Consider the following 139,550-nt stretch of genomic DNA (forward strand, 5'->3'; position numbering starts at 1 on the left):
CAACTCCGGGCAGCTTTTGGGCTTCTTGGTTTCACACAGGGGGATACAGGCCAACCCGACCAAGATAGAAGCTATCGAGAAGATGGAGGCCCCCAGCAAGGTGAAGGATGTCCAGCGGCTCATCGGCTGGGTTGCCGCGTTGGGATGTTTCATCTCTAGGTTGGGCGAGCGTGCCCTACCTTTCTTCAGGGTGATGAAGAAGAAGGGTCCAGTCGACTGGACTCCCGAGGCCGAGGCGGCGTTCCGGGAACTCAAGCAGTACTTGAGATCACCGCCCGTCCTCATCGCCCCCAAGCCGGGCGAGCCGCTGCTACTCTACCTTGCGTCGACTGACCAGGTGGTCAGCTCGGTGCTGGTTGCCGAGAGGGAGGAAGATGTCCCGGGGACCGGGGCTGCTGGGCAGGGGGCGGAGCGGCCCCTGGCAACCGCCTTGGACCCGGGGACCACCCCCGAGTCGGCAACCTCAGCACCGCGGAAGCGGTTGGTGCAGCACCCGGTGTACTTCGTTAGTACGGTGCTGCACGACGCGCGGACGAGGTACCCGCATGTACAGAAGCTCCTTCTGGGGATTCTCCTTGCGTCCCGCAAGCTGCGCCATTACTTTCAGGCGCACCGCGTCACGGTGGTGTCCGGGTTCTGCCTTGAGCGGGCCCTCACCAACCATGAAGCCACCGGTAGAGTGGCCGAATGGAGGATGGAATTGTGGGAGTTCCACCTCCACTTCGCCAACTCTAAAAGCATTAAGAGCACGGCCTTGGCAGACTTCGTCGCGGAATGGACGTCCACAGGCGTAAAAGAAAGTGAACCGGAGACCAGCCTGCCCGGCAAGCTGGACGAGGACCACTGGGTCGTCTACTTCGACGGTGCGTTCAGTCTTCAAGGAGCAGGCGCTGGAGTCGTCATCGAGTCACCGACAGGGGACCAGTTGAGGTTCGCTGTCCAACTCGACTTCGCGAACTTCACCAACAACACGGCGGAGTACGAGGGCCTGCGTGCCGGGTTGCGGGCGGCGGTCGCCCTCGACATTAAGCGCCTAGTTGTTCGCGGCGATTCCCAGCTCGTGATCAACCAGGTGAACAAGGACTACGACTGCCCCCAAATGGCGCCGTACGTGGAGGAGGTCCGTAAGCTAGAACGAAAGTTCAAAGGTTTGCGCTTCGAGCACGTCAAGCGGAAGGATAACTTCGCTACTGACGAGCTGGCCAAGATGGCAGCAGAGCGCCGGAAGCCTCCGGCGGGGATGTTCTGTCAGAAGCAAGCGGCTCCTTCAGTCGGCCCTCAGCCGGCTGCCGGGGACGCCCCTCCGGCAACCGAAGGAACCCCTACAGCAGTGGGGGTCCATGCCGCTGACATAGCGGCATGCGTCAGCAGGGAGATTCCCTCCTGGGCAGGAGAGATCACCCGCTACTTGAAGGGGGAGGCTCTCCCGGAAGATGACGTTGCCGCGAAGCGAGTAGCGCGGCAAGCCAAGATGTACACTGTGGTGGATGGGAACCTCTACCGCAGGCGTGCGAACGGTGTCAAGCTCATATGCGTGCCGCAGGATGAAGGGCGCGCACTGTTGGAGGAAATACACCGAGGCACATGTTCACACCATGTGGCCTCCCGGGCTTTAGCCGGCAAGGCGTTTCGGCATGGCTTCTATTGGCCCACGGCCCTGGCTGACGCGGAGCGGCTGGTGAGGACGTGCGAAGCGTGTTAGTTCCATTCAAAAAAGAGTAACCAGCCGGCGCAGGCCCTACATGTCATTCCGTCCTCATGGCCGTTCGTGGTCTGAGGGCTCGACATCGTCGGCAAGCTATCGAGGGCGGTTGGCGGTTACGAATATTTGTTTGTGGCCATCGACAAGTTCTCCAAATGGGTGGAGGTGGAACCAGTGCGGAAGGTGACCGACCAGGCGGCCATCAAGTTCTTCAGAGGCCTTGTGTGCCAGTTTGGTGTGCCTATCAGCATCATCACCGACAACGGCACGCAGTTCACGAGCGCGGCGTTTCAAGCCTATTGCGAAGACATGGGCACTAAGCTGCGCTTCGTGTCCGTTGCTCACCTGAGGAGTAACGGACAGGCGGAGCGAGCCAACGCAGAGGTGCTGCGAGGGCTCAAGACGAGAACCTTTGACAAGCTCAAAGGCCACGGGAAACACTGGGTCAAAGAACTCCAGCCCGTGCTGTGGTCCATCCGGACGACACCTAGCCGGGCAACGGGCGAAACTCCTTTCGCCCTTGTCTACGGGGCAGAACCGGTGCTGCCCCTCGAGCTCAAGCACGGATCTCCCCTGGTACGCGCGTACGGCAACACCAGCCAACACGAGCGAAGGGTCGATGATCTAAACTTCATCGAAGAGCTTCGATGCCGGGCTGCAGTGCGAGCCGCACGCTACCAGCAGGGACTCCGTCGTTATCACGACAGGCGAGTCCGTCCCCGGGGGCTCGAGAACGGAGACCTTGTCCTGCGCCGGATACAAGGAACGAAGCCCGGGAACAAGTTGACTCCGAAATGGGAGGGCCCCTTCCGGGTAGTGCAGGTGACCAGGCCGGGGGCCGTCCGGCTAGAAATCGAACACGGCTTGCCGGTGCCCAATAGTTGGAATATTGAGCACTTGCGCAAGTTCTACCCGTGAAGCGGCGGAGCCCGACCCTCAGGTGATGCCGCCAATGCATACCTCTCGAACTAGTGTAGCCGGGCAGCCCCCGTGTGTAAACCACTTGTTATTGTGAATAAAGATAAGTGTTTCGCCCCTGAGCTTTGAATTTGCCTTGTTTATTCGCATGTTCCTCCCTCTTCTGTCTCCTGCTTTAAGTGCACAAAGGTGTCTTTCTATACTTGGTTGTGAGCAGGGGGCTGTTGGAGCCTTGAAAACATAAACCCGTTGCCGGATCGTTCCGGCACGGGGCATGCAGTTTCCGGGCCTCCCGCAACGGGCATCACTGGACATGCAGTTGCCGGGCTCCCCGCAACGCACATCACGGGACGTGAAGTTGCCGGACTCCCCGCAACGTGCACCGGGCAGTCGCTGCCCCTGGGAAATGAAATGCTCACATCCAAGTTTGCCATCGACCCCTTTGTGCCCGGGGCTAGGAGGCAGGAGGAGTTTGTCTGTGTTGCTTTGTGTATTTTCGTGAATTTCGAATTTTTTTGCAGCACCTCGGGCCTGGTAAGAATCTAACCTGCAGGAAAGGGTGGAATCTTGTGCACTGTGATGCTCGTGGGCTGCCCACGGGTCGCACCATGCACTGGTGCCTTGTGGTGCGGGATGACCGCAACACAAGAGGCTCACCGCACTCCGAGGCTTCTGACTCGGGAGGGCGCCGCCACGTGTACCACAGTTGCCTGGTATGCATGACAACGGGGACTGTACCACGTTTCGAAGGAGGGGTGCCACGGGTGCTGCGCAGGTCCGTCGCGCGCGGTGGCAAACCCCCCTCCCGCGCCTATAAAAGGCGCGCCCCAGCCACGGAACGGCTCAGAGCGAAGCCGGGCGAGGGGCCGTTAAGGCGGGTGGTGCCACGGAGGCACGATGGGGGTGCATCCCATCAGCGCTTAGCGCTGACGGGTGCGCTGCCATCGCACCCCTGCCGCATCACACCATTGAGCCCGCCCCGAGGGGCATCGCAGAGGCATGGTGGTAGTGCATGCCATCAGCGTTCTGCGCCGACGGGTGCACTGCCGCCCTGCCCCTGCCGCGCCTCCTCAAGCGGGTGGCTCCTGGGCAAGGGTCGCCGCGGAGGCACTGTGGGGGTGCATCCCCTCAGCGTCCGATGCTGGCGGGGTGCAGGGCCGCAGTGCCCTTGCCGCGCCCCTCCGTAAGACACCTCCGCAAGGAGCAGGGGCTGCCACGGAGACTCTATGGTAGTGCATGCCATCCGTGCCTTCTGCCGACGGGTGCACTATCATAGAGACCTGGCCGCATCCCCCTTGAGAGAGCCTTTTTTCGGGCGCGGGTCGTTGCGAGGACGCTGTGATGGTGCCGGTGTTGGCGCCCGCCGCCCGTTCCGTCCCATCACCGCATGCCTGCCACAGCCCACGATCGGTTTTGCTCCTGGGCAACGAGGGCTGTTACGCCCCTCGGGACGAGCTCCCCAGAAAAAACCAGGTCTCCCCAGTTGCGGGGGCTGTCGCCGGGAGGCTATAACTTCCTCGCCACCCGTGCCCGCCGCTCGGGGTGGGGCGCAGCTGGCGGCGATGACGTTATAGCCATCTTGCGGCTGCTCCCAGGGCGGAGTCCTCCTAAGCCAGGGTTCCTCCCTGAAGGCGAGGGTTGCTGCATGAGCGTGGTGGTAGCATCGTCGTCGGCGGTTGCCGCTGGAGCAGTTTTCCTTGAACAGGCACCCGAGGTGGATCCTTACCAAGGCAGTGCTCCAACTGCACTTTACCGCCAAGCGTCACGAGGCATTGGATTGAACGGAAAAGCTAAGTGTCTGAACATGAATGCTGAATTCGCTAAGAACTGAACGAAATCGAGCATTGTCTTGTTGGGTGTGGCCCCAGATCCTGCGCGTAGCCAGAGTGTTAAAAGGACGCTTGCGGGGGGAGTGCGCTCCCCGTGTGGCTTCGTGGGTCCGTCCCGGAAGGGCACGGCTTGGAGTAGTTACCCCGCAAGTGGAGTGGCTCCCCGCTACCGCTTGGCCCCAGGTCGGCACCGCGGGTCCGTCCCGGGTCCCTGGTCTGATCAAGGGTAAGGCGCGCGAGTCCCCCACAACACAAGGCAAAACACGCAAAGGCTAAAAGGGCCACCCCGCTAGACAGCACCGGGAACAATGAACGTGTCGAAAAACTTAATTGACTAAGAGTCGAACGATTACATGGACTAATCCGAAATATGATTGTTCAAACGGCGCTAAGCGCCATACTTGCAGGGAAAGCAAACAAAATAAGATACATTGGGGAGTAACGAGCACGGCGGGGGGCTGCGGCAACTAGTTGCTGCCGTCTTCGGCCGGGGGCTCGGCGGGGAGATCAGGCTCCGGCTTCATCTGCATCCGCTCGACGACCTCGTCGACGAACTCGCGCACTGCTTGGGTGTGCATGGGCTCGTCCTCGCTGTCGGACCAAGCGTCCAGCAGGGACTCGAAGGGAAACTCCGGGACCCAGAGATGAATCCGCGGGAGGATTGTCCCGGCAACCTCCCGGGCGCAGTTGGCGACTTCGTTGGCGCCGTACCGGGTGATCCAGACGTCGAGTGCCCCGAGCTTTCCCACAAGATCGGAGAAGAAGGGGATCAGCGTCGTGACATCTGTCCCGTCCACTTCCGCCGCCTGCAGCTCGAACTTGGGCAGCAGGTGGCGCAGCGACCGGGCGATCTTCAGCAGCTTCTCTGTCTCGATCTGCCGCTACCCGATCAGCGTGCCATGATGGAGTCGAGCGTCATGCGCGGCCTTCTTAGCCTTGCGGACGTTCCCTTCCAGCGCCGCGAGCTCCGCAGTCTTCGCCGCGATCTCGTTGCCGGCCTTGGCAAACTCCTCCCGGACGGCGGCCAGCTCGGTCTCAAGCCTGGCCGCTCTGTCCTTGGCGGAGTTGAGCTAGGTCTCGTGCCGGGCCGCCGCTCCCACCGCATCTTCGGTGGCCTTGACTTGCACCTCCAGCATGACGTAAAGGCCTTGGATTTCGCCGCGGTAGTTGGCGATCAGGACGCTTTTCTCGTCCAGCCGGGTCTGGGCCGCCGCGACCACCTCGGCATGTTCCTTCCTGGTCGCCTCGAGGGTGGCCGCCATCGAGTCGAGCTTCCCTTGAAGCTCCATGCGCCGGGCCTCCAGTTGCCGGTGGAGCTCGGCCTCCGGGACCATCGGCTCCCGGGCATCCTCCAGGGCTTGCCGGGCCAGCCGCGCCTCCTCCTTGACGAGGCGTGTCTCCTCGCACAGCCGGGACGGTTCTCGCCCCTCTCTCTCCACGGCCTCCCGCACCTCGCAAGTTGATTCTTGGCGGCGGTGTGGTGCCCCCTCACCTCGTTGAAGGAGGTGACAAAGGCCTGCTGCTGGTCCCTAACGGCGTCCAGGAACCGGTGCCCCTGCTTGAAGATGCTCGGATCCCAGGTGCGGGGGTTCCAAGCGACCCCGGCGAGGGTGCCGAGGTCGGTACCGGGGAGAGCCACCGAGGACGATGAAGCCCCTGCTGCCGCTGTGGGGCTGGGCGCGGGGTCGCCAGCCTGCTCCCGGGGGTCTTGCTGCCCTTCCCCGGCAACTTCGCCTGTGCCCAGGGACTGCGGGGCTGGAGAAGCTTCCCTGCTCCCGGCGGGGGCTGCCCCCTGCTGGGCGGCAGGTGAGCCTGCGCCACTCGTGTCCCCAGCTGCGAGCGCGGCGCCGGGCGCTGTCACGGCGGCGGCGGTGTGCACCGCTGCCACTGTCTCTGCCACAGCAGGGCTAGACGTGAGAGCCGGTTCCGGCTCCACCTCCGCCCCCACAACCTCGGCGACCGAGTCAAGATCGACCACGGTCGCGCCTGTTCCAGGTATGGGCGCACTTGTGCCTGCAACAATGAGAAGCATGAGGATCGGCGAGTGATGGAGCTATCAAAGACGGACAAGGGTGAGCAGGATGGTTACATTGTGCGGCTGTCGGGCTTGCCGGGGGAGGCTCCCCTGCCTCGCCTGCGCTGGCGGGAGCGTCCAAGAGGCTAGCCGCGGGCGAGCTGCTGCTCACTGCGAAAAAAGGTACGTTCATGAGTTTGGCTTACAAAAGTTGTAGTTGCAGAGGAGTAACGAAGACGTACCGGCTGCCAGCCCTTCCTTCGTGGGAGCTGGGTCGTCAAGGGGCGCTCCTGCGTCGCTGCCGACCCCTGCGGCAGTGGGGTCGGCGGCGCCGCGGGCATCGGCGCGCGCCCTCTTGCTTGGTGTGCCGGGCGGGGAATCGCTCCTCGCCCTCTTGTGGGCACCCGCCGGCGAGTTGGACTTCGGGGGGTTACGCCGGAGCGCGAAGCCCCGGAAGACCCCCCGAGTAGGTGGCGCCGTGGGCGCCCGCGGGGTCGTCGTGACCCGGAGAGCCGAACTTGCGGGAACTCCGTTGATTGGAAGATCTCGCCAGAGATCCCCCTCACCCATGTCCTGAGGGTCTCCAAGTCCACGCCGTCCTGCTGGAGGCGTGTCCTATTCCCGGGACCCGTGTACATCCACGCGGACGATGAACTCGGACTTTATCTGGTCGTGGGCGCGGAATACCACCCCCGACAACATCGCCTTCGCGTTGTCAATGCGGGGGTAGAAGTAGTGGCAGAAGAGTCCCACCGACGGCATCACCCCCACGAACGCCTCGCTGAGGAACTAGAAGGTGGCGAGGAGGAATAGCGACGTGGGGTGGAGCTGCGCCACCCGCAACTGGTAGGACTCCATCAGTGCGTGGAGGAATAGGGAGAAGGGCGGCACCACGCCGCAGAGGAGGAAGCGCGCAAACACCCGGAAGTCGTTGTCCTGGTGCTCGACGCTCGCCGGGAAGATCCGCGTCTCCCCATGCTCGTTGAAATTGGAGGCGACGGCATGCCGGAGTTTCCCCAGCGCCTCGCCGTTATAGCCGGGGTGGAAGAAGGCGCCTGTGGCCCGCATCTCCCGCCTCTTCTGGTCCTTGGCAGCGGCCGCCTTGAGTGCCGCCTCGCTCTTGCTTGTCGTAGCCTTCCTCGAGACCTGGACCTCCTTCCCCTTTCTGGTGGTGGGGGGCGCCATGGAGAGCGAGGGCGAAAGCTAGCAGGAGCGCAGCGATGCGAGATGCGGAAGGAGATGGAGACGAAGGCTATGGGGGTAGAGTGTTGTTCCCCTTTTGGCAACAGTGATAGCTTTATAACGTCCGGCCGCTTGGTAACGGCCGGTTCCGTACCTTACGGGTGCGTGGGGATAACTCCTAATCATTAGGAGTAATGCGCGGAGTGGCCTTAACTTCCCAATTTAGGAGGGAAGTTAGGGCGGAAATCTCGCGCCCACTACTTCGTTTGTAACGGCGCCGTACACGGGACAGCGAAGGGACGCGGGCCCGCGGCAGTTCGGGGCCCACACGTCGGTTAAGGGCGTAGCCCGGCAACCGACCGGGAGAAGACTCTTCCGGGGACAGGTGATACCGGCCCACGCCTGGGGGCTACTGTCGCACCAGTGGCACCCGGGGTACCACGGCTGCGCGACGCGCGGGCCCCGTTCCCGGGTTCCCGGGAAGGTTTCATCCCGGGAAGCGTCTATGAGCAGCCCGGCAAGCTACCAGCACGGAAGGGGCTAGCGGGGCTTCGGGGAATGTTCCCGCCAGGGCACCTCCCGGGAAGCTACTTCCCGGGGAAGGTTCCCGGGTGCGTTGGGCTCGGGCACTTCCCGGGGATCGACTTGCCGGGACAGGGGGTTCCCGGGCGCATGCCCCCGCCTCAAGCGTGGAGCCCAGTAGCCAGATCAACAGCGCCACGTGGGCGCGTGGCGGGCGTGGGATGCGCGGCCCCACCGGGGCAAGGAGTAAGGCGGACGGCTCATTAAATGAGCCGACCGGCGGGGCTTTACCCGTCCGATCGAGGGAACAGTGGCTGTCCAATCCTACTGTAAGGTTTTAGACCCCTAGCGGCGGAGGTGGGATCCATGCGCGCCACCAGCTCACCGGGGGGAGTTGTATGCCTCCCCGCTCGACACTTGTAGCTCATGCACCGTGGCACCTGTGGCATCCCCTTGAGTATAAAAGGAGGACCCTTGCCAACGGTCAAGGGGTTCCGAGTAAGTGGGGTCTTGGTTCGTAAGGTGCTCTCCCTCTGATCTTTGTCTTTGGTTTCCCCCCCGTAACATGCTTGTATGTGTTATATATCTTTATACTGTCGGAGCGTCTCCTACAGTTTTCAGTAAAAAAAAACACGACGACAGTAAAAGCCCCAGAAAGAAGCATGACCAAAAAGGATATAGGGGCAACCATTTTCAAGTTATCTCTACTTTGCATTAACTTCTGCAAGAAATAAATAATTGAGTTAAGTCATATGAGGAATAAGGCGGGGGAATAGATTCAAAGGCTTGTCTGATCCCCTTCTCTTTCAAGTTATCTCATATATACTGAAGTTACCTACGCAATTTGCATATTACAATTTCATATGTTGAAGATAACAAACTATGTGTTTGTCGTCCATCTCACGAGCAAGGAATATATGATGAAATGTGCATGGCAAGTTTATATGTGATACTTGTGAATTGAGCAAACACAAAAGGCCATCATTTAACCATAGTGATGCTGGTAAGCACACAAGATCAGTACTCCTACACAGGAGCTTCTATCTCTTTGGCAAAGTTCGTCGTCCATCATCATTCAGCACAGAATGCTACAAAGCATTTAACAAGCTTAGGTGGTCCACAAACTAAAATAAATTTGTTGTTGTTCTCGACAACAGTTAGAGTAAGGGGTGCCAAAGCTCGATGGCTAAAAGTAGGGCGTGTACACCGGTCTTATAGCGAAGGTCGCTGTACACTTGGACAAGTTGACACGTCGATATTTTTTGAATAGGTTCGGTCAACTCTGCGGGTGCGACTTAGTCCTATGTTAGGAGAGACTTCGAGGGGGTCGTTAGCCAAAGCGTTCGGGTCGATCGAGTCTCCCCGAAACACTTAGCGAGAGGTCGAAAGGGGCCGCCCCGTACTTGGGCCGAACGAGGCTTCCCAAGTAGCGAGGTCGACATACCCTTAGGACTCTAACCCGACTGCCTCTCCTTCGGGTTCGGGCCGAACGAGGCTTTCCAAGATCCCGAAACTAGAGCTCTTCTCAAAGAGGCTCTCTAGCCCTCTCCCCTTGAGTTTATTCAAATGAGAGTGAATGATACATGCCTCCATGGGAAGGTATTTATAGCCTGGGAGTGCATGACAAAAGACCATGGCTACCGTTGAGGGAGAGAGAAAAGTGTTGGCGAAACGGTAAAAGTAGCTCATTTCGTTCATAGCTTTTGTGTGCACCATGGGAGAAAAGTAGGGCTTGGTCTGGTACATCATGAACCAAGGGCCCCCTCCTCTCACCTTTTTGCCCACTACTCTAGCTCATTTGACCCTTTGACCATGGCATGAAAGGCTTGACTCGTTGACTAGTCTTTTTTTGCCACGTAGGATTGACCGCGCCATGTGGGCGTCCTGACTCGTGCTTGCGAAATGTTGACTTAGCTCATCGTCACGTAGGATTTACGGCCCGATCCATATAAGGGTTTTATTTACTATAACAAAATCGAATCCATCAATTGTTGGGCGTCCCTATAGCATTCATGCCACACTTTGTTAGTACCAAAATTACACACAATACTGACTAGCCAGTAGCCACCGATCTTGCCTTTAGAGTTCAGACGGCAATTTCTGCTGCCCTTTTAGACCTTGCAGTAACCTCGCTACCTCCTGAGCTTGCATGGCCTTGTCCATCGTCAAGCCTTGTTAACTTCAGATACCACACTAGTTACCATGTGGGAGAGCGAAAATTTGAGTAAACTCATATCTGGGAATGGAATAGGAGGGAGTTGGGACTGTTTTTCTCTCTCTCTCTCTGCGTCATCTCATGTCTTTAAGTTGGCAGTGCCGGACCTCAATACCTTGGCAATGCCGACAAGCAAATGAAGAACACTACAAGTCCGAGAGTCGATTTTCCTCAAGCACATTTGCATAAATTCTTCAATATCTTACCTTGTGATGGTACGTCATCCCTATGACTCAAAGCAGAAAGTTAAAAAGGAATCCTTAATCTTGCCATATCTTTTTAAGCACTTCATCTTCTTTACCCTTCACGAGACTATCTTCGAGCATAAACACTTAGTAAAACACTAGTCCCCTACTTGCATTACCATAAGTAAATCCAGAACCCACCAGGGATTGTAGATGTACTTTCAACCTTGTACGAATAATTTTTTGATATCATGCGCAAGTTTATGGCAAGGAGCTGAATACATCATTTTACCAGATCATGCAAGATCTTCATCAAAATTGTTGTCGACTTGGGTTTACTCAATTTAACTAAAGAAGTGTGCAGTTATCCCCTGGATTCTAACTTGGATAATTTCTTTACCGTGTCGTTCCTCTCCACACTGTTTTTATACCATTGTATTATTGTACATCATTTTGGAGAAAAATACATCAGTTTTCTTGGCGCAGAAATGTAAGATATATCATGTCCTTCAATGAAAATCAGTTCCCTGCAAACCTTTTTATGTGAGGTGACCTCACAAAGCATCAATACTTGTACATGGAAAAATTGGGTTAATCCTTGATTATATAAAAGTGATTGAATCCGTTTAAAACGTTTTCTTTCTCAATTTCATATATGTAAAATGCCACAGTTCTCATACAAACCACCTCCACTGTACATGTAGTAACTGACAAGGTGGCACCTTACATGTGACCGGTTCCACACACACCACCATCTGGTCCAACGCGTCTTTAGCTAGAGATTAGGAACTCACACGGTTGACACCACACTACCAACATTCCTCCCCAACACCTTCCTCTTAACACCCACTCCTCCTCCCGTTTCCATGCGCATCACCGCCACATACACTTGCCAGAATGGAAACCGACATGCTGGCATGTCTAACACTTGCTGATTTTTACGCACAACACCGCCCCATCCTCCGCTAATTCGCTAGAGCGGTAACTGATTTCTTGATTGACACCTTACACCCATGGTTCACACGCACACCACCAACCCCTTTCCCCTCTCCTTGTTTAAAACCCACATCGCAACAACCAGTTCAAAGAACACATCACACCCCAATTCAGAAACACCAAATCAACACAATCGCCACCAACCTCATCCCCCTCCCCTTAGATCACCATAATCACCCGCCACCCATGGCGGCCACACCGATCGGAACCCTGCCTCCCCTATCCGCCGCCACCACCATCCTTGTAGTGGTTGCATCATTCCTAGCCTCGATGGAGGCGATGAATCCTGACGTTGAAGCGCTCATGGCCCTACGGAATGGCTTGCAAGACCCCAATGGCGAGCTGAATAGTTGGGACCCAGACTTGGTGGATGCGTGCACCTGGAGTCGCGTCGTCTGCGATGATCTCACCAGACGCGTCATTCGCTTGTGAGTTTAATTATACATATCTCTCCTACCCTACTCAAATTCTCCACTTCCCTTTCGCTTGGGTAGTCTACTTGGGTAGTCTAAAGCCCCTGTAAAGATCACCCTTGTTCAAGGATTTGGATTAGGTTGTCTTGTGAGGGCTTGATTATTTTAGGATTAGATTCTAGCGAGATCAAACATGCAGTATTTGATTTGTCCAATTTTTTGTTTAGATTACGAATTTTTTTCTAGTCATTCAGAGAGGAGAGAGAACTAGGAGCAAAAATAGAGGACAAAGCACATGGATATAGTATGAAAGGAGTTGGGTCGATCCGGAAGGCCCGGTCGAATAGGAGTGGTTGGACCAACCTAGGTAAAAGACCATCGTAGCCTAGAGATAAAAGACCCTAACTCGTTCCTACAAGGCCTTAACTCCTGTCTAGGCAAGGCCGAGGCCTATTGCCTGCTTCAAAATTGGTCCTGTTGACTTATGACCATGAACATTGTGTATATGGCCTTGTATTTTTTGAAGCCTTCTCGTCACCTGATTTTTAGTGTATAATCTCTTTGTTATAACAGATACTCGTCACCTGATTTTTAGTGTATAATCTCTTTGTTATAACAGATACCTTATCCAGTTGAACTTGTCTGGTCCATTTGCACCTGAGCTTGGCAAAATGGAACACCTACATTATTTGTGAGCCTCTTTAACCTATATTTTTCTGCTTGTATGCAGAGACTATTTACAGTTGTTTCTCTTGATGCATTTGGAACATGGGGGGTAGCGAGTCCATATAAGGGATTGACACTTTTGGCATCTGAACAGAGAACTTCAGATGAACAATTTTCACGGAGCAATTCCAGAAGAGTTTGGCGATCTGAAGAATCTGATTAGCTTGGACTTGTTCAAAAACAACATTTCAGGGCCTATACCTGCATCACTCGGGAAACTGAAATCCCTAGTTTTCTTGTAAGTTCCTATTGTTCAGATGTTTTTCGTCGGGTCTTCTTGTCCATGGAAGGGATGATCAGAGTAGTTTGATTTTTTAGAAAGTATAATCGGAGTAGTTTTCACGGGTTTAGTTGAAGATGAATTTATTTAATCTGGCATCTGTATTATGGGCTTATGAATCCCTTTTTTTTGTTCCAAACATATGTACTCCACGATGATAGGCGACTGGATCACAACCGTTTAACTGGACCAGTTCCAAATGAGCTCTTGGCACTGGACAAGCTGGCAGATGCGTAAGTACAACTGAAGCCCTTTCCTCCCTTGTTGCTCGTTTATTGCAGTGATCTCTCAAACAATTATCTTCATTTTCATGCTCCTTTCTTTTGTAGGAATTTCTCAAATAATAAACTTTGCGGGATAATTCCAACATCCGGGTCATTTGAAAACATGTCTCCAAGCATGTAAGAATCACACATATGCCCTTTTGATATATTGCAATCAGTTCTGACATGTCTCTTCACACTGATTGGGAGTGCTAATCGTGTGTGTCTCTTATGTCCTGCAGCTTCGCCAACAACTCATGCCTAAAGTGGCCAGGCAGGATGTCCGGCAACGGCCGGTAAACGATGAGCGTCTCGGGAATAAACCGGCTGGCGGCAGAAAGGCCTCCGGATTGCCATTGCTGACAGCTTTGGGTAGATTGATATATATACATTTATGAATTATGAGTTGCTGTGTGCCAGAGCGGAATGTTTCATGTTGAAAGCTTTGATCAATATGCGTAATGCAGAATCACTGCAAGCCGCTCGATCATGTTTCTGCTCCGTTTGCTCCCTTCTCGCTTTTTGTCGTGCAGTTTGGTTCACACAATAATAATGGAACACCAATCTTGACCAAGCGAATGATGGGCCTAGAGACACGAGGCCTGGTCCACCAATCTTGACCAAGCGAATGTGGACTAGCGAGCTGGTTGTCGAACCGATGATGATCAAATGATCAATTAGTAAAATATCAACATCCCACACTGCCCACTGAAGACCTTCAGACACATCGTGAAACATATACTCCACACTGCCCACTGGAGTATTTCATACTAGTATGTTGGTTTGACACTGTATATACGAATAAATTTTTTAAGTTTAATCAAACTTTAGAAAGTTTGACAGATAACGTGAAAGTAATGAATGCAATCAGAAGGACAAATGCTTCGCGAGCCTGGAACATGTCGCAGGGGAGATACGGAATGGACTGTCATGCCTACAAGATGTACATGTGCACCACCGAAAGAGAGACTAGCTCTTGTGAACCTGCGGAGTGGGTTCTTCATGTGCCTGCTGAGATCTTAGCTCATGTGACCCAAGAATATAATCCCCCTTTGGATGAGTAATAAAGCTCTCCTTATGTCGAAGAATACAAATCCATGTTACTTATTTCAGCCTTGCGTCGAAGAATACAATCCACATCCACATTACTTATTTCAGCCTTACGTTGAAGAATACAATCCACGTTACTTATTTCGGAACGGAAGAGCACCTCATTATTCACTACTACAAAACAGTGCATATGTGACGAGACATCAGTGACGAGCCTTTCGCGCTCCCGTCACTGATGACAATCATCAGAAACGGGCCTATCACGACCGTCACTGATGACACGCATCAGTGACGGTCGCGTCCTTGCCCGTCTCATCAGTGGCGCGGTACACCCGTCACTGATGACTCATCATCAATGACGGTCGAGCAGGACCCGTCACTAATGAACAATCATCACTAACGGGCGCCGGAAGCCCGTCACTAATGGTTCAATGTGAAAAATAACAAAATTTCACAAAAACACACATCGGTGGCGAGCTTTGAATCTATACCTGCCACCGATGAATCCTGAAGACCTTTGAAGATTGAAAAAATCATAACTAATTCATAAAAAATCAGAAAAATGTGATTATTTTTGCTGAATTCTTATTTTTTTTTCTTGCTTAACATAGTGGAACAATAATATCAGATGGTAACAATTGGAAATGAACTATGTAGTACAAATTTGTTATTTCTCATATATGAACTTTAGGTTTTAAGCCAAATGACCAAAGTTTTGTTCATTTATATGTCATAGTTCATAATAATGTATCCATTTTTTGAACAAATGTGCGTATTATCATGACAAACAATATTGAATTTTTTTTTACAATTTTCTGGTTGTAAAATATGATTTTCCATTTGCCAAATACAAAAATGGGGTATTTTGTGAAGCAAGTACACTTAATATGGTTCCAAATGGCACCTATTCAATTTTCGCACAAAGTATAACTTGTTTCTAGTCATTTCCCAAAAGTAATTCAAAATTGAACTATGAAGCACAAAAAAATCATTCACAAAATGGACTATGAAGTACGATTGTTTATGGCTTTCAAGATAAATGACCAAACTGACTGCTATTTGTGTTCCCATAGTTCAAGACGATGTATCCATTTTTTATACAAAGGTGCATCTTGCCAAGCAAAAGAATATTAGAACTTATTTTAGACCACAGCCATTAAGCTATGTTGAAATTTTTTAAGAGACATGAGAAACACAAATGAATAAACAAAAAAATTAGGCATTAGTAACGGGTTTTACAATTTTGCCCGCCACTAATGGACTATTGGGCTTACATGCAACTCTCGGCCCAACCATTTCCTATATAACGGAAACCCTAGCCAACTCCCACGCCCGAACTCTCTCCTCCCTGCTGAAAGATCGGTATGGTCGGCTAGAGGGGGGGGGGGTGAGTAGGCGACTAACAAATTTTAATCTTTTTCTTTTTCTTTTCTAGAAAGATACAAACACTTAACATAGGGTTTACTAAATTCTCTAAAGGTAATGCAACCCTAAGATGAAGTGCAATAGCCGAAGCAACTAGATAACAAGAATGTAAAGGATAAGAATGGATACCACATGAGAGACGAAGATTTCACCGGAGTTCCACCGATTGGGGTAGGTGTACGTCTCCGTTTAGAGGAGTGCTCTACCACAAAGGTAGAGACACCACAAAGGCTCACTCTATTCTCCTCTCACGGCACCACAAAGGTGAGTGAGCTCCACTAATGGCTTCCTTGAAGGCGAAGACCGAACCTTTACAAACTTGACCGGGGCTAGCTCCACAACTCAATTGGAAGCTCCCAATCCAATCCTCAAGCTCCACAATCCCCAAGGAAAGAGCTCAAGGCAACCACTTCCGTCTAGGGCTCATCAAATGCCCAAGAGAAATGAAATCTGCAAGAGAAACAAGGGGAATCAACTTTGTGACTTGGTGAAACCCTAGATCTAGGTCTTCTCCAATCCTCAAAAAATCAACAAGGGGGAAGCTTTATGGAGGGAGATCTAGTAGAATGAAGCTTAGGGAGTTCTTGGGAGAGAGGGGGCTGTTCTTTGCTTCGTGCTTGGGCAAGAAACCCGTTGGGGACGAAGGGATATGTATTTGGACTCCCCAAAATTTAACCGTTATGCACTGCGAGTTCCAAGTGCGGAACTTCCCTTGGTCACCAGAAGTTTCGGCCCTGTTCCGGGTCAACTTCCGGAAATCCACAATGGATTCTAGTAGCGTTGCGGACCTGGTCCGGAGGTTGGGCGGAAGTTCCGCGGTACCAGAACCCCGCCGGAACTTCCGGACCTGGGCAGGCAAATGCACACCAGTTAGGCTCTAGAGTTGGTTCTCTCTCACTTTTTGGGTAGGCTTTATGTGGATGCAAGATGTTTGTTTGTGTACATGAAAAGCGATTCACCCATTACCTTCCCATGTGAACCCCCTCTTAATAGTATGGAGTTCCTACGACTCAATAACCGAAAAAGCCGCTAAAACTCCACTACTCTTCGTTTTCCAACTTGAGGGCATCGAATCGTTATGCGCCATTTGATATCAAATCTGAAATACTTAACGCACGATTAGTCCACAACACACGTTGTCATCACCACCAAAATTAACTAGGAGAGAAATGCCCTTTCACCTGCGGCAAGGACGGCAAGGAGGAGCTGCGCGATGTCCTCCCTGCCTCGCCGGTTCCTCCCCTAGCACCGCCCTCCCTCGAAGACGAGGGCCACTCCGGCCGACCACTGGAGCCAGATCTGGCGCGCCCTCCTCCCTGCTTCGCGCCGCCTGCGCCGGCCACCACCATGCCATGCGCCGCCACCTGGGCTGGATCCGGCCTCCCCCGTCCCCAATCTCTCTATGCTGTAGGAGCAAGCTCGAAGGATCTTCAGGTCAGCCCCCAATCTCTCTTTTTCCCCCTGTCACCTCTCTTTTCTATTCAAGGAGCTCGGGGAGGAGATGGTCAGGAGCTCACGGCGGATCTGGCCGTGGGCCTTCTTCGTCCGGCTACCACAGTAGCGCGCCTGCCGTCGGAGCTCACAGAGGAGATGGTCAGGGAGCTCTCGGCAGATCGACCCCGAAGATGTCGACTTCCACGAGTTCATCTCGTTCTGTTTTCAATGAATATTTTCTTTTCAAGTGTATGTTAATCCCTATTTTGGATCTACGAACGGAGATATTGAATTTGTTTGATTTGTGAGACGTTGATTAATATGTTTAATTTGTGAGACTTTGATCAATTTGTGATTTGGTGCATCTGGTCTCCGATCTGCTTTTTTTAATTAAATGAAAAACTATTAGTGTCGGTCATATATGTGTGCCCGTCACTGATGGGGACGCCTTATCAGCAACGGGTACTGCGCCCGTCACTGATATGCATCATCAGTAACGGGTGGTCCGATCGTTACTGATGATGCATCAGTAACAGGAAGTTAGTAGCGGGCGCCGGAACCGTTAGTGATGTGCTTTTTTGACCGTTACTGATAACCGTTTTTTAAGTAGTGATTATAGAAGATAAACATGTTGTAAATCACGCCAACTTCATCGTTTGTTTGAACAGCAAACATGCAAAGAAAGCAAATGTGGTGGATTGTCTCGCTCACACGCTCACCGTGCCATATATATGTAGGAAAAAAGCAAAACTGTTATTTTTTCTATTTTTCTGTGTTTCATATTCGCAATGTTTATGTTGTAATTTTAAGAGTTCATATGATAATAGTACTTACTGTACCCCTTCCGTCCAACAAAAGATGTCTCAAATTTGTCAAAATTTAGATGTATCTAGACATGACTTCGTGTATAGATGCATTCAAATTTAGGTAAAGTTGAAACATCCTGTGTTGGACGGAGAAATATAATTTTTTTTCTGCAGGCCAATCTGAATTTGGAAAGTTCCTCTCACGTCTGGCTTGGTGCCTTGGTCTGCCCAGTTTACCCTTGCATCTGATAACAACAGTTCTCTCTCCCCTTCGTTCTTCTGAAAAAACAAACCCTTTCGGCGCCGCCATCGCCCCCGCCAACCCTTTCTCGCCACCCTCTCCTCCGTGCGGGCGGCGCCTCCGGCTCCTAAACCTCCGGTAATCGTGTGCCGCCGGCCGGCCTCCCCTTGTACGCTCATCCGCCGGTACAATCGCCGCCGATGGCTCCCAAATTGCGGCTCGGTCTCGCCAGGTCTGATCTCCACCAATCCTCCCTTAAAAACGACCCGCGAACTTATATATTACTAACTATTGCAGGAGATATGCCAGTAAATTGGAGCTAAACTGCGCGGAGGAACCCGAATTTGCCGCCATGGATAGCTTGGCTGATGTGGTGGCAAACATCTGCAGGTAAGCCTATGCTCGCATGTCGCATGGATGATGTAATGCGCTCTCTCTCTCTCACACACACACACATAAGTTGTGGCATTGGCGTGTACTAATATTGTAGGGATACCAGGGAGTCGAGCTGCGACGAGAGGATTGCAGTTCTGAGGAGCATTGGGGAGCACTGCGTCTATGGGAGTGAACTGCGGCTCCTACTGAAGAAGAAGGAGGCTCCCATTTGCTACGTTTGGTTTGAACCTACACCCTGGATGGACATAACGCAGGTATTTAAAATACGGCTACTGCTACATTCTCAGATTCTTGTTATCCACACTTTGTCGTCTAGGAAGGATGGTTACAGATTGAAATTACATTGGATTTTGTCATCTGATCTCCGTTTGGTTGGGATTTTACAACAACTTTTGATGAAAAAGAAAAAAGCTGAAGCCGAAACAAACAAGATAAAAACACCGGCTACCAAACCACAGACCGAAGCAGCTTCTAGTTATATTGGTCGAATCACCTTTAGAGCTACTTCCACGGTTGATGAAACCCCACTCCCAGCCTACCTATGATACTTCGTGGAAATTACAGAGAATTTAGCTCTATACCCTCCCACCTGTTGTTTCGTCTCGTCCAGGCCACCCGATTCCCCAACTCACAACCTCTCCTGGTATGTTGCCAAACGTCCAAACTTCATCGTAGCTGTTTCCCAGCACAACAGCTTTCCCACAAGCCACTTCGGTCCCAGCCGCAGCTCGAACAAACAAAGCCTTAAGCATCAGACTTCATACTCACGTACTCTTCTCTTCTCCTATCTGCCCATAATGGCCTTTTTTTTCTGAGAAAAACCCAAATTAATGGCCATTCTCATTGCAGTCTATCTTGATGTAACCTGAGAAACTTAATGCTTCTAACCAGTTTTAGTTGGCCTGTCCAATCTGATTAGTTCGAGTGTAGTATAACATTTGAATTTAACAAGTGGGGTTAGATTTTAAGATTTATGACTACCTTTTGTGAACCGTTTCCCCCTGTTCCATTGCTCAGAACGGAAATAACCAGTCTTGCATCAGCAAAAGATGGGAGGAAAAGGAAAACAAAAAGTTGTACGGGTATCATCACTTCATCAGGAAGCCGCTGCTTACTATTGATGTGTGTGTGGGGGGGGGGGGGGGGGAGGGGGGGATCTGATGACACTACATCACTTGGCTAGTAGTTTATGCAGCTAACATAACCATATTACATGCCAAACCAAAATAAAGCCAACACAGAGACTTGCATATGCCTCTCTCTTTATCATGCTCCCGAAATCACCAGGATACAGCTTTGTTATCAGTAGTGGCAGTAGCAGATGCCAGTCCTCGCCATGCCCGCACCCAGGGGCGGAGGCAGGAAAATAATATGGGGAGGGCCAGAATAGAAGGATGATTTATTAGGGAGGGCCAAAGCATAAGAATATGAAGCTCATATGATGAATTTGCAAAGATTATACAAGGACTTGAGTAGAAATACGAATCATAGGGGGGGGGGGGGGGGGCAGGGCCAGGGCCAGGGCTGGCATGGTCCCTGCCTCTGCCACTGCCCGCACCATGCAAGGACATAGCCTTCATCATAAGCTTTTCATCTCCAGTCTTCAGAATCCCCTGGTCCTCAGCGTTGTTGTTGGTAATGGATTTATGATTTATGTGTGGCATAAAAATATGCTATGATTTGGATACAAAATTTCAATTTATGAACTCTACCCATCCCACCCAACTCTCGATCTACCAACCATACGCAGGCTCGGCCTCCAAATCATGGGTGGAATCATCTCATCTCCTCATCATGCAACCAAGCATTGCCTTAGAAACTGGACTTGGATAAAAAGATAGTGAAATTAGCAAGATGTTTGTGCATGAGTAGTTTCTACTGTTTTTATTTTCTACAAGGAAAAGTTTCCTGCACCTGGTGGTTTATTTGGTTCATGAATGGAGGCAAATGTTAATTATGTATACGTGGTTTAGTTATTTTTTCATCTTGGCACAACCCAGGTCATTGGTTTGCTGATATTTCACTGTAAACTGCTAATTTTTTTTGCTTATGTCTTGTTTTCTTGAACTTGTAATATCCGAAAATGGAATAACTGCATGGATCTGTTTTATCTTTCAGGGGCTTCTGAAGACAATTTATGTCAACAAGATGGTCAAAGCTGGTTACATAGTTAAAATTTTGATAGCAGATTGGTTTGCTCCGCGGAACTATAAGATCTGCAACAATAAAAGTAAAGTTAGGAACATTGGCTACTACAATATTGAGATGTGGAAAGCAGCCGGCATGGATCTTGACAGAGTAGAGATAGTATGGTTGTCAGATGAGCTGGAAAGGCATGCACCCGATTACTGGTCACTTGCCCTTGATGTCTCAAGAAAATACACCATGAAAAGAATGGCAAGGTATCTCCTTTTTATGCTATTTTAGGTCCTTTTGACTTTCAAACTCTTGAACATTGTATTGTCAGGTTGTTTCTCATTCTTGTAACAAGCAAGTTAATCTATTGTTTACTGATCAGCTTTTATGTGGATCCAGCCCCATTTGGTGGGCCACAAGTACTCCCCGCTGCTGACATATTTTACACATGCATGCAAGTTGCTGCTACATTGTGTCAGAAGGTTGGTTTCTTTATAAACAGATTAACCTTATCTTGCCAAACAAATATTCGTTTCCCTTTCAGCTTCCATTTTTGGTAGGTACATTTTGTGTTTCTTGACCTCTGATGCTTTTGTTGGGCTCCAAATAAGATTAAATTATGGCTTATACAAGTAAACCAAAATTTATAGTCAACTCAGAGGAAAACAAATGCCCCATTAGACCTGAAGCAAGGCGAACACATGCTAGCTGTAATATACTGCAGGGTACTATATACATGAAGAGGCTAATTGGCTAAACATGAGACTGAGCACCCTTCATAGATGTATCTACATGTGTGGTTACTTTCGCAGTAGAGATGTTAAAGCTAGATCAGTAGACTTGTTTATTCAGGAAAATTAGTGAACACAACACAAATCCCATACTTTGGCATCTTATGGAGTCCTCCAAATAAGTTATCTTGTCCGTGCACAGGAAGAAGTTTGGAAAAGAGAACAAGTAGTGATTATTGCTTCTGAACTGGAATTAACCTGAACATATTGGCATCATGATAGGCTTTGCATATTCACATAAGCTAGACTTTGATATGAGGTATCCTTTTTGTACCATCAGCAATGTTACGTCACAAATGTTCAGATTACTGATACCTTTTCTTGTGATCATCTCTGTATGCCATATAGGGAAATTATTTACAGTGAACAAAAATAAATCATTTTCACCTGACACAAACAACTTTTGTTTAGGCTTTCCCTAAAAAAACAACTGTTGTTTATGAGCAGCCTGATTACGAGTCCATCAAAATACACAAACCCTTCTGTTTTTGTAGTTGCAGGCGGATATATGGCTCTTCAGCATGGATCAGTGGGACATTGCCGTGCTAACAAGAGAGTACTGTGAAGACATAAAAAGGGAGACCAAACCAACTATTATGTTGCACAGTATCCTGATTCAGGCCATTTTTTTGTTGTCCAGATTGCCTATGATGGATCCATGTGTTTGTCCTTTGGTGTTTGGAGGTTCATTGGTGATACTAATTCCATGTGATAGATCCTTAACTGGAAGTACAGATATACTACCTAATTTAGTAGATGATCCTTATTTAGACCATCATTACCTTTATAACATGAGGGATCCAAAATGGAATATCTTCATGCACGATAAGGAGGTATGTGACATACTCATTTAGCAACGGTGGAAGTTAGACTTTTAGTGCTAACTCTCGCTTTATCTATATAACTGGCGCACGTTTTGCATTTGAAGCTAAATTTGCATGAACAGTTTCAATTCTAGAATTCCGGAGGGCACAAATAGTTCCTTCTGACTCATTGGTATTATCGATCTGCAATACAGCCCATTCATTGAACTATTGCAAATGTGAAAAAACGGTAGAAGTGATTTAAAGCCCAAGGTGGCACAGTAATATGTTAGCCTATCCCTATAGTTTGCATGGTGCAATTGTACTGTGTTTTATCCTCTTATGTTTTAGGTTAGGGCCTTGTAGTAAAAGTTTCTCTTATAAAAAAGAGAAATTAATGTGTGAGGAGTCGTATCATGATATTGTCATATTTATGTTCACAGGTGCGTTAAGGAGTTGTTCCTCTTAATTGTTGTATTTTGATCCATCTAAATATGGATTTAGTATTCTGCATGTGCTTTTTCAGATACTTTTGTCACGTATATAATAACCTATATAGAGATATTGATTCTGCTACATTTTCTAGTGGAAATCAGATCTCTGTGTTTCTGCCGATCGTTAGCTCTCATGTTCACTGTTTTTTTTTCTGGAGGAGAATTGGGGGGGGGGGGGGGGGGCTAAATCCCCACCGGTGTTCACTGTTTTTTTAAGAATAAGGTTGTTCAAAATTGTACTTTGGTTTGTTGCAGCATGTTTCACATAGAATAAGGAGAGCGATCTGTCCTCCAAAAGTAGCAGTTTCCAACCCTTGTTTGGAGTACGTCAGATATGTTATCTTCCCTTGGTTTCGGAAGTTCGAGGTACAGAAGGAACGGGATGGTAGCAACAAGTAAATTTCTTTCACACTTAGACCAAAAGTTGCTAGTATATGTTTTGTGTGAAATAGCAAAGGTCAATAGTGCAGTTCAGTAGCAGAATGTTTGAAGTTACATTAATCTAATCTACGTGACCAGAATCTACATTATATGGCCAGTCAGCGGACTAAATAAATTCTAGTTCATAGAACAAAATGTGTGCCAAGTGCCAACAAAAGTACAAAACTACAATGCTGCAGATATACTGCTATAAATCAATACTATAGTTATTCGTGATAACTTTCACCTGTGTACAGGGCATTTGCGTGCATGGAAGAGCTTATTGTTGATTATGAAAGTGGGGATCTTGATCCTGTGGATGTTAAGTTGGCTCTCGAAAGAGGAATATACAAAATATTAGAGGTAACTATTGCTTCCTTATGAGGTGCTACCCAAAGTAATCCCGGTAGCTTATGGCCCTGTTTGTTTGGGCTTCTGCTTCAGCTTTTGGTGCTTCTAGCAATCTCAAAAGCACTTCTCCTGTTTACACACGTAGCTGAGAAGCACCTCAGGACGTGTTTCTCAGCTAGAAGCACCAAAAGCACGTCCGGAGGTGCTTCTCAGCTTCATGTGTAAATAGGAGAAGTGCTTTTGAGATTGCTAAAAGCACCAAAAGCTGAAGTAGAAGCCCAAACAAATAGGCCCTATGCCAGGATCACTAGCTACTATTCAGGTTAAAAGATTCATTTTTCAGTGACCACATTCAGGTTATGCCAGGATCAATAGCTACTATTCAGGTAAAACAAAGCATTGAGGCTGACAAGGTGTGTTCGTGTCTCCAGGCCTAGATGCCAACGAAACAGCTAGTGTAAAATACACGGCACAATTAGCAATCACGTGGCATGTAGCTGATGTTCGTTTTGAACCAGTACATGAACCACAATTTTCTGAAACATAGGTCTCAATAACTGTGGTGCTAATAGTTGTTGGACCAAAGCTGAACTCATTTTAGAACTGAAATAATAAATGTGCTGGTTTCATGACTTGTACTGATGTACTCCCTCCGTTCCATAATTCTTGTGGAAATATTACATGTATTTAGACACTTTTTAGGAATATGTACATTCATTTTTGAGCAAATTTGAGACAAGAATTATGGAACGGAGGTAGTACAATTGAACTAGTTTTTGTTTCGGCTATTATTTGCATGCATCAGTAAACCTATAAATCTTTTATTTGGACAACTAAGTCTTTTCCTAATTTGTTTTAGCTATTTGATTTTTATTATTTCTAGTAATAATCTGTTCTGATAATTCATGCCTATGGTTTTCCTTCAAGCATGTTGATGACTACTTCAACAGCAAAGCTGAAGCCCAAGCTGTAATTATGGCCCTTAAGGTACAGTTATACCCTAAACATTTAATTAAGTTACAGTGATTTGGTATATTTGTGCCTACAAATATGTATATACATTTCTCTTGGTAGAACACCTATCAGAAGTGAACTATGTGTTGGAAACTACCACTTGACTAGTGATGCTTCAAGTTGACAGCATCGATGTGAATTTTTACGGTGTTTGACACAACCTAGTAATATTTGTGACACTGTCATTTATAACATAGTACAAGAGAGATTTAAGATGCTAAGAAGGAATAGCTTGATATATCTTTGTTCAGCTAAGAAACAATATGTGAAAGCACTTCAATAATCCCCACTCTAGGATCTACATTAAATGAATACACATATTATTAAAACTGTCCTTTTTATGAAATTGTACCGGTGTAATATTTAATGGAATAATTACTCACCCCTAGTCGATTGCACATCAACTCCGATAAATGTGAGATGACAGAGCAACAAGACAGTTAAATGGAGGCAAGGGAAACAACAAAATTAACTTATGGTGGCAGTGGACTGTAAGCAAATAAGGGTGTCTGGTTTGAGGCATTGGTTGGTTGTATGATCTTACCCACTATCCGTGTTTCTACTTTGATTTGAGGAATGCAACATGTCCATCAGCACAATTATACTAGAAATATGAGAAATGAGATCATCCCACAAAGATCATGTCATGACATCATGATAATCCAATCTATCCCAGGATTGACTCTATTCTTGAATCAAACACGTCTGAAATCCAGAATCCATCTGTCAAACAAATGACCCAGTATCAAATTTTAGCATGGAGGAGCAAAACCTGACAACAGATTGGTGAAATAAGTGAAATAATTCTACAACTCACTTTCAGGACCAAATCGAGCCCACAGTGTCTGCAGATCAATTGAAGATTTACCGGCAGAACGAAGATATTATTCATCCTGTAAGTTTGCTTGTCCTGAACTGTTAGCCCAACTCCTACATGCACACTGCGATCCAGTCTCCAGATTGTCATTGTGGCGCTGGAATGCTGGGTGGTTGAAGGTTTATGTCATTATCTTCTTTATTGCAACATATATTGATAGAATTCCTGGATTTCTGTTTTTTTTTTTCAGGGATACACACCACGGTACCATGACCATGAGGTGTAATAATTCGCCTCGGGAGGAAGAGGACTTGAACTCTTGGGTCATACTGTCATGAATCTATCTGTGCAAGTTCAAGGAAAAGGAGATGTAAATTATTTATGATTAGACTGGGTGGTTCGACTTAGTTTCCGTGCGTCCCGGCCGGCGGCGAGCAAAGCGTGTAATGATATGTTTATTACTCCTACCGATTCATTATAAGTGTCGATTTTGTACCAAGTTAGTACAAATTTTGTACTAAGTGGGTGACACGTTTTGTGGATCGGAGGGAGTATTATGCAAGACATTATGGCTTGCTTGATTTTAGCTTTGTACGGCACGTCCGCAAAATAGTTCGAATAGACCTCTTAGACTTAAAGAGAGCATACTTGTCTAATTTGGAGGAGCTCCGAAGTTCATAGAAATCATAGTCTTTTTTATTTTTATATATCATATTATTTTTGAGCTCCCGGGTTCTAAAAAAATCATACAGCTATAACTTGAAAAATCAAGTTTTATTTTTAGGGTACAAATGGCATTGATTTTCCACTCAAGTTGCAGGTTTACACCTCTTATCACCGTATAATTCCAATCTTGCGATGTCATTTGTAACTAGTTCTTGGGATGTGGTTTCTTAACTTTTTGTGTAAATTTCACAGAAGCACAGTTTTTGAGGTGTTATTCTCATGAACCCATGGATTTTGTTAATTTGTGTGAAAATCATAAGTTTTGTGTTTGATTGTCTCAAGTAGCCCAAAACAGAGAAGGGGAGATCCCCTTGAACCACAGAAGGATAAAGCAGATAAGGAGTGGGACCCGCAGGTCAGAGAGAGAGAGAGAAGAAGAAGAAGAAGAAGAGGGAGGGTTAACCGGCCGGGTAAGGTTTAGTCTGGCACGGTCTGATAGGTGGGGCCCATATGTAAGAAAACCTGTGTTGACCCTCTGTTTTTGGGCAACTTAGAAAAATCAGACACAAAATGCATGGTTTTTCCGACAAATTAGCAAAATTTGTGGCTTCGTGAAAAGAACACCTCAAAAACTGTGGTTACATGAAATTTCTCTACTCCCTTTGACCCATATTATTTGTCTCAAATTTGCCAAAATATGGATGTATCTATGTTTAAAAAACATCTAGATACATGTAATATTTCGACAAGTAATATGGATCGGAGGGAGTAACTTTTTTTTAATGTATTAAGGGACAATATGTTAGAAACTATGCATTGGTAGGTGGTCCCAACTCCCAAGCGGCCTTAGCCACCACCCTTGCCTAGCGCGCCAATGGTTTGGGAGGAAGGGAGTGCAAGGCTTGAGGATCAGCTGGTGTCGAGCATGGCTTGCCAAATGACAGGGCGCGTAGCTGACCAGCGACCACATATTTGCTATGCGAGATTGGGGATGGTGGTATGACCTGCGTCCAACGCCGCCTCATTGTCGTTGATGGGAAATGGTCGGTTAGTTGGTTCTACTTTTGTGAGAGACATCAGTGGTGAGATGCCGCAGCGGGGCTCGGATGCCTCTTCCGCAGGCGATGTTGTCACAGACTCACAGGGCACTAGCCCTTTACTTCCCTCCCTCGTCCCTTCTTCGACAAGATTGTCTCGGAAGGCAATACTGGCTGGTTTGGTTAAATTCGACGAGGGTCAATCATAATTGAGTCGACACGGAAGACTTACGATGATCGCCATGGGTGGCTAGCTCCGGAAGACACCATGGTGGTTGCAAGAAGAGTCATGGGTCGTGCAATCGAGATGGCAGCCTGAGAGGGTGAAAACCCGAGATTTGGCCTTGCTTGGTCGAATCAAGGAACGGTTCGTCTGTACATGCGTTGTCTCCATATTGAAGATTTGAAGGTGTAGCCTCCAGGATGAAATCCTTGATCTAGCCTTCGCTGGCTGGACTGAACAATGTGAGCGCAGTGTGTAATCTCCTTGTTAAAGACGTCGCCTTGGAAGGTTGTAGTAGATGTTTCTTCGTCATTTTGTGGCAACTCATAATCTGCTTGCAAGTTGATGCTTTGACCTCCGTAACATCTTTTCAAGATGGAGGGAGTAGATGCCAGGGAGATGTTTGCCTTCCTTTTAGAAAAAAAGGCCAAACACGAGATCGATCCAAACATGTGTCAGGTGGGAGATTTTTTTTTTCAAATTCTCGTCGATCATGTGGTGCAATTCGAACGAAGAGAATACCAAAAAAGACTAGATATAGAAGGGTTCATTATGCTCGTAAAATTTCATAAAAAAGATTACTCTCAAGCTCATCGTTAAAAAACGGTGTTTACATTTGTAGCATCAATAAAAAAACGCATGCGAGTTATACATGTAGTCATGCGCGCTTCGATATTCCGACAAGATAGCTCAGGCCACTCTCAGTGCATCGTCCCTTAGTTATTGTCTCTTATTTCGCAATAAATGCGGTTCTTCCTCGTTTTACAATAACTGCAGTGCCACGCCGGGTTTTTTTTCTTTTCTAAAATACGGTGTCATTGGACGAGCGTTGGGACTGCTCTGGTAAAAAACGTCAGGAGGCGATGGTACCGATACATGACGCTAAGTAGTTTCTTATCGACGAGGATTAACCAGAACGAGTGGACCACGGCAGTCTTTCCCAAGCAGGGTTTAGAAAAAGAAAAACGCTCAGCTCAAAAAGAAAAAAGAAAAAGAAAAAATAATGCTGAATAGGTGGGCCGAATTAAACCGTTGCCCTGAAATGGACGTCCAGGATCGAGCGGAAGGCAAGGTTCTCGCTCCCGAATGCGGGGAGGGGTTTGAATTTCGAAGGCGTTGGAATCCAGCACCTGCCACGTGTCACCTTGGTCTTGGCTGTTAACCCGGCTCCCGCGTCCCGCTTCTTCCCCATCGCCCAAATCATTCCGTCCCGCTCCTCTCCCCCTCCCAGAGTCCTCCCTCTCCTTTATCCCAAATCCGTGCGGGGGCTATCGGGCTAGGGTTTCGGCGAAGGCTACGGCTACCATGGCGGGAGCCGGAGGGGACAAGCGGGTGGAGCTCCTCCTACAGGGGTTTCGGAGCGACGGCACCGCGACTGGGGAGTACCGCCTCGTCCCCCCATGGGAGCATCATCGTCTCCAACCGTGCGTCGCGGTGGCGTCCGTCTCCGAGGACGCTACGGCCTCCCTGCCGACGCCGCCAAACCCAGGAGGCGCCCCTCCGGTGTTGGAGAAGCTGTCGCTCAGCATGGCGAGAGGAGGCGATCGCGTGGCCTCGTTTGAGTTGGTGCCCGTCGCTTGTGCTGTGGATTTCCATAAACTGGGTTGTGCTTCCCACCTTACGCTGCGGATAAATCCGATGGAGGGTCGGGCGATTGTTCGCTTCTACAAAAACGAAGGTATATTCTTCTCGTCCTTTTTTTTCTGTCAATACCCCAGCAATCCGTGAGGATTTGTGGAGCGACTGGGAATTATTTTTCGGGATTTCTGGGGTAGATTTGGGGCCTTGGGGGGTATACATGCAGTAGAAATCGCATATACTCCGTACTTCTATCTACTCTAAGAAACTAGTTATGGGGAATTTTGCTTCTAACTTCCTCAAGTCCTTAGCACGTTCCCACCTTAGCTGCACATAAATCCAACCGAGGGTCGGGTAATTGTTCGATTCTATAAAGATGATGTTAGATTCTTCTCATCCTCGTTGTGTTTGTTGATTCCAAAATATCGTGGAGTAGCTTTGTGTATGAAAGAGATGATTTAAGTGAACTTTCAACTTACATCATGCGGACCAAGCTGGGAACGCCCTCCTCACAGAGTCACAGTACACCAGCAGGTATCCCTATATATGTAGGTGTTATTAGACCTTACTACCAATATTTGGCATGCATGATGCATATTTCTCCACTTTGCATTAGCTTTTGTAGGAAAGAAATATTTGAGTTAACTCATATGAGGAATAAGCTGGGGAATAGAAACAGGGGCTTGTCTGATCCCCTTCTCTTCCAAGTTATCACGTATTTGCGATTCTGCCAGCGGTTTCTAGTTAGGCGCGTCGTGTTGTATTTCGGGTGTGGCCCTCTGTAGTCTTGTACATAAACTTCTTTCTATCAATGCATCGAGACGCAAAGCTTTTGCGTTTTCTCGAAGAAAAAAAAGTTATGACATATTTACTCATTTACTGAAGTTACTGCGCAATTTGCATATTGCTTTGCATATAACGAGCTGTGTGTTTGTCCATTTAACAAGCAAGGAATATATGATGGTATTGCTGAATATATGATGAAATGTGTATGGAAAAGTTTATGTGTGATGATAATTGTGAAAACATACAGGGTCATCATTTGTCTATTCATAGTAGTGATGGTAACTAGAGTTGCTTCTTCCTTAAAAAAAACAAAAAAACTAGAGTTGCTTCTTTCTCTTTGGAAAAGCTCAGCCATCCATCAGTTGTCACAGAATGCTACAGAGCATTGAACCAATGTTTCCGAGCAAATCTAAATTCACCTCCGAATGGGCGTCTCTACAGTCTAGTATTTCATGCCACACTTCTTTACTACCACGATTACACACACTCAGGACTCAGCCACCTGCCTTTCCTTTTTGAGCTCCTGTGGCAACTCTGCTGCCTTTTTGAGCTCTTGCAACAACTTTACTACCACTCCGAGCTTGCAAGACCTTGTTTACCATCAAGCCTTGTTAAATTCAGACACCACACTTGTTACCATGTGGGAAAGCGAAAATTTGAGAAAACTCATATCAGGATCAGGTTAATCTGGGAACAAGGCAGAGTTGGGACCGAATCAGGGGATTGTCTTACCTCTTGTTCCCTCTTTATGTCATCTCATATGTTTACTTACATACAAGCACCTTTATACCACTCCTGGCCTCTTGCTAATTGAATACTATATATAAATCATGCAGGATCATCATCGCGATGGGCGTCTACTTGGGTTTACTCAATGAATGCAGTTTATCTTGAAGTCACTGAGATAACAAAAGTATGCCATTATCCTCTCAAGTCTATTTTGGATAATTTCTTCTCTGTATTGGTACTATCCACAATTCGTTTATATCATGGTTTTATTCTACAGGATTTTGGAGAAGACCACCTCTATTTTCATGGCCCAGCTTCGGAAGATATACCATGTCCCCCAATGACAATCAGTTTCCAGAAAAACTTTTCCTGTGATGAAGAAATAGGTGACCTGACATACCATTAATAGTTGTATACATGAGACTTCAATTAGCTAAATCCCCCCCCCCCTTTTCTATCTGCAGGAAGTGGATCAGAGGGCCAGGTCTATAAATGTCGCTCCGATTTCATGGGGCCAAAAAAGTTTGCTGTAGTCAAGCAAGTTCCCGATACTTTTGAATATTTCAAGAATCCTGATCTTAGCTGTGAAACTAGGTTAGTTCTTCCTTTTACATTCTTGCTCCATATTAGTTGATATAAAACAAGCTGATATGTAAAAAAGTGTTGATACGAAACTAAAAGCTGTTTATAAATTAGATGCTTATTTTGTTATTTAAAATAATAACAACATCTGTCTTTCTAGACTTTACTTGCCACATTATTCGCATTCGATGTTGTCGTTATTATGTTCTTAAAATTATGTCAATATAATTAAGTATGAGAGTTTACAAATAGCTAGAATGAAGTTTCCATGTATCTTGTATGGCATGATGTGCCACTGGAAAATAAGTAAATAACCATGGATATTTTCATTTGTTGCTTTACCACATACCTTGGATGCAAGATTGCTACTTTTGTCAGTGGTAGCTCAAGTCTGTTTCTTGACATGCAGTGAGGTGAACATATTGTCTATGTTGAATCATGATGGCATCGTGCAGTTCTATCAAGCATGGACAGAGAAAAGAACAATTTACATTGGAATGAAGTTGTGCAACAAGTAATCTTCTAAAGTTTAAGTAAATGCAAATTTTATTAAGCTTTAGTCTGTTCACTTAATATGTTTGCATTGCTTGTCAGGACACTAGAAAACTATCTAAAGGAAACATCTCAAGTTGACCTGGAAACAAGAAAATCTATTTTTATGCAACTAACAGCTGCTGTGGAATTTATGCACCGAAAGGGAGTGGTGCATAGGGATATTAAACCTGGCAATGTGTTGTTAGATATCGAAAAAGATGGGCTGACTGTTAGGCTTGCAGATTTTGGAATATGTAAGATGTTGATGCTGTTTTGTACTGTTACTTATAACATTCAATTCCCTTTAAAAAGTGTTGATATTTTGTTTCCTTTTTAGCTAAAAGATTTGCACCACATTCTGATTTTCCTGGTGATTGGTATGGGAGTCTACCTTACCGTGCTCCTGAAATAGTCAATAGCTCCCGACGGCACAATGAAAAGGTTGGTGAAATACTAATACTCCGTAGCATTTAAGTGTAAAATTTGCATGTTAGTAAAATATCTTTTAGGCAGCACTCCTTTTGTGGTTGTTATGATTTTCATTTTTCATATATTTGATGTTTTGTCTTATGGTTCATATGACTTTCTTGGTCTCGGAGAAGGTGATATAATATTGCCAGTACAAGTGGTTCATATATATGATTCAGACGGGTTGAATAGGTATTTTCTTTTGTGTATGTGTATAAATAATACCCAATACTCTTTTTTTGGAACAAGGAAACCCGCCCTGTTTGCATTGAAAAAAGATAGAACCATGCATATGTGTCCATGTGAACTCCTCATCAAGAATTAACAAAAACTTGACTCTCACATGCCACACCAAGCGTAAAACGCCAAGTGGACGGAATGGACCTGACCAAGTACCACCGACAAAAGTTCCTTAAAGAAAACCAACAGTAAGTAAAGTTGATTATTACAGTGCATAACTAAAACATTCTCTGAGCGAACTGAACTGAGTAATGGCTCCTCATTATTGTTCCACTCCCAGTGTTTTGCTAGCAAAATAAATCAGAAGCAGCTTCTAGTGCAATACTAACAGGTTTCTTGCTTAATGCTCTCAGCGCACATGCCACCTCCGGCAGGCGCGCACTCCAGCTTTGACATTCTTCGCTGCTAATTTTTTTGTACGGCTGCGCTGTTATACTTGGCAATAGTTTATACTAGTATTTTATCTTCTTATTAGTAGTTGCTTTTGCATATCATATTCCTGTTCATGGGCTCCATATATTTATTTCATTATCTTTTTTTGTAGTTATTTATGCACATCATAGTCTTGTTCATGGGCTCCATATATCTATTTCATTATTTTTCTTTGTAACTCATTTTGTTGGTAGGTCGACATATTTTCAATTGGAATGATCTACTATGGACTTTTTATTCCTGGAATGTACAAGAGAAAAATGAAGTTGGATCAGCTCAGTGAAATTATTCGTAAAGGCATAGCAAAATATGATCAGAAAGGGCTCATATTTGATCTCAAAGATCATCTAGATGGTACAGATATATTGGAAGACTGGGAAGGTGACTACAGAATTCTGTATCCAATGATCAGATCAGAACCGAGTGAACGGCCATCGGCTACTCAGATATTGGTAATCAAATTGCATGAGTTTGAAACTTTGAATTCATTAAATATGTGTTCTGTTCTAGTATTAATTCTTGTCTGATATTATGTACAGGACCTGCTTGATCTAGAGAAAGGACTGCACTTCATGAAAGGTAAAGCAAATAGTTAGATTAACAACAAAGCAATTATAGAATTTGAATTTACTAGGAAGTGTTTTACTGTTGTATTAATTTCTTCGGTGATAATTTTTGCAGGAGTTGCTTGATATGGAGATTGAAGATTTGTGCTAGCTGAAATACACCTCCAAGTACATATAATAGGCATGCAAAACAATGATACATGGTAAACATTCTGGATGATCTGCTTTGATAAGAAACCGGGATAATGTTGTATAGATACGAACTTAGGCATCGACGAACGTGATATTGGATAGATGAGGTGCATTGACATGTATGTGAAGATGTATGTACATGTTTCTACTGAGCCACTACTTGTAGAGACTATGAAAGAAAAAAAAAGAAAGAAAGAAGACCAGTGAAGCAAGTTGGCACGTAAGGGATGATGTACGCACTACCACACTGTTTCCTGGTCATACTATATTGAGTATATTCAAGCAATACCTTTGGTTTTTGTTCCTGGGTTATATAAACTTCTTCTTTTTTATAAAATACATCTAAGCGGATGTATCATATATTGAAGAAGAGGACTGCAGAGCAGTTATACCGCCAAGAGGCTTGGATACAAAACGATTACTCACGCTTACTCCACATGTTACCCACTAACAAACTAACCCAGGACCCTTAAAGAGGCCTGCCTTCCACCAAAGCCTACCCTCCGTCTCGATCAAATGGGTAACCAAGGCCACGTCCGGTCTAGCCCCATCAAAGACAATGGCATTGCGGTGTTTCCAAATAGTCCACCAGACCAAGATGATGCCCATAGACAAATCACGCCGCTCCGACAAAGGCACCAATCTGGTGGACCACCAGTCAGCGGGCAGACTATCCTGAGAAGGAATCCACTCCAATTTACCCCAGCGCCCGAGAATAATCGCCCACACCTGACACGAAAACACACAACCAAGCATCAAGTGAGCAATGGTCTCCGGCTCCTGATCGCACAAGGGGCAACGAGCCGGATGTGGCAGTCCTCTTCTGGCAAGTCTATCGGCGGTCCAGCATTGATTCTGAAGAACCAACCAGACAAAGAATCGGCAGCGCAGTGGGGCCCTCGAACTCCACAAATCCTCCGAACAAGGGACCACCTCGCGACCACCAAAAAACGCCGGATAAGCCGAGGCAGCGGAATATCTTCCATTAGGGCTCTAGCTCCACCGGAAGGTATCCACACTATCAGAGAGCACCACCTGGTTGACCATAGACCAGACCTCCAGAAACTCAAGAATAGCCTGCTCTGGGAGGTTAGGGTTAATATGCTGGACCCAAGCGTGATCACACAGAGCCGCAGCCACAGAGAGGCGAGCAGCCGCCGGCGTAAGATACTGAAACAAAAGCGGCGCTTGTTCTGCCAGACAGCTACCCGGCAGCAACCGATCGGACCAAAAGAAACCTCCGTGCCACACCCGACCTTCGCGGTAATCGCCGCATCCACAATCTCCTGCGCCGTAGTCGGGATTCACGGCCGGAATTCACCCCAGGCCCGGCGAGGTTCGACCTTGCGCAACCAACACCATCTCGCCCTGAGCGCGATGTTCAGGAGGCGGAGGTTAGGCAGACCAAGACCACCAAATTCCACCGGGGAGCAGACCATGTCCCCAGCAACCAAGCAATGTCCACCACATGCCTCTTTCCGGCCCCTCCAAAGGAAACCCCTACAGATCTTGTCGATGCCGCCGACAACCTTAGCCGGGATGTCTAGAGAGAACATAGCGTAAATAGGCATGGCCGAAAGAGTGGACTTGACCAGAACGAGACGACCGCCCGAAGAGGGCATGGGCGCCGACCAAGTTTGTAGCTTGTTGGCCACCTTATCCACCAGGAACTGCAATTGCGAGGCCAACGGCTTGCGCAACCCAAGAGGGAGCCCCAAATATGTGCAAGGAAAAGTCTTAACCGCACAACCCAGCTCACGACCCACTTCCACACCTTGAGCCTCCGAGCACCGAATCAGATGGGCGGAGGTTTTAGCGAGATTCACCCGAAGACCGGAAACCTCACCAAAGTCCGAAAGGAGTGCTGCACACACCCTAAGATCCCGCAGCCACAGCCGGAGGAAGATCACCGCGTCGTCGGCAAAAAGAGAGGTCAGGTGAGCTAACCCTCTGGATGCCAATCTTCCAAGAAGACTACAATTCTCCGCCTTGACGAAAAGAGAATTAAGGACATCCATAGCCAAGATAAAGAGCATCGGCGACAGTGGGTCGCCCTGACGAAGTCCTCGACGACGAGCAATGATCCGACCGGGAACACCATTGAGAAGAACTCGAGTGGAGGAAGTTCCCAACAGTGCTCCCACCCAATCAATCCAACTGTTGCCAAAGCTAAGACATCGCAACACATCGAACAGGAAGGACCAACGCAGGAAATCAAAAGCCTTAGAGATATCCAATTTGAGCAACACCGCCGGCGTGCGCAGAGAGTGTTATAGAAACTTCTGAATGCTAGCTCCTGCTCGTTCATGCTATGTGCAACCACGTTACTCTACTCATTCGTTAATCCTATATTCCCTATTTCTGGGAACTGCTTAACGGTGATGTTGCAGCTGCGACACTGGCTCGCTGAGCAAAGGGGAGTGCCATGTGTGTCGAGCGCGTCCCTGCAGGAGTTGAGGAGGACGGGGTCCCTGAGGGCATCTCCAAGGGTCAGCCTCCATTTGTCCTCCCCATTTGTCCATCTCAGGGGTCTTTGGACAAATGGGATGAACAAAATATCAAGTTGTCCAATATTAACCCCTCATTTATCTTTCCATGAATCTTTAACATGTGGGCGAAGAAGACAAGTGGATAAAATTTATATGAGTTTTGCACAAATGGGGATTCCCCATACTCCCCTCAAATTTGGGGAAGAAATGGGGTGTGTGGACCACTTTTGGACAAACGAGAGTTCCCATTGGGTTGTGTATTTTGCTCATATGGACAGATTTAGACAAATGGAGAGGATTTGGGGGTTTCCCTGGAGATGCCCTGCCCGCGGGAGGTGTGCATAGGCATAGGGGTGAGTGAGAGTACGCAATTCATATGGCTCCAAGGCACCTTTGGTCGTCCTCGCGCTACAGCCATGGGCTGCATCAAGTTTGGTTTTATTTATGTAACAAATCCTATCCGCGTCGCAGGAAGCGAGGTACAGGATGGGCGCGCGGGACATGGTCACCTCAGGCCTTGTTTGGTGCTAGTTTTTTTCTGAGTGTTTAGTGTTTTTTCCCGGCCCAGTCCCGAGACACCCCAAAACACCAGTGGGCTGTTTGGTAGGCCAGTTTTGACCCGTAGAAACCCTAGAAAACCAATGAAAACACGCCGTGCCGGCGAAATACCGAGACGCGAGTCGTACTCGCGTTTCTCCCCTGACGCTTCACTCTCGCGTCGTCATCACTCATCCTCCTCCGCGCCCACCTCTGCCTCGTTGACCGCAGTCGCATGCTCGCCTCCGCCACCGTCGGCCGTCGGCGCCCACCCCCCTCTTCCTCTCCTTCTTTCTTTTCTCCTCTCCCCCAAGCTCTCTTCTGCTCCCTCTTCTCCCTACCGCACCATGAACTCCGGCGAGCATGCCCGTCTCCGCCTGCTGCTCTTCGGCCCTAGGCGAGCCACTCCGACCCCGCCTCGACGACCGGCGCCCGAGTACGCACGGCTGGGAAGCCGCGTCGCCCCAAGATCCCTGCCCACGCCCTTCTTCTTCGGCTTCGGTGGAGCTGCGCTACCATATGCGCTGCACCGCCACGGCCTCCTCGACCTCGCTGACCCGCGCGGAAGTTCCGCCTCCGCCTCGACCTTGCGAGGCTGTCTCCGCCCTCTCCTGCGCCTGTTGCCGCCCCGAGCAACCCCGTGTTGGCGCCCTCCACCTTCGGTCGCTCACCGTCGTCGACCCGCTCCTCCGCGCCTACTTAACCCCGGCCGACCGCACCACGAACCCCACGGTGAGATCCTCTTGCTCCTCCTCTCCTCCCCCTTTGATTTCCTCGCCGTAAAGCGCCTAGTGCCGCTGCCCAACCCGTTGCCAGCGAGCATCCTATGCGCCCCCTGCCTGCGCGTCCATGGCGCATGTACTGATGTCCTCCAACATCCAACAATCCTTTTGAAAATTGTACATAGCTGAAGTTGTAAATATCACTACGGAGTAGAATTCTTTGAAATTCCTTCTTAGAACACGCATGTGCCAAACACTGAGAATTGTGGTGGGAAAGGGCATTGAGGGGAAACTAGTGTTTTGGGTAAAAAAAAAACCTAGAAAACCCATAAAAACACCACTGCCAAACAGGGCCTCAGGTATTGTTGGCCGTGGCCATGGTGGACAGCAACGTCGTGGCGGTGCCCCAGACCCTCCTCCCAGCGGCGGCGGCGGCAAGTGCAGCCGGTGCGGCGCCTACACCTCCGTCTTCTTTGTGCGGCCTCCTTCCTCCCTCATCCTCTTCCTCAAAGGCGCGGCACCAAGCTCCTCCAGTTCGCCATGCTCGCCCGCCTCCCCCCGCTGGCCCCCTTCGACTTCCGTCTCACTCGTCCTCTTCTTCCCACTTTCCCAGACCAAATCATGCACTGTCTCAGGCAGGCCAAGTCGAAGTGTATGGAGAAAATTGGGGAACTGTATGGATTAGGGAAGCCACTGATGAACACATATACCCTTCCCTTGCCAGGAATGCCAAACCGTGTGACGTGTGCCTGAAGTTGGTTTGGCCCAAACCCCCTAAGGTCAGCGTGGCAGCCATGTCAGACTGAAAAGTCGGCCTGACGTTTAGAAACTTGCAGTTTTGGTTCAAACAATAATGATAGAACGCCAAATTTGACCAAGAGACGCGAGGCCTAGTCCGTGCAAAGATGTACCTTCACTCAATCGGACATTACTTATGTTGTTCAGCAAGTTTGTCTTCACATGCAGTATGAGTTCAACTTGTGAAACACATTCTTCGTTATGTCCGGAGGACCGGAGCACTATGGGGCATTCTGTTTCGGCCATCTTCTACAGTAACGTGGAGCCGGTGACACCCCACCTTCCTGTCCACAAGTTTTCTCTTCCCTTTCTTTCTCTCTCTTAGTTAGAGCTGGGGATTAGCGGTGGGATTTCTGACAACTTTTCTTTTTCTTTCTCTCTCTCGCTTTTAGTCAGACACACATATTATTTTATTTTTACAAAAAAAATACCTCGTTAATATTAGTACCTCGTCAATATTTAGTACATTATGGTACATGACATGTACTATTCACGCAATCTCACTGAACTTTATCAGATACTTCAACTTTACTGAAAACTTCTGTATGTTTTCTGAAATTTTGGTTGAGTTTGTGAGTATTATATGTTTTCTGAAGTTCTCTAAAGCAGTACTGGTTCTAAAGTTTGATATGTTACCTGCCCCAATGGTTTACAATTGTTCTATTTTGTATATTGCACTTGCACTAGGAGAATGTGGATACCGTGGAACAGGAGACCAGCGACCCATGTTCAGTTTGTTCTGAACTTCTGAGTCAACAAAAGGAGTTAAGCTAACCAGCTTTTCCTGGTCTCCAAATTATTCATTTTGCCAATACAATAATCGCTTTTATAGATGAGAAACAGTGCAGCCAGTAACTTGGGCTATTCCTTGAAAGATTTTGAAGACCTCATAGCTCGTCCTGAATATGGAGCCGGCAATAGATCGAAAATGTTAGTCAACTGTTTCTTAAACTCTGGCCGTTTTCTAGATAGCAAATGACTAAACTTACATGGTAGTCATCCATATAATCCCTGCGGTAACGCTGCAAATCGAGATGAAAGAAATAAAATTGTCAGTTACTTATGATCGATATGGTACTATCTCATCACTGGCAATCGAGAAGCATAAGTTACATACTGCAGCTTTGAAGATTTAGCACTCAGTACTGAGTTTCAATAAAAGTAATCAATTTGAAAGAGAAGAAATGTACCCTTTTATGTTTCTCCCTGTAATGGTCCCTGCCACGGTGCCGATCCCTCTCTCTCCTCCGCTTCTCTCCTTCCTCCCGTGCCCGTCGAGCTTCCTGCATAAAAACTTATGAACTGAAATTGCTCATAAAGAGATTAAGTTCCAGGTTACACTTCCACTCTAACCTCATCTTCTCTAGCTTTCCTCTTCTTTTCAGCTCCTTCAAAGGCCTCCTTTTCAACCTGAAAGATAAGAGATAAATTGAGACAGGAAGTTCATGGTCCCAAGTGGTAAATAGCATGGATCAACTTTAACAAACATCAGGTATCTCTACCTCTTTATTCGCAGCCCAAATTTCGTCTACGACCTTTCTCGCATATTCAGGGTCATCACAAATTAAAATGTTGTCGAAAACTGAACCAGCTTTCACCTACATGAGGATTTAAATAATTCAGAACGATCTAATATTGCTGTGGAACAAACGAGTTCTCTAGACAAAAAATATATGTGGTACCTGCCAAACTTCAATTCCCACGTACTGCAAAGGTTTCAGCACGTATAGGTCTGGGTCGTCTTCGAATTCTGCCGAAGATGTATGCAGCAAGTTTAGTTATTATATTTTCAGAGTTTAAGAGGATGAGGTCCAGGTCAGGTCAGATATGCAGTGAAAATTACTGTCAAGTGATATTTTAAAAAAAAATGCCATGCAGGTTAAACAAAGAGCATCAGGACATAATGCACATGGAATTTTGAGGTGCTGAGAAAAGATTCGATAAATGTTTCTAACCTGGATTATCAATCCATGGGGCCTTCCATTTTCCCTTGTAGTTTGGGTTCTTGATTTTCTATAATCAGAAGCATCTAAGCATACATGATCTTCTGAAGAAGAAAAGGCCACAAGGAGCTAGCATTCAAGGAAATAACAAACCTTGTGCTTCCATGGTCCCTTATATTCCGGATTTGGTATCATTCTGGGCTTCCATATACCGTCCTCATCATCATCCCATGACTCAGGCTGATTCAGTATAGAAATAAAAATATTTGTATTGATTAACTGTAATATGGCATCTGTAGAATCACTGTGAAAATATTCCTGTATTAATGGTCGGTTCCGTATTGCTGCTGCAGATAAGGAACTATGACTAGGTTGTTTTCAAATAAGGAAGTAGAATGAAACAAGCTGTGAGTAGGTAAATTGGAAATTTCGTGTACACTCAATTATTTTCATACTATAAATAAAAAAATGTGATTGCACATCCATATTCAAATAAAATTTAGTATTCTCAAGCATAAGTACATGCATACCTTTTTGTCGTTTGGATCAGGAATCTCTTTAGGAATAGAATCATATCCCTGGCAAATGCAAGCAAGAAGTTACAGAGCGCTCTTGTTCCAGATTATAGATTCACAACAGGAAATTGCGACAATACAAACCTCTGGCTTAACTTCATCAGGATCTTCAATATACTCCCTGTCATCCCAATCTTTTGGCTGCAAGAATGACGGATCTAAGTGAACACTTCATTGAAACTTCTTATCATAACATTCATCGTGCAGCGCAAAGCCCAAACCTTTTTAGCATTGACTTGTTTGATCTTACGAGGAGGAAGGATGTCCCAGTCAGTGTACATACTCCCAAATTCTCTCTCCCGGTTATCAATAAGTAGGCTGTAAGAAGCATCAGGTCTAAGAATGAATGTGTAGAAATGTGTCAACTTATCTGTTTCACATTTTAGATCTTTCTTGATAGGGTAGTTTTGCCCTTGGTACGAAAGTATGAGATGGAGCTTCTTTGTCTGATCGCCACATATATCAGGACCAAACATAAAACTGCAGAAGTAAACTTCAAGAATGTTAGCATGTGACTCAAAAGAATATTAAACACCGCAAACAAATACAGTTGTACAAGTAAGACAACGAACACTGGATCATATATATTGGATGGTTTCTACTTACTACCAGTAAAGTTGTAGGAACCATTTTACAATCAAGGATGGGTATTTGGTGTCCCAACAGGCACAGTCCTCAATACCATAGTTCATGCTGATTTATTGGACATTTGACGCATTATGGTCAATTTTTGTACTGCTTTTGCATGTAAACAAAAAAAACATGATATTCATTAACGTTTTCAAGAAAAAAGAATGGATAGTCATCAGAATGAGCTGATTCGACTTGAAGGTGTCAATTTAAATTATGTCCTTCTTTTCCGGTGATGTCAAGATCATTTCCTCAACCTTTGACGTCGGCTTTGTGCAGTCTTGGACATGTATTTTTCTATTCTTAGTCACTCACTGGAAACATGTGCAAGCTCGTACGGATATAAATATCAATACCAGTTTCTGTAGATAAACATAATGGGGACAGGAAAATTTACAGTAATAACCTCATATCTAAAAGAATTTGTAGGCCCAAATCAGGGAGGCAAACTTAACCTGTAAGGCGTGTCACCACCAAATTTCTTCTGGTTGACATAACCGGACATAAGCTTGATGTAAGCACCGCCACATTCAATATCCTGCTCGATCTTTATCGAATACTGAACAACCAACGTCCGATTCTTGTTACTGAACTCCGGGTACTTTGCCGATATGGCGAAATGCCTAGCATCCAAGGTTGTCTGTATCCCTGAAATAATTGGAAAACACAAAACGGCCACATGAATCATATAGAAAACCACTGGATAGTAATCAAATAAGGGTCCCATTGTCTGAATTTTCATGTTGAAACACAATACATACATGGACAGCACTTCAGTTTTAAAAGCGGTGGTCAAATGAACACAGGGACCATGCGGAACCAGTACAGTCTGAAACTCTGAATCCTTTTTTAGGCAACACAGTCAAGTTATGCGACGTCTGATTTGGGGGTTTCCCTAAGTACTGTTTTTTTCTCAGCATTGAGCATTCGCCTCATGATTAAAGCAAGTCAAACAGCACTCTGTCTCCAACACTGAGCCCATCGTTTTATACCAAAGTTACTTCAGAATATGCTCAATAAGATATCAGAAGAAGGAACCAGATGGAGATGGGCACCTTTATCGTCAGGATCCCCAGAAAAGCTCCCCGCCGTGTGCCTGAATGCCCCGGCTTTCCCTTCGCTCTTTTTCCAGTCGGATTTCACCCACCGGCTCCCCCACCCATCTAAACACAAGCATATTGCCAGTTTTATTTAGCAGAAGCAAAATTAACACAAGGATACTGCCACTATGAACAAGCTCGGACGAAACCAAATTAAGGAGGCTCGCACTCCAGGGGCACGGCAAACAAACCTTCGAATCGCTCCTCGAAGAAGACCTCGCCGGAGGCGAGAACAAGCAGCGACGAGAGGGCCAGCACGCCGTGGAGGACGCGGTAGAGGCAACCCATCATCGCCGGCGTAGCCCTGGAGGATTCAGTGACCCTTTTGCTTGGTGCGAACTACTTAAGGAACATTTGTAGAGCGGGTGAGCTCCGAGAGAAGGCTTCAATTTGGGGATTATTTACGGAAATACCATGCCCTCGCGGACGCTGTCACGGTAACAGAAGTGGCATTCTCGTTTTTATTAGGAAGACAGTGGGGGTCAGTTGGGGTATTTCGTGGGTGGGGGAGCTGAAGGCAGCACTCTGAAGTCTTGTCTTCCGTGGTGGACCGGCCTGATGGACGGCGACGTGGGCGAAGACGTGGAATCGTCAAAGTCCACGCTGCCAGGACCACGACTTCCAGACGCGGGGCCCACACGAGAACCCAACAACAATTTCCACAAAATTTATTACAGCCAAAAAAATGCTCCCGAAATTATGCTAATAGTGACCGAAAACCCCTTCCAATTTATACGAGATGAATGAAATGAAACGGGCACAAGAAAAAGCAAAGCAATATGTTTGCCTTTGCATGTTCTTCGCAATGTTTGCTGTGACAGCTCAGAACCCAATGCCAGATTGATTCAGACGTGGTAGCCGGACGGCCAGCTGTTGGCGCCACCTTCCGCCGCCGCCTCCTCGTCCTGACCAACCCGGAGCGCGAAGGCGAGCGCGAGAGCGGCCCACTCGAGCACGAAGATGGCGGCGCCGAGGCCGCCGACGAGCCGGAGGATGGCGGCGCCGTCGTCCTCGCGGTCGTAGGACCGGAGCTCGGCGGGTGAAGGCCAGCAGCGCGGCGGCGCCCTGGGAGATGGTTGTGAGCGCCGCGGCCGCGGTGTGCGCCTGCTGCGCGCCGCCGGGGGCGGTGAAGGAGAAGGAACCGGAAGGCGAAGTGCGCGAAGGGGATTTGCGACCGTTGGGGGTTTAACGGCTAGGGCGTGAGCAACAGCGCCGTCGTGGCAGCCGTCAGCGTCGCTTCTTGACCCTCATGTCAGATCCGATGATACATTTTTCAGAGTAGAGAAAACTTGGATGTGTCGGGACGAACCAAAAGGTCATGTCGACCGACCAAAGATAATCTTTATGCAAAGGCTTTGATTGGTTCGAGGATTAAGGCATCATCAGATGATCAACAGGCATGCAACCATCGAGATTTGTCACTAGACAGTTAAGAGCATATCTGCATATGGTCCTTCATTCACAGAATCACAGCATTTATCTCAGAGCATCATCACCACAAAACATCGCAACAGAAGCCATCTGCGAATTTAATTACCACCAGTACGAGGAAACATTCTGCTGGCGATTGGGCATGTTCTAAGTTCAACGAGTAGCGTGACGTGAGATGGGACTTGCTGCATGATGCGGAAAATATACATAGACTGACTTCACGTCAGGTGGAAATCTTTTGTACATGCGCCAACCAGGCACAAGCTGGTTCTCGAACGAACTTACCACCCACCACCCTTGCTGGTATCACCACCCTTGTTGCTGTTCCATCCACCGGCATTCCCCTTGTCCCAGGAACTGCCACCGCCTCCTTGGCTACCGCAACCGCTCCCGCTCCCTCCAGGCTTCCCCCAAGATCCTTCCTTCTTTGTTCCACCTTATGAAATAACACGAGAGAAAGATTTCATGTTACAGATTGATTTCTAAAGTTAGGATAAGAGGTTCGAACAGAGAGTGATGTACTAGTCAGTAGAACAAAAAAGGACATGTGGTGAAAGCATTGACTAGTCGAGAAAAAAGCAGGAGAAAACTGATAACTTAAATTATGACGAGTCGCCCTACACAGTAGGCCAAACAAGAGACATATGGTGGATGCACTGACTAGTTATTCTTGGTCGTACCTTCAGTTCCCTTTGATGAATTCCAGCCATCTTCATTGCTCTTTACCCCACTACCTACAGGTGCCCCTCCACCCCACTGACCAAGGATAGAAGGTCCATCACCCAGAGATGGTTTGGTTTGGTTCCAGGAGTTATTTCCATCATTCTTTCCTGCCTGATCATCTCCACCATGTGGTTTTGGCGCTCCCCAGCAATCATTTTTGTCACTCCCCCAGTTGGACTTGCCTTTCGAGAAAGCTTGATTTTCACTATTACCGCAAGATCCTCCCCCGCCTACAGATCCTCCTCTAGAAGTCGTAGTGTCCCCAGAAGGACCACCCCACTGACCCAGGACAGAGGATCCATCACCCAAAGATGGTTTGTTCTGATTCCAGGCGTTACTCCCATCGCTCTTTCCAGCCTGATCATCTCCACCAGACTGTTTTGGCCCTCCCCAGCTATCATTTTTGTCACCACCCCAGCTTGACTTGCCCTTTGAGAAATCTTGATCTCCTTCAGTGCTTTCCTTTTTACCGGCATTCCAGTCAGAAGACTGAGACCAGCCACCGCCTCGACCTTGACTGAAGGACCTTCCCTCATTGTTGTCATTCCAGTTTCTGTAACCACCACCTCGGCCTCTGTTTCCTCTGCCAGAGCTCCAGCTACCACCATCACCATCTCCTGACCCAAAGTTATCTTGATGGCGATCACCTCGACCAAACCGTCCTCTGCCTCTTCCTCTGCCACCATCAGAATCCCTCCTGTTCCAGCGATCTTCAGACCTTTCTCCACCTGATTCGTCATTTAAGTTACTTCCTCCATTCCATGAAGATCCACCATCACCAAACCTTCCTCTCCCTCTGCCTCGATTCCCACGTCCAAATCCGCCCCTGCCATATCCAGTATCATCATCACCATACGTTGGCTTGCTCCAAGCAGGTTCCTGATCTCCACTTGTAGAGCTTGGTTTGCTCCAAGCAGCCGAAGAACCAGTATTGTTCCAACCCCCACCATTCCCATTGCCCCCTTTAATATTCCAAGTGTCCTCCTTTTCCCCAGCTCCAGAACTAGTCGAATTGCCCTTTTCCTTTGTGTTCCAGCCATTTTTATTATTATCAGCACCTGCAGTAGAAGCCACCTTGCTTGCCCAAGGATCAGTTTCTTGTTCTTTGCCTGCAAGAGAATCAGAAATAAGTGTTACAAGGTACCACCAAGAAATATATTATTAACCATTTAGCCCAAAATGTCAAGCGGAGCATCAAATATGAATAATAATTAAATATTTGAATTCATTCCCTAAGCACCTTTAGTAGAACAATCAGTCTTGCTTGCCCAGGGATCACCTTGCCGTTCTTCACCTAAACATGAGCATACAAGATAAGTTTGCAGTACTCGACCATTGAGCAGAAATTTAACTTTAGTTGGCTTCAGATCTACCAGATACAGCATTCTCCCAATTTGTCCCATCACTACAGGAAGGCTCTTTTGCCTTTGTGTTCCAGCTATCATTGTTGTTCTCGGCACCTGCAGTCGAAGTCATCTTGCTTGACCAAGCATCACATTGTTGTTCTTGGCCTACAAGATAGATGAGTCAGCACACAAATATAGCTCAAAACAGCAAACAGAAAACATGGGTATTTAAATGGGCTCTTCATCACCTTTAGTAGTCATCTTGCTCGCCCAAGGATCATTTGGTTCACCTACACAAGAGAACAGTGGTATAAATTGTAGCATATCAAGCAAAGGAAGCATAAATGTGATACAGTACTCAGCGCCAGTAGAAACCATCTTGCTAAACCCAAAGATCAATCTGGGTCTTACCAATACACAAGAGTTAACCAGTCAAGAGTAATGAAAGAGGCACAATACTAATCAGTAATCAACATAAGAAATGCAGTGTATTCATGGCGAACACAATAATAGCGGCACAATATTAAAAAAAGACAAGGTATTTATTTAAATCTTGATGCCGCTATCAAAATGATAAGATATCCAGGACTTATATGTACTTACTAGACAAATAGTGCCAACAATGTACATCTGATAAAGCTACAAATCTGAAACAGGGGAAGAAAACAGGTTTCTCACCTCCGGACGCTTTTTTATCATCTGAGCTGTTCCAAGTGGAAGTCTGATTCTCATCACATGGCTTGGTGCCTTCACTGCCCCTGCAAGGCTGACTGTTTTCCCAGTTTAGTGTATCACCACTGCTCCCTTCCCTTCCAAACTCAGAACTACCTCGATCTCCATTTCCCCAAACATTGTCTCTTCCTCTCCCTCGTCCTCCGTATTGGCCCCTTCCTCTTCCCCTCCCCCTGTATCCACCACCACCAGAATCTCCACCTTCGTTGCTTACCTGCGTATCAGACCTCCAAGAGGGCCTTGCAGAACTGTCATTACCCCATGAGCTATTCAAGTTTCCTTGGTCATTTCTGCCACCTAAATCCCCAGATTCTTGGCCCCAGCCTCTACCACGTCCTCGCCCAAACCCACGGCCACCTTCAAAGTTTCCACCAGGTTTGCTCCAGTTGCTATTCTGATTATCTCCTCCAACTGCCTCTCCCTTATTCCAGCTGGATGGACCAGCATTCCCAGAAAATTTTGGTTTATCCCAATCTCCTGCACCAACTTGGTCTGATGATCCAGCTTTTTTCCAGCTCCCACCACCGTCGTTTATTTCTTCAGACTTAGCGGCTGAATCTTTTTCTTTGCCCCATGCTTCTTCATGTCCTTGACCCACAGGAGATGGCTTACTCCAGTTAGCAGCAGCAGTATCCCAACCTCCAGAGCCACTGTTTTGGTTAGAGGTTATAGCTTTATTCCATCCAACTGCTCCGTCACCATTATTCTCTTTTGACTTCCCCCAGGCATCATCACCCGAACCATCACAAATAGCAATAGCAGTATCCCAAGACCTGCTGTTGTCTGCAACTTTTGAAACTGCCTCTTTTTCTTGCTCTTTGTTTGACGTCCCAAAAGATCGGCCCCATCCTTGACCATCGTCCTCCAACTTTTTCTCTGGTGGCAGTGACGACTTTCCCCAGCCATCTGCTTCTTCCGTAACTACTTTGACCTTGCTGCCCCAAGGATCTGTGTTGCCACCAGTTGCCATGTCCACCGCCTTACATGCCTCACCCCAGTTGTCACTCTTTTCACTCTGTTTGTTGACTGCTGCTCCAGCCCAAGAGCTGCCACCAACATCTAATCCACCACCTCCAGCTTGTTTATCCCATGAATTGTCACTGGAGCTGTCCTTCTGTGTAGTGCTATTGTTCCATATTCCAACATCTGCAGATGTTGTTTTCTTGCACCATGGATCACAATCACCATCAGCGGAAGATGATGTTTTCTTACACCAGGGATCAGCTTCTGCTCCTCCATCTGAACATGTTAAAAGTACCGAATGAGCAATATTACAAACGCCTCAACTGCTAGGTAAATGAAACAATCAAATAAGCATAGAGATTTTTTTTCATATGAGACTTGTCACTGCTGAAGAAAGATGACATCTCCAACTTCCCAGAACCTGAAATAAGAGATGCCACACTACCACAATTTCCATGCATTGCTACTGACTAAAAAAATACACTACGTGTTACCCGTTAACTCAATATTTGCTCCCTCACCAAATTAGATGGATTTGTGTTGTGCAACTCCTAGTGGGTGCAACCTATGATACCTATCCCATAACCGGTTCACTAATAACACCAATTCAAGGTCTTCTTTTACAGAATGGACAGATGATCAGGTATCTGATACTTCAGCAAAAAATAATACAATAGAATGATGCAATGCCATTGTGATTAAACAATACAAATCAATGAGGCTCAAGACCATGCAAACAAATAGGAAGGCTTAAACTACACATTACCTGCATTCTGAAATGGAAACGCCGAACTTGAAGGAGGTTGCCAAGAATCACTGCAGCAGGTCAAATAATTCAGTGAATTAATAACTTGCATAAATGTAAATAACTCAGGACATTTATTCTTCTAACAGTTATATACACAGAGTCTATAAGTGGAATGAGCACAACCAGAAAGTACTTTATATAACATTCTGTTACTCCCTAGAAAATTAAGAAATTTGAACCAGATAAATGCAAGAACCAATATAGCAGGCAACTTGGCGCAACAGCGCAAAATAAAAACAAAATGAAAAGGTTGATACACCAGAGGATCACAGAAGGGCATAAGAACATATCTCAAATGACTCTTAGCATACTCACAAAGGACAGTCTAAGTATGTTACTTTAGATCTTAAGCAATTCTAGCATACTTACTAAGAACAATCAAAAGTTACTGTGACTCAAAGGTGTTATCAGGTTTTAGATTCTAAAATTCTAGGCCATGAAGAAATTGTTTTATTTCTATCAACCAAGCAAATTAAGATTTTTTATTTTTTTTGAAAACTACAATTTCCAATGTCCAGATTACATATGTTCAATTAGTTGCATGTAATGCAGTTTAAAATAGAAAGAAATAAAGATGATAGTTGTTAATTCAGCATTTACAAAGGTATAGTTACAATAGGGTTTTTCTTGGAAAACGACAAAGTTCATTTATGGCCATGCAGAAAGGCCCGTTGACACTTCGACCGTTGAGCTAGCTGCATGGCGAAGTAGTGGCATCGATTCCTTGGTCAATTTATAAACTCACATGGGCCATAGGTGTACCATGTACTAGCTATCTGCGCACAAATAAGTTCCAACCTCATGCCCGGTCAATATGAAATACAGTAGCTCATTCAAAGTTCATAGTATCACATCACTCGTCCTTGCTTCAAAACCAGGATTTTAATTTTCGCATTATTGCGGGAGCTGAACTGTTTTGTACGGTTCATCGTATTGATTTACTCCAGTTTGATGTTAGACTCTCTGCGCTACCTTGAGTACACCGATCGTTTTCACCGTGAAATCACCCCCTGTACATAATGGTATATGCACGATGGGGGCATAGCATATTTACTCGATCTTATGCATTTGTTGCAGTAGAGAAAGCAATAACTTTTATTCAACCACAGATGCGAAAGAAACTTGCAAAGGTCAGTGAAAAGGAAGATTTTTATTCAGCATTTAGACACTTGCAACAGCAATTAGAAAGAGAAAACTGTTAGTAGGAAATTGAAGCCTTAGGGTCTCTTTTGTAGTGATAGTCCATCTACTCTTAAAATTCAAACAAAAATAAATAAGTACAGATGATAAAAATACAAAGAAACAAATATTTATTGAAGTACAGGAGAAATAATCTGGTTCAAGTCTTCAACATGACAGTTCTCATATACCATACAGGACTAGATAACTGCGATTTATTTTTCAGATACGGCATTCTTCCAGTTTCAAATTAAAGGTAATTGACTTTCTTTTCATCTTTGCAACAAGATGAAGTCAATGACGAATGAGTATCCACCCAAAGAAAAATTCTAGAAGACAATGATGCTACAGGTCTCCTCATGCCAACATTGCAACTCATATTTAGAAATACATTAAAACTAAATTACAAATTAAAGATAGCGTTATACGTACAAAACAACACTAAGCCCATCAACAAAAGGATATGGTTGCCACCCTTCTTTGGCCAAATACAACAATAGTTTATCTGGGTGATAAAAATGGAAAATAGAAGCTAGTCCTTTTGGTATCTCATGGATGCTACTCCCTCCGTTCCATAATTCTTGTCAAAATATTACATGTATCTAGACGCTTCTTAGGAATAGATACATCCATTTTTGGGCAAATTTGAGACAAGAATTATGGAACGGAGGGAGTAACTGTTAACTGTTCATTACCAAGTAAACTGCACAATGTCATTTTGATTGTGGGTGGGGAAGGATAAAGAGCGTATGTAGGTCCAAGTACTCCCATCACAACTCACACACACATATTATGAAACCTTAAGTCTAGTTCGGGTCAGTTCACTGGAATCCAGCAAGTTAACACAAAGTCACAAAAGGAACTGAAAAACATGAAATAAACCTGCCAAGTGATGTCAATCCATTGTTCCATGAGGTTTTCTCTGCTTCTGAACCTAAATTTAGAATCAATGTAAGTAACAAATCCCACAATTTAGAAGACCAAAATGACGAGAGATTAAAACATAGAATTTGAGTCTTCTACGCCATATAAACAGTTTAACATTCAGTTCTCTATTTCTCACATCTTAATTAAAAACTCTACAAAATAGGGCAGATGGCCCAGTTAAGAGGCAGTAGGTCAGCAGCAAATTATTTGGTGAAGATTGATAACTTCCTTTCCTCACACGATAGGGACCAATCAAGAAGGTAGAAATAAACAATGTACATATGAAGCACAGACTTACCAAAGAATGATGTATCCTGAGTTCCAAAAGGACCAGCTGCGGCACTAGATGAGTTATCCCTGGTGTGACAATACAACACAGCAATAAGCAAATAGGGAAGTAAAATTAAGCATCAATGCGATGAATTATGCAGTCACACGACACTAAACAAGCAACAATGGCAGAGATAAGCTTCAAACATGCATAGCTGCGTACCCTCTTTTAGTTGGGACTGAGAGAAATTCTGCTTGCACTACAACCATAACACAAAGGAGTCAAGACATTATCCAAAGAACGGCACCAATCCAAGCATGTGTAGCTACCAACCTGTAACGATCTTCAGTAGAGAATCTAGCTTAACAGTTACATCATTTCGAAATATTCGAACTACACGGCAGAGATAGCCCTTCATAGGTCCCTTCCGAATACGCAACATCTCCCCAATTGAGAAGAGTTGTTCTCTGGCCCTGTAAGGCCTGTCGTCTGCATAATCAAGGGATTTAGAACAAAACTAACTTCTGGCAGTCTTCAAATCTCATCGTTTGTAAATAACAGTACATAAAAACATGAAACGCATACTGTTCCGTTGCTCAGTTTGCTCAGATGGCATGAAAGGTGAGTCCGAGAACATGGAAATTGGGTTGTCCTCCTGATACATCAAAAACAATGTGACCAAAAGAACATGTCCAATTCATTGACGAGCAGATGTACGTATCAGACATACCGAACTTGCCAGTTCCCTTCTTTTCTTGATATTTTCACAAGACCCGCATTGGGCACAGAAAAAACCGTTGTTCTCACTTTCACTATCATTATGTATAAATAGTATCCCCATGTACAAGTGTTTAACAACTCCTTGCTTACCCTGCAAGATAATATTAAATAAATGAGGAAGAGTACCAAAAGGAAGGAAATATTTCCAAAAGTAATTATTAAAACTGTAGAGCCATTGGTTATAGCTATGAAATGTGCAACTACAGCTACAAGAAAAATGCAATACATCATATAAACTACAAAATACAAGCCTGGTACAAATAGAAACAAATACTTGACAGAAGTACCATGAACACACCAGATATACAAAAATATTTTAATTGAATGTTTCTTGAAACTTGGAAGGACAAAAGGATGCATACTGCTAGCGAAAGACTACAATAGCTGACCCCTGGTGAATGAGAAATTAAATTTTTCACCTGTGCTGGTCCTTCCAGAACTTTAACAGTGTCATTAATGGATATAATCTTCTTCTGATGGTCAACAGCTGTAAACATTTTGTCTACACATCCTTTCTTAATATCCTGCTTTCTAACTGTCACAGCAGATCCTTCAGGACCACCTTTTAAAATCTACAAGAAAATAAATTGTTCTTAGAACAAGACAAGAATGTGGAACTGAAGTGTGCATCAGAAGAATGCTACCTTAAAACCATCTTTCTCAACAGCAATGATCACACCAAAATCTTTTCGCCTGTTAATTGGGAAACAAAAATAATGATGGCATCCTGTAGTAAGTTGACTGTGACTAGTGAAACCTTTTGGTCTGCTTGTAAAACAGAGACTCACCCAAAAAGTACAAGATCATGAAGATTGAATGCATCATTTACGTCGTCATCATAACTCTCAGTACTAGTGGAACCTTTAAGATTTGATGCCTTGGAGCATTTGTCTTTAGAAGATGATGCATTCATATCGTGTTCTCTGGGCACGTTTCTTTTCTTTTGACCATACATGCTGGAGAGCCAATCCATGTCGTCAGCTGAACTTTTAATGCTTGGACTAGAAGAGAACTTGAGAAGCTCAGTATCCGTTGGTTGTATCCCCCAGTAAATCAAAGAACTAAGCGCGACTCTCTTATACAGGAAACCATCTTTGAACATCAAACCATCAAGCACTTCAAAAACATCACCAGTCTGACGATCAGCCCTCCTTTCGATATGAGGTCCAAAGAACCTAATAGGATCAACACGATCGTGGTTAGAAACAAATGATAGCAGAAGGACAAGGAAATACTGGACATAAAACGGAAGCGTTTACTCTAGCTCCTGTGAGCTGATTAGTCGTGGTGCAGGAACTGCGGCATCTTTGAGGGAAACTGCGCCACCCTGTAAAAGCAAATGCATAACATAAACTCCATGGTGGCAATTCATAATGTTAGCCAAGAACTTTGCAAAGGGAAGAAATGAAAAGAAATGGTTGTTAACAAGCATGTTGATAAGCCAAATAAGAGTAGCCTAGATAAACTGTCAGTGTCGTGAACCTAGTCATCCAGATTATGGTATCAAACTTGAAACATAATGCAAGTAGGCAATAGACACCACAAGGTTTTACTTTCACTGTTTCACATGCCATAAATTCTACTGTAGCGCAAGACAAGAATCAAGTTTCTGTGACAAAGATATAGCTTCAAGGTTGAGGCATAAGTCCTGAATGAACAAATACAAACTCAGACACAGTACCTAGTTCATCAATGCAGGCAAACAGCAAAGCAAGAATTTCGGAAATTAGAGATCAATACATGGTGAAAATAACCTGGCCTGATTCGTTAATTCCATGATTAAAAGGCAACGGAGTTCAACACGACATATATGAGGCTAACTGAGGCACTACGATATAACAAATGACGTGAACTAAGGAAAGCGCGAACCGAACTCAAGCAAGATAAAAATGTTGTGGAGCTTTTATTGCCAAAAGGAGAAATAATCAAATAATAAATATGGACAAAAGTGTAAGAGCATTACGAATTTTTTCGAAATAGCTAGGAGATCAACTCTTGGTATGAGTTTTACCAGCACCCTTTTACGTCCATCAACTGCATTAACAACCTACAAATTCGTAGGGACAATGTGATTAATGAATAAATAAACTGAGAAAATATAAAGATGGTAGATCCACCCCACCCACCCCCACCCCAGAAATACCTGTGCTAGATCTCCTTTATAATTTCCACTTTTCATGCGCACCCATGTTCCAGGCGAGACTTCAAATGGTTTTGCACGAGTTGATAGCAAGCTAGGAACTTCAGCTGCGGGGACAGGACTAGTTCGGCTTACATAAACATTGCAAAATCCTTTGCACGCCTGTAGAAAGAGATGCCCATATGAGCCATTTCCCAAGAAACTATGTACTGCATAAATGTGGATAAATCTTGGTAAGGAAGAGAAGTTTGTGAATGTCAAAGACGAATTCTGTTATTGAACAATTGAAAAGCTTGTCTTTCTCCATCCTGGACTTCAAAGTAAAACAAAAGAGTGAATTGAATTGAAGTGCGCAAGAAATGGAAAATAAGAGCATTGCTCCGCACAGAAAAACCAAGACATCTTAAACCTTATAACAAATCTTGATGTCAAGTAAAATAGCATATTATCTGAAACCACATGACATAATGGATTGATAAATAAACAGCATCTCGTGTTATTTGATTTGTTTTTTCCAGCATGGGTATGTCTTTTTTCCAATGGAAGGCCTCAACTGTGTACCTCGGTAACATCACAGGCCTTCTCTGCTTCAACAAAAACATATCCTCTCATATGATCGAGTGAGAATGCTGAGATAATTGGCACTTTGGTACCAAACTTCTTCAGATCAATGAACTTTTGCATGAAGCAGAAAGCCATTTGGCGTTCACGCCCAACCTGAAATGCAGCTACACAAAATAAGCATCTAGCTATCAAATGATAGATCAACACATAAAGCCAAACAACTATCAATCACAAACCATGCATTTGACCCTCCAAATAGTAGGCTCTTTCAATGCATCATCCATGGTACAGTCATCATCATATTCTTGGGTAGAGCCACCATAACCAGAATGTTTCACACGATTAGAGTAACGGTCCTTAACAAATTGCTCAAGTTCATCACCACTTAGCTCCTCTTCCTTTACTTGTGCAAGGAATGGAAGAGGGTGTGACCTTTCAGTTCTCATCATATTAGCACTCGCTGTCTTTTTCTCACGAAAGAAGCCTGCAGTGTTCATCAGCAGGATCACAACAGAAGAAAATTCAAAGAGTAATCAGGCAATGATAGTCCTAAAAGTTAAAACAAGGTTGTGCTCAAATGGTAAAGGGTAAGTTATACTAGCATTCATGCATGCATCATAGTACCATAAGATGGGAACTTCTGGGCTTCTTCTTGTTGGGATCCCGGTTTCTACAATTTTAAGGTCTATTTTTGGGGAATAGGTGAGGTTCCGATACAGGTATATAAAGGTTCCTACTGCTAAGTGTGGGGGAACCAAAAACCCCATTCAACAAAAATCCAACAAAGACAAACAAAAAACCCCAAATCAACAGGCATACCTAACACAGACAATGAAGTGAAAATGATGCCAAAACTAAGGGACGCACGGGGCCGCATTGCTCGGAACCCTAAACCCCAACCGACCCAACTAATCGATCCATGCGTGAGGCCACCGAACGTGGGGTAGGGCTCGCGTCATCAGGGGGATCGGAGCGACCCGTACCGTGGTCCGGGCCATCCTCGGGCTCCGAATCGAACTCCTCCTCCTCCTCCTCCTCTTCGTCCTCGCAGTCGTCGTCGACGCCGGCTTGGTCGTCGAAGAACTGGAGGACACCAGGGCGGCGGCGGCGCTTCGCGGCAGCGGCAGAGGAGGAGGAGGGACCCGCGCCGCCGGTGCCGCTACGGCGCTTGGCGCCGGAGGAGCCGGGCGTGTCGGAGGCCACCTGCTTGCCCTTCCCCTTCACGGCCATGGTGGTGGGGGCAAGAGAGTGGAGAAGGGTGGGGAGGAGGAACGGGAGAAGCGGGTTTTAACCCAGGACAGAGGAGACGCTCTGTCTCCGAGAGGAGTGGTCGTTTTCAGATGCCCCCCTGAATGAATTGTAAATTACTCTTCGGGGAAGAGCGTGTGGCTGCTGTGCGACAGTGCGAGCCGGTGAGCGGTGCATGCAAGCTGCGCCGGAGCCGGAGTCAGATTATTTTGAACTCCAACCTCACGCAATGACACAAGGGAGTTTGAAAGGATCCGAATTCCGAAATCGAGCATTCCACATTCCACACAGATCAAACGAGCTTCGTACCCTTCCGAAATTTTCAACTGAGAAAAAAATGTATTTTGAAGAATAACTGGCGTGGTGTTGCTGAGTATTTTGTTACTACCTCCGGACGGAATTATTTGTCAAAATATTACATGTATCTAAATACTTTTTACACATAGATACATCCGTATTTGGGCAAATTTGAGACAAGTTACCGGTTGGAGGGAGTACAAAATTCATACATTTGAACGTGTGGTTGTATTTGGCGGGTGGGAACTGGTGATCGACATTGGAAATAATCCTTCGATCCCATCTAGCTAGACACATAAACTAACAACCCTCGCGAACCATGGTGATTACAAAGATTTGAGATCTTTTGTGATAAAACCGGGCTGCATTCATGCAAATGGGAGGAGGATCTGTTTTCGGGTACATTCGGTCCTCTTGAATCAGCTTGTACACACGAACTTCCACTGAACGTGTAGGCTTTTGATGTTTTTTGTTGCTAGGCACTATGTACTTGGTCTCAAACCTTTTTTGTCTGGTAAACATATCACCGTGAACGTGGACATCGGTTTATGCAAGGATAGACTCGAGAGGATGGCCAAGGTCGAACACACACTTAGGAGTTATCTATCCCTATGAAAATCAAGATAATCTAGAAAGTCCTTCGTGGCACAAGTCCATGCTTCTTTGTGCTTGCGAGTCGTCGTGTTCTAGCAAATCCATGCTTCTTGATGTATCATGCTAGATGAAGAATATTGAGCAAACATAGTTCATGTCTTGTCGCACATGCGAGGTTTGGCGAGCGTCACGATTGAAAACTCCTACGATGCAACACCTTCTTGGGGAGGGAGAGAGAGAGAGATCACCATGGAGTAAGCCCATGGCCCATCTAATACCATGTTAAGCTCAATCTTAGCATCCTTTGGGGAGTGGACACAACCATGTGTAAAAAGACACATTTTTATATGATGACCGTCACTTTTTTATCGTAGCGGCAATGTGGTTCATGCCACATGTTATTAGTGCGGTAATGGCAGAAGCTCTAGCCTTGAGTAATGGGACGGTGCTTGCAACCACATTAAGTTGCAGCATAGCTAACGCCGAATCAAATTGCATGGAGATGGTGAATGTGATGTTTCCTCGAAACATTAATTTAGGTCTAGCCGTTGCGAGTTCGTGAAGTTTTTGGTTATCGTCGGATGTCCAAATTTACTGGTCCTCCAAGGTAAATACCACATTGCTTTAATTTTTTTTAATATATAGGTGGATAAATTACCTTGTAGGCAGGAAATTAAGTTGAATCCAAAATTATTTTTAAATATCTCTAACAGTGTAACCGAACAATACTTTTGGTAACTATTGTACGGAGTAACCACGAATACCGGCGACCTCCGGCAAAATTTTGCATTCGGTAGCCCAAAACAACATTTCGGTTGCTCACACTGTATCTTAACTAAATTCTCTTTTTCGATAAGCAGAACCTCCGTTGTCAAGGACGATAAATCCCCGGGCTTTATTATACGCGATCGGAACGAACAAATCCACTGGCCTCATCTCCTCCTCCCGCCCAAACAAACGTCTCCCCAACTCCCTTCCCCGCGCCTTCGCCCTCTCGTCATCAAGACCAAGAAAACGCCGCCCCGTTTCTTGATCCGTGATCCCCATCTCCTTGCGCAGCGCAGCAATGGAGCTCTTCAAGAACGCGCGGTCCGTGCGGCTCAAGAGCCACCTGGGCACGTACCTCTGCGCCCCCGACGACGGCGCCGTCTCCCACGGCTACCGCCGCAACCCGCGCGGCGCCGTCTGGGCCGTGGAGCCCGCCGGCGAGGACTGCGTGCGCCTCCAGGGCCACAAGGGCCTCTACCTCGGCGCCACCGAGCTCCCCGCCGACCTCGACTCCGGCGGCCGCGGCACGAGGTCCTGCTGCAGGGTCGTCCTGGGTTCCCCTTCCTGCCCCAACGACAACGCCTTCCTCTGGTCGCCGCTGCGCGAGGGGAAGACGAAGAACCTCCTCACGCTCTCCGGGCCCTACGGCCGCCTCCTCCGCGCCAGGTTCGGGCGGAGGCCCTCCAAGGACAACGCCGTCACCGTCGACCTGGGGGCCGACCCGGAGGAGAGCTCATGGGAGGTCGAGGTCGTCGCCATGGCGAATGCGGCGCCGCCGCTGGCACGTGCGCCGCCCGGCGTTCTCGCCAGGTTCCACTCCACCAAGGTACGCGCGCTACGTGCTCGCGCAAACAGGGACCGAATTTCTCGCCGATTGTGCTTGCTAGTTATCCCTACGTGGCTACGTTCTTGTTCGTAGATTTGGTACGGGATTCTTCTTGGGAAGAAAGAAGAACCTTTCTTGGATCATACGTAGATTTGGTCCCAGATTCTTCTTATAGGGAACAAAGAACCTTACCTGGATCATATATTCGTCCACTTTACTCTTGAAGTCTTGATTGCATTAACCTTGGTGGCATGATTTAGGAAGCGAAAGGCAATAAGGTGTCGCCGGAGGAGGAAGAGGAGGAGGAGTGGAGCGAGGAGGAGGTCCTGCCGAAGCCGTCGGCGGCGCGGCGGATCTTGTACAACACGGCCAGGGACGACGGCGGCGTGGACGGCTTGGAGGAGGGCACGTGGAAGGACTTTATGTTCGACGGGCAGAGCCTCGTGGCGCTGCGCCGCAGGCTGGAGGAGGAGACCCGGCGCACCGACTTCGTCGTCTGCCGCCGGATGGGCGCCCGGCTGTTCCCCGTCGTCCTGGACCTCCCTCCCGGCAACAAAGGCATGGAGTTCATCCTCGTCCTGCAATCCTCTAGAGGTAACAGAGATTTCCTGCTCTTGTTAAGCTTCTGAACACATGTTTGCGCATACTCTGGACGTCTGTGAAGCAGTTCTATTTATGTTTTCTTCCGCGTGACTTTGCAGTGGCAAACGGTCTCGTTTAGGATGGACGTGGCCCGGCATCAATGCAGGCAAAGATTTTTGCACAGGACTGAATATACTTGTGTCTGCTCTGCTATGAAAGTTCAGACACCTAGGACATTGTTAGCTTGAACAGATGGACAGAAAGGTACACTTCTTCTTTTTTTGTAGGGATGTCGATGCTGAAACGTGTTCAGAATAATATGGGGTATTCTTTCAGTAATCCAACTATTACTGGAGGATCTTCTTGGAGCGTTGGTGGTGTTGTACTGCACTGCTTTCTCATCAGTAGTTCAGTGTCATCTATCATGTGTTTCTGCTAGTTGCTTTCAACTTTTCAAGGTCTTACTATATTGGCAGCAGTGCATATGCAAGCTGACCTTACTCAAGCTGGAGCATGGATGAATTCTTAGTTGCTGGTATGTTATACTCTACGTTAGATCTTTAGCAAAAGCCATTTGTATTTTATGATTAGGGAGTTAGTCAACTTGGCAATTTGATAATCCCGAGGAAGTCAAATTAAACATATACTCACTCTGTCCAACAAAAGATGTCTCAAGTTTGAAATTTGGTGTATCTAGACATAACTTAGTGTATAGATGCAAGTTTGTTAAAATTTGGATGTATCTAGACATGACTTAGTGTCTAGATGCAAGTTTGTTAAAATTTGGATGTGTCTAGACATGACTTAGTGTATAGATGCATTCAAATTTGGTCAAAGTTAAAACATCTTTTGTTGGACGTAGGAGTATCTTAAGCCAAGAACATGTGCAAATATATCGAACAGAGAGGGAATCCCCACATGATTTTCATTCACAGTTTTTCTGTCTATTGAGTCTTCACGGCCCATTACAAGATTGGTTGAAGAGGACCAGAGAACACAAAGGGATGGAAGAAGAGACAACCAAAAACAACTCACACAAGACATGCACAAGGAACCAAGGAGAAACAAGGGACATTCTGAGTTTCTGACCACCAAAGAACCCAAAGGGAACGCTTTTGCATCAACCCCACCCAGCTTATGATATCTATCATCTATCAGATCTCATGCACAACACCTCCTATATACATACAATACATGCACTATTTAACACACACAAGGACATGAGCTTCAAAAAAGACACAAGAACAATAAACTAAAAACTAAGAAGAATCAACAAGCCATTTGGTCCCTGAAGGCGTCTAGCTCCTCAAACACTGGCAGCCTCCTCGACCTGAACGGCGTCCATTCGTTCATCACAAGGTCCAGTCTCTCCATGATCTCTTCAGTGAAGCTCAAGTCAACATCGAACGGCGATGTCATCGGACCTAGCTCACTGAGCAGCTGCTCTGCTCGGGCGACAGCCCTGTTGTCGTCCAATCCGGAGATTCTGCCAAGCAGGACATCTTGAAGTATTCTTGTTGCCTCATCATTCCTGCCCTGCTTGATCAGGCACAGCCCGAGGTTGCACGCCCTGTTGGCGTCGGGCACGATGGTCTGGGCCTTGCGGTATACCAATTCGGCGGCCTCGTAGTTGCTCTGCTGCATGTAAGCCCAGCCAAGGTTGCCCTGTAAACATACACATCCGAAGGTTTCAGTAGATTGTGACTGAATTCTGCAGTGATGTGCCACAGCTTATATATGGGTCACGGTAGGAACCAGCAATCGTTGCATACCAGAATGCGAGACATCTCCTGCTGGATGGAGACCTGGAACTTCTTGCCGTGGGAGCGCGCCGTCTTGGTGATCTTGCCGTTGAATGCCTCGCCGAGGTGTATCATCTTCAGCTTCTGCTTCAGCAGCTCGATCTGCTCCTCAACCTTTCCGCATTTCTGAATACAACGAAAATGACGTCCGCATTATTAGAATTAATGCAGGAACCAATCAATGACCAAAATTCCATTGCAAGAAGATGTGGCACCTTGTAGAGGTCGATGAGCAGGTTGTCGAGGGACTCCTGGGCGTGCCTGGAGCAGAGGTGCCTGAAGGACCTGATGGCTTCGATGGCCTCCTCGGCGCGGTCCTGCTGCTTCATCACCACGGCCATGTCCTTGAGCGCGCTGTCCACCCTGTCGCCTGAATTGATCGCCTTCCAGAACCACACAATCGCCGCCTCCGCGTCCTTCTCCACCAGCTGTGATGGATCCATCCAGTGAAAATCGTTCCAACCAAGTTAATTAAGCAATTTTTAACGTTGCCCGGGAGAATTGAATTCATGCCATGAAAAAAAAATACACATCTTGTTTAACAATGAATCCTGAATTGTAGCGTGTAACTGAGAGATGTATTTATAAGTAAGTAACTGAATCATCAATAGTTAATCATCATGTTAATTAGTACTGGCTCCGCGCGTGGATCATAAGCTAAAACTACGCCAGTTTCAATGTAGCTACAAATCCATTCGAGGGACAGAAATTTGCAAAGGACAAACGAGGATTGTGGTAGTATAGTAACCTGGAGGTGCTTTGCCCGGACGTACGGGCTGTCGCCGGCGGGGACCTTGTGGACGACATGGAACAAATCCTTCTTCTCTCCTCCGCCTCTCCTCTTCGAAGCAGAAACAGCGGCCATGATTGTCAACGGAGCCGGAAATGGATGCCTGGGAGAAGAAGAGTCAGGAGGAGCACAATGGGCACACGGGACTTTGCCCGATTGGTGGTTCGTTTCGCGGGTTTGCGGGGGATCTGGCCGGGGGTATGGGCATGGGGGGAGGAAAAGACGGAAGAGGGAGATGACGAGGTGGGGCGGGGTGCATCTGGACGGGAAGGCGTCCGGGTTCGGGACCGGTGGTTTGGACGCGGGATCGGCCGTTGGGCTCGGATCCGACGGCGCGGACGGCCGGCACGCGTCGGCATCCGCACGGGTACGGCTGTTGGGGCGTGCTCGCGGCGCCTTGAGCAAGAGGAGGAGGTGCGCCAGGACAGGACAGGAGGCCGTTTAACGAGCCCGGTTGCGTTCTGATTGGTTGCATCTTCTAGATGCGTGTATCCTTTCCCTTTTTCTGGAAGAGGGTACCTTTTCCTACTTGAAGAAAAATCTTCTGCGACCTGGGTCGTTCCCTCTATACGGCTGGACCACATCGATCTATCAACACCTGGCAAACCCAATCTCAAATCAACCACTAACCCGATTCCCTTCCTTTCTCCAATTAAGTGTCAGCCCTAAACTTTCCCTGACTACCTCCTCGACGCCGCCGTTTAGTCCCCGCTGATCTCCCCCGCCGGCGACAACCATGCTCCTCGGTGTCATGCTGCTCGCACCTGCCGACACTACTCCCCTGATCGCTGCCTCCCAGGACCTTCGGCGCTCCGTTTCCGCTGCTCCCCGCCGGCCAAGACCATGCTCCTTGACATCCCGCAGACGTATCGCTCGATTGCAGAGAAAGAGGTCGACAAGTAGTTGAGGAGTCCCAGTACTTGATGTGTTGTGCTAGACAGTGGGCACAATCAGGAAGTGAAGACTCAAATAGTTGATGTTTGTTTGGTTTTGTTTTCTGAATTTTATTGTCCTGCATGACATGTGCTTCCTGTTAACTAAAATTCGAGGACATGTGCTTCCTCATGTACAAATGAATTTCATTTACACCATGTGAATAAAAACTTGTGGTGTTTACAGTATATGTTCTCATACTTGTGATGCTTGCAATCAACAACTTAGCATGAACAGAACATCAAGTCCGCCAGCAAGACAAATGCACAAGATCTGACAATATATGTTTACCATTTAGCTAGCAGCACATAGTCAAGGATGACTTGCCCATTTAGCTACAAGTACATAGCAACAGGTTTTCGGGTAACATAATCAGAAAGTACTAAACAAGTAAATAGCACCATTTAGCTGACATGCCCAGCTAACTAGCATTAAGGAATTAACCAACAAGACATATCAGCCCTGAAACCTTGATGAACCAGCACCTTCATTAAAATCCAATTGACGAACAGCTGATAGTGTCGTGCCATCTCCATGAGCTTCAAACATTAATCTTGTAAATTCTCCTTGGATTGGTGGAATAAAAACTGAGGGATGCTCTCCAAATATCACACCCGACTGACCATCAACCGGCAGTATTGTGCCATCTCCATGACCTTGAAATAACAATCTTGTAAATTTTCCTTGGATAGGTGGAACAAATGTCATGGGTGTGGGTGGGTTTATATTATCAGCACAATCAGATCCCAAAGGTCCAGGAGCAAATACTGATTCCTTTGCCGGATGGTTTGTACCTTTTCCTGCACATTGTATGTATATATAAGAAACAAAAGTGAAACCTTGCTATTTATTCACACATAACAAGTAAAAATACCTCTTCGTCTTCCTTTCTTTGCTCCCTCTAGTACATCTTTTGATCTATTTTTCATTGGACCTTTTATTCGTTCTGGAGCTTTAAATGACACCATTGTTTTGGCAATATCTTCAGTAGTTTCAGGGCAACTTTCAGAGTCCTCATCTTCATCCAAGTTTAGTTTGCCAAGTAAATCGTCTACACCCAATGCCAACTTATCAATACCTTCATTAAGGTACGCAAGAACCTCCTTTGAAGTTTTACACTTCAGTGCGATTGACATCATCTTTCGAGTAGTATGTGCGAAGATAGATTCTGCACTATCATTGATATTCGATTTGGATGTAAAGATTTCCTGCTTTACATATTTTGTCCATCTGTTCATTACGTACTGACTTAGAAGGGTAATTATATTGCAGCAAGTGAAAACCTTATGGGCATGCCTGCATAATATACCTACAACATTTAGAACAAATTTTTATAAGGTAAATCCAAGATTGTCATATAAAAAAATTGAGAGAGCATGTAAAACATACCTACACATCCATACAACTTGCATGAGCAAGAAATCTCCAAAGTGCTTGCGTCAAAAGCCACTATGGCTTCATCAGTCTTGAACTGAAAGGATGTCACCTTGTAATTGCTAAGTGTGCCCTCGATGTCGATCAAAACACATGACAAAGTAAATTGTTTTTGAAATTCCTCATCAAACTCAGAGTAGAGTGTCCTGGTATACGATTCAGCTGCAGTCTTCAACAAAGGTAAGTTAGGTACACGAAGTACTGGGATGGTATGGCGTGACTTGTAGTCTTCATACTTCTCTGTCCTACGAAGACGAGTAGTGCACTTATCATATGCCTGCATCAATTTTGAAAAGCAGAGTCTTTTGCGAAATGTTTTCTTGAACACATTGTTCATCCCTTCGCTCCTCTGAGTCGAAGTCATGTCTGCACTAAAAGAATCTCGACGATAAATAGTAGCCCACTTCTCACGCAACTTGTACAGATTGTTTATCCAAGAATTTCCCAAAACCTCATATTTAGCCAACAACTCATGCCATCTGTTCTCAAAATGTTCCACTAATCTATCTTCATACACACATCTCTTGAATTCTTTAAGAAAATCAGGATGGTCAATGATTACTTGACTTAGGTGTTTTGCTGAATTTTGATACAAATGCCATAAACAAAGACGATGTCGTGTGTTCGGGAATACCTCTCCAATAGCCTTTATAATGGCAGAACATTGATCAGTGAATATTGTTTCAAGCTGCTTACCGGACATAGCTTGTAGGAAGGTTCTAAAAAGCCACTTAAAGGAATCTGCACTTTCATTAAAAAAGCAATGCTGCACCAAAAAGAATAGTTTGTTGGTGATGGTTAACACCAATAAGAGGAGCGAATGGCATGCGAAACTTATTTGTTGAAAAAGTGGTGTCAAAAGAAATAGCATCTCCAAAGACAGAATAATCCATGATAACCTGTCCATCAGCCCAAAAGATATTCATTATTTTACCATCACCTTCATCTAATTGCACGGCATAAAAGAATGCAGGGTCCTCAACTTGCTTGTTCTTTAAATACTCCATTAGTGTTTGTGCATCTTTGGATTCTAAATATTTCATGCGCTCACTTCGTAAGTAATTGTTGCAATCCATTTGCATGAAGGGCACACCATCTTTGCCATACCATTGCTCACAAAAATCATATATTTCAGCTTGTTTAATTCCTGATGTCCTCATTTGCTTAATCATGTAGCGGTCAGCATCTAAGAGTTGACGCTGCGATCTAAGCATGTGTCTCTTATTTGGACTTACTAGCTGATGATTGTGATCGAGCACAACTTTCTGAACATCCCAAATACCCTCCCGAGTGATGTTAAATTGAACACGAGCCATGCAAGCTGTCCTCGAAGTAGCTTGTTTTTTCTTGGTTACATGTGTTGGATGAGTACCCTTTAGACCTGACTTGCTACATACGAAATACCTCGAAAATAAAGTCCCATCTGCTCTGTGCTTCCTGTGGCACCTCCTAATGCTAAATCCATTGGTTTCAGCATACGAATTATAGAACTTGTATGCCTCTTCCTCAGAAAGAAATCGCATCCCAAGTCTTGGGACATTTTTCTCATTTGATGAATTTTGATTAGCAGCCTGCAAGAACAGGAAGGGTTTGGGCAGCTAGGACACTACGTATTGTAGATGTATACTATTAGTGCACTAACCATGGGGTGCAGGAGCCGTGGGAAGAGAAGGATCCGAGACAGAGGCTGCCATGTCCGTTCCGGGGTCGCTTGCCGTGGTGCCGTCGTCTTGCTGCTCGACGGCCATCTTGCCGCGTCGTCGTCAGGATCTTGCCGAACCGTCGTGGGGAGCTGAAAGGGCAGGAACATGAAAGGTCTGGGAAAGAGCTCCGACGTGGGAATCAGGATTTAGGTAAGCATGGAAACAGACTAGCCATTTGATAACCAGGAATCGCGGTTAGGGGGAGTTGATTGCTTTGAGATTCAGTTTGCCAGGTGTCGATGGATGGATGTGGTCCAGCCATATCGGGGGAACGACCCAGGTCGTAGAGGATTTTTCTCCTTCCTACTTTGCACAGTTCAACGAAATTTCAGGTACTATCTAAAATACTGGAGTACTACTCCCTCCGTTCCATATTTTTTGTTGAAATCTTACATGTATTTAGACACTTTTTAGGAATAGATACATCCATTTTTAGGCAAATTTGAAACAAGAATTATGAATGGAGGGAGTATTTCAGAAAAAAAGAGAAAACCCGTAAAATCAACAGGAAATGTATTGTATCGACACCGGTGAGTGGAGACTGCCATGCATGAATGAGATGGAAAATTATTTATCATTTAATTATGTTGGATTTTTTTTCTGCAAATAACATTATGGAAATCATAATTGTGGATTTGTGTCCAAGATTGCTTTCACAATGTTCTTCAAAACATATACTCTCTCCGTCACTTATTTCCGGATGGAGGGTGTAAATTATTGATACAAATTCATGGTCAACATTGTGTTTTGAAGACCCTATGCCCATGTCCAAAATAACAGCTTTTAAAGCACCTAGGGGACTTGGGAGAAAAAAACATGCAGCCGCCGAGACGTGCAGTACATCCTGCGCATTGGGCAAGAAAGTTGGGTACGACTTTAAAAGATATGTATCACCCTAATTTAGTTCTGCAAGAAAAAAACGCAAACCTAGTTGTTTGCTCCGTACTGTTGGCACCGGTTTTGTCCCCTCTTTGAGTCGAGTTGCGATTTGAATTTTAGAATATTTATATATTTTGGCATTGTGTCTCTCTCGTAATTTTTCAGATCTGTTAGCAAAGTCGTCGCTCGATAGCCGGAATTGAGAGCCGAATATGCTTGTTAGGGCATGGCCAATGTTGGTCAACATTGTTGAGAGGATTCACGACGTAAATTGTTTATTCTTGGTTTGCTCAGTCAGAGCTCTTTTTACCCCCTCGTGCGCCCGCCCGTGTGTTCGTGTATCCTGCATGCCCATGTCACTTCTCACTTTGGTTGATTGGAGGTGTCACTTCCGATATTGGTCCGGACACGCGCATGCTGGTTCCCTATGTCGTTTTTTTCCTTTTGCGACAGATAATAAAGAGTTAGCAGAGACTTTTTTTATGCGGGTAATAGTTAGCAGAGACTTGAACGAGCAATGCGACGGACGAGCGTTACATGGAATAGATTGATTGTTCTTGTTCAGCACGTTTAATTTCTTTATTCAAGAGTACTGTGTAAGAAGAAGGATTTTCAAAGGATTTCCATGTTTTTTGATGATTCTAATTCTTATGATTTTTTTCTATGCGGTTAATTTGATTTGTAGGATCGTAAATCATATGATTTTTCTATGCGATTTATTTGCACTAGATTTTATACTCCTTCCGTCCAACAAAAGATGTCTTAAATTTGTCAAAATTTGGATATATTTAGACATAACTTAGTGTATAGATGCATTCAAATTTTGTCAAAGTTCAGACATCCTTTTTGTTGTGAGTACGAAGTTGATTTGATTTGACGGAGGAGTACTATGTACGAAGCAAAGAGGGCTCTTCCAAGCGTGCCGAATCATCCCCGGGACCTTAAAAATCAATCAGACATCTCGTACTATACGAGCCAAAGCATGGCTTCCCCGAGACCGAGTATGCGTATGCATGAAAATCTTATTTTGTTTTCTTTATCGGCTCCTCCTCGGTTACTCCAAAATACACTGTTGCATTGCAACAAAAGAAGTAAAAGGGAATTAAAGCAGCCACACTCAACACACATGCGCACGCACACACGCAAGCCGTACGTCTCGATGGTTATTGCTTTAGTTCTCTCTGTCTCCGCCTCGCCTCTCTTTCGCTTTCGAACGATCCATGTCCCGTGCATGCCACGCGGCCATGTCGTCCCTCTCGACATGCATGGCTGTTGGAATATTCAAACCACAAACAAACATGATTTACATGCTGCTGCCTCCGTTCCTAAATTATTGTTAAAATATTACATGTATTTAGACGCCTTTTAAGAATAGATACATTCATATTTGGGCAAATTTGAGTTAAGAATTTAAAATCGGAGGGAGTACATGATACTTAGAGAAGCTGTTGCACAAGCACAAAAATGCTAGAGGCCAATTTGGCCACACCTTTTGTTTGATAAACACGAAAGAAGAAGAAGAGATCACCAAATATGTATGAAATCAAATCTTGGGAGAATATGCGAAAAAATGCCTGAGTCGCGCCTCGGGTCAAAAAAACTGATGAGATACTTTGTGAGGGAAAGATTGCAAATTTTGTACATCGAAGAACTCCAGAGCTCAGCTCCTCGCCACACCTCATTCCACAAAGCCAATTATCATCTCAGAACATCTCCTGTTTCCTCCCCCATACAAGCGGTAACCGGAGGAAGCCAACAAAAGCACCGGCCCGCGGTGGATGGCATCGTCTCCGGCTAGTCTCTCCGGCGGGGCGCAACCGTCGTCGTCCCGGCACGCCTGGAAAACACATTTCTGTCAGATAATTCAGGTGCCAACGAACACAGGTTACTGCAGGGTGCATGTGAACCAAATGTGGACATGATCGGTGATGATTAATTAGGTAGTGCGGAGTACTTTGTCTTAATTACAAGTATATGGCCCTCTGATGCACTGATCTCTGTGAGAGTGAGACCCACTGACATATGCAGTTGTTTTTATATCAGGTCATCAGGTGACAACTGCAACCACCTTGCTAATCATTTGGGTGTGATGCTTATCTTAATTGGCCTGGCTAAATCAACACAACGAGGGAGGGTCCGAGGGTATAAGATTCCATTACATATGTCACCTGATCAGATGGCCGTTAAATTATTTCAGAAACGGTTTGCTCTGCTACTCCTACTGTTCTTGTCAGTAAAGCGGCTTCAGAAATGGTTTGCTCTGCTACTCCTCCTACTCTTTATTCTGCTTGCCCAATCCAAAAAAAATCGTACATATAAGAATGAAGAACTGTCTTGCATGCAACAAGCAATGTGGATTTATATTTCAGGCGTCATGTGGGTCCGTGGGCTAAGCATTCTTCGTCATAGAAAAGGGAAATGCTAAGCAAACAATTGCATATACAGTAATAACAAAGTTTAAAGGTTGTTTATTTACCTGTTGTGGATAGGGTCAGGACCCTTGGGGATCCGCCTCTTGCTGCTCCGGAACGGGTCCGCGCCGCCCGGTACGCCGCCGCCGGGATAACTCATCGTCGCCGCAGCGGCGCGGTTCGGCCCTAAGTCGCGGCCACCCGTTGTCGCGGCCACCACGGTTACCAAAAGGCCAACACACAGGACGAATACGACGACCACCACGAACCTGCAACACGCCAATGCCCCTACCGACCTGTCCGGCCGTCTTCCCATATAGTGAAAGATCTTCCTCTGCCTTCAGCTCTGTTAATCCCTCCCTCTCCTCTCTTCCCTGAGATCCTAGATTTCCTAGTCTATTTTTGCTTTGAAAATCCACAGGAAGATGAGGAAGCTAGCAAAGCAGGAGAAGCCGCTATATGAAGCTGGCAGCCTAGAAAAGCAAAGGGGGAGGAGGCAAGAGTTGCATGATGACAATGTCGACAGTGTGCCAAGGCAGGCGAGGTGAATGATCTTATGGAAAGCGGGTATAGCATTAGCATTAGCACTGCAGGCCTGCAAGTGCGCGCCTAATGCGCATTTAGATTAGATCACGCAAAATGCGCCTTTTCACGCAGGCTCGGAAGGAAGGGCTGGCTGGGGATGGAATCTGTGATTTGTGCAAAAAAACATTCTTATCTCGCATCTTCTTTTCTTGGTTCTTCCACTGATGCGAATTGGCGCTTTGCTTTGGCTTTGCCTTGCCTCCTAGGCTTGCTTCTTCCTAGCTTAGAGCTTTGCTCTTTCTTTGTGGAGTAGTAGTACGTCTTTGCGAGCTGAAAGCAAATCTGCCGCGCTTTCGTAGGACCACGCATGGGGGCGAGAGCTTGGTTCGGGAACGAACGTGGTGGCCTGCTTGATTTCGAGCTAGCTTCCCCCTTTGGAAGCCCATGGGCCCCCAAAAGTGCAGGATTATTGGCTTCTTCATTCCAGTTCTATCAGACTATCACGTCACTAGTTCTCTCTCTCTGCTGCTTCCTCTGTTTGTCATTCTTCTTCCCCATTCGAAATGGCCGCTGACGCCCGGCAATTTCCGACAGATTGGCTCCAGTTAATTAATTCTCGATCGTTCAAATGTTTTAGCGAAATGAAAATTTCGGTGGGCCGGTACATGTCAGTGACAGACAGGTGAGTGGGTCCCTGTACATGAGTTCAATACTACCAAGGGCCACGAAATCTCATTCCAAGGAATGTTTTGTACTTGCGCGCAATGATTTCGCTTCTTCTCGCCTCGCTTTTCCTTTTTGGATATTCGCCTCTTTAGCTTACTGGCAAGGCATGCGCTTTAACTCTTTCGCATTCTTTCTTCCTTTAGAGAAAACACAAGAACCTCCCATTGGCGCACGGCTTGCTTGCTTGCTTCTTTAGCTAATCCGGCCACACAAAGCCATGTCGGCCTGGCGTCCTGACCTGAAACCGCAGTACCGCACGACGCAATTGAAGGTAAACTCCACTATCCATCGCGGGGAAACTACTGGAGCTGTTCCCTTGACCATTACGTGAAAGCTTCGTTCGCAGGGCCAACACTCAAGAGAGGAAAAGAATGCATAGGAAGAGGGGGCTACTAATTCCATGTTCCATTTTTCTCACACTTAATTAATACTCCCTCCGTTTTTTTACGCAGGTCGTGTATTGTTTTGCACGAAGATTAACGCAGGGAGCGAGCGTTTTGGCTTTGATGCCATGCACGAGCATATGCCGGCAACTGCCTGCTTTCTCCCGTACGTGCACTCATCATTAACTGCTCATATCCACACAAATAAAAGGATTTCTGCAAAAAAAAATCAAGTAAAAGGAAACTGCTGCTACGCGCCTATTTTTTCTCCACGGATGCAGGGCTGCCGTTGTTTCTCCTCGCATGCAACTGCTACACGCCTTGCATTTCGGAAATTAGAAGAAAATTTTACACGTTTTATATAAAAAAAACGGAGGGAGTACTTCCTCTTTTTTACAAGGACTCTAACCAGTAATAACTACTCTCTCTGATTTTAAATTCTTGACTCAAATTTGTCCAACTATGAATGTATCTATTCTTGTTCAAGTACGTAATATTTTGACAACAATTTAGAATCGGATGGCTTGTAAATGACCTTGCCACTGCTTGCCGTGCTGGCTGTTGACGTGTGCACGGAGAAACATGCTACGGTTTGTACAAGAAAAATTACCTAAATGCCTTCCTAGTCGTTTTCTTGAATCTTAAGATGCACGGCTGGGTTCGGGTCGTAGTGTTTTTTTTCACCTACCATACTGATTTTCGATGTGCGCGCACCAAGCCACCAAGAACTTTGCGACGTTGTGTAACTACGAGTTGTGCAAATCTTAAAGCAAAACCTGATAATCCGCGGCCAACACGTGTGTGTATATATACCGGCTGATCTGATTTGGAGACCAATTGATCAAAGGGCTCGCATCGCATCCATCCGCTTTGGCGTTTGGACGTGTAAATGCAGCAGAGCAGAGGCAGAGCAGGGGGCATTTTTCTCTTGCTCCGAGAGATTTCCCCCCAAAGAGTGCCCCTCTACGCTTTGCTTGCTACAATTCCCAGGCGGAAAGACCCGGTCAAATACGTGCGTCTTTAGTTGGTTCGCCCGTGCAACCTACTCATTGTACATGCAGTTTCTAAAAAAAGAAAAGGAACTCATTGCTCATGCCATGGCATGCAGCAGTAGAATGGATAGAGATCCTTTAAAAAGCGTGTATATCCTTGCAGATGCATGTGATCCGTCTACGAATCAGGCGTCTTTTGTTTTCCTGTCTACGTACTTTGAGATGATGTATCCCAGTCTTTTGGTGAAAGATACTACGGACAGTCGTATATACTCTCTTTCTTTTTGTATTGTTTGTGTCGTCGACAAACAACAAAACCAAAATGGAGGCCGTCTATCCATGTACGCCTGACGTATGTACAAGTTTGTTTGAAACCGAGATACAAGATGGGACATGACCGCACAAAGATGAAACGGTGGGGCAACAGAATCAAGGAATTGGGGTAGAACCGTAGAAAACATTGGTTGGCACTTAGATACCATATCTTGCCGTGGGAATATTAGTTAGGACATTTCCAATAGCTGTAAAGGTTCCCTCACAAGAAGAAAAATAAGTCGTAAAGGCACATGTTGGTAAAAATTTCCATGTAGGATGCGGCACTGTGTTCATAGCAGAAATGACGTGGAAGAACAAGAAGATTGTACTTTATGTTATTTATTAGGCAACAACCCTTACACAAGCTAAAGATACAACGGTAGAACAACCATGCATGTGTTTTTCTCCCGCTTCCAATTTTAGATTATTGCTTAATGCTATGAATTACTTTATACGGAATATAGTGATCATGCTACTGTAGATGCTCTTAAGCACGCGCGATCAAATTTGTTGACTGTGAATGAACTTCCCGGTTGCATCCCTATTCCGACAGGTGCATCACTGATGATGAACCACTGCCAGGTGTCTCGATCTTAACACGTCTCCGCTCTTGTTGTCCTAGCTAAAAACTTGGAGTAATACTAGATGCGAGCAAGTTCGAACTCCAGCTTTGTAAGCCTCGCCACGGTGGCTAGAAGCGGAGGCCAAGGTTGCTTATATATGTGTCGTGTATCGACCTGCATATTCTGAGGACTTGAGTGCTTCATCAAGACACCGACCAACCATTGCACGGCCGGTTAATTCAGTTTATCTTGTGCTGTGAAAACTTACCTTTTGTTTCTTGCCTATAGGTGGATAACACAACGTAATCAATGTCTCGTTGTTATATTAAGTAATGATTATTTGAAAATTGGAAGTCAGACTCGGTACGAAAAAACAACATAAAAAAATACGACAGAACAATCTATTGTTTTTAAACGCCCTTTACATACAACTACAGTAATACTAGAGTCATAGAGACTAAAGATTAACGAATTCACCAAACGAGGCCTCGTCGACATGCACCTCGTCTACCACTAAAAATAAATTTGTCTTTTATGACTTATTATAGACACACAAGACATGAAACCTGCGGTTCGACTAGTGACTGAAGATACAACCAGTCCACTGACCACCCAATCAACAGTCAATTCTTGCTGGCTACTGATACATTTAGTGGAAAGGGGTTTGTTTGGTAAAAAAAAATGTAACTGTGAGTTGTGACAGTGTATTAGTAGTTATATGCATGACTGAAAAATATATATAATAATAAATAAAATAAAAATCCAGATGTAATATGACAACAACGTGGAGGTAGCACCTATAGACAAAACAAGCCAAAACTATAACCGTAAAAATCCAGATGTTATTAATTAATCAATGTCTAAAATGCATATATTTTAGAAAGCAATATAAACGTAGACGTTCATATACACTAACACTCACCCGTATCACAAAAGCACAATTCTTGCTTGCAACATTTAACCGGTATGATGCATCAAATTTTGTAACCGACAAACATTTCAAAAAGAAAAGTTTAATCAATGAAAATTGCTTTCTTGTTTAAATCACTCTTCTCCACAAGTCTTAGACTACTAGTATTAACTAATATTCAGATAAAAAACAATATTTGATTCACGGACCACCATATTGTAATTTGTAAGTTTCACAAAATAAATTTGTAATTTGTAAGGACAAGAGTATGTTGACACACGCGCGCACACGCACACAAAAAGATTATAATTTGGGTAAATCTTTTTTTTGACAAAAAACAATAGAGAAGGTCCCTACTCTGTCATTCTATAAATATATTAAATGGATATGTATAAAGAAGGCGGCTATACACCAAAAGGAAAGAAGGTATGTAAAATCCTCTCCGGTAAGAAATTGCACAACTGATTAAGATAAAATATCTGACTGGATAGCTTCTTTGATTGAGGGGCTCTTTTATGATTAACAGATGTAATGAACAAAATTAATCATTAAAAAATAGTTTTTTATCAGAATCATTAAAAAATAGTTAATCAAACAGAAATCCATATTGGCAACCACGGGAGGAAAGCTTCCAAGCTACAAAGTAGTCCACCGTGTGGAAAGAAACTGGAAATCAAATTGCGCCCGTACAAACGTCTTTCGCACTGTTGACAGCCGTAGGCCCACATTCAGTGAAGTTTACCTTCACAACCCTGAAGAAAATACATAGTACGGAGTAGCTTTGTTCAGTGGGTGCCTTCAACCCAAATTCCTAATGCATCTCATTCTTAATCAGCAGAACCCTCTGTATTGAGCTTTGGGCGGTTGTGCCGCTCGTACCCTGCTTGTTTCCTCTTCTTACCAACGTCCCACGTGCACCCACTTTGCAACGGATGGACACTGGAAGTTTTACATGGCTTATATCTAGGTATTTATGAGCAAAGAGGCACGATCATACTAGTGTGTGTGACTTATGATACTGTGATTTTTTTTTGCGAGTAGACTTATCACAACTCCAAAAGTGTTATAAACAATTGCAGACTTCCTAAATCATACTCGCTCATATTGTGCTTGTTTCTTAGAGCAAATCCAGGAGAGCCCTTAAATTTGATCCCCAAATTCTTATATGAGGATTCCTTATAAAAGATTTCCTCCTCAAATTTGTTTTCTCTCCAGCAGACTTCCTAAATCACACCCCTTATATTCATCTCTTTCAATTTTTGGAGGGGGAAGAGAGATTTCAATGCAATAGTTGGGATGGGGAGTCCCCATCTGGCTCCTCATTTTGGGGCTCTCAGGGAAAATTTGGAGGCACATATGTTTGGGGAGTGGGATAGAAGCTCTGCTGGGCTTGTTTTTCATCAAAATCCTCAAATTTGACTATAGGGGTGGGATGGGGGAACCGATGGACTTGCTCTGGACACTGGCAAGCTTTACATGGATAATCTAGGTATTTATGGGCAAGGCAGTGAAGGCACGATCGTACTAGTGCGTGTGACTTACGGTATTTCTTTTTTGGCGAGCAGACTTATCACAACTCCAAAAGTGTTATAAATCATTGCACTGTGTCTTGGTTTTCACCCCTCCGCAAATTCAGAATGGTCTTCCATGAATCAATTTTCTTAGTTAGCATTCCATACGACACTAGTTACAAGAGTCCGTTTGGATCATGTAATTCTCACAATTAAAGTGATTGACGCCTGCAAATTTCACCGTACAAGGAGCGAAATCTTGAAATGTATACTAGACTTTAAGCTCGGGCTTCTATACAAACATGATGCAACCTGCTAGGCAGCATCGGCCCTATGGGTGGGCAAAAGAGAGCGAGCGCCTACCGTAATTCACAAGTCGGTTAACATTTCTTGCCCGCTTTGGGACCATATGATCGTAGGCCTGTAGACACACAAGACGAGTAACGTGACAGCGAGGAGCCGATGCATATGTGCATCATATTTGATAGTCTTTTCGAATTTCGATTCTAGTGGTCAGAACTCAGAAGCAAAGGCCTCAACTGCAACGGCAGAACATGAAGGGAGTTGTCAAGAACATTGATTAGTCAATTTGAAACTAGTTATGTCTTAACTGATATTGATAGCTGTGTACATTGTTTTTTTTTAGACTGATATTTATAGGCGTCAGGTCATGATTTCATTTTTGCATATTTTCTAGTTACACGAATCTCATATTTAGATCAAATCTCAGACTGTTCTTAACAGTGATTGAGAAATAGTTATTCCTTGATAATTCCTCTTTTTTCTTGCCGTTGCATATAGATCCATTGTCCGAATTCTGGGAGCACCATGTGGGCTAGACAAGGCCGCCTTGCGTCCTTACATCCGTCGTCAGGCAGAGTTCCGGCATGTTCGGACGTTCCTCGCCAGGCTCCATCGAGCTAGGACGTGTCCCATGCGGCAGTTGAATGCAACAGCAAGGACAGGGCTACAATTCCTCTTCACCGTGGAATTGTTCTCTTGGTGTAAAACTGGATCTAGAGTTAAAACTGGATCTAGGCTGGTCCTGGCCGGCGCGTGCAGGTGCAGCTTGAAGAGGAGTCCCCGGTTGTTGAAAATGACAGCTTAGGTAGCAGCGGACTAAAATGGTATCGTCACTGAAATTTCAGATTGCACGCACACGCCATGGTACAGATCATTTCCGTAATTGTTACATTGTGACTAAAAATGACTGATACCCTTTAAATCAAACTGGCAGATGCGATCGGTACTGCTAATCTGCTACCTCCCGTGAAGGAATGACGAACTACCACCGATAAATTCTTCACTTCAACTCAAATTACCGACGCATCTCATTCTCACTTACTCCATCATAATCTAGCTAGAAACCCCTCACTTGCATTCTTCCGCATCCTCCGGTTAGCAAACTAAATGGACAGAGGTGGTAAAGTTTTGCTATTCAGTGTGTTGATTTTGCTACAACAGCAGCCAACTGCTTATATGTACACTGTATAAATACTAGGTACACAGTACCCGCTAAAAAAGCGTTACACACCAGCAGAGCATTTAAGTGCTTTACCGACGGGTTGGCTGCAATTTTCAATGAGTATTTATGAAATTTCTTAAAGATTTTTGTACTCTATCCGTCCTATATTAAATGCTGAAATATTACATGTACTTAGACGTATTTTAGTATATAGATGCGTCCATATTTAGACAAATTTGAGTCACTTAATATGGGACGGAGGTAGTAGTAAAAGTTAATATAGGATTGAGCCAATATATTAAATATAATATGAGAGGGCTTCACACGAAAAAGGACGGGTTTTTTTTTCCGGAGAAATGAGATTTCATTAAGAACATCAGGTTTACAGTCAGCGGCTATAACCGGATCAAGTTCTTCCGGTCAAACTCAAAAAAAAAAAAGTTCTTCCGGCCAGCTACGTAACCAATTTAAACCAATATGTCGCCGGTTCCTGCTGACCCGCGTAGCATTGTTCGAGTCGGGGGGTTGGAGGTATTAGGAAGAGCCAACAACAAAATAATATATGTACAGTAGTGAAAATGGAGGGCGAGTTCTCCATGGCGATCGAGAAAAACCTGAGCAGGGACATCGCGGCCACAATACGTAGTGGTACGCAAGCATGGACTTGTTCACGTCTTGATGTATGCGCAGGGAGCGTTGTGCCACTTAACTCAATCGTGTTCCGTACTAGCCAGCCGACATCACCAAAATTCAGCTGCTATATATGGAACGAAGTAGCAGAGCGAATGACAAAGAGACTAAAATGTGAACATGTGAAAATTAGAGATGATACCTGCAGCTCACGGCCATATCAGGAACGCATAATTACAAGAGAAAAGTCTAGACAAATTAAATGGCACGCAAGAGATGCCCACGACAGATGGTTAAGCTCTCTCGCCCTTGCGAGCTCCCGGTGCTATTTTCTTCGGCATGTATGTGTTCAACTCTAAATGTGCTACTCCGTATTTTCTTTTGTTCTGTGTTGGCTAGACTGAGTGCCTAAAACTCTAAGCCTTTGGCTCCGTTTCAATTTAAATTCAGGTAGCGGCCTCACCTTCCGACTTCGTTAAAAATAAAAGAAAAACCGAGCTCTCGCCGCATTCATGGATGTCTATTCATCCAGCGGAACCACACTGAGACGCTGGCACACGGACCAGTTTAAACTCCCAACGCATCCCATTTCTAGAGTACCTTGCTCTGGCGTCGTGCGCCTGTCGCTCGCTTTGTTTTGTGGGTGGTCGGACAATTGTGCTTGCTGCCTGATGAGCCGGGCTCCGAATGGCTCCTTCTTATAACAGCTCAAAATAACATACTCGTACTAGCAAAAATATATAAAAACACCGAGAAATTGATGACAGCCTGTTTAACAGTGAACCCAACCATGAAAGGACAAAAGAGAAAATATAACGTGCCACGTGAAAAAAAAAGGCCCATGACGGCGAGCGATCATCAATGGTCGTCCCGTCTGACATGCATTATTCAGAAGCCTCCGATCCGTATCCATATGTTTAAATCCAGTCAACTACAGTAATGCACTATACTGTGGTCTGTTTATAGGACATGCATTATTCAGAAGCATGTGATCCATATCCATAAGTTTTATAATGCACTCCAGATACCAGATCACTAGCTACGGTACGGTATGTTCCTAGTATCCCTCTATTCTAGTCACATTCTTAATTAACATACTGTTGGTGTATTGCAGGGCGATTTTGGTGGCAAACATTCATATTGAAGATAATCCTCCCGAGAATGAGAACGTTACAAGCCATTCCTACAACTCGGTGAAGTAGACATCCATCCTAATTGTGTTGTGGCTGTTGCCTGTCGACGTGGACGACTTTGTTCAGTTGGCATTGGTGCACAGAAAAAAGGTTTCGCAGTAATCAGATCCACCTTCACCATGAGCAAAAACGTTTTCGCCGCCGTGACGAGATCCATTGATGTGGCCACAGCGACGGTCACTGGTACGACTTTGGGATGGACTAGGTGTTGCCGTCCACGGTCCGAATCCACGATGTGCTTCTGTTTGGCTTATGTTCAAATTCCGTATGCATCCCATTCCCAGCAACAACGGTAACTCAACTTTTAGTTCCCAACTCTTATCTTCACTCACAATCATATATATAGAAGGGTAGGTGCTCATGAACAGTGAGAATGGGGTTCATCAAATGTACTCACTCAATCGCTCTCTCGATCGCCTCCTCTCCCTCCTGAACTTACGGATGCTAGAAAGCTTGTACCAACTTAGACTTCTAGTTCAACCTGAATCTCTAGAAAGAGAAACCCAATACATATATCTGCAGACCGGAAGTGCATGGGCGAGTTTCAGATAATGGGCCTACAAAGCTTAAATGCTTTAAATAAAACATTGTACGGTGCATATGTTTGTCAAGAGGGCCAGAGGATCGATGGCACATGTTTCTGCGTCTAGTTGTTGACTAGTAAGTGTGCAAGTGTACACAATTTTAGCAGCCTTTTCAACTCCCTGAGTACTTAGCCGTATTAATCCCTTCCTATTCTGTTTACTCCTCCAGCTTGACCATCTGTAGAGACTCAGAACCAAATATATTCAGTTCTAGCCTGTGTAGTATTTCAGTTTTCTAGCCATTAGAAAAATCCTTTTATTTTCCCAATAAGTAATAGCAGTAATTAAATATTAACTGGAAGGAGAAGATATGGAAAGAGCAACGAAATGTTTTTCTTTTTGCGAGGAAGAGCAATGAAATATGGCATAATAAACCTGTAGGATAAGTGGATAACAAAGTATAAGTGGAATTCATTAAATGTTTTACTGCATGTTTACATGGAGCCGCCGCCTCCGGATGGTTTTGTTAAATTAAAAGCTGATGGTGCACTTGCAACCTGTCTCTTGCATCTGACTGCCTGCGGTTTAGAGAGCGTCAATGAAATTTGGGGCACGAGATCGGGTAGGTTTTGCTTTCGTTTCTTTTATTCATGAGTTCAGAGAGTCAGAAGTTTGAACTTTGAAGCTCGTAGCATAGGCCTGTCATTTCTGAACCGTGGTTATAAAAACCACAGGACCTTGCTTGTATTCCTTTGTTTAACAATGAGTAAATAGCCTGGTCCTCTAATGGAACACAAAAATACAAATAAATAAGACATTGACAACCCGACTAATAGCTGGGCCATTTTCCATTCCGACTAACACAGCAAAACCAACAATTAGGAGGAAGGCAAACCGGAAGATCAGTAGTATTGCTAAGTGATTGTGGCATGTCTTAGCATTACAAAAAAAAAGAGTCATAGACAAAAATTCAACGAAAATCGAGTCTGAACAATGCAACGCTCAAGTTAGTAGGCACGTGCGCAAAAGAAGCAACGTCATAGAGCTAGAGAATTGCATAAGGACGAGCTTAAACTCCCAATCCATCCCATTTCTAGAGTAACCTCGCTCTGGCTTCATCTTACTCCTCCATGCACCTATCACTCGCTCTTCGACTCTCTCATTCCCTCCGTTTTGAGTTTAACGGGTTAGCAAGTTTTATGGGTGGCATATGGCTTGCTGTCTGATGAGCGAAGCTCTGCTAGGCTAACTCTTTTTATAACTGCTCAGTATAACATAGGAGAGAAATACATAAAAGTGTGAAATTGATGCATGACAACTCGGTTAACAGTGGACCCTTTTTCGTGGCCCAATTAATACGAGGAAAAAAAAATTGAGACGAGAGAAAGAACCACGTGAAAACTGCATGCAGTAGGAAGTAGAGCACATGTGCAACTGAGCAACTGAAGCGAGCAAGGTAATAGCGTTTCCGGATGGATGGCTCAGATAGCAATGACGAAGAGGATCAGCAATTAATGGTCGTGTCCGGTGAATGTTGATCGTGTGCAGCAGGGATATAAAATTTTCAGAAGCATGTAATCCATATGCATATATTAGAGTTAAGATAAGTTCGATGACAAACAGTAACAACACGGATTAGTGTTGGTAAATTATGCCAATACCGTCTCGTGGCCCGCAACTAAGCCATGTATAGCTGATTGTACATCCTTACTCTACCCACTTGGTTTCCTCAAAAAAGAAAAACTCTATCTCTCCACTTGGACAGGAGAGATGCAAACATTGGACTGAGTGCGCATCCTAACCAACTCCTACATCATATCCTGCTACTCTCCGCCAGCTCCGTTCTTGACGGAAATTCTCGATGCATCCCATTCTCAAGATATCCTGTAATCGAAGATGGATTACATCTGCCGTCCTCATCGGAGTTAAATCTCCGTTTTCTTCCTGAAACCAAGGGAAATGCTTAGGCGGTCAAGCTTTACAATTTTGGTGTTGCGTGAGCTCATCTGCTGCATGAAGTTGGGTTACTTGTAGTTGTAGGCAGGATGTATATATATACAGGTAGATAGAGTGACTAGCACTTGAATGTTTTACCAACACGTCAGGCGCCGATTGTTTTCTCTTGTGCGGCAACCTTCAGCAGGTCAATTAATCAAAAGAGTTCAATAAGCTTAGAGTAAATTCCAGTTTGTACCCCCTAATGTACAAAATTGATAAAATGACCCATTTTAAAAGTTCCACCAGCCAATTGTATATCGCATTCAGTACTTTTTATTTTTTATTTCTTCATTTTGTACCCTTTTGTCAATCCGTGTCGAATATGGTCACAAAAGGTAGGCTGTGTCGAATACGATAGACATGGCCTTTTGCTTAAATACATACACATGTGTGGGGAGTTTCTAACATGACATAAGTTATTTGCAACTTGGCTAGACTCAAGTACTCAACGCGGTTTAAGTGATTTGCAGTTTGGTTATTTTTAGAGATGGAGGCTTGGCGGCAACCTAGGCAGCACCGGTGACCAAACCCATGTAGAGCCTATGTATTTTTTTCTTCGAAAATAAGGATAACTTCAGGCCTCTGCATCGAATAATGGATTGTTCAAAACAAAACAAAGAAATGAAGTAAAGGGTATGTACACCAAAATAAGTTAATTATCAAACGACGAAATCACTTGATATTATGGAAACTTGTGAGGGAAATCACCTCTGAATTTTTTTAGCGCCATCGTCGGGCCAGTCACCTCGTGCACGCCAACCTTTTTTGCCTCGGCGGCGCGATGGGCTAGGATCCCAGCACGCACATTTTTTCTGTAATACTCCCTCCATTTTAAAATGCACCTCATATAAATTTCTGTATTTGGATCAAGACAACTCTCGTTTCTAATGCCTGATCAGTCATATTGGGTTAATAATAAATGGATGTGAGTAGTTATTGACGCGGGTATCAAGAGAAAAATGAGGTGTATTGTGGAACAAATGAAAAAAAAATATACATGTTGTATCTTAGAATGAAGGGAGTACTGTTTTGAGTTAATAAAGGTGCTTGATTCACAAAAATAAAAAATAGGAATTATTGCATCTAGAGCGGAACCCAACGTAGGAGCTCTTCTTTCCCGCCCCTGCAGGTGCCTTGGGCTGGCATGGCTCTGGCCCGCTTCATCTCCTCTGTTCTGCTGTTTCTTGGCCACTGCCGCGAGGACTCTGCTCGACATCATCCGCGACGCCATCTCTGCTCTGGGTCCTCTTTTGACTTCTTTTCTCTCTCTTGATCGACCTCTGCTTCAGAATCATATTGGTTGGTTGCTGCTGGTTGATTTGGGTGATTCCATCATCAAAATCGATTCGGTAGAGCACCAGCGTTTAATTAATTTGCTCCTTGCGTTTTGTTCTTCTTGTTCAATTTTGTTGTTCTTGATAGATTTCCTTCGGTATTTTTTGTTTTAAAGTTCCCAGATCCGAGGAAGTGGGAAATGAAATGTTTATAATGTGTAGCATTCCCAGAATAGGTCGGCGTGATTTCCTTCGGTATTGTTTGTTGCGAAGATTTTTTGTTAATTTTTTACGGTTTGTACCCGGATGCATCAACCTGCATTTGAGCTTTTTGGTTGATTATTTACATAACTTCTTGTGTTAATTTTTGGCAGAATTGTTTTGGGCGGTTGACCATTACAACTACGAACATGTGCCATTTGACTGATAGCAGTTGTTGTGAATGGCCCATCTTACCCTCTCAATTTGTCCGTTCAAACCATATGAAGCTATAACTCTTATGGTGTTGACAACAGAACAAAGGATTTGAATTTGTGTTCGTCCAATATCTACAGTTTTGGGCCTACGATGATTTTGTGTTCGAGAAAAGGAACTATTTTTTGAGGAAAGGAACTAAATTTATCGGATGTCACCAAAGGGACAAAAAAGAAGAATTGATTTATGTTTCCAATTTTGAGAACATAGACCATATGAGAGAGAATTGAGGACCGTACGGTACAACAAAGGACAAAGAGTAAATGCTGGGGGAAACGAAACCCATAACAAGTCGGGTCCAAGTCTACGTCTATCCACATTTTTTTGTGAGACGTGTATCCACATAACAAGTCGGAATTGCATGGGTCGTCAGAATTAGTATCTGGACCGCCACTCACCACGCTGTTCCTCTCTGTGGCACGCTACGTGCAGCTCGGCATGCTCCTACGCGAATCATATCTCGCTCTTAGCCATATAGATCCATGGTGCGGTGATGGTTTGTTTGTCTGCAATCAAGTGACTCGTATCCGCGTCTCAAATTCCCAATGCTTCCTATTGCTATCCAATCTTGACGTGGAACTGAAGCAACGAGCGACGATCTCACTCGGTGCACGCACGCATTTCTATGTCTCCTCCAACTTTCTCCCTCGGCAAAACAAGTGAGCAGAACTTCGATTTTTTGTTCCCATACTCATTTCTCTTACCAATATACATGCAAAAGTCAATGCGTCTATTATACTATTATGTAGACAGGCACAACTGTACATGTGAATGTGAATGTGTATAATAAGTGGACTTGGAGTGCAGTTGGCCGATTTACCTACCGAACTGTGATGGTTGTTGGCACCGATGTCTCGTATAATCCAGAGGGTTGATTACGCTTTTCCAAAGAACCTCTTTTGCCTACGAAAATGGACGATTTAGAGCCAAAAAAAAAAGGACAGCTTCAATTATCCGGAAACGTTCTCAAAAGCTCAACTCCAGAGCTAGCATAGTAGTAGGCAAAATGGAAACGCCGAGTCATTATTGTTAAATCCACTCTCGCCGATTCGATTCATTACACAGATAATGCGTGGGTGGGGCCCATCAGATATGTCTTTTGGGTGGGGCAGAGAAAACGAAATCAACGGGCAGGCGTCGGTGAGTCTTTCCTGATGAATCGATATGATCCATGCATGCATGTTTGATCGATCGATCCTAGCTAGGGTAGTGAATAAGAGTAATTCTCAGTCACTAATGATGGATCTCATCTAAGCTAAGAACGGAACCAGGCAGGCTCAGCTTTGGTCGTTGTTGTATTGCTGCGCGGGGCGTGAAATCGCAGGGCAGGTGTCACCGGCGTTGGCGTGTCGGGTATAGCAATGATAAGGCCACGGCTGATGAGGCGCCGACGTCGCGCAGGGAGAACGGCAGCGGCGCGCGGCGGTGTTGGGTTTTGAAATCGGGAAAAGGGGGAGAGACACACGATCGAACTGTGATTTTTATTTTATTTTTTACTAATGTGAAAAAATGTGAAATGTCAAGAGTGTCCTTCCCCCTTGATACTCCGTTTTGTCTTGCTGGAGTATTTGGTACTCACGAACGCAGTACAACTAGCAGTTACAGTTGATTACAACATCAACAAGTTCTGGCTGGACATCCCGAGAGAACAACAACTTTTGTCTTTCAGTCTTCCAAAAGTGTAACACCTCGTTGGATGTTGAGATTCGGGGCCAGAATTTGATATTGGCATTCCTTATCCCGAATATCTTTGTTTGGGTGCATGCAACCTTGAGACTTAGAATTGTGAATCAATATCGGGCCTCGGCGGGAACACTGCGCGAGCCCTCCCTCCAATTCGCACCCCTCTTGCTCGGTTTTCCCCAGAACTTGGAAAGACCGCGCCATAACTTACCGGATTTTCTTAAGGAAGTGGGCCCTATTTTGGGATTCCGCACATGATCGAGCCCTCAGCCATGCGAACGAGCAATGGCTCATCCAGTACAGGTACTTGCAACTGCAACTCAAATTCTGGATGCTTCCCGCTCCCATCGGATCTTGCGAGTGAATCGAGGTGCGGTCCGATATATGCCAATTCAATTGTGTTGGTTACCCTGCATATACATGAATGAATCACATTTGTAATTTTTTACGGAGTATATTATTTATAGGAACGCCGGCATGGGTGAATGCACGAGTGACTTGGACCTTAATTATTTAGTTAGTGAATTTACCTATCAACGTGACACTTCCTTTACTTCATAGGTACTGTTCCAACTATTTTTTTTTCCGTACGATCTTTCGGTTGGGTTCCATTATGGCAATAAACTATTAAAAGTACTGTTCCAACTATTAAAAGCAGATACTTCGTATGAATGGATTCTTGAATTGTGAGCATCATATCGGGAGGAACTATGGCGGCCAAGGTAAATATCGAATGGGTATTATTATTTGTCAGACTCAGAAAATATTGCATCAGAGGATCTGTTGTCTCCATTCTCTTCAATATTGTGACCGACAATATTGTGACTGACATGCTCGCCATTCTATTTGAGAGAACAACAATCTAATCCCCAAGTGGTGCCACTTATCTACAAAACTAAAAAGTCCCGAGTGAGCTGAACCGCAGAGTTGCCTCTCTTCCTTTATGTAAAGCAACACCATTGTTCTTTGTCAGATTTCTAATCGACTCTTGAAATGGAAACACTGAGCTGTTAACACTCGCTTGTTTCACCCATTCCCGCCGATTCGATCCATTACTCGAGTTCGGGGAGTTCAGGACACCGAGAAGTCCAGAGGGTTCTAGAAAAGCATCAATGAGTAGCCGAGAGAGAGCGTAGGTGGCCCGTGGCCGACACCTGAACTGAAGCACTTCCATCTGGGCTGCCGGCCAATCTGGAGAGATGTTGCGGAATCTGGGCTTCCTCAGCCTCGGCACTCTGCTCTCGTGCTTGCTCTCCTTGCCCTGTGCTCGGGCCGTCGTCTTGCGCCTTTTCTATGCCAGGCTGTTGCTCTCCTTCAGTAGCCAATGGGACCATATGGGGTTCAATATACTCGGGACACATGAGGAATAGCTCCGATTCGCACTCAAGCTTTCTAGACCTTGCGAGCTTGGCCACAGCAGACATGAGCATGTGTTTTCTTATAGGTTGATGCTCGATTTCTGCCTGCATCCCATTCTCAGTAGACAAGACCAGCAGACCGATCAACCAGCGACGGACAGGCGTCACTGAATGTGCTCGCCAGCTTAAGGTGTTCACATTCTCCATTTCTCCCATAGCCCCCCAAAAAATGTCAGTTCCTCTCTAAAAGACATCATTTCTCTGGAATTGTCTCTCACTCTACAAATCCATGTGGTAGACAATCATGATTTTTGAACCCGAAATTCAAATTCAACCAAATGAAATCCTATCAAAGGAGGGGTGCCAAACAAGCTATAAGAGTAATTTTGGATCTTGGGGGAGGCTCCGGCTGGTCCCCGCCTCTGCGAGTTCTCTATGTTCCTTTCTTGTCAATATTTAGTCTTGTATACTGTCAATTTTTAGACCACTGTTCCAATACTAATTAAGTTTATGATTTTGATGTCAAGTATTTCTTGTACATGCTCCAGATGGGCGGAAAAAATTCAGTTTATGTTGTAAACTGTATTCTACTACGCTTTTTCGGTTTATGGTAGTTTCGGGAGGAAAGCAAAACAAAGGATTAATTAGGAAAAGAACAACAATGTTTGAATGAGGACAAGTAGACATAGAAATCACGACATGCAAAGAACAACATGATACCTGCAAGTGCAGCAATTTTACTCATACAACCTCCGAACCAAGATGGAGACCCACCAAGAAGTGGAAGGACCAGTTGTCAGAAGCATGAAGGCATTGGTTTCAGCCTGGAGTCAAGTGAGATTGAGAGGCCGCTGGCTTCATTCCCACGCGAAGCACAGAGGAAAAGGGAGAGCTTTGTAGGAAATCTAGCTACAGGAACGAGAAGTCTTCCTGATCACAATTCTTTCATTTCAAACGCACTGGAGGACAGTAATCCTATAGAAACTGAGTTCCTACAGTTTTCCAATTAATTCCCTCGATGTAAAACAGTTCCTTAGCGTAAGCTTATTTTGCATCTTGAACTCAAATTCCCGATGCTTCATATTCCCAACGAATCACCTCATAGTATATGTTTGTCAGCACCGCGCTCCCTCTCAGTCAAGCTTCCAGTTCCCTATCAAGCAAACATTTTATGATTGTACCATGTTTTGGCTCATGTAAGCCAATAATTCATAAACAACCAGAGACCAGAGTCACTCGCACATATATACAGGCACATGGTTCAACTACTCAAGAGTTAAGACTTCAGTGTTTCACCTACCATTTCGCGACATATTTCTTTTATTGTCAAAATATATCTCCTAGTTATATGCACCAAGTAATTTCAGCAATTTGGATTGGATGGCAGCCCAATTCTCTACTGTGCCAAAGGCAGGATATAAATACCACACAATTTCGTCCGAGGTAGCCCAAATGTGAAGCGCTCAACGCCTATGATTAATGGGTCTTAATACTGGCTGTTAGTACTATTGAACTCTGGTCCAAACATTCATCTAGGTTTACATTGGAGAAAACCTTGTCGCTAATTAAACAATTTTCATATAACTCTTCCCACGAGTAGTAATACATCAATCTAGCACAACAATGCACATGCATCCAGCTTCCCATGTGTGTATTTCTTCCGTGTATGCAAGGATGCCATATGGCTACACATGTTCAAGCCCAGCTTCCCCCTTTAGTGCACACATTCATACTTGGTGCACGATGTTTTCTCTCTCTCTCTCTCTCTCTCTCTCTCTAAACCTGTTTGTATTCAAGGTATTTTTTGTGGAAGCTTCAAGTATTTAGGTCGAATTTGAACTAAAACCTGAAATTTTACCTAAGAATACCCCTCTTCCAAACCAGGCTTAAAATGGATCCATGCCCTTTTAATGAGTAAAGGAACAGCAGTTACTCAAAAACACAAGTGAGACATGCGTAGTGTCTAGCAACTTCATACATGCAGTAAATCAATCCAAGAACACCTGGCCTGGTGAACCTGATTGGTATACCAAAAAGGATCCACTTCTATGCAGCCACCGGAGAAAATGCACTCTAATAATTTTCTTTATATCATTTAGAATTGTCGTGAAATAAATCGAATATGTAACCAGTCCTTGAAGAATATATAGGCACCACGCAGAGTCATTCTTCCTTCTGTTTTAATTAGAGTTCTATCATGTCTTTGTACTTTTGGTACTTTGTTGGCTGTGCGTAATCAAATGCAGAGGCTGGCGTGAATACTTGCACTTGTGTCGCCAGATGCGACTTTGTGACCAATAAATCTTTTGTTATGGGGAAAAAATGAACTCGACTAGATTACCACAAGGGAGTGTCTGTTAACTCGATCAGCCATCGCCGAATGGATTCCAAATTTGTTTCCATCTTTAAAAGAGAAGCTTTCCCCAAACTTCAGTTACGTAAGGGGAAAAGGTGCATAAGAAAAAGCTTATATAGTGGACCGCTGACTACGCACTAGAAGGCCGACGTGGTGGTCGTAAGAAGCATGTCCAAGGTAATTGCTAGATCAAGGAACCAATAAAGGTGAGATCTTATCCTAGCAATAGAACTTCAACCTTAAACTCTCACCCAAATTTGAACAACCCACAGGTATAGGAACAGTGCATTATGTTCACCGTTAGCACTTAGTGCAAACACATCAGAACAGGTCTGTTTTTTTTTTTTTGAAAGGTCCAGCAACAACTGGCTTTCCATGTATTAGCAGAGGGAATAATTACAAGGTTGCCCTTAGGCAAATGAGAAAGAAACAGAGAAAGAAAAAACGAGGCAAGGAAAAAAACTAAAGATGGTACGGTTCAAGGTGGTTCCCAGAGTAACTTCAAGTGCCTTGGCACCCGCAGAAGTCCACTTGCGAGCCTCGTCCTTAAGGCTGGTCATAGTAGGGGTAACATAAAAGTTACTATCTTAATAATGCATGGTATCATAAGCATGGTATGCATCTTATCATAAGCACGGTATTACATTGGCGGAGCTAGCCGACCATTGGAGCCTGGGCAAGATATCTTTCTAAACTGAAATTTGCCCACTTAATTTGCTAATATAATCCTCTTGCTTCCTTTAGTTAAGTAAGGTTCAATTGGGGGAGCCTGGGCAATTGCTCGGGCTGGCTGGCGCTTGCTCCGCCCATGCGTATGTCATGGCGCAGATCGTCCACCCACTTGGAGCCCTCCAGTACGTGCCTCAGAGACGGTCCGCCCCATGTCATGCGCAAACAACAAGGGAAGGTCAGGAGAAGGGGGCATCCGCCAAACCAATTGGAGTGTCAGAACTTAGCCGTGTTTTGTCGTCACCGATGGAGACACGAGTAGCTGCAGCGAAAAGGTCGAGGTCAATGGCGTCACAAGGCCACCCAAGGCCGCTCCAGCGCATGCCATTCAATAGCCAGAGCCATCGAAGACGGAGGGCATAAGGTCTGCCTTTGGACATCCACGTACGACTAATGTTTCCAATGCGTCCCATCCCTAGTTCAGATATCTCTACCCAACTGTGTTGGCCAATTTTTGCTCTCCTATTAGACTTGTCCATGGTTATATGTGATTGCCTCTCACACTTCCCTCCTCTAAATTCCCAGCCACATTCCCTAATATTGCTAAACACGCTGCTAGTGTATAATTGTGAGCATCAGGATTTGAACCCTAGTGGGTGGAGTCATGCTCCCACGACTCCACCACCACACCAAGAGATGTATCTCATTATATTCCCTTCTTAATGCATATACTTTTTAAATAAATATTCATGTGTTTTAAAAAAACATACCTCTCAAAAGAAAAAGATCATATATGCTTCTAAAAGTTGTTCTCTCATTTTAGAAAATATTCACAAGTATTATCAGAAATATCCTTCTTCAAAATAAAAACCTATGTGTATCAGAAAATGTTTATGTATTTGCACATAAATGGTAAACGAGTAGCAGAAAAAAAAGTGAAGAACCCAAATAGAAATATTTAGAATTCTACAATAAAATCTAAAAGAAAATAAATAAAGAATAAAGTAAAGAAAAGAATGAAAAAGGACGAAAATAAAAATGAAAGAAATAAAAAAGAAAAACCATAAGTAGTTGGACCAGCCCAAGTGAGGACCACTTTAGGCAGGGTTCCACTTATTAGCCGTTAAGAGCTCATTGTTGTATTTGATTCATCGGAAAAGTTAATCAGTTCTAGTCTTGCTCAACTAGGATATGTTTTTGGGTAGAACAAAACACACAACTGGAGCACGACCAACAAAGCCAACATGCGCTCTCTGGGCTAGCTAGCCTAACTATTGCCCTCTCAATTTTGTAAACAAGGGCACTTGTAAAAACCGGAAAAAAAAGGTATCAGAGACGTTTACTGCTCAAGGGTCACCAAGCATGCACGCGTCCTCCCCCGTTTAGTTTTTTTATAACCTGTAACTTTATGCAAACTTCATAATCGTTACAGTTACAATGCTTTCGATCGTAGACCCAACAAATTACAAAGAAACTCAAATAAATAAGAATTAAAATGAAATCTCTTAAAGATATCTTCTCCATAATATCTATCTTTGCAACACGAAAAACGATTGATGCTTTAGTAAAGAGGTTGCAATTAGACTCGAGCGGCAACAACACCACTCGTACTTGAGTACCTTCAAAGATTTCCAAAAAACACTTGAGTTGTCATCCAAAAAGATGGAAAGCCATGAACGTTGAACGTACTTGGCCCGGGAATGATCCCCTAAAAGTATAGGTCGTCGAACCACAAGATCTTTATTAGAACACAAAAGGTCTGCACAGTCACAAAAGACCTTATCAACAAAAGCACCAAGATGCGCCGACAAAAACTCATCAAATCCATATGAACGGATCTACGAGGACACAAACTCAAAATCCGCAAGATCGAACTCTCTGGCCTCGTGGCACCACCGCAGCAGAAGAAGAACCAAAGTAGTTTTATTCTGGACGACATCGCACCTTCCGCCATAGCGCTGCCGATGAGAACCACACAACACATATTACCAAACACTTCTAGATACATATAGCAAATACTGGGATTCCCCCCACCTCACAGCACCAAGATGGCACAGGAAGTGAGGGGAACCTGCGAATTCCGTGAGATCTAACTCAAAACTCCTTTTCTCTTGCCGCCGCCGGCCGCTAGGTTACCTGAAGACGAACGTATTTAATCCCTCCTCCCTCGTTTAGTTGTGTCATTGCTACCATGATGGGTCTGTTCCACCGATGGGCCATAGTTTGAGCCCATCAACGGTGTTGTATCAGCCGAAACCTTGGCCCACTTTCTCCCACCACCCATATAAAATCCCTCAAACATAAGTCTCCCTGGTCGATTGTCACGCTGTCCCCATCTCCCTGAACTCTCCCTAACCCTAGCTACCTCCCGTTCATCTCCCGTTCCCATACTGCCACCTCCCCTAGCTCTGGCCTCCCTCCCTCCTCCTCTTCCACTCTTCCGACACCGGTGGGGGATGCCCAACTCCTTTTCGCTCGCATCAACCCCTCGCCACCACCGAGGAATATTGAGCGCCAAGATCCCGATTATGTTGCTCAGATCTGGCCAGATCCCGGTTCTGTCGCTCAGATCCGTCTGAATTGAACCCAAGTGATTTTGCATCCTCTTATCTTCACAGCGGATCCGATTGTGGTGAAGGGTCGATACAAGGGCGACAAGTTAGGGGCTGAAGTGGCCATCATGATCCCCATCTCTGCCGCTAGTAAAAACTGAAGGAAAGTTCAGTATGGTAATTTTCATGGTAACTAAATGTTAATTTTCATGGTAACATGTATATGTTGTCACTTATATGATTTATTTATGGTAAATTATGCATGTTCATAAGATGGTGCGTAATTTTGTTGTATATGTTACGGAAACTTTGTTGGAGATATGCCCTAGAGGCAATCATGTGATGATGTTATTTCCTATGTATTCATGAGTTATTGTTATTGTCCTTGAACATCATCACTAATATGTATCAATAAATACGTGATTTGTTTGTGAGACTATGTATTCTATGATGTTATTCTAATGGTCTCTGGTCATTGAGGTTATGCGGACACATAACCTATACTAGCAATGTGAATAAGTATGATGACTATGTTTCACAAGTCATAGGGCAAGGTGTTGTCGACTGATAGCATGGACTTGACAATGAGATTGTTGAGTCGGACAAACCCGCACTGAGACACAACGAGATGATTGTTATTTGTTAGTCTCAAGTACGATGTATATGCCAGTCCTAGACCTGAGGTCATCGCATGAGCTTGGGATGTGTATCGGCCTACTTAGGGGTTGCCAAACGCTGCTCTGTAACTGGGTGGTTATGAAGGTAGGTTTCGGGTTTGCTGAGAAGCATGCTGCGAGTCATGGTTGATCAAGATGGGATTTGCCCCTCCTGTTCGGAGAGATATCTCTGGGCCCTCTCGAGTGATCAGATTCGGAAAGCATGGCCATGCGACTTGGGTTAAGTGTTAACCGGTTCGGGAATCTGTATCACAAGAACGAGAAGAGAGTCGAGCTATCCACAAGGATGACAAGCACTCGCCTTGAGCTCGACACACATATCGTGAGGCAAAAGGAATGTTGCATATGACACATTGTATGGTTCGTCAATATACCTTGTGGTTACTCGGGAGTTGGCACGTGCTGCTAGGCACCGCTACCAACTATCGACTTGAGTCGGTGCCAGTGGACAAGTAAGGTGTTACTCGGACCCGCAGTCTGAGCTCGTAGTCGTGTCCGTCTGACCATGAACCTGTAGGGTCGCACGCTTAAGGGGATGGGACCGAATTGGATCGGATCCAACTCGTATCGGGCTTAGACTCCTAACGGGCCTCAAGTGTTGAAGCCCACCAGGGAGGTCTATAAGTGGAGGAGGCATACCCGGTTAGGGTTACACCAGTGCAGACGCGAGTTAGACTTGGCCGTCACACCTCCACGTCCAAAGCCTTGCGATCGGATCTAGCAGTCCGCCGCACGGAGTTCCTCCCTGTACGTGTGGATACCTCGGAGGCGCTGCACCTGCGGCGCTTGGACGAACTGTTCGTGGGATCGGCGAGGAGGAGCAGGCTGTTCAACTACTCAGCATCAACGCGCTACATCGACTCTACTTCCGCTACGGGTCTGCGCGTCTAGTGGTAATCTCGTGATCCATTATCTACAGCATTGATCCGGGCGGAAGCGGTAGAAATTTTTATTTTGTGCTAGCGTAGCATACCGCGTTCCCCAACAAACTTTTGGTTAAATTCTTTTACTTGGGAGGCAAAACGAGGACATTTGAGTTTGGAGTGGGCAACCTTAGTATAATCTTATTAGTAACCACATTTACGTATTTTACTGATCTGATGAAAAAAATTGATAAGGGGGGAGGCAAGCCTTGTTCGCCCCCCTTGTCGCTGCATATTAATATATGTGCTATATTTTTCTTCACAGCAAGTCCCAGACCTTAGTGCTTCCATAGATTAATGATGTAATTCCAAGTTGCCGAGTTTGTAAAGACAATTCTCCCAACACAACATCCCTCTCAGGCAATTAGGCATCAAATTAAGCTTAACATGTCTTATGATTTTTTAAGTATGAATTTATATATAATAAATTATTTCAGTCCCAACAAAGAGGGATTTTTACTGGAGTAGATAAATTTTAAATAGGTGCTTTGTGTTGTGGTTATATTATGTCTTAAAGCACTCATACACAATCATCTTTGCATCGTACATGCCCACAAGGATCACACATGCATTCCTTTCTAGTGATAGGGTGCACCACCACCCCGAACACTAATCACCTTGACCCCTGACATCTTCATCAAGGTGACAACACATCGTTGATTTCATTCCTATTTTCGTTGGCAACCGCGTTGATTGTAGCTTCACTTTGCTTCGCAATCTCTAAGATCTCTATTGAATTCTGTCATCCACTCTGACAGGTCCCTGATCTCCATCAGGATTGCGGAATAGTAGGCCTCAAAATCCCGAAGTGCTATAACCCGCTCTGTATAGAATGTGAAGCCTAACCCAAAACCGTCGGGCCCTCACAACCATCGTCGTTGCATTTCTAAGTCATGTAGAAGCACCTCTTAACCAAGAACCAGGACACTTATACCCCAATAAGCAGGGGCCAAGTCGTAAAATTGGTGGGGACCGAGAACAAATGAGTAACGACGCACATGTTCTCAATAGTCAATTCGCCTTTTAACTAAACATTTCATATGCATTGGTAATTTCACATTCCAGATACATGTTTTGGGCACTTTTGAGATTTCTAAACCAACATCTTGAGAAACAAACTAATAATTAAAGAGCGACTGCATAGATACATATGCACCCTAGCAGAATTCATACAGTTCTAGCTTCAAACCATCCGTTATTTTTCTCATGGTCCTTGCATTTATGAACTAATAATTAAAAGCATATGCTCGTCTTCTCCTCATCCAATCCTAACTCCTGCATACCAATCACTTATAGTCGTATCTCTGCAAGCTGGCGGCGGCAGAGCGGGCAAACGCAGCTGATGCGTAGCCACGGGAAGATGCAGCCCTGGTGGAAGTAGTTGTTGCATTGCATCGTTCTGAGCCTCTCTTCGTCTGCCTTGAACATTTCCATGCGCACCGTGTAGCCTTCTCCCTTGCCTCGCCATACGATGTCTCCCTGCAGAGCAACGATGGTCGCACTTGATGCCGTCGGCACCGTCCTGAACCAACCACAGCTCCCAACGCGTCGACGTTGGCGACACTATCCATGGCGGGTATGGTGCGCGGTTGCTGTGGCCGCAAAGGGCCCTCCTGGATCACTTCTTCTGCTTGCATCGGATCCGGCATTTCAGACAACCACCGTCTATTATCCATTGCTCTCTCTTGCTAGAGAGAGAGAGAGCTCTAGCAAGAGAGAGCAATGGATAGTATCTGATAGTTGGCCGAACTACTGGACCCCGATGCCAGCGGAAGATGCCCCAAGAGGGCCCGCCACGGCTGCAGTGACTGCTCACCATCCTCGCCATGAATGATACAGATGACACCGACTCATATGGTCAGGGTGGTGTTGCGGGCATTGAGCACGACCATCGCTGAGCCCTGCAGAAGATGACGGCCGAAGGCGCGAGGGAGAAGGGCTGCGTGGTGTGCATGGAGATCTTCAAGGCGGAACAGAGGTTGAGGACGATGACGTGCGGCCAGCTGTGTCTGCCCGCTGCCATCACCGGCTTCTAGAGGAACAACTATAGCGTCAGGTGTGCAGGAGTCAGGATTAGACGACGAGACGAGCAGGTGCTTAATAAATCCAGAAATGCAAGGAACAATAGGGAAAAAACAAAGTATGGTTCGAAGATGGATCTTTATGAATAATGCTAGCATACATGCAACACAATCTCTCTTTAGTTATTGGGTTTCAAGATGTGAGTTCTGAAAATCTCAAAAGAAAGCGCAAAACATTTATCTAGGATCTGAAATTCCCAATGCGTTTGAAATGTTCAGTGAAAAGCGGTGTTGACTACCTGCTTTGAATCCCGGTCGATCCTTCACGATTTTCTAAGGTTTTCCCGTGCAACTAGAAGGCATTTTAGGTCATTTTTTGTTCTAGTATAACAAATTCCATACGTTATGATGTGGAATGATGAAATATACATCGACCACAAGAGGGAGGTATAGAACAAGTACAGTATAGATAGACCAACGCGATAAGCAGAAAAAACGACAGGAAAAAAAAACATAAGACAGAGCATGAGGTGCATAGGGCGTGCAGCCCTTGGCCTTTGACGACGGCAAAGCCCCATTGCTTACAGTCATCCTTAACCAGAAAGAAAGGAGCTCTTCTCAAAGTTACATCGAAGCCCACTGTCACGACCAAAATCTGAGACAACTCAGGGCTATTCTCAAGATAAGACTTCGAGAAAAGTCTTCGTGAAACTATGGAAGACTGATGAGCCGAAAATCTTTGGCCTCTTTGGCTCGCGCTTAGGGAGAAGAAAGCTATGCCCCATCGACGGCCTCGAAGCTTCAACTGTGTAATCATTGTAGAGTTGCCTTCGTTGGGGAGTTGGAGTGTAAAGTAGGCAAAGTTAGATGGACAGGACGAGAAGCCATTTGGGCATTTAATTTCTTCTATTGTCTTCAAAATAAAAGGTCCTTTTAAGACACCGCAAAAAAGTACTACGGTACATGAAAGAACTCGGTGACGCATTGACAGACACATCCTTTGCGTTGGTGCTCAAATAATTCTGCAGACGATCATTGATCCAACGATCAGCCGCGACAAATCAATCAGGATTCATGAGCGGCCAGACATGCAGACAACTCAAAGTTACTGGCAAACCAGACTTGAGAATACAAAATGGAAGCCAGTTAAGCACTCCGCAGGTAGGCTGTCATGTGTCCGGACAGATTTTTTTATTTTTTGTAAGAATTGACTTGTTTCATTCCTGACAGAGAGTAGTTAAATCTTATATTTGCCTCATTGACAACTAATCCCAGACGAGCTGTTAGCGTATAAGAGCTTTGGTGGTGTAGATTTAATTGTAGATGTATGGTGATCATGCAAAATTCAGGTTAATATCCACAATCTTGTCCTTGCTCTGAATACTGGCATATATAGGACACCCACAATCTTGCTCAGTAACTCTATTGTATCATTGACAAGTGGGGGAACTTAAATGACTAGATACAATATTCCCCACAATGTAAAATAAACAGTATACGGGTTTTGGTTGCCGGGTGGTATTTTTGGCCCGTGACCACATTTATCGTCCCTGCCGGTAAATGTACTTGCCGAGCAAAAGAAACACATTATTTTAAAATTGTGAATTTAAGAAATTAATAAAGGAATATAGTGGCTATTTATCATTCCTAAAACACTAATGAATTGGTGCTGTCTCCTGAGCTACTGTAGGTCCTGGCTTCCATTCTTGCTCTCATTCTTATCGTGAGAAATTAAAACTTTGACCGCAAAAATTGTCGGCAGGAGCAGGGAGGACTCAAACACAAGTGGTCTACTGCAAGGAAAAGTTTAAATTCAAATACGGAGTATCTTAATTGAAAATTTGTCTGGTACCCATGCGATAACTTGTATTCCCTCTGATTCTAAATTCTTGACTCAAATTTGTTCAAATATGGATGTATCTATTCTTAAAAAACGTCTAGATACATGCAATATTTCGACAACAATTTAAGATCGGAAAGAGTATTACGTTATCATGAACCGTGATTACCGGCCCCATGTAAAAAATAGCAACCCCGTAGCCAAAGACAGCCGATCAGTTAAAACTTGAAGCAGTAGGTGTATATACTCAAAACAAGATAATTTATTGAAAGAATGGAACATGTAAACAATGTGTGTTGTATCAACAAGAGAAGAACTTAAAGGAATTAAGATCCAAACTGCACGCGCAACGCACGGCACTCATGGCCTTAGAAAAAAAAAATTGAAAAAGAAACGAAGCCTTCTGACTTGTGCCGTTGTGCGTCCTGGGATGCACTACACACAGGTTGGCTTTAGAAGAAGTAGCCAAAGACAAGCGCGGTCAAGGACGCCATGGCAATGGCCGGGGCAGCCACAGAGGCGCTGGAGGCCGGTGCAGGAGCCGGCCCTTCTGCCGCGGATGCCGTGCCGACCAGCGACGAGGCCACGACGGTGGCGGCAGCGGCCACGGCGAGGATCCTGAGCTTCAGAGTCACCGCCATCGATCTGCTCCTTGACTTACTTACGGATGCTGTTGCAATTAGCAAAGATTAGCTCGGTGGATCGAAGAGATGTAGCTAGAGGCGCTTTGAAGCTTGTGGTTTTGGGTGGAGGAGAAGAGATCATCTCCAGGGTTATATATAGTGTGCAGGAGTTGGAGTTGGAGTTGAGAGCCTGAACTCGCTTTGTTTTCTGTTTTCTTTAAACAAGTGTTGAGAGTCTCAGCTTGGCTTGGAAATGAAGGGTTCTGGCTGTAACCCTTCTGGCCGGCCGGCATATTCTGGGTTGTTATTGGATGGGTTTGGTTCGCTGCTTCGCTGGTTCTTCTTTTGGGTTAGATTAGAGAGAGAGGGGTTGGCCACTGCCTGGCTGTTTGTGTCGGGTCTCGTTTTGTGCTGATTGCGTTGCATGTGTTTGGTTGTGACTTGTGAGTGAGCTGGTTTTCAGGTATGGATGACAGCCATGGAATGCTAACCTACTGCTGGGTTCAGCTTACAGGTTATGTACTCGATCGTTTACCATATGTTCCATGGCCTTAGTCGGCAGCCCGCGGTTCGGCTTCTTTCACTGCGACGCTGTCAGCCTGTTACCACCAGCCATGCATGGTGTCCAAATGCTTATACTTGTTCCGTCCAACAAAAGATGTCTCAAGTTTGTTAAAATTTAAATATATCTAAATATGACTTAGTTATAGATACATTCAAATTTTGTCAAAATTGAGACATTCTTTGTTTGACCGAGGAAGTATTCTGCTTCTCTTTGCTGCCGGCGCCATAGATAGTTTGGCTCGGCCCCGCCGTGTGATCACGTATTCACGTCTGTCGTGCCTGTTTTCTTTGTTCTCTTCACCTGGCTCTGCCCCTGGCTAGCCCACCTTCGATTATTATTGTGCGCCTCCATTCCATGCCATGGGCAAGAGAATTTGATTAGTTTGATAACTCAGCCGGACAATTTGATTAATTAGTTTGCATAGTTGTTCAGATTATCCCCTAAAAAAAGTCAAACCATCTGATGCATGTGTATACTTGTTCGAATAAGCTCCCCCAAAAAAGTCGGTCAGTTTGACAAGTATGCATTATATTGATGTTCAAATAAATTCCCCAACAAAGTCACAATGTGACAAGTATATGTGCATAGTTGTTAAAATATGAACTCCTATAAAAAGTTAGGCTATTTGATAAATAGCCACAGCTGTTCTAATAAAACCGCACCCAAAAATGTCTCGCCCAAAACAAACGAGGTCAGACGATGTATGCACGTTTTTCTTTAGAACATCAATTTATGCACGGTCGTTGAGATAAAAATCCCTTTGATTATTTTTAGGGGAAAAAATCCCTTTGAAAACTCGGACCCATTTCGCGAGCGTCGCCTGGGCCTGATTATGTGGTACCAGGTTCCCCTAAAAAAAATATGTGGTACTAGGTCCGACATGACGGGGCAGGCCAGGCCCCAAAGCCGCCCGTTTACTTTTGAGACAATATAAGGCTGACCGTTGGCCCAAGATAAGATAATGGACCAAGTGTAAGCGAGGAAGCTTAATAGCGGCAAATGGTCAGCCCATTTGTACGCACGAGCATTCCCGGTCCGTCTGGCGGGACGCCCACTGTCTTTTTTTTCTTTGACGAACAGAGGGTCAGAGGCCTCCCTCCGATTTCATTAAACGCTCATTGTCCATGGTGGGCCGTTTCCATGATCCGTCGGGCCCGCAACTCGCCTATGTATTCTCGTGTTCACTTTTGCTTGGTGGATGCTCTAAAAAAAAAATTTGCTTGGTGGATTCGATGCACCACCACCAACAACCGAGCGCTCGCCTGTTTTGAAAAGAAGAAAAACAACAGGATACGACCGCTTTCACCCAGCAGAATCATCAGCACACATGAGAGCAACTCCAATTGGATTTTCTAAATTTTGCGATGGACATGCATCTGTGTTATGTTTCATGTCCGCCAGCATTACCCAATTACATCCTCAAATTTCTCTCTCAAATTAACTTTTCTTCTTTTTTTTCTTTCTCGAAAAATACTGAGAATGTTCAGACATCCCAATCATCTTTCAAATTTGAGGCCAATTTGAAGATCTAGCCGGATAAAGAGGACCAAATGTCCGTTTGGGAGATGTGGCAGGGGTAGATTTTGAGGGGAAAATATGCATATAGTCCAAACGAACATTTGCAATAGCTTTGGGATGTGATCGGAGAAGCACTCAAATCAGCTCGATGGTCTTTTCTCCGTGTCACGCGCTCTAATCGGCGCCGCAAGGCCCGTTTGAATTTTTTTCCTTTAATTCTGTCCTTTGGCTTATGTTGGTGCTAAACTGGCTGCTTATGTTGGTGCTGTACGGGCTTAAACGGGCCCTACCGGCTGCCCGTTTACATCCCTGCTGTTTGATGTGGTTTCCGTCGCTCGTCCCGGTTGGCCAGAAAGAGCTGGCTTTTATCCGAGACCAAGAGGCGCTCTCGGGTCTCGCCTCGTGCTCGCGCTAGAAAAACACAAGAGGCCACACAAGATTCGGATTCACCGAGACACAAGATTGTCCCGTACCTGATCTCACGTCTGACCTCACGTGGTGCGGCGCGGCTGCTACGAGTATAGTGGCACTCTCTTAAAAAAAAGGTCCTATAGTGGTGCTCGATGGAGAATCAAAGCTTTTTCGCAGCGGATGGACCCGAAAAGGACGTCCAGGTTCAACGTACCCACACAAACCCCGGTACCATCCAGAGCCCCACCCGTCACACCAACCCGCACGTCTCGCGGTGCAGCCGCCTCACAAGACGCATTTGCCCAAGAGGATGTACAAATCCATTTTCTCGGCGGCCACGTCTGTCACGGACAAGTGGGCCATCCGAATACGAAACCCCACTTGTCACTGGGCAGCACGGGACGTGTGGCGGCCACAGTCGTCAGGTGTGATGCTTCGCGGCAGCCGTTCCCGTTTTCCCCTCTCGATCCAGAAACTTCTCGCCTGCGCAGCGTCCATGCACCCGCTTGTAGGAGTTGCTAGGGAAAACTGCGTGGTCTACCGTGGACGAGGTGTACGCGAATATATTCCCGTGCTTATCCCGGTGGGCCAGACCCGGTCGTGGCCGCTCCCAATAAAGCCCCCGGTGACTCGTCGTCTCGGCCGCTCAAGTCTCAACCGTGCTCAGCGCAGATATCTCGCTCGCTCTCACTCCTCAACTCAATCTCCCTCCATAGGCTCCGGCCAGTTTCCTGCTCCGGCGATGTCGGCGGTGGGCGGAGCCGGGTTCCACGGCGCGGCGCAGCTCCCGAGGTCGCGGATGCTCGGCCGGCCCGTCAGGGTGGCGCCGCCGCCCGCGGCGACACCGGCTGGCGGCGGCGGGCCATCAGCGTCCAGCATTCGCGCCGTGTCCGCGGTGAGTTCCCTGTAGTGGTGGGATGGCCGGCCGCGTTCGATTCTAGGGTTTCGTCGTTTTCGGAGGGGAGATTCTTCGGGGTCGACCGTCCCGAATGGAAACCATTTCTTTCGGCGTCAGTTTTAAATCATCGTGGTTCGTCGAAATTGATGTGATTCGATGTTGGTATAATGCGGTATAATGTGCCGTTAACCTTGGATTTTGCTATGCTTTTGTAGCGTTAAGTATAATCATGTGGAACAATTGTCCCCCTGTGTACCTGACTGCTAGTAGTAGTGAATTTGCCAGGTGGTGGTACTGGATTAACTGTGAACTGTTAATTTTGTTGCCGCTGAACTGTGTTGGGTTTTAACCTTGCTAGCCATGTAGTCATTAGTTAATGGAGGTAATTTTTGTTCAAATCATCTCCCCTTTTTAGTGTTTGATTTTGAAAAGAGAAAAAAAATGGATTGCTCCTGTGAATGCGGGCAGATAGTCTCTGTCGTAGACTGGGAAAACTTTATTCGAAGGTTTTAATAGTCATTTAGCCCTGGAATATTGTTAAAGACTCCTATATCATATCGATCCGTCATTCAATAGAAAATACTATGCCATGATCCGTGGCTCCTCGTAGCTGAAATTCTAAACCCTTCCGTCGTTCTTGCAGCCTCTGAAGAAGGATGCAACCGAGGTTAAGCGGAGCAAGGTTGAGATAATCAAAGAAAAGAGCAATTTTCTTCGGTACCCTTTGAATGAGGAGCTGGTCTCAGAGGCTCCAAATATCAACGACAATGCTGTTCAGCTGATTAAGTTCCATGGAAGCTATCAGCAGACAGACCGAGCTGTTCGTGGACAAAAGAATTACTCGTTCATGCTCCGGACAAAGAATCCTTCTGGAAAAGTTCCAAACAAGCTTTACTTGGCTATGGATACACTAGCCGATGAGTTCGGAATTGGAACACTCCGTTTGACAACCAGACAAACATTTCAGCTGCATGGTGTTCTTAAGAAGAACTTGAAGCATGTCATCAGCACTGTGATAAAGAATATGGGTTCAACCTTAGGTGCTTGTGGAGATCTCAATAGGAATGTGCTTGCACCTGCAGCGCCATATGTCAGAAAAGATATTCTGTTTGCGCAAGAAACAGCAGAAAATATTGCAGCACTTCTTGCACCACAGTCGGGGGCTTATTATGACCTTTGGGTAGATGGGGAGAAGATAATGTCAGCAGAAGAACCCCCTGAGGTCACGAAAGCTCGCAATGACAACTCACATGGAACAAACTTTCCTGATTCCCCTGAACCAATATACGGGACCCAGTATCTGCCCAGGAAGTTCAAGATTGCAGTCACTGTTGGCGGTGATAACTCTGTTGATATTCTGACCAATGACATCGGTGTTGTTGTTGTTTCAGACAGCGCGGGAGAGCCTGTTGGCTTCAACCTTTATGTAAGGGCATTTTCTTTTGCTGCATCTTACAGTGTGTTTAGCAAAGCCTATTTCTTAATTGATAGTTTATTCATCAATGTGTGGTTATCCCCTTTTTTCAGGTCGGAGGTGGCATGGGAAGAACACACCGAGTGGAAACCACATTCCCTCGACTGGCTGATCCACTTGGTTATGTTCCTAAGGAGGATATATTATATGCTATAAAGGCAATAGTTGTTACACAGAGAGAAAATGGAAGAAGAGACGACCGCAGGTATAGCAGAATGAAGTATCTGCTTGACCGCTGGGGAATTGACAAGTTTCGGGCTGAAGTTGAAAAATATTATGGAAAGAAGTTTGAAAATTTCCGTCCATTGCCAGAATGGGAATTCAAGAGTTACCTTGGCTGGCAGGAACAGGTATTTTATATTTAACAAGCAGTGGAAAATCGATATAAAAGAAATAGCTTATTTAGGAATGGTGCCCTGATATTTTAAGAAATTTCTCCTTTTGTCCAGCATTTTAGTGTAGTTCACTCCACCTAATACTTCCAGTTTTGACATAGCTTACATGTTCTATTTAGTCTTGTACTCTAGTCTAGATAAGAGCATTTGATCAATCTGCAGTATCCCTTATGTTTGCTTGTTCATATAACATAGCTTACATATGCTGAAGGATCTCCTGTCTCTTGAGCTCTATATTTCATTCATCTTTTCTCTTTGTTGTCTATTGCAGGGTGATGGTAAATTATTCTATGGGGTGCATGTTGATAATGGTCGTCTGGGGGGGCAAGCAAAGAAAACTCTACGAGAGATAATTGAGAAGTATAACTTGGATGTTAGTATTACTCCAAACCAAAATCTTATCTTATGTGGGGTTGATCAGGCATGGAGGGCTCCCATCACTGCAGCTCTTACTCAAGCTGGCCTGTTGGTAAGAATTCCTTTTTCCATTTCACAGCATATCCCTGTCCTGTAATGTGGAGTATATACTTTTGTAGTTGGTATTAAAGCCATGTATATTTTCATCCTGAAATTCTCCTTGCTGCACATGATGTTCCTATTGATGATGCTCTTCCTTACATAAAATTGATTATTAACACGAAATAGACAGCAAGGCTGGTCTGGTTACTAAACTAAAAAACGTAAAGCTTTCCACCATACAATATCTGCAGTGCAAGAAGACAGCGAGCTCTTTCTCTCCCCAGTACATTTGATTTCTCAACATGGTGGTATACTGTGGGGATGTTTTACTGAAGTTGGATATTCATGTATGTAGGAACCGAAGGATGTTGATCTCCTGAATATAACTTCCATGGCATGTCCTGCCTTACCTCTGTGCCCTCTAGCACAAACTGAAGCTGAACGTGGGATCCTACCAATTCTTAAACGAATTAGAGCAGTCTTTGACAAGGTATTCATCTGTCGTACTGTGCAAAATACATTTAACAAGTGAATATATAGTCCGCATGTACTTGTTCGGTCACCTGAGAACTGAGACATAATGGTGTCTGCTTAATAGGTTGGTATCAAGGATCAGGAGTCTGTAGTGGTGAGGATAACTGGCTGCCCTAATGGATGTGCCAGACCATATATGGCAGAGGTTGGTTTCGTTGGTGATGGTCCAAACAGTTACCAGGTAAAAGCAATACTCAGTAGTCAATATTCTTTACATCATTCTGGCTGCAATTCACTTCCTTTGTTGTTTGTTTTACCTCATTGGGTCTGCATTAGTTTATCTTCATTCGAGCATTTCTTTACTGTGACCACAGATTTGGCTTGGAGGAACACCAAACCAGACAACACTGGCAGAAACGTTTATGAATAAAGTGAAGCTTCAAGATATTGAGAAGGTTTTGGAACCACTGTTTTCTTATTGGAATAGCACACGCCAGGATGGTGAATCATTTGGGAGCTTCACAAACCGAATGGTGAGTGGAATCAGTTATTTCTTCAAATACTATTGCAACTAGTGCTTTAGGAATGCATCATTTGGACCTTCACTGGGAGAATAGCCATTTACAAGTTCTCAGATGTTCTATTCTTTCCTAATGTGCACCATGGGCGGATCCAGCATGTAGTCCATGGGGGCTAATGCCCCCACTCAGTTATGTTATACTAATGTAAATGTCATATTTTCACCATTTATGCCCCCTCTAATTTAAGTTATAGCAAATTAAGAATGTCTAAATTGCCCCCTCTTAATTCTTCCTCTGGCAACGCCCCTGATGTGCACCCTTCGTCCCTTCCTCCAGTCTGGTTATTAATTAGTAGAAAGCCAACTAAATTGACATATTGGCGGTTGCACCTACATGCTTAGTTAGATACAGGAAAATGCCAAGCCAGCTCAGATGTGTTGATGCATACTTGCGCCGATGAAGGTTATGTCCAGAACTGGCTTTTACTTATTCACCTCTTGCATTTCAGGGATTTGAACAATTGAAAGAGGTAGTGAACAAGTGGGAAGAGTCAGCATCAGCCGCATGAAGGATTTGTTTTTGCTTGACAAGTCCCTGGTCAGTTTTGGCTGAGGGACAGACAACCTGAGGGCGTGGTCAAAGGGGCGCTCCATATGTAAACAAGAAGAGCAGGTGGAAATTTGTCAATTCCGTTGACAACTTTGACAAGCAGAACTGCAGAAGACGAGGACTCGTGCCAGGACCTGTTCCTTAGGTTTAGTCAAGATGAGTAACCAAATTTCCTGTGCGTCGAAGAGAATCTTTCTTTTGCTGTTTAACTTGAGAATAAAGTCCTTGCAGATAGTGATACTTTTTTGAGAATAAATTTGTTCCATTGTGGGAGTGTTATCCTTCTGAAGTTGTTCTGGCTTCTGGAATTGGCAAATTGTCCTGCCGTAGTTGGGCAGCTGGGCCTTCCATGTTTCTGGATTTGTTGGTGGGCTGGGTTTGCATGAGTCTCCATGCCTGCTCGGCTCATTCGTTGCGTCAGAGGCTCAGAGCCCATTGGGTAGAGACTCCTTGACACAACCGGCCGGAGATCTGAAGTGAAGTGTAAAACATGATGGTTGCTGTGTCACAAAAGCAGCAGAAGCGTACGCGAAAGCTGCAGCCCTGGCAAAAAGGCCGTGCCTGACGTGCTTCATGTCCGCCCCACTGAGCGCGCATGTCGGCATGCGAGCCTTCCCTTTTCACCCAACGTCGGGGATCGAGAACTGCGAAAACCGCAGTCCCCAGTGCTGGTAGGGGGCCTCCTCGGGCTCGCCTCAGCTGCTGCCACTGCAAAGCTTCAAAAGCTGGCCACGGTGGCTACAGAAAGCCTCGCAGGCATTCGCAGCACGCCGCGGGCGGCCTCGCATCGGGGCTGCCGCGCACGCACGGACACTCGGCTAAAACGAGGATGGTCGGTTCGCCGAGAGATCGGATCGTTAACGTGGTTATTGTTAACGATCTGAGACCATTGTTCGGTTCGGTTCGTTAACGGTTCATAAGAGCTCGTTAAACTCGTTAAGATAAATAGATGACATGTTGATCTAATTATTTTTGGCATTACCTATTTGCTTGGGATAAATTTGGCAGCAAACAAAATATATCAAAAGCTGAACAACGCTATAAAGATTGAAAATAACACATCAAAAAAAAATAACAACACAATTCGAACATCAAAATAAATTTTATTAGTCACTCACAAGTAATGTGAGAGACGAGCTCGCTATCGAGCTTAACAAGCAATCGCCGAGCTCGCTTTTTAAGATCGTTAAGCTTGACTATCTGGAAAAAAAAATCCCTTAACTATCTTAGCGAGCGTGAGATCGTCGATCGAAGCACCAGCACGTCAATCGAATCAACCCACCGGTTCCGGCCACGAGATCCCGCCTCGCAGTCTCTCTCCGTACACCGCAAAAGCATCCGCGGAAAGGACACCGTTCCAGCGCAAAAGCTAGGCGTGCGAACCAGCACAGCAGTTGTACTAAAATATAACCGGGGACGGGGGACGCGGCCAGGGAGCTGGAGACAACGGCGAGCGGCCGACAGGCTGCCCGAGTGCGGCGGTGGGCACGTCCACGGTGCTGGACAACAGTACAGTACAGTGGCTCGAAAAGGTCTCGTGAATCCCCGCCCCTCCCTGGTTCCTGCCCGCGCGTGCCGTTCTCCCTCCCTGGCGGCCACACACGCCCGGAGCGACCCGATCTTTTACTACGAATCATCAAGAGAAACGCATGTGTATTTGCTAGTCCTCCCTCGTGGCCCTTGCTACATTTGTCTCTGCCGGTAGTTCTACGTGACTCCACGTACCAGCATTGAACGAGGCGGGCGATGCTGTTGAGTGGAGTGATTGAGGTGGGCAACATGCGGGAGAGCCATCAATTCAATGCCCAAGTGAGCAGATCGTGATGGACCATCGAGGAAGAAGCAAGCCATGGTCCATGGATACAACAACACAAGTGGTATCTTCAGAGTTGCAGGACGAGGAGGAAACGGAGTGGAATTAATGGAACGAGCGAACTGGTAGGAAAGAGATGTGCAGTTCAGTTCATTACAGAGTTGGATTTTACCTTGGCTACAAATTACATCAAGAGGACACCGTGACAGCAGTACAGAACAGCAAAACCAAGCCATCCGGTTTCAGATTCAGTCAGATGGCGCTACAAGGCACTTCAGGATCGATTCTTCCTGGGGTAAAAAAAATCTAACCCATGGAGAGAGAGAATTTACCAACGAGACCATGTTACTGTCTGTTACTGTACTCGCGAGGATTAATACAGCATTACAGCTCCTACTTCTGGTTACTTACCCATAACTGCAACGACGGAGTAATTACCTGCTGATTAATTAGCGCTACAGGAAGATGAAGCATTCCATGGACACCAGGGGATTCTCCAAGGACTCCTTCCCCTCCCCCTCGGCCTCCCCCTCGCCGCCGCTAGTGGCAGCGTCTTCCTTCACCGGTTCCTGCGGTGTCGGCGGCGATGCAGATTGCGCAACAGGGGGACCACCGTCTGGCTGCACCGACCCCACCGGCTGCGGCGGCGGCAGGGGAGGCGCCTCCTGCGCACGCTGCGGCGGCGTGGACGCGCGGCCGCACGGCCTCGCCGGGACAGGCGGCTTCCGCTGTGCGTCGCGGCGGTGGTCCTGCGAGTGCGACCGCTTCGCGGCCGGCGACGGCGACCTCCGTCCGGGGTCGCGCCGCGGCGCCGGGGGCGGCGGCGAGGGAGACGCGCGCCCGGCGCCGCCGCGAGGAACGGCGGCAGGGCGGTCCCGCCTGGCGCGCCTGGGCTCGGCACCGGAGCCGGACACGGGTCCCAGGCGCCTCCTTGGCGGCTTCGAGGAAGGGGAGCGGTCCGGCCCGGTCGCCGTGGTCGCGACCGACGACTCGGACGCCGCCTCCGACTTCTCTTCCAAGGAATGCGCGGGCCTGCGGGCCGCCCTACCACCGTCGACCTGCTTCACCCTGGTGCCGCCGCCGCCATCCTTCGCCTGGGCCTTCTCCAGCGATGGCGGCGCCAGGGCCCCCGCGACCCGCTTGGGCCTGAGCCTGGGCCTGACTCTCGGCGTCTCCGAGAGTACCTCCTTGACCTTCTCCTCCTCCGGCGGCGCTAGGTCGCGGGCGTCCACCTTCTTCCTCGGGCCTGGGCGAGCTTCTTCCCCCAGCGGCGCAGGCTCGCTGGGCTTCTTGCTGACGCAGCAGCCCATGCCTTCCCCTGTCCTCCTCCTAGCTGGAGTTTAGGAGAGTCGTTGTCGCCTGTGGGAGCGGAGTGGAAAGAGAGCAGAAGAGGAGACTATGGGGAGAGACCGAGAGAGTCGTGGCGTTGGGTTTCCCTCCGTTGTGCTTTGATTTGCGTTGAGCAGAGGAGCCGAGGACGGTTGTGGTGGGAGACCACGAGTCAAAAAGAGCTCAGCTAGGTAGGCGTTTGGCTGAGATCAGGAAGTGAAAATGGTTTCAAAAGTTAAGATAATTCTTATGTTTGGTCCTTACAACACGAAGAAGTAGAATGGAACCATATGGTTTCTCAAAAGAAAATATTTTCCTGATATGTCTAATCATCTCATTGGTTCCAAGTGGAATCAGTGATTAAGTGTTTGGTTTTTAGTATATAGCAAAATAGAACCGTTTCATTACATTCCATTCCTGTAGGAATAGAACCGTTTCGTTCCATTCCATTCCACCTCGTTGTACAACCAAACACAGCACAGCCCTAGTGTTCTCCAACGGTCCATGCTCGTAAAACGTTTCCCTTGTCTCGGTCTCACAGTAGTAGTATGTTCGAAACTCCAAATACCTTGGCGCGGCAACAATGGTATACTATTAGCACGGTGAGAAAGAACCAATGCTGAGTAACTTGTCTGGAGGCGAGCTCGGTCCGGAGCGTGTTGACAGACACAGGACATGGTTCATGCACCACGAGTCCACGAACGCACCGTTGATTCCGTTGTCCATCCTCTTGGATCCGAACGTCAGAGCTAATCTCTGGCCATGGCCACGAACCATGCAAGGTACGGAGTGCTTGGGTAGGTGCTTCTAGTTTTTTTAGGGAATGTAGGTGCTTCTAGTTGACATCGTGGACACAGATTTTCTGGGAAATTGAAGGGTACTTGATTATCTCAAGAGTAAATTACAAAAAAGCCACCACATTAGAGAGTAGAGTTTTACTATGGTACCAATTTACGGGTTTTTTAATTAAAAACCACCTAATTTTCTTAACCACTCAGCCGCTAGCGTCTATTCCCGAAACTGACTGGCATGATCCATTGTCGGGCCAGCGTGTCTCGCCACACGGACTTTTTCTCTCTCCTCTTTGCGCCTTCTTCTCTTCTCCACCCAAATCAAGAGCATCCAAAGAGCTTCGAGCTAAAGAAACTCGTCACCGTCGGCACGCTGCCATCCACGTGCCCCCGTCGACCAGCCAAGACAAGGCAACCAAGACGACCAAGACTGTTGGATGTGATCCAAATTCCCAGGGGCCGGGAGTAGGGCCGGAAGCCCTACTTCCGGCCGAACCTCCGGTTGCTTTCCGTTACTTTTCGTGAAAATGCGGAACTTGTTGTGGAACTTCCGGATATTCAAGAATTATCGGAACTTCCGGTGTGCCCGTTACGGATCTGCTTTGTCCTAATGCTCCTGCTATATATACCCCTTGTAAGCTGCCGTTTTTGGTAGAGTTCGCACGAGTTGCATCTGTAGAACCTCCTTGGCGTTGTAGCGTTGTAAACACTCCCCCATATAGTGAAGTTTTGCTGGCTGGCGCCCGTGGTTTTTTCCTCTTATTGTTTGAGAGGGTTTGTCACGTTAAATCCGTGTGTCCTTGTCCTGTGATTTCTTCTTCTTTTTTCGTTCTTGCTTGTCGCGTTCATAACAAGTGGTATCAGAGCCCCAGGTTCCTCCTAGGGTTTGCGACATGTCTACCTTGAAGTTCGATCTGTTTGCAGCTGGACTACACCACACGATTCTCGTGGTGGCAAGTGAACATGCAGGTGATTTCTTTCGCCTCATTAGCAAAGATGCGTCGATTTTTTTCTTTCCGGACATTCCACATAGTGTAGATGAGAAGGCCGTTCAAATCCCGCTTTACCTCCTTAGGAATTTGCGCTCCGTCAGCTTCCCACCACTCATCAATGGTATGAGAATCGTCAATACTGGAAGCAAAATTTCCATTCCCTCCTCGCACCTTCTCCTAAACCAACTTGATGAAAGGGCAGTCCATGCACAAATGCTGAACCGTCTCCTACGAAGAGGAGCAAAGGGAGCGGCAGCCATCATTCTCCCATCGCCTAGTGTCAAGGTTTGGAACCAAGATGCCATGCAATGTCTAGGACATGGATTTCTTCAAATCATCCACGGTGGTCTCCATTGGAAACGGGAAAAATGCTTCTTTTTGGCACGATTTTCCTTGGCACGATGGTGCATGCCTTAGACCTCTTTCCCAATCTCTTTTTCATTGCGACTGGGAAGAACATAACCGTCAAGCAAGAGCTTCAAAACGATAACTGGATCAATGCCAAGAATCATGCCAAAAAGAAAGTTGGTTTGCGCACATCACTGGCCGAGAACGCGAGGCGTGTTTCGCAAAACTCAATGCAAGTGACGAGGGGAGTACCACCATTTGATCCAGGCCGCAAATATTACATCGGATGGCTCGTGCTAATTTGATTGCACGACTGCACAATTTGACTGATTGCATACCATAGGGAGCCCTTAAACATTGAAGCAACTCAAATAAACTTAATTGGAGACAGAATGATCAGTGCAGGAGTAACTTCAACCTGCAAAGTTCCAATGTTATTTACTCCATCAGATTATTTTTGTCGGTGGTCTGGATTTAGTTGAAAAAGTCAGTGTTTACACTTTTTTTTCCGAGGTTTGTATTTATCAGATTATTTTTGTCGGTGGTATGCGATTTGCGTTTCAAATTTCAATCGGAGTCTTCCTGCGACCGAAAGGGACACCACACCAAGTCACCTCCAAGCACCGTAAAAACAACACAATCCCACACAGTACGGGAACAGCCTGGCGCTTAACATTCTCGGGCCCACCCCACAGCCTGACCCGACCCCACCTGTCATGCACTACCACGCGCACAGCCACCATTTTCCTTTTTTTTGACAGCACGCGCACAGCTACCTTTTTTTTTTGAGGGACGCGCACAGCCACCTTAATTTCTCTCCCCCGTACTTTACTCCTCCAGAAAGCAACGCAAGTAGGAGGAGATACAGCAGCGGTTGGTCGCCACCACGTTCCACCGCCGCTGCCGGAGAAGGAGGAGGAGGAAGGCGGCCGGACCATGGCGGGGAAGCACGGCCGCAACGGCTTCGAGGACGACGACGTCAACCCCTTCGCGGTGAGTGCTCCTCGCTCGCTCCCCACCCACCGTCACAGCTACCCCTATCTGTCTCGCGCCGTCGGCACGACCCTTCGAGAAGTATTCCCCGTCGGTGCAGATCTCGCGTTCCGTTTTTTTCTCTGGTATGGTTCGCGTGGACTGTACTCGTGTTTGGGATCGTCATTGCTCGGTTGCTGGTGCACTGGATCTGAGCGTGGGAGGAGGCTGTGATGGGGGAGATGCGGATTTGTGCGCGTCGAGTTGGGAATTACCCTGTGATAGGTTGTGAGTGCTAATTGCTCTTGGGGCGGTTGGGTGGCTCCGGATCTGTGTTCATGTGATGAACTAGTTGCGAAGTGGATGATTAGTAGCTTGTGCTAGGTGATTGGAAGGGGGGTGCACGATAGTAGAATTCAGCGTAGTTCCTGAAGCTTCAGATTTGGTCTCATCTACGGACTAATGAAATGTGTTACCTTAATACCTTTTCTTTACATAGATAATGTACCTTAATACCTTTGGTGTGATACAAGAGCATGTAGCACATTCCCTGGTCTAGCACCGTCTTTTATGACTAGGTTCATTTGCTACTGAATACTGGAGATAGATTGTTGGAGCTAGGCTACTACCATATGCTAATTGAATATTTGTGAGTTCATCATGATATGGAGGTTCTTCAACTCTGTTGTTTTACTTTCTTCATGCTGGTAGAGTTTACCACGTAGAGGATAAGCCGGTTGCTGCAGGTTTGAGAAATGTGATACTCCCTCCGTCCCATATTAAGTGACTCAAATTTGCTCAAATATGGATGTGTCTATACCCAAAAAGCGTCTAGATACATGCAATATTTCGTCACTTAATATGGGACTGAGGGAGTATTATGGTGCTTACTGTACTTATCGAGGGTCATTTTAATACAGCACTATTTTCAGACCCACTGTTTTGTGTTAATCAAATTCAAATCAAGTGGTTTCTTGAAAAAACCTTCTAATTTTCTACCAATGTGTTACAAGTCTAGAACTTACATTTATCTTAGAACTCGGTTCATGTGATACCTGATGTGTTAATGGTGGGTAGGTCATGGATAAGAATCTTGGATGTGAAATTTCTTCATTCAAGGTGGAAAAATACTAAAACTGAATTGTACATGACACAAGTACCATTTGTTAGGTTTATTTGTTGGTGATGTCTTCTAGCTGCTGTAGACAAGAGCATATTTGGTTGTAGTCAACTTGAATACACCTGCTCTGTGGCAACACACGTTTCATGGTCACTGGTGTGGTCATCGCATGCAAAACTAAATGCGCATGAATGCATTAACAGGCCATCCTCAACTACTTGCTAAAATAGTTTAGATTTGTATCCTGCATATTTATTGATTAGTGGGTAACTAAAGCCACACATTAATTGTAATCAAGTTAAATACACCTGACCTGTTGCAAGCGAATGCATTTATGCATTGACAAACGATGCTCAATCACATGCTTTTTAGAGCATGCATTATCCTGCATATTTACTGATTACTGGGTAACTAAAGCTAAATACCATGTTAAGTTCTAGTAATCAAGTAACTATGCAGTTATGCAGCAGTTCTCGTACCTATCTTCAATCAAAGCTTTTGGTTCTCTGTTATTTGTTGGTTTCTTTCATCTGCTTTTCATTTTATGCTATGATGTGTTGGTAGTTCATACATATACATCATGTAGGACTGTTGTTAAGCAGCAGGTTATTTCTATCTCATAGAAGATCATGCTATTATTAAGTTGTTCAGAGGCTTCTAGTTTTGGACCCGCTTGGTCCTAATATCTTCCAAGCCTGCTATTCTGCAGGGAGGGAGCGTTCCTGCTGCATCCAACGCTCGACTCTCACCCCTCTCCCATGAACCAGCCGGTTTTTATAATGTGGACATCCCTATGGATTCAGCTAAGGTACTGCAGTGCAACCCTGTTGAATGTTCATTATTGTATCAAAATCTAGTTTTGTAAGTTTTTCTTGACTCAAGAAAATAGTCTTAATTAAGTTTCTTGTTGTAATTGTATAGATGCTGTCTTTGCCATTGTCACGGTCAATTTTTTATGTATCATCAAGTATTTCTTGTGATTACTTTTTTATGTCTTATTTGTTTTGCAATCTTGTTGAAATTATAGGGTCTCTCTCATCTTTCAATAGCAATTTTTACATGTCTTTCTGAAGCAGTTAATGGAGTGGTATTTAGTCATTCTATTTGGTGTTTTTCAGTACCAGAGCCTTCTTAGTTCTTAGTCCATGTGCTCGTTCAAGTATACCTTATTAAATTCAATGGAGAGTTTAACTGCATAAGAAACGTGAAACTTATTCCTTTATTTACACCCTTCATGTGCGAAGTTACTTTTTAGCTATCCTGTGATTGGTTTGTTTATGTATGATTCCTTACGTCACGTGTATATTTATCTGCCTTCAGGATGTGAAGAAAAAGGAGAAAGAACTCCAGGCTATGGAAGCTGAGCTAAACAAAAGAGAAAAGGTGAGTGATTTGACTGGTTGGCTGCTCCTAGCTAGGTACAGTAATATAGATATACTAGCTATACAATTTATCATAAGTGGTGTCAAAAGCATATGTGAAACTAGAAGCTACAGCTTCGCAAAGATTTATGGTTTCCCTATGGTACCTGGCTACCTGCTATAGCGTTACAACCTACTACCAGCGGAACCAACCAAACCGTGATTTATGTTAATTTCCAGAGCGTTTCGGTAGCTATGCTAGCTCTAAAGTCCAGATAGTTTAACACATGCTATATATTAATTATCTGGTGATCTGGCAATGACAGTGTACTAAATTTGTAGTGGTTTACTGGTATGAATCTACGGAAGTTCTGTGCCTTCACCTCAACTTGCCAAAACTAATTAACCAGTATACCATAACCGTCAACAGTGTATTGAAATTACTGCACATGTAGCTTGCGTTGAACAGAGTCCCCGGAGATCAATGGTTTACTGGTACAGTAAAATGGACAAAAACATGCATCTTCCTGCTTGGTTGGGCCTATAAAAGCTGTGCTACAAACTAGAGGGTGTTTCTGGTTAGTTCAAAGGTGCACCTGGGGGCACATGCCTCGGGTGGAAAAAAAATAAGTAAATAACTATTCTGTGAATGTATTTTTTAAAATAAAACATGTAAATGCTTGAGTCCTTCATATGCCTGTCAATTTTCATGGCAAAAAGATAATTTAATATGTTGAATTTTACAGTGAGACGCCAGAGTATTTTATATCAAAGAAAGATTGTCCATTTTTAGTATATTTACCATATGCAGTTTTCCCCCTCCAAATGCTGATCTTGTTCCTCTTTTTTTGCCTCCCTGCCCTAGGAATTGAAAAGGAAGGAAGAGGCTGCATCTCGAGGTATAACTCACATTTTTTCCTTTTGCTGAATAGCTTTAATTGTTTTATTTTGGTCACTCCACTAGCATAAACAATTGAAGACAGAAGCAGGATTAATAAAGGCAGTTGGTTCATGTGGAAATGTATCTACCAAGAAACTGTTGCCTGCCCACTCATTGTGAGTGAGAGTCTACAGTGTTGTCGAAATTGTTCACAGAAAATGGAACATATAGCCATTTTAGTCTTACAACATGGGATGGGCAGCAGGTTTGTCAGTTTATCACCCTGTATGGTTATTGGTGATATTTGCTGACGATGTTCCGTATATCCAATTGATAATTTGGAATTGGTCTTTGCAAAGTTTGAATTTTGTGATGTAAAAAAAATCTAATTACAGTTCCTTCGCGCAAGAGCAAATTTAATTTGGTACTTATTCTGCTTTACCTATTCGTAGTAGGTTTGCACTTTTTATAGCTAATTGGTTGTTACAACTTTTATGTTTTGCTTGCAATTTATTATCTCCCATAATTGCTTATTCGTTTCCTTTTCAGCTGGCATTGTCATCGAAGAGAAAAACTGGCCGCCGCTTTTCCCTCTCATTCACCACAATATTTCAAATGAGATACCCATCCATCTACAGAGAATGCAGTACCTTGCATTTTCATCATTTTTGGGTAAGTTCTAATAATGTAAAATATGTGGTGTATGATATGAACTGTGCTACCATTAACTTTTTTACTTGAGTATTGTAGAATAATTTGAGCGCATAATTGTGTGGTGTCCCACAGGACCTCAACTCCCTTTATTGCTAAGGATTACAAGTTTACAGCCAGGGTAATATGGACTTTCAGACTATGAACCTGTGCTCTTACGATACAAAGCCTCTTATCACTTCCCCTCAAGATAGGCATGAAATAACAATCTTGGCCATATTTCATTTGTAAACCCTTAGACCTCTACGTCTACGAGTCTTTAGCGATCTTTGTCTCCATGCAATAATGGCACCACCAATACAAATCTACCCACCATGGTTAAGTTTCTGATAGTGTATCAAGGACTTGTGATTGATCACCACCTCTAGCTGTGTGCATCATAAGATGCAGACGCCAAGAGGACATTGTACTCTTTCTATCTAAGAAAAATCACCTAAAGCAACTTGTCTCCCACCTCTACTGCCAGCACTCCAAGCCCTGGCCTCAATCACCTCTGTCCACATGCCTCTTGGCCTTCATCACCTCCCCCCCAAATACCTAATCCCTCGGCCCTCTCCACTCTTCTGCCTCCAATTCTACCACCGCCAAGCTTACAGAGCAGCCAGAGCTATGAAACCCAGTATCTGCACAAGCTGGTCAACGACCAACTAGCAGTACAGCACACGGAACAGCACCGCAGCATGGATCACAACAAATCAGCCACAATAATATCACAATTCACAAGAGCCATTTCAAATATCAGCCAACCTGAACTGGAGTCCAACAGCACCATCACAAAAACAGAGCTACACGATACCTTCTTTGATCCCCAGAGTCACAACAAATACTACCCCTTTTTCAGCTTATACCAAACAGTAGCAATGCGGATCAAATTCTCCAACCTCTGCAGCGGGCAACCACAACTGTATTTTTTCTCGGTTTGCTTCTACTGGAACCTGGCGGTGCCTGCATGCTGACTACCAATTTGGACTCTTACTAGATCGTAATACTAACTCACTAACAAGTATTTCAATTGTTTTCCTTGCCATATTGGTACCGGGAGGATGGCTTGGCGGCCCGGCTGTTTGGGGATGGGGATTAGATTAGGGATTGGGAGGACTAAGTAGACTGGAGATAGATTCTGATTCTTCCTGCTTAATGAAAATAGACGTGCCAAGGCTCCTTATTATAGAGCTGGCCCTAACAATTGAATCTAAACAGATCTCACTCTAAGGAAATATCTTATTTCTAATAGCCTTAAGGCCCAAGCTAAGGGATATCTTATGTATAATTGACTACTTAATTTTAATAATACCCCGTACTATTCTTAACTGAAAGATACCAGGGATTATATAGCTAGGGCTGGCTGGCTCCAGCATTTGGGTGACCAACCCACATGACGTCTGCACCAATTATGTAATTGTGAACATGGAATGAAAGCAATAAGTCTGGGTTCTTTGGCATATTGCAAGGAATATACCATTTTCATTTGATTAGTGAGACTAACTAGTCTGGCTGAAAAACATTTTGATAGATAGGGCTAATTTATGTTTTTTTGTGTGGCAAAATTTGGATCTTATGCAGGATTGACTGCCTGCCTCTTCTGGAATATCATAGCGACCACAACAGCATGGGTTAAGGGAGAAGGTATAGCTGAACTGTACCGTATCGTCTGCATCTGATATATCAGTTGCTATCATACTACTTACACTGTCAACTAACACGTGAAACTAATATGACATCTCTGCTTCAACAGGTGTTATGATTTGGCTGCTTGCCATTATTTACTTCATATCTGGTGTTCCTGGGGCTTATGTGTTATGGTACCGTCCTCTTTATAATGCAATGAGGTAGTGTATGTGCATTGATAATTTATTAGGTATACAAAAAAGTCTACCTTTCCAATTATTTCATCTGACCACATCTTGTTTTATTTTAATGCCTGTTGCAGAACTGAGAGTGCTTTGAAGTTTGGGTGGTTTTTCATGTTTTACATGGTAAGACATGCTAAGTTAAAGGCTCCGCATAATCCCAACTGCATACCCTACTGATCATCTTTACCTGTTTCCAGATTCATATAATCTTCTGTGTGTGGTCAGCCGTGTCTCCTCCATTTCCTTTCAAAGGAAATTCTTTGACGTAAGTCTCATCTTAGCATTAAGTTTCACAAGTGATGCTGATAAATTTTGTGTCATGACCTACCAGTCTGTGTTTTCCTCTAAATTGCTTGGGGTTACGTACTTCAAAGGCCATGCTTCTGACTATCCATGTTGTTATATTCAGATTTTAGATCTTTCTGTCATATCATTTTCTCTTTGTTTTGAATGCATTAACGTTTTTATTTCTGCCTAAATAACTAATTGTCTTGCTATTTCTCCTGTTGCAGTGGGATTTTGCCTGCCATTGATGTCATAACCAAGAGTGCTATCGTGGGGGTAAGTCTATATTGCAGATTTATCCAATTATGGGGTTATCATGCTGTCAGGACTAATTTTTTTATAGTCACATCTTTCTCTCACTCAATCCATGTTCTATGTTTTTTAATGAACGAGACAATGAGATGATGCTGCCATAGGCAACAGACTTCACTGCCTAGACAAGAAAGTCCTTGCATTTTGATAGACATCTTGCACTATTACCACATATGCATACAAGCATTTGATACTTTGGGAGCAACTAGCATGCAATCAGTGAGATCTAGCAAGATAGACATGCAAAAAGTCGGAGAAAAAAAAATCTGGAACATATCGACAAAGTAGACACAATATTCATCTATCACACAATAAGTTTCAAATCTAAGTTCGATTTGTTCACGGAGAAATAATAAACATAAAATAGTACTCCCTCGGATCCATAATAAGTTATTACAACCTCGTACTAAATCCCGGACACTTATTATGGATCGGAGGGAGTACATAATATAAATCATTCTATCAGTAGAATTTGCTGCTTCTGTTTCTCGATGCACAAATCATATTTTGATTTGGAATCTGGTGACATAATAGATTAACCTCGCATCTATGTCGGCAAAAAAAAAAATCCCGATCTTTTTCATGGCGTTATGGATGTCTCTCTCGGCTGGATTGCACCTAAGCTCCTAAAGTGCAGATATTGTATTAGTTTCTGCTGATACTTTGCTTGATAGATTGAACATCATTGCATTTGGAAGTAATAGACTATATGATATCCCCTCTGCGTGTCTTATTTTAACCCCTTAATGATATCCATATTTTCGTGGCATTCACGTGTCGCAGATATTTTACTTTGTTGGATTTGGATTGTTCTGCCTTGAATCACTGCTGAGCATAGGTGTCATTCAGGTGCGTGTCATTTCCCTCCTTTTTTGGACGATTGAATCTTTTACTTTGTTATTTCAAGATCTTAGTTTGGCATGGCCTATTATTTGCATACAATGTTCGTTTTGTATTTAGACAGATTGCTGCAGTCAAGAGATCTTTACATGCAATATTCTCTTGTTTTTCTTTTCACCTTTGACTCCAACGAAAACTATCATGATGTTCCTATATCTTGACCATCGAGCTCTCTTACCAAATGCAGCAAGTATACATGTACTTCCGTGGGAGTGGGAAAGCGGCAGAGATGAAACAACAGGCAGCACGCAGTGCCCTGAGCTCCGCGTTCTGATGAAGAAAACCAGCAGCCATATTATAGACAGGCGGTGTGTGTGTGGAAGGAGACAGGGTGTGCCGATTGGGCATGGTAGTCTTGTACATCTCTGAAAGTGAGCGGATTTGGACCATCGAAAGCATACAGCTTTTATCTTTTTGCTCTTCTGTTAATACAAATGTAAGGAGCCTTCCTGTATGGATAACTTAAGGTGTTTCCATTTGTTGCCATGGTTTTAGATGCAGGTCTGATAGCGAGAATAGATTACTGTTCGTGGTGGAATATATTTGCATATGCTTGCGTTGGGGTAAATTTGCTTGGTTTATTCTTGGCAACATTGATTCGGTCCGCTGTGTTTGTCAGCTAAGACGGATTCGCTTGCATGATACTCCTACATGGGCACTTCTGATTTCCCTTTGGGACTTTGATTGGTCTGGGTATTTCATGCTTTTGTCTCAAATGAAGAATGAAAGCAACTAACTTTCTCGTTCAAAAAAGAGAGAGCGCTGCATGAGTTTGAAACACGAGCTGCGGATAGAAAGTATTCCCTCCATTCAAATAAGTGTGCCAGAAATTTTCACTGTGCAGATTTGTTCATTTTGAAAAAAATATATGTAGAATTACTTAATACTGTAACGCGTTGAGCTTCAAAGTTTCAGATGGCCATGCGCCAATCGTCTGCAACCCAACGCTGAGTCGCTGACCATCCTTCACATTGACCTTCAGATTCGCCACTCCTCCAGCTACCGTTACGCCATGGGAGATGGCACTGCTCGGATTTCCACTCCGACTGATCGGTCTGAAGTCTGAACCACGGCACCCAGCCGGCCAGCACATAAATGTAACGGGCGTTGAGATTCGTGCACGGTGCACTTGCCGGTTCGTGATTCCTCGACGTTGATACTTTCCACACTAGTACTTCTCCCTCCGAATGAACACGAGCTGTTTCTCATTCAGAGTTTCCTCCTCCGCTCGTTCCCCGCCAGCCAGCCGTCGGGACCTAAAACCCTAAACCCCCGAGAGCTAGATATAGCAGGCATGGCGCCGCCTCCCGCAAACTCTATCCCGCCCTCAGGCCCCTCACCCCCCACCCATGACACGTCTTCCTAGGCCCTCGTGCCCCAACCCACCGCCACCGCCGCCCGCGGAACCGGACCCGGGCTTCGACCCCATCGCCGAGTGGCTTGGGGACCTGGACAACGACGATGACTTCGACCAGGCCATGGCGAGCGAGTTTGACAAGACCTTCGGTCTCGGCGACAAGGTGGCGTTTCCGTTACCAGGTGAGATAGAGCCGACGGGCTCCAGCGTCGCGATTCCGGGCTTAGAGGATGACGAGTTGGTGTTCGAAAGCGGCGGGTTTGGTGTGGACCCCGTGAAGGAGGGGGTTGTGGGGGAGAAGGACGAGTTGCTCGGCCTGTTCAATGCTCCTAGCGGCGTCGAATTTGATGTCGAGAAGGAAGCTGTGATTCCTGGCGGTGGACTGGTCACGCAATCTTGCCGGGATCAGCTTCCAATATTGGGGATTAGTGATTTGGTTGCGAAGGAGGATAGTTTGAAAGGGGCGATTGATGCGGACATTGGCGAAGGACAAATTTTTTTTGAGGTAGGATGAACTAATATCCATACACATAACATTTAATATTTATTTATGATTGCAACAATGTATTTTGATGTATTTTTTTAGTTTTTTAATAGTTTGTATGAAATTGTATTTTTCAACATTTAATATTTGAATAGGTGAATTTGTATTTATTCTGGGAATCAATTTAATATTTACGAGTGTTCATGACAAGGCGGCTATAATAAGTCTCATAAAAATACAGATCACTAGGAAACATATAGTTATATTTTTTCTAAATATCTCACCAAAATATGAATGCGTGTTTGTGATGATCTTTGTGCTACGTATCTTTGGTAATTTAATGTTTCATACAAGGCTATAACAAATAGATATGGATTATCAATTCAGGTTTTTATAACTGTTGATCTGTAGTTATATGTTTTATTCTAAAAACATCTCGGTACTTACAAAAAATAAGATCAAGTAGATATGTGACATAGCAAACGAGACTATTCTCAGCAAATATATTGTTGCATTAACAATAGTATAAAAAGTATAAAATATTAAATGTATTGTGTATAAAATAATTGGGCTGGGCCGGCCCGAGGCCCCACCTGTGCCGTGTCTGGGCTTCAACCTCAGGCCCTCAGTCCGGGCCGGACACGAACCGTTTATTTATTTTTCTTTTTAGGATTAATACATTAATCTTCTCAATTCTGACACAACCCAACTCATCTCTACATTTGGCCCGTGAACTCAGCTAGTTCTGACCGAAATCTAACATTTTTTTCTGCCTTAGACCTGAGGGGCCTTGGGCCGTTGGCCACCTATATTTTGGCCAGGTGCCGGCCGCCGCCCCCCGCTCCCCCCTCCTCGCGCGAGCGCCGCCGCCCCTCCCTCCGCCACACGTAGGTATCTATATCTCCCATTCGATTCTCTCGGTCCCGACCTCCCATCACCCCACGAGGGCACGAACCCTTTAGTTCCCCTTCCCCAATTCGTAACTGAGGCAAAAATCAAGGTAGGGCGGCCGTGGATGCTGACATGTCTGCCGTAGCTGCTGTTGATGCTGAGATGTTCGCCCCGGCTGCTATTGAAACTGAGATGGTTACTGCAGCGCCTGTCGAAGTTGAGACGAGTACTGTAGCCTCTGTTCAGGCTGCGCTGAGTTCTGAGGTCTCGGTGAATGAGGAAGGTGGGGGAAGCAAGGGGGTGGAGGAGAGCAAGATCGAAGACTCGGAAAGTAGTGAGGATGAGGAAGATGAGGAATCAGATGAATCCTCGTCCAGCAGTGGTGAGGAAGAGGAGATGGCCAAGGAAGAAGTGGAGTCGAGTGATGCCTCATCGAGCAGTGATGATGAAGTGTCGATGGCCAGAAAACAAGGATCTGCTACTGACATGGAGGCCCTTCTGGAAGAGGGTGAGTTGATGGTTGGGATTGATGATGAGGAGGAGGATGAAGCACGAAAGGGTCCTATCAAGTCAAAAAATGAAGTGAAGGTACTGAGTTGTATCTTGCGTTTTGCTCTTCACTCATTATGTTTATAAGTGCCTTTTCTTGCATATAGTAGTGTGAATCATTTGATAGCGTGTTAGATTTTGGTTCTAATTAGTTCAATTGGTTTTGTATACATATTTGTTTCATGTTCAACATTTTAAAGGATAGCAAGATAGAAGTTTATGCCCAGTCATCCATTTATTCTTGTGAATATCCTGCACTATCTGTAGCTGTACTATATCGACAATTTATTCTCTGTTGCTATGAAGCAGCTACAAGGCTACAAACACAACACATAGAATTGTTATACACTGTTGTTACCTGTTTATGTGTGTATTATAACGTGCATGTACCATATACCTTTGCAGGTACTTCCTCCGGTTCCAAAGATTGAAGTGCAGTTGGAGCCACATCATAAGGCACTTCCAGTGGGAGCAATTTCAGCTGTAAGTCTTGTATTTAACTTTGACTTTTCATCTAAACTTTCATCTGCATTTGTCTTGGACAAAAACCATGTATTTTTCCAGCAAATTATAGGTAGCGGTTTTTTTTAACTCCCTTCGTCCAGAACTGAAGGCATGTATGCTTCCCAGGATTTAACTTTGACCATTAAAAACTAATACCAGTCTAACTAATATCATAAGGCACTTCCAGTCTAACTATATCATAAGGCACTTCCAGTCTAACTATATGTGGATTATTTGATACAAAACTAATACCATTAAAAACATTAGAGGTATTTTTTAATTCAGAGCCAACGATATCATTTTTTGTATCACATAATCCACGTCATTTTTGGTTAAAGACAAACTGGGAAGTGTGTACGCCTTCCAGTTTTTGAGGGAGAGAATATCTGGAATCTGATGACGATTCAACCAGTTCCCATCATGTTTTGGTGTTAAAAGCTGTATGTAATTTGAATATAAGAACTAGAAATCTACGGAACTTGTGTTCATACTGTATTAGTAGTGCATTCTGGAATTTTCAGGTGCTTGGATTATGTTGGTTATGCATTTCGTTATTATTTTGAATTGCGTACTTTTCCGATGTGTTGTTTGAGATTTTTGTAAACAAATGGTGCTTCTCGTTTAGACTGTTGACATACAAAGTATATTTCCTTTAAAATTGATAGCCTGATTTTCTGCATGCTTACTGTTCATCCAGATCATGGATGAGAGAGTGATCGTTGAAGGGTCAGTGCAACACAGTCCCCTCACTGAGGGTTCTATACTCTGGATAACTGAAAGCAGGACACCACTTGGCATTGTTGATGAGTTATTTGGACCTGTAAAAAACCCGTACTATCTTGTGCGGTATAACATTCCGGAAGAAGTGCCAACTGGGATCACTGCAGGAACTACTGTCTCTTTTGTTGCCGAGTTTGCAAACCATATCCTAAATATGAAGGAGCTATATGCGAAAGGCTATGATGAATCTGCTGACCATGATGAGGAGGCAGATGAACCTGAATTCTCTGATGATGAGAAGGAGGCTGAGTACAAAAGATCACTACGACTGTCGAAAAGGCAGACTGATAGACAGCATGAGTCTAAGAAATCTTTTGGTGATAAGAAGAGGGTGCAGCCCAGGGGTGCTGGATTCCGAAAGGATATGCCACCTCGGGTCCATGATTCACCGACACTTGGTCAACAATCACAGCATCGTTTCCACCACTCAGATATGCCTCCTGCTGTTGCTGACAACGTGACCCGACGGTCAGGTCCTCAAAACTTTCCTATGAGTGCACCAACAATGCTGCCACCAATATCAATGAATCATGCTATGCCATCAGCTGTTCAACTTGCAAATCAGATGGGAAGTTGCTTCATCAATCCATCACAGCAGTTCTCTCCTCAGCAGCAGAACATGGTTTGGCCTGGCGGGCTTCCGCCTCCACAGCAGCCAAACATAGGAGTTGACGGAGCTGCTTTTGCAGCTAATTTTATGCAGAATATACTTATTGGAGCCAACCAATACCAGCAATATTTACAGAATCAGAATTTTGGTGGCTTCCCAAATGGAATGCCGATGGCCCCACCACATTTTATGCCAGGAAGCGGAATGCCTGTAAATCCGATGCAATTTGGTGGGCCACCAGTAAACCATCCATTTGGTCCGGGATCTCAAAATATGTGCCAAGACAACTTTGGTCCAGCATCTCAAAATATGGGGCAAGGCAACTTTGGTCAGCTTCCACACATGGCTTGCGACCAAGGGCCGCCTCCTGGCTTTCCCAATGCCCAAGGATATGGGGGCATCCCGTCACTGCATGAAAATGGAGATCAGCCTCCTGGGTTTCCAAGCACACAAGGATATGGGCGCCTCCCATCACCGCATGGAGATGGTGGTCAGCCTCCTATGCAGTTCAATTCTGGGCAGTTTAATCAGGGGAACTCATCCTTCCGCGGCAGAAAGCCACAGCAACGTGGAGGGCGACAATCACGAGGGAGAGGTGGCGGTGGCCGGCATCGCAAGTAGTTAATGGTGGTACTTGTACCCTGGTGCAATTTTGACTCGTCTTGAGTAAACTTTGATTGAATCCAAGTATGCTGCTCCCATGTATTCACAAATGAGAGCTGTGTTTCTTGTTGTAATGCCCACCCATCCATTGATAGCTGCTGAGATATCTTGCTTGCTGCAGACTGTATGCTTGATGTCTCTTGCTTAGTTGCTTATGTACAATTTGTTACAATCTTTTCGGTGGTATCTTTCTGTTTCTTATGTATCCAATTGTTGTTTGGAGGGATATGGTTATTTCTGAGATCTTGCAGCATTAGGCATGTTGTCATCTTTTGATCTGGTCTTTTTTTTGGCGAATAGATCTGATCTTTGTTAAATGGCTGCCTCTGGTTCTTTCTGAATGCAATTGCCTATTCTTTCATGGAACAATAGGATGCAAAGAAAAAGGTTACCCTTTGATAATACATTCATAAAATATGTTATGAGCTGCCAGATTACCTGACATGCTATAAGATCTAGAGCCATCGTTTATATCTTCCAGTACATAACATTCAAGATCTATAGCCGTTTGAGCTATCGTTTATATCTTCCAGTACATAACATTCAAGATCTATAGCCGTTTTGTTTCTCACATACTGTTGGATTCTGGTATGTTGAAATAAACATCCTGACCTTAATAATATCTTATTTAGATATAATGAAATTTAGTTCAACAGAAGATACAAATAATTGAATTTTCACCTGTGATGCGATGAGCACACTGAAAATACACTCGGTTTGCAATAAAAAGGGTAAAAATTAGTAATTCTTGGTGCAGCAATTACTTACAATCTTAGCAAACTTCGGATATCTTAAAAGTCAAGAAGCACATTCAGAACGGACAAAAACTGCATGCATCAAACTATGCAAAGGCCGGTGGTGTTCCATCCTTTTCGAAAAAAAAACCCCCATTAAGAACAGAATACTACGTAGATTCAATTGAAATTGCTTGAGCCAGTTCCCGTTCTCAAGACAAAGGTAACAGATGATTACATCACAACGTAGGAGATCACAATACAAAGATCGAACAGACATCCGAATTTCGTTTCACGATACATAGACACCTAAAACATTTCCAACTATCAAAAGTCACAATCCAAATGATCAGCCAACACCAAAGAATAATACCTAGCTCGGGTCAATGGGTCATCAGTCATATGAGCAAGTCTTGGCAATTCAACAAAGAAATCACTTTCAACACTGGAATGGCAACGGGGCCAACGATGTCTCGGCATACGGCGTGCACGACGGCGAGGCCCGATCAGCCCAGGGTAGCAGGAGAGCCATACCATCGGAGATCTCCGCAGACGGACCGGCGTGATGAGGAGAGAAGAAGCTCTGATCCAGCGTCCATGTCGTCTCGGCCTGCAGAACTGATTGCACTGGAGGTGACTCGTCAGCAACCGGCGTGAGCGTTGTGTTGTTGTTGTTGTTGTCGTCGTCGTCGTCGTCGTCGTAGGAGTTGCAGCTCAGCAGGGAACGACTGTGGTCGTCGGTCATGAACAAGGCGGGCGTCTCGGGCAGCAAGTCCTCAGGTGTCTCTGTTGCCCCCATGGTCGGCGGCGTGGCTGGATTTGTTGTGGGAGTGGAAGGGAACACGAGCTTCCGCCTCGAGCGAGCCGACCACCCCGTATCAGAAATCTTGTCCTCGGCTTTCCTCTTGAGCGCCGACCTTGAAGATGACGAGGAATTCGCCGCAGACCTGCGCTTCCGAGGGGTCTGGTACACCTTGCAGAGAACCGGCGAGACTTCTTGATTTTCTTGGTTATCATCGTCATCACAGAAGCCGAACTCCATCATGAGCCACCCGGATTTCTCCCCGCCGTTGGTCTCGTGGCTGAAGCTGCGGCGGTACCCGACGACGAGGCCCTCGCCGTCGACCACGTCCTTCCGGTACTCGGAATGCCACGTGCCCTCGCCTTCCCCGATGGTGCGCGACTTGCGGCTGCCGCGGGTGCTCTTGGCCTTGGGGTAGCAGAAGAAGTACCAGGACTTGCTCTCGCCGGTTCTTGCCGACGCGGGGATGAAATTGGCGACGAGCTTTGCTGGATCGGCGGCGTATACGTCGGCGTCGTGGACGAATTGGGCGCAAGGGGGCGGGAGCGGCTCGCCGGCAGCCTTGAAGCGGAGGCAGCGGGTGATGACTTCGTCGTCCTCGGGGGTGAAGGAGATGCCGGGGTGGAGGACAGCCGCGGGTTCGTGCGGCGGGGACGACATTGGTGAGGACACGGGCGGAGGACCCGTTAGGGCAAGATTATGAAACGGGGAGCTAAAGGGCGGAATCCGTTCGTGGTGTGATGGGAGGAAAAACGGTCCGGAGCGAGAGAATCGAAGGGGAGATCAACCTGCGGTGGAGGCGCTCGCGCGAGGAGGAAGACGATGGGCGCTCGGCAGCAGGATGGGCGGCGGCGCTCGGCCGAGGAGGAAGAAGATCCAGGGAGCGAGGGGGCTGGGTCGGTCGGCAGAGGGAGGGAGGGGGTTTAGTAGTAAACGACTTGGCTTACACGTCAGTGAATTAACGTTTTACTCCGTCCGTCCACAAACAAGCGTAAGTTTCGGTTAATAAAATAGTGTATTTTCTTTTTTAACTAAGAAAAATTGATTCTCTCTCCTTACACAGAAATCAAACCTAATTATATTTTTTCATGCACTTAGCTCATTGGAGGTAAGAAAATTGAAGAAGAGAGAGGTGGTGGTTGGCATCTTACCAATGCATTTTTTATCTCAATGTTTAATTTTTTTCGAAAACCCAAAACATACACTCTTTTACGGACGGAGTGAGTAGTTCACAGCATGAACATGGTTTTAAAAAGGCATCGCTTAAGCGCGTAAAATCTCTCATCGGTGGGAAAACGTTTCACTTAGGTCCTGTTTGGTTGGGCTTAAAACCGTCTTTTGACTTTTGACTTTTAAGCCGCAAAATCATCTATTTAGATGCTTTCGGCTTTGACTTTTGACGCTTTAGTTCATATTTTTAGATGATGGTATAAGTAAAAACCCAAAGTCAAAATACATAAATAAGTGCTTTTGTGGCTTATAAGCCAAAAGGAAAAAAGATGTTTTAAGCCCAACTAAACAAGGCCTACTACTTCAAGGTTGATAAGTCTCGTTAGCACAATTGTCTGCCGCAGGGGCGGCTTCTCTCTCTCCCGCTTGATTCCCTCCAAAGATCTCTCCAATTTTTTCAATTCGTCTTTTACCTTCAAGGATCCCGTCAATTTTCCCTGGGTAGGCAACATAATCCCACCAATTTCTCCAATTTTCCTGGATTTCCCCTAAGGATTCCGCCAAGGTGAGCAACAATGTCTCTCAAATTTTCCAATTCCCCTTGATTTTCTCCATAAAATCCCGCCAACTTCTCAAAAACAGAGTCCACACGGAACGCTTAAGCTTCAGTTTCTCTCAGCGGTGCCTCACCGCTCTCTTAGCGCTTAGCGCTTTTTTGAACCATGGTACACAAACTTATAAAATGCAAGAACAACGTATTAAACTGGGATTAGTGATATTGTTTAAGAATACATGATAGATGAAAGAATGACAAACTCGTGTTAGATACCGTAACCGTTGCATCAAATTGTTGGCTATTCGGATTAATTCTAAGACAAATTATTAAATCTTTTTTAAATGTACAATTGTTTGGGTCTTGCGTCTCTATATAAAATAAATCTGTAAACTTTCAACTAATTTAACTCTGGATCAATAGAGACAACGATGCCGATGACTTGTCAAGCTACGCATTTGGATCGGGTCTGAGAAAGACGTCGTAGAAGACAACGACGACGGGTCAATTGTTGCGTACTTCGACAGCGACGCCCGCGTGAGGTGGTGCGTGTGCGTTCCAACATGCCTTTGCGCAATTGACGACGATATGGCATATCCCATGCAAGACGAACAATGCTTCTCATTGCTTAGTTAACAAATTGTCGTGTGGTAGGTTACAGACATTGTCATTTAAAAAAGAAATCCACAAGCAAGAGGTAATAAATGGCATTGGTGGTACGCTAACTTGACAAAGATGCACAATTTGAGACATCTCCTTGCAAAATGTAGCAAACAAATTTATAAATTGTCATTTGAGGCATTAGATCATTAACCATGCCGACGTGAACAAGTGGGAGACATGCACACTGTGGTTTTTGGAGGGAACTGTCGATGCGCTAGGTAGGAGATGGTGTGCGTGCTTTACAAATAGGTCCTTATTTTTTATTACTTGGTATTTTTATCAGGGTTCTTTTTGTAAATGTTCCATATCAGCAAATCCCATCACTTCCATCCCGCGGGATCCATAAAATTGCAACCACCTTCTCTTCTAGTCGTTACAGGTTCTTTCGTTGGCCAGCTCCATAACGCTCCTATTTTGTTAGGTCTGTCGTGCTAGAGTTCCTTCACGAAGATCCACCGACCTTGCAAGCCTGATATGAGACTAGAATCATGGCTTGTGATCCTGAACCGTCATGCATGGTTGATTTGAAACTACAAAACTAGATCAATGTTTTGTCTCCAGGGTGCACATGCATATGAGATGAACAATAAAATCGAAAATATATAATAACATATCTTTACAAATTATAACAGAACACAAAAATTAAAAAATTATCCATCCATATGTTTTAATCTTTAATGCCTCTGTAAAATTTTGATGTCAAGATGAGATTTTTTGTCCTATACAAAAATAACAAATTTCAGTGCCATGAAAAGCAAAACTTTTAACTAACAAATTTATCTTCTTTTTTGCATAGGATTCAAAACTTGTTGCTTACGATGATTTTTCTTCTGCCGGGGTGCATGTCCTCACAAGAGCCAAAGTAAATTTCCCAAAACGATGGATTAAAGTTTGTAAAATCCATGCTAAAACGGTCATCATATAATGTAAATGAGTACATAGAATAGAAAATTGAATGACAAAAAATGCAAGCGGTGATGTTCAAATTCATATTGAAAAATATTTCTATAGGGTTGGAACATATGAAACCCATCCTTAAAAATTTAGCAGCATAATTCCCACGGTTCAGAAGATCCTGAGTGCCTAACTGAGGATATGTTCAGTTCATTCAAGCTCTATCTCTGGGATTGTCGTATGTGGAAAATTACTGCAGGTTGCAGAGGCTTCTATTTCTAGCTGCCTCTCGGTCTCGTGTCCCTTCCGTTCTCAGTTTCACCACAAAAAATCGTTGAAAGATCAAATCCAACGGGGGAGTTCCTCAAAAAAGGAAAAATCCAACGGGGGAATTCCTCAAAAAACATGCTAAGGTAGAACGCGAGGATTTTGGGTAGACTCTTCCCCAATCCTCCCTTCTCCTCACATGGCCTCTCTACAACGTACTCTCCTCGCCCCTTCCCCGCTCTGCTGCTGTTCGTACGCTCCTCATGACCCAAGGACGACCAGGAAAATATCTCAAAGGTTCTCAAATGGGACTTTCCCCACCGCGAAGCCATTCTTGCGGGGCGAGTTCTCGGGAAGCGGCGGGGCCTTGGCCTGGAGAACGGCTGGAAGGAGGCGCCTTGGCGTGGCCGGAGCAGGGAAAGGCCCCTTCTTTGGTGGCGGCGGGCGGCGGCAGGGCTCGACCGGCCGGGTCGTGGGGAACCTTGCCTTCGTCGCTCTCTTGACGTACCTGGCGGTGAGCGGTCAGTTCCGGTGGCTTCTTGATGCCATCGTCTCCATCTGGGTACGAAGCTTCTGCTTCTTCTTCTGAAATTAGTTGTAATTGTAAGCTAGTAACTGATAGTTTTATGAGCAATTTGTTGTCTCGCCTAAAATACTTGGGGTTAGTGGTACAGGATTGTATTAGTTGCTTGGTGAAATGTTGATATCTGAATAGAGAAACTAGACAAGGTTCAGGAAAGAAAATTTCAAACCGGACTACCCCTTTCCATTAATAGCTCAACGGAAATATTTGGTTCTTAGTTCTTACAGCAAGAGCGGGTCTGAGCATTAATAGGAAACTCACTGTTGGCACCCGCAATCGGAACGCCAACCATGGGATTAATACCTATTAACACTGAATATTACTTGTATAACAGAGGTTCAGAAAATAAATGTTACTAGCTCACAAGCTAAAAGTGCAATCATCTGTGGTAAACTAGGCAGGTTAATCCCTGAAATCTAACCACCCTTTATTGATTTCAATATGATTTTGTAATTTATGCTGCACTAGCTTCATAGCTTTCTCCAATTGTTTTGTTACTTAGTAGGACCAATTGAGCTGTACTACCATCATTTCTGATCTGTCAGTTGCATGCTACTCCCTCCGATCCATAATAAGTGTCGGGGATTTAGGTTAGTACAATTTTGTACTAAATCCCCAACACTTATGGATCGGAGGGAGCACCTGATTTGTTGCTGCAACTTGGGCGGCTGTATTCGCTACAAATAAATTGAGCATTTGGATTCCAAAGTAACCTGTAAATCGTAACCCGACAACCTTGATTTAATTCGCTCTATGGTGCCGCTAATAGCATTCATAAACTTGCATGTAAGCGTATGGATTTTCAATAACAGCAAAGGGATATACCATCTTCTCTTCTGTTTCAAGTTTGGTCCGTAGTTTTACATTACTTTGGTAATTTAACTTCAGCTTTCTACATGTCTTGTGACAACAGCTACTCACGGTACTTCTGCCTATTTTGGGTCTGGGTGCGCTTATATTCTTCGCACAACGAAATATACTACAGAGCAATGTAAGTTTCCCCATAAATTTTGCGTTCAGTCCAGTCACTTTATACTTTGTAGTGATCGATATATATGGATATACCTGTGAAGAAGTCTGGTTCCATTGATTCCCTATTAGTTCTGCAAAATTCTTCTTTGTAGTTCCTTAAAGATAGATAAGGAGGGTAAAAGTCTGCTAGTTTTAGTATCTTCGATCAGTTTTCTTCCTACGTAACGGCGGCCGATATTTTGGTCTTTGATGGACAATTCTAATAGTCTGTCACTCATATTCTATTCTCAAACATGTTTCTTTTGTTGGCAGTGTCCCAATTGTGGAAAAAGCTTCCGGATACTGAAGTAAGCATAAGGAGAATTATGTTAACCTTCTCATATTTCATTGTTTTGTAATTGAGGTAAAATTTTGATCTCCTTGATTATCTAATAGGACATCTTTGAAGGATGGTCCGCAATTTTGTCCTTATTGCACTCAACCTTTCTCTGGTAAGCAAAATCTGTGCTCCCTGTATCCAGTTTGCTAACAGAATAACGATCTTAGAAGAACTATCTCCTGGCTGCACTGTGTTTTGGTCTTACCATATTATAAATTCGCTACTGGGAAAAATTAGCTAGAGGGTCACAGCTATGCATTTTTTTTCATGAGACTGGTACTTCCAAACCTTTGTTTATGATATGCATGCCCTGTCTTTCGGCTAGGAAGTTGTACACCCAGATTGATTTTTTGCATAATCTTAACAACATTTGTGCACTTATCCTTATTTCCTTATGCTGCCCTGTAAGCACTTGCACGGTTCTGATTCTTTTGTGCTATGAATTGTTGGAGTCGAGCTTCTTGTTTTTTTGCGAATAAAGACTTAAGCTTATGTTGAGTGGTTTTAGAACTTACAGGTGTGTCGATATATCTGGTATCATAACAGACTTGTCGTGAATTTATGTTCAGAACATTCTTAATCGCTACTTATCCATGTGTTACAAACTTGCCGTTCAAAAGAAAATCATGAGCTTTAGAATGGTACAATCAGTCAAATGGGACTGGAGAATCATGAAATTTCTCCATGGCTTGAATGTCCCCATGAATTATAGCTGTCTTTAGATTTTCGCTTTTCTCATTCGGTTATGCCGTTGTTTAGCATCTCTGTGGTGCGTCTATATGGGACTTCTGTTGGAGCTAAGTTATCATTGTACATATTGCAGTTCAGGGCAATGAATTCGTCCGAGAATCTGCTCGGTTTTCATCTGGAAGGACCGCTACAAATGCACAACGAGCCTTCAATGAGTTATTCAATCGTGGTTCAAAAGGTTCAAAAGGTCCCAAGAATATGTCATTAAATTGTTTGTATTGCTTGCATTTGTGCTATTTAAATTGATGGGCCATTCATGTGCTTAGTAGCCATCTTTACATACATTACTAGAAGCAAGCATTGATGGAATCCCCAGAAAAGGCAAATTGTTTAAACTTTCCAGCTTACCAGGAGGAAACGATACGGTTTTCCTACTATTTGGATTCATTTGCGTATTTACAGGGGATCTCATATGCCATAAGCAACAATATCTACATGAGGTTTAGTGGAACATTGAAAATTCAGATATTAATGACATATGTCCATGTAAAACACTTCTTACGACATGCCACATGTTAAAAAGGATTGCTATGGCTGATGTAGACCATGATCATAAAATGAATCGATTTTTATCATTCTGCATAGTGTACAATTATATTCGACAAGATGTATTCTTTTTCTGGCCATGGTGCATACAATGTGATATACCCGATATAGGTTATGAGGATAATTGGGTTTAACCTGTTATTCAAATTAGACATTCAAGCACATTTTTCCTTCGCCACCTTTGATTGGTTCAAGCACATTTTTGCTTCACCACCTTTGATTGAAGTTGAACTTTTCATTGAGGCCTAGTTTACTATTTTTCCTTCACCACACCATTCCCTGTTGCACGCAGGAAATACGCCTTCTGGTTCTGGAACTGTTGTGGACATCGAGGCTGAAGTCACGGACATAGAGTGATATATTTCTGCAGGACAACACTCAGCCTCATGAGTATCAGTTTTGCTGCTCTCCAGAGCCTGTTTTTCTTTTTTTCTCTCCCAAAAGCAGTATCAGACCACTCTCAAGATCTATGTTTAGGTTGCCTCGTTGCACATGCTTTAGGAAATAGGATTGCGGCCTAGCAAGCTTAGATGCGAGACTGGGAATGCGTCTTCTGGCAATTGGCAGATACAGATAGGCGCCCATATTAACAGGGTTGTGAGTATTTACATTGCTTTGTTTGTATATTGCCTCTGACCCGAACATGGTTTCGGAATGCACCCAGGGTTGTGTATGTATTTGGCAAACAAGGGTAGACATTTGACAGCCCTTGAACATGAATACATGATGTACATGATTATTCTCATTTACTGTCTAGTTTCTGTTCATCCAAAGCTAATTTATTTATTTGTCTATATGAAAGTTTGGACTGGTCCTGCACCGCATCGGTAGCAAAAGAAAAACAAAAGGAGACAAATAATTGCATAACTCAAACATACATTTCTCCATTGATTAAACATGATGTTGTACAAAGGAGTACATCAAATACAACCCATAACAAAAATGACATCTAATTCAAAGAACAAGAACAAAAATCTGGAGAATGTTCTAGCTAGCAGCAGTAGCAGCACACTTTGATGATTCATTCATCATCCATCTATAAGAGTCAACAGCCTGCGCCTGCAGACAGGGCACTTGTCGCTCTCCTTGAGACTGAGCTCCAAGCATTCGCCATGGAAGACATGAGGCTGCAAGCACCCGGGCCACCTGACGAGCCCGCTCTCGAGCTCCTCCAAGCAAACGGGGCACTCCTCTTTCTCTTTGCCTTTGCCTTTGCCTCCGTCTTCGCAGGGCCGCCGCGGTACCACTGGCTCGGGCAGCCGCAGCTCCATGGCGACGTGGTACCCTCGCCAGGGCTCGGCCATGATCCGTCCCAGCCTGGCACACACCTGCTCCATGCGCGCCAGCGTGTAGTGCCGGCGCCGGAGGATGACGACGTCTGCTAGCAAATGGACGCGCGCGGCCCGCGGCGGGACGCGCAGATCGGAGGCCCAGACCGACCAGAGCTCCCGGAGCGGGCCGGCGTGGGCCGCGGGGTAGACCAGCGGGCCCATCGCCGGCCCGGCCCACCGCAGCGCTTCCGCGGCGTCGCCGCCCCTAGGTACGTCGAAGCGCAGCTGGTGCAGCTTCGTGCTCCTTCGCACCTCCACTTCGCCGCCGCGGGAGACGGCGAAGCCCGTGTAGCGGTAGAGAAGCAGGATGTACTTCTGCCGCCGCTCGCCTTCTTCCTGGTCCTCCTCGGCGTAGAGCCGCAGGACGCCGGCGGTGCTTCCGGCGTTGGCGAACCGCGGCAGCGGGTCGTTGAACAGGCCGTTGAGGACGGTGAAACGGCGGATTAGCGGCCTCAGCTCGTCAAACGTCATGCCCGCGTGAATGTTGAAGTACTCCACCTTGAGTGGCACCTCGACCTCGCCGTCGTCGTCGCTGTCGTCGTCATCGTCGTCGTCGTCGTCATCATCGAGGTTGCTGTCCTCGTCGTCGTCGCTCTCCGGCTCTTCCTCGCCGGAGAGCATCATCTCCTCGTCGGCAAGAACCGGCGCCGCCTCTTCTTCTTCTTCTTCTTCTTCTTCTTCTTCTTCTTCTTCAGCGACGGGGGCGGCGGGGTCGTCCCGGTTCATCGTGACCCTGGGACGCTGGCTCTGGGCGGGCCGAGAGTTGTAGGCAGACGAGGAGGGGTGGCAGATGGGAATAGAATGGAGTTGGCTTCGACCCGCTACCGTTTGTGCCCATTTTATAGAGGAGGCACCGCTGACTCAGGTCACGCGGAGAGGATACAGCAGAGCATGCAGATTGGGAAAGAAAATCTTTTACGATTTGAAGATGGAAAACATTAATACTGATACTCAATGCTTTCCAAAAAATTATGCAGCACGTTGCTTTCTTTTTTCGGTGGTACGCGGAGACCCTGTCCTCTCCTCTGCCTGACTAGCACACCCCCTCTCTCGGGTAACCTTTTTACGCGCCGACACTTGTATTTTATTGGCGGATGTGCATACCTTAATTTTTCCAATCATGTTCCCACTTAAACGTTTCGTGCTTGCTGATTAATTGGACAATCATAATGTAGCTCGTCAAAATCGTTCTCTACTTCCTAGGGCACGGTGCGATCTCATGTGGCTTGATGGCAACGTAAGGAATGGAGGGGCTAAATATGAAAGCTAATATACTCTCGGATGCGGCGAAGAAGGGCATGAAGGTAGGAAAACATACAATATTCATGATTCACTCATCCATTATGAAGATTGGGTAAGAAAATCTTTTACGATTAGAAGATGGAAAACATTAAATGCTATTAATTGCCAGGCCACTGATATTCAATGCTTTCCAAAATTATGTCCGTTGCTTTTTTTTTCTCGGTGATAAGTGGCCAAGGAATCGCGCGAGACCATGCCCCCCCCCCACCCATACACACACACCACCACCACCACCACCACCACCACCACACACACACACCTTCCCCGCTTGCTCGGGAGTTTATAAACCGTAGCCTTAATTCGACGCGCCAACACTTATATTTTATTGGCGGTAGTGCAAACATTTATCTTTCTGATCCTGTTCCCACTAAAACGTTTCATGTTTGGCGATTAATTGGACAATCGTGATGCACCTCGTCAAATCCGTTCTCTGCTTCCTACCTAGGGCTCGGTGTGATCTCATGTGGCTTGATGAGGACGTAAGTAATGGAGGGGCTAACTGGGAAGCAGATACTCGTGGCTGCGGCGAAGAAGGGCATGAGGCTGGGAAACAATCCCACACACAAGGAAGTGGCAGGGTTTCCATGGGCGATTCGGAAGTTGTTCTCAGAGAAACCGGTGAACCATGATACACTCGGTACAGGCCTAATTCTCCTCCTCGTAAAGTGCATACACATGAGAACCGGGGAAATAAAGGTGCAAGCATGGAGTATATCTTGAAATTAGGAGAACGGATTTTCTAAACCCGTCTGTAGTACACCTCTATCGGGACCATTAGATTTGGGTGGTCCACAAAACGGGGTGACAAGAGGTTGTCTGGCTCACACTGGCCATCGACATGAACATAACGGTGGGATTCCACGCATCTCGCGTCAGGGCGGCGCAAACGCCTGCAGCGGCGACAAGCAGTGGCTGCGCGTGGTGGCGGCGGTGATGGACAACAACGGGCCAGATATGCTCGTCACATGCGTGTAAGGCTGCACGGCGGCGCACATCACCGGCACACCTGCTCGGCGCATGTGGCCGGCGGACATGCGAGGAGCATGTACACGAACCTGTGGAGGCGGGCCTTTATTCTTCTCAATCTATCTAAAGGCTAGGGTTTCACGCGCCCCTAACGCTGTTAGGTGGGCTCGGATCCTGACAATGGTACGACGCGCTGCGCTTGGGCTCACCCAAAACTTTTCTTTAAACTAGATGACTACATACAATTGAGAGTCAACCCCCCACCATTTGAGTGTAGGTGTCTATCTTCTTTTATCCGTAATGAGACAACTCAAAATAATACCAACACACAGATGTGTACCTACCATTTCTGTCACTAAAGCTAACATACACATACCGGCTATTAATTGTTCTATCCTCTAAGATTGACCAAATCTAGCATCAAGAATGGGGTAAACAATATGCACTTATAAATTAGTAAATCAAAATCGACCTCACAAGAATTGCATAGCATAGATAAGATCATAAATAAAGGATCATTGTCACAAAAGATTACATCATGCAAGTCATAATCATGTACAACGGCTCATCTTTCCTACTTATAAAGTTTTGAGCTGGTGGTTGTCTGTCAACGTACTTCCTTCCAAGTCTTCCTCTTCACACACACCTGACTAGTGGGACCAAACAATTAGCCCCAACAGGCCGGCGGTCATAGCATGGCCAATCCTCACCCAAACATCATTCGTGAAATAGTACGGTTAATCCCCAGTAGTTGTTCATTTTATTTCAGAACATCTTCATACATATAGCATGTATATCATGGCTTGTTTGCTGACCTTCGCTCGTGCCAAAACTTATCTAAACCTAAAAGCTCTGGCAAACATATGCCAATTGAATATCCCTATCCTATCATGCGGTTTTTTTTGGGTCTACAGACCTTGTTGGAATTTTTCCGGCACACTATATGATTTGTATATGTGCTATTAGCCTTTCGTCCATGTGGTTCCCGGTAAAAGTATATAAGTGAATTAGCTAAACTTTTAACCTAAGTGAAACCATACCTCACATTGTCCCTTGGGGTTCCGTAGTGTAGCACACGCAACTTGGTAGTATGACTAAGAAACAAGAGAGCTTATGGAGATATTTATACAAACTAGCTACTACCATGGACTGTAGAGGGGGGAGGGGGCTTGAAGAAGGCTTCAGAGGCGATTCCGGCGGTGTTCCCCGTTGATTTACACATTCTTTTGGTGGCAGTATTTTTGATGGTTTTGCTCTGTATCGTTTTCCGGTTCCTTGCCGACGTCATTTTTCTGTGGGGATTTATAGGGACTCTGTCAATTAGGGTAACATGGGAGTATGCCAGAAATCAGAGGTGGCATCCACGGGTCGGCCCCTCATGGGTGCACCCTAGGGCCCCTCCTGCATGTCCCCCCCGCTGGGCTTCATCTCTGGTCGCTAACTTTCAAGTGCACCTTCAGGACTCGGAGATATTCACCCCTCTAATTTCCTAGGATCTTTCCCCACGTGTTAAGTTTTATGAAATAACAGAATGAAAAAGGAAAGAACCTACCTAATACCACTTTATTTTTACAGCACTTAAATGCTCTCAAGACCAACAATTAATAAAAATGGGTAAAAGAACATCAGCATAAAGAAAAAAATTCAAAAAAAATAAAGCAAGGTAGGCCAGAGTGGAGTGGCGTGTTGAATCCATTGCCACAAGCAACAATTTGTAGCCATCTTTACATACATTACTAACTAATGAAATCCGCAGAACATGTTAAGCTCCCGGCTAATCATGGGAAAGGAATCAAAGGATACAGTTTTTCTATTGGGTTAATTGGATCTATGCCATTATAATTTTCACCGGTTGGAGTTATGCCATTACAAAAACTTGATTTGGAGTAATGCCACTCTAACTTTTTTATACCTCTACTCATGCCATTTTGTCCAATACCATTACGTATAATGTCTAAATACGGATATAAATAGCTCTATACAAACAGTTTTTTTCATCCCAAGTCAAACAATTCTATTCCTCTTCCTCCTATTATCCCCCACGCGCTCCTCTATCCCGACCCTAACTTGAATGTTTGAATTTTTATTGATTTTCTGAAAAGTTTGAATTTTAGGCCAAATTTGAATGTTTTGAACGTTTATGGCGCTTGGAAGAGACTCGAACGTACTGCTGAACGTTGTAAATAGGGTATTATGGTAAATACTGTTGTACGTGCTGAAATACATGCATTTTATGAACAATAATTGGTCTTAAGTGGACAGAATGGCATAGTTAGAGGTATAAGAAAGTTAGAGTGGCATTTCTTCAAGTCAAGTTTTTGTAATGGCATATTTCTAACCGGTGGAATAGAGAGTGGCGTAGATCCAATTAACCCTTTTCTATTATATGGATCAATCTTGTAGATGAGGTTTAGTGTGGGACGTTGAAAAATCATAAATGAATGCCATATGTTCATGTAAAATACCTCTTACGCCATGCGGCATGCTAAAAGGTAAAAAGGATTGTCGTGGCTGATGTAGATCGACTACATGATCATAAAATGAATTCAAGTTCTATCATTCTGCATAGTATACCATTAGTATTTTTGTAGGACGACACTCACACTCATCAGCGTCAGTTTTGCTGCTCCCCAGAGCCAATTTTGTCCTTCTTTTTTGGGAACAGTTTTTTTTCCTTTTTCAAAAGTGCTACTCCCTCTGTCCAACAAAAGATGTCTCAAGTTTGTTAGAATTTGGATGTATCTAGACATGACTTAGTGTATAGATGCATTCAAATTTGGTGAAAGTTGAGACATTTTTGTTGGACGGAGGGAGTATAAGACAGTAGCACTCTGAAGATCTATGTTGCACCTCCTTACACATCCTCTAGGCGTACTCCGGCTGCAATCTTAGATGCGAAACTCCTGCTGCGTCATCTGACGATTAGCAGATAGATTACCAGGATTGTGAATTTTGTTGTTCTCGACAACAATTAGAGTAAGGGGTGCCAAAACTCGACGGCACAAGTGCGAGTATAAAAGTAGGGCGTGTACGGCGGCCTTATAGCGAAGGTCGCCCTACACTTGGACAAGTTAACACGTCGATATTTTTTGAATAGATTCGATGGACCCTGCGGGTGCGACTTAGTCCTATGTTAGGAGAGGCTTTGAGGGGGTCGTTAGACAAAGTGTTCGGATCGATCAAGGCCCACCGAATCACTTAGCGAGAGGTCGAAAGGGGCCGCCGAGCTCGTACTTGGGCCGAACGAGGCTTCCCAAGTAGCGAGGTCGAGATACCCTTAAGACTCTAACTCGATTCCCTCTTCTTCGGGCTCGGGCCGAACGAGACTTTCCGAGATCCTGAAACTAGAGCTTCTCTCAAAGAAGCTCTCTAGCTCTCTCCCCTTGAGTTTATTCAACTGAGAGTGAATGGTACATGCCCCCCATGGGGGGTATTTATAGCCTAGGAGTTCATGACAAAAGACCATGGCTACACTTGAGGGAGAGAGAAAAGTGGGGGCAAAATGGTAAAAGTAGCTCTTTTGGTTCATAACTTTTGTGTGAACCATGTGAGAAAAGTGGGACTTGGTCCATGGTCCACCATGAACTAAAGGCCCCCTCCTCACACCTTTCTTGCCCCCTACTCTATCTCATTTGACCTTTTGATCATGACATGAGAGGTTTGACTTGTTGACTAGTTTTTTTTTGCCATGTAAAATTGACTGCACCATGTGGGCGTTTTGACTTGTGCTTGCGGAATGTTGATTTGATCGTCGCCACGTAGGATTTACGGCCCGCCCATGGGTTTTATTATGCTACAACATGAATATAACATTTACATTGCTTTGTTTGTATATTGACTCTGACCTGAACACGATCTCCAAATACACAGGGTTAATTGTGTATGTATTGTGGCAAACCAGGGTGACAATATTTGACAGCCTTAGAACATGATTCCCGTTTACTGTCTAGCTAGTGTATGTCATTCAAAGCTAATTTTATTTACTTGTCTACGAAAGTTTGGACTGACGCTGCATCGGTAAGAAAAGAAAAGAAAAGAAGAAAAGTTGTCGCACATATAATTTCATAACTCAAACATACATATTTCTCCTTGGCTTGAACATGATGTGCACATATATATCGCAAATACAACTCATAACTAACATAATTCAGCCATCAAGAATGACATCGTTCAAAGTACAACAGCCTGATCGATCGCTTATAAGTAGCATTCATCCATATATCGGGTCCGCTAGCCTGCGCCT

General features: G+C 45.2%; 11 protein-coding genes across 17 annotated transcripts; 8 read left to right on the top strand and 3 right to left on the bottom strand.

The window, feature by feature from the left end:
• Positions 1–11,833: 11,833 nt before the first annotated feature.
• On the top strand, positions 11,834–17,498 carry LOC106866033 (leucine-rich repeat protein 1). The gene is made up of 6 exons (XM_024458764.1): positions 11,834–11,991; positions 12,596–12,667; positions 13,144–13,215; positions 13,312–13,371; positions 16,844–16,915; positions 17,492–17,498. Exons 1-6 carry the CDS (start codon positions 11,834–11,836, stop codon positions 17,496–17,498), a joined length of 441 nt encoding a protein of 146 aa, XP_024314532.1.
• A 720-nt stretch (positions 17,499–18,218) lies between these two features.
• LOC100837773 (tyrosine--tRNA ligase 1, cytoplasmic) lies at positions 18,219–26,061 on the top strand. 4 transcript variants are annotated; one of them, XM_014898838.2, is made up of 12 exons: positions 18,219–18,433; positions 18,499–18,591; positions 18,692–18,851; positions 20,716–20,999; positions 21,116–21,215; positions 22,019–22,130; positions 22,260–22,357; positions 23,077–23,216; positions 23,499–23,604; positions 24,520–24,579; positions 25,430–25,501; positions 25,674–26,061. In XM_014898838.2, exons 1-12 carry the CDS (start codon positions 18,402–18,404, stop codon positions 25,707–25,709), a joined length of 1,293 nt encoding a protein of 430 aa, XP_014754324.1. In that variant the 5' UTR covers positions 18,219–18,401; the 3' UTR covers positions 25,710–26,061. The 4 variants fall into 4 exon arrangements, with proteins under 4 accessions (XP_014754324.1, XP_014754325.1, XP_024314162.1 ...); XM_014898839.2 differs by having other exon boundaries at positions 18,701–18,851; XM_024458394.1 differs by having other exon boundaries at positions 18,511–18,591.
• A 2,492-nt stretch (positions 26,062–28,553) lies between these two features.
• LOC100838079 (cyclin-dependent kinase-like 4) lies at positions 28,554–33,651 on the top strand. The gene is made up of 10 exons (XM_010232897.3): positions 28,554–29,027; positions 30,550–30,626; positions 30,720–30,828; positions 30,907–31,036; positions 31,434–31,538; positions 31,619–31,812; positions 31,896–31,999; positions 32,893–33,150; positions 33,238–33,277; positions 33,380–33,651. The coding sequence occupies exons 1-10, from the start codon at positions 28,655–28,657 to the stop codon at positions 33,388–33,390; spliced, it is 1,401 nt and encodes a 466-aa protein (XP_010231199.3). The 5' UTR covers positions 28,554–28,654; the 3' UTR covers positions 33,391–33,651.
• Positions 33,652–38,614: 4,963 nt separating this feature from the next.
• LOC100838375 (calreticulin-3) lies at positions 38,615–42,603 on the bottom strand. Its single transcript, XM_003566015.4, has 14 exons — positions 42,442–42,603; positions 42,206–42,313; positions 41,606–41,798; positions 40,742–41,000; positions 40,605–40,661; positions 40,476–40,523; positions 40,099–40,185; positions 39,958–40,015; positions 39,685–39,752; positions 39,505–39,600; positions 39,356–39,412; positions 39,193–39,285; positions 38,992–39,024; positions 38,615–38,901 (listed from the first exon to the last, which is right to left on the bottom strand). The coding sequence occupies exons 1-14, from the start codon at positions 42,539–42,541 to the stop codon at positions 38,890–38,892; spliced, it is 1,269 nt and encodes a 422-aa protein (XP_003566063.1). The 5' UTR covers positions 42,542–42,603; the 3' UTR covers positions 38,615–38,889.
• Positions 42,604–43,672: 1,069 nt separating this feature from the next.
• Positions 43,673–55,398, bottom strand: LOC100838678 (protein RNA-directed DNA methylation 3). Of its 2 annotated transcripts, none has more exons than XM_024460261.1 (22): positions 55,098–55,398; positions 54,351–54,598; positions 54,112–54,267; positions 53,554–53,712; positions 53,374–53,457; positions 52,670–52,737; positions 52,199–52,585; positions 52,055–52,103; positions 51,830–51,982; positions 51,361–51,501; positions 51,195–51,285; positions 50,964–51,119; positions 50,853–50,889; positions 50,658–50,716; positions 50,315–50,366; positions 48,212–48,261; positions 46,429–47,721; positions 45,999–46,040; positions 45,778–45,915; positions 45,645–45,698; positions 44,362–45,513; positions 43,673–44,117 (listed from the first exon to the last, which is right to left on the bottom strand). In XM_024460261.1, exons 1-22 carry the CDS (start codon positions 55,342–55,344, stop codon positions 43,963–43,965), a joined length of 4,971 nt encoding a protein of 1,656 aa, XP_024316029.1. In that variant the 5' UTR covers positions 55,345–55,398; the 3' UTR covers positions 43,673–43,962. The 2 variants fall into 2 exon arrangements, with proteins under 2 accessions (XP_024316029.1, XP_014754606.1); XM_014899120.2 differs by having other exon boundaries at positions 51,216–51,285; positions 55,098–55,397.
• A 1,604-nt stretch (positions 55,399–57,002) lies between these two features.
• On the top strand, positions 57,003–59,448 carry LOC100838982. Of its 2 annotated transcripts, XR_002964013.1 has the most exons (4): positions 57,003–57,847; positions 58,108–58,441; positions 58,549–58,693; positions 58,766–59,448. XR_002964013.1 is itself a non-coding variant. In XM_003566017.4 (3 exons), the coding sequence occupies exons 1-3, from the start codon at positions 57,320–57,322 to the stop codon at positions 58,566–58,568; spliced, it is 882 nt and encodes a 293-aa protein (XP_003566065.2). In that variant the 5' UTR covers positions 57,003–57,319; the 3' UTR covers positions 58,569–58,934. The 2 variants fall into 2 exon arrangements, 1 of the variants encoding a protein (XP_003566065.2); XM_003566017.4 differs by having other exon boundaries at positions 58,549–58,934.
• Positions 59,445–61,232, bottom strand: LOC100821103 (protein SULFUR DEFICIENCY-INDUCED 2). The gene is made up of 4 exons (XM_003568107.4): positions 60,980–61,232; positions 60,447–60,659; positions 60,202–60,357; positions 59,445–60,094 (listed from the first exon to the last, which is right to left on the bottom strand). Exons 1-4 carry the CDS (start codon positions 61,094–61,096, stop codon positions 59,699–59,701), a joined length of 882 nt encoding a protein of 293 aa, XP_003568155.1. The 5' UTR covers positions 61,097–61,232; the 3' UTR covers positions 59,445–59,698.
• Positions 61,233–99,708: 38,476 nt separating this feature from the next.
• On the top strand, positions 99,709–104,179 carry LOC100821707 (sulfite reductase [ferredoxin], chloroplastic). The gene is made up of 8 exons (XM_003568109.4): positions 99,709–99,955; positions 100,602–101,384; positions 101,486–101,782; positions 102,099–102,296; positions 102,642–102,776; positions 102,885–103,001; positions 103,135–103,293; positions 103,790–104,179. Exons 1-8 carry the CDS (start codon positions 99,803–99,805, stop codon positions 103,847–103,849), a joined length of 1,902 nt encoding a protein of 633 aa, XP_003568157.1. The 5' UTR covers positions 99,709–99,802; the 3' UTR covers positions 103,850–104,179.
• Positions 104,180–109,964: 5,785 nt separating this feature from the next.
• LOC100822024 (secretory carrier-associated membrane protein 3) lies at positions 109,965–118,148 on the top strand. The gene is made up of 12 exons (XM_003568110.4): positions 109,965–110,156; positions 111,965–112,063; positions 112,576–112,638; positions 113,482–113,515; positions 114,046–114,168; positions 115,771–115,833; positions 115,943–116,036; positions 116,138–116,183; positions 116,258–116,325; positions 116,573–116,621; positions 117,441–117,506; positions 117,745–118,148. Exons 1-12 carry the CDS (start codon positions 110,100–110,102, stop codon positions 117,829–117,831), a joined length of 849 nt encoding a protein of 282 aa, XP_003568158.1. The 5' UTR covers positions 109,965–110,099; the 3' UTR covers positions 117,832–118,148.
• Positions 118,149–120,203: 2,055 nt separating this feature from the next.
• LOC100822327 (H/ACA ribonucleoprotein complex non-core subunit NAF1) lies at positions 120,204–123,665 on the top strand. The gene is made up of 3 exons (XM_003568111.4): positions 120,204–120,877; positions 121,244–121,321; positions 122,040–123,665. Exons 1-3 carry the CDS (start codon positions 120,422–120,424, stop codon positions 123,351–123,353), a joined length of 1,848 nt encoding a protein of 615 aa, XP_003568159.1. The 5' UTR covers positions 120,204–120,421; the 3' UTR covers positions 123,354–123,665.
• Positions 123,666–128,509: 4,844 nt separating this feature from the next.
• Positions 128,510–132,481, top strand: LOC100822637. Of its 2 annotated transcripts, none has more exons than XM_003568112.4 (6): positions 128,510–129,040; positions 129,975–130,052; positions 130,346–130,380; positions 130,469–130,524; positions 131,236–131,349; positions 132,001–132,481. In XM_003568112.4, exons 1-6 carry the CDS (start codon positions 128,678–128,680, stop codon positions 132,063–132,065), a joined length of 711 nt encoding a protein of 236 aa, XP_003568160.1. In that variant the 5' UTR covers positions 128,510–128,677; the 3' UTR covers positions 132,066–132,481. The 2 variants fall into 2 exon arrangements, with proteins under 2 accessions (XP_003568160.1, XP_010231201.1); XM_010232899.3 differs by having other exon boundaries at positions 128,511–129,040; positions 131,236–131,340.
• The last annotated feature ends 7,069 nt before the right edge of the window (positions 132,482–139,550 follow it).

Source organism: Brachypodium distachyon, chromosome 2 (assembly GCF_000005505.3).
Source record: "Brachypodium distachyon strain Bd21 chromosome 2, Brachypodium_distachyon_v3.0, whole genome shotgun sequence".
NCBI lineage: Eukaryota > Viridiplantae > Streptophyta > Magnoliopsida > Poales > Poaceae > Brachypodium > Brachypodium distachyon.

What these genes read in the sequence shown, in the direction of transcription:
- LOC106866033 (XM_024458764.1), top strand. Translation starts at nt 11,834, where the DNA reads ATGGAGGCGATGAATCCTGACGTTGAAGCGCTCATGGCCCTACGGAAT. An exon ending in ATGGAACACCTACATTATTT is followed by an intron (nt 12,668 to 13,143) that starts GTGAGCCTCTTT and finishes CCACGATGATAG; the next exon opens with GCGACTGGATCACAACCGTT. An exon ending in CTGGACAAGCTGGCAGATGC is followed by an intron (nt 13,216 to 13,311) that starts GTAAGTACAACT and finishes TTTCTTTTGTAG; the next exon opens with GAATTTCTCAAATAATAAAC.
- LOC100837773 (XM_014898838.2), top strand. Translation starts at nt 18,402, where the DNA reads ATGGCTCCCAAATTGCGGCTCGGTCTCGCCAG. An exon ending in TCTTCATGCACGATAAGGAG is followed by an intron (nt 22,358 to 23,076) that starts GTATGTGACATA and finishes GGTTTGTTGCAG; the next exon opens with CATGTTTCACATAGAATAAG. An exon ending in ACGAAGATATTATTCATCCT is followed by an intron (nt 25,502 to 25,673) that starts GTAAGTTTGCTT and finishes TTTTTTTTTCAG; the next exon opens with GGATACACACCACGGTACCA.
- LOC100838079 (XM_010232897.3), top strand. Translation starts at nt 28,655, where the DNA reads ATGGCGGGAGCCGGAGGGGACAAGCGGGTGGAGCTCCTCCTACAGGGG. An exon ending in TTCCTGTGATGAAGAAATAG is followed by an intron (nt 30,829 to 30,906) that starts GTGACCTGACAT and finishes TTCTATCTGCAG; the next exon opens with GAAGTGGATCAGAGGGCCAG. An exon ending in GGAATGAAGTTGTGCAACAA is followed by an intron (nt 31,539 to 31,618) that starts GTAATCTTCTAA and finishes ATTGCTTGTCAG; the next exon opens with GACACTAGAAAACTATCTAA.
- LOC100838375 (XM_003566015.4), bottom strand. Translation starts at nt 42,541, where the DNA reads ATGATGGGTTGCCTCTACCGCGTCCTCCACGGCGTGCTGGCCCTCTCG. An exon ending in AACAAGTCAATGCTAAAAAG is followed by an intron (nt 40,662 to 40,741) that starts GTTTGGGCTTTG and finishes TCATTCTTGCAG; the next exon opens with CCAAAAGATTGGGATGACAG. An exon ending in TGGGAATTGAAGTTTGGCAG is followed by an intron (nt 39,601 to 39,684) that starts GTACCACATATA and finishes ATCCTCATGTAG; the next exon opens with GTGAAAGCTGGTTCAGTTTT.
- LOC100838678 (XM_024460261.1), bottom strand. Translation starts at nt 55,344, where the DNA reads ATGGCCGTGAAGGGGAAGGGCAAGCAGGTGGCCTCCGACACGCCCGGC. An exon ending in TTGAGAAAGATGGTTTTAAG is followed by an intron (nt 51,983 to 52,054) that starts GTAGCATTCTTC and finishes ATTTTCTTGTAG; the next exon opens with ATTTTAAAAGGTGGTCCTGA. An exon ending in TCAGTCCCAACTAAAAGAGG is followed by an intron (nt 50,717 to 50,852) that starts GTACGCAGCTAT and finishes TTGTCACACCAG; the next exon opens with GGATAACTCATCTAGTGCCG.
- LOC100838982 (XM_003566017.4), top strand. Translation starts at nt 57,320, where the DNA reads ATGGAGCTCTTCAAGAACGCGCGGTCCGTGCGGCTCAAGAGCCACCTG. An exon ending in CCAGGTTCCACTCCACCAAG is followed by an intron (nt 57,848 to 58,107) that starts GTACGCGCGCTA and finishes GGCATGATTTAG; the next exon opens with GAAGCGAAAGGCAATAAGGT. An exon ending in CGTCCTGCAATCCTCTAGAG is followed by an intron (nt 58,442 to 58,548) that starts GTAACAGAGATT and finishes GTGACTTTGCAG; the next exon opens with TGGCAAACGGTCTCGTTTAG.
- LOC100821103 (XM_003568107.4), bottom strand. Translation starts at nt 61,096, where the DNA reads ATGGCCGCTGTTTCTGCTTCGAAGAGGAGAGGCGGAGGAGAGAAGAAG. An exon ending in TCCGGGCAAAGCACCTCCAG is followed by an intron (nt 60,660 to 60,979) that starts GTTACTATACTA and finishes GATCCATCACAG; the next exon opens with CTGGTGGAGAAGGACGCGGA. An exon ending in AGGAGATGTCTCGCATTCTG is followed by an intron (nt 60,095 to 60,201) that starts GTATGCAACGAT and finishes GTATGTTTACAG; the next exon opens with GGCAACCTTGGCTGGGCTTA.
- LOC100821707 (XM_003568109.4), top strand. Translation starts at nt 99,803, where the DNA reads ATGTCGGCGGTGGGCGGAGCCGGGTTCCACGGCGCGGCGCAGCTCCCG. An exon ending in TTACTCAAGCTGGCCTGTTG is followed by an intron (nt 102,297 to 102,641) that starts GTAAGAATTCCT and finishes TCATGTATGTAG; the next exon opens with GAACCGAAGGATGTTGATCT. An exon ending in GGAGCTTCACAAACCGAATG is followed by an intron (nt 103,294 to 103,789) that starts GTGAGTGGAATC and finishes CTTGCATTTCAG; the next exon opens with GGATTTGAACAATTGAAAGA.
- LOC100822024 (XM_003568110.4), top strand. Translation starts at nt 110,100, where the DNA reads ATGGCGGGGAAGCACGGCCGCAACGGCTTCGAGGACGACGACGTCAAC. An exon ending in ACGACGTCAACCCCTTCGCG is followed by an intron (nt 110,157 to 111,964) that starts GTGAGTGCTCCT and finishes GCTATTCTGCAG; the next exon opens with GGAGGGAGCGTTCCTGCTGC. An exon ending in TGAGCATAGGTGTCATTCAG is followed by an intron (nt 117,507 to 117,744) that starts GTGCGTGTCATT and finishes TACCAAATGCAG; the next exon opens with CAAGTATACATGTACTTCCG.
- LOC100822327 (XM_003568111.4), top strand. Translation starts at nt 120,422, where the DNA reads ATGTCTGCCGTAGCTGCTGTTGATGCTGAGATGTTCGCCCCGGCTGCT. An exon ending in AGTCAAAAAATGAAGTGAAG is followed by an intron (nt 120,878 to 121,243) that starts GTACTGAGTTGT and finishes ATACCTTTGCAG; the next exon opens with GTACTTCCTCCGGTTCCAAA. An exon ending in CAGTGGGAGCAATTTCAGCT is followed by an intron (nt 121,322 to 122,039) that starts GTAAGTCTTGTA and finishes CTGTTCATCCAG; the next exon opens with ATCATGGATGAGAGAGTGAT.
- LOC100822637 (XM_003568112.4), top strand. Translation starts at nt 128,678, where the DNA reads ATGGCCTCTCTACAACGTACTCTCCTCGCCCCTTCCCCGCTCTGCTGC. An exon ending in ATGCCATCGTCTCCATCTGG is followed by an intron (nt 129,041 to 129,974) that starts GTACGAAGCTTC and finishes TTGTGACAACAG; the next exon opens with CTACTCACGGTACTTCTGCC. An exon ending in GAAATATACTACAGAGCAAT is followed by an intron (nt 130,053 to 130,345) that starts GTAAGTTTCCCC and finishes TTTTGTTGGCAG; the next exon opens with TGTCCCAATTGTGGAAAAAG.